The sequence below is a fragment of the Aquarana catesbeiana genome, linkage group LG01, assembly GCF_042186555.1.
Source record: "Aquarana catesbeiana isolate 2022-GZ linkage group LG01, ASM4218655v1, whole genome shotgun sequence".
Taxonomy (NCBI): domain Eukaryota; kingdom Metazoa; phylum Chordata; class Amphibia; order Anura; family Ranidae; genus Aquarana; species Aquarana catesbeiana.
This window is the reverse complement of record NC_133324.1, coordinates 747,806,214-747,950,392: the sequence shown is the minus strand read 5'-3', so window position 1 is coordinate 747,950,392 and position 144,179 is coordinate 747,806,214. Positions and strand designations below refer to the sequence as shown.

At 41.7% G+C, this 144,179-nt stretch overlaps 1 protein-coding gene across 1 annotated transcript; it reads right to left on the bottom strand.

Moving 5' to 3' along the window:
- Positions 1 to 34,732: 34,732 nt before the first annotated feature.
- Positions 34,733 to 138,926, bottom strand: GUCY1A1 (guanylate cyclase 1 soluble subunit alpha 1). Its single transcript, XM_073605615.1, has 9 exons — positions 138,139 to 138,926; positions 137,444 to 137,944; positions 121,086 to 121,153; positions 109,336 to 109,439; positions 107,936 to 108,642; positions 71,317 to 71,802; positions 51,922 to 52,065; positions 50,277 to 50,431; positions 34,733 to 38,867 (listed from the first exon to the last, which is right to left on the bottom strand). The coding sequence occupies exons 2-9, from the start codon at positions 137,687 to 137,689 to the stop codon at positions 38,672 to 38,674; spliced, it is 2,106 nt and encodes a 701-aa protein (XP_073461716.1). The 5' UTR covers positions 137,690 to 137,944; positions 138,139 to 138,926; the 3' UTR covers positions 34,733 to 38,671.
- Between the last annotated feature and the right edge of the window lie 5,253 nt (positions 138,927 to 144,179).

Below are 144,179 nucleotides of genomic sequence, written 5' to 3'. Positions count from 1 at the left end.
CTATTTATTAACCACTTCAGCCCCGGAAGGATTTACCCCCTTCCTGACCAGAGCACTTTTTACAATTTGGCACTGCGTCGCTTTAACTGCTAATTGCGCGGTCATGCAATGCTGTACCCAAACGAAATTTGCGTCCTTTTCTTCCCACAAATAGAGCTTTCTTTTGATGGTATTTGATCACCTCTGCGGCTTTTATTTTTTGTGCTATAAATGGAAAAAGACCGAAAATTTTGAAAAAAAAATGATATTTTCTACTTTTTGTTATAAAAAAAATCCAATAAACTCAATTTTAGTCATACATTTAGGCCGAAATGTATTCAGCCACATGTCTTTGGTAAAAAAAAATGTCAATAAGCGTATATTTATTGGTTTGCGCAAAAGTTATAGCGTCTATAAACTAGGGTACATTTTCTGGAATTTACACAGCTTTTATTTTATGACTGCCTATGTCATTTCTTGAGGTGCTAAAATGGCAGGGCAGTACAAAACCCCCCCAAATGACCCCATTTTGGAAAGTAGACACCCCAAGGAAATTGCTGAGAGGCATGTTGAGCCCATTGGATATTATTTTTTTTTGTCCCAAGTGACTGAATAATGACAAAAAAAAAAAAAAAAATTACAAAAAGTTGTCACTAAATGATATATTACTCACACAGGCCGTGGGCATATGTGGAATTGCACCCCAAAATACATTCCGCTGCTTCTCCTGAGTACGGGGATACCACATGTGTGGGACTTTTTGGGAGCCTAGCCGCATACGGGACCCCGAAAACCAAGCACCGCCTTCAGGATTCCTAAGGGCGTAAATTTTTGATTTCACTCCTCACTACCTATCACAGTTTTGAAGGCCATAAAAGGCCCAGATGGCACAAAACCCTCCCAAATGACCCCATTTTTGGAAAGTAGACAGCTATTTGCTGAGAGGCATGTTGAGTCCATGGAATATTTTATATACTGCACTTGGGTGGGCTGGGCTGAGCTGGGCGGAGGGGCAAAACGCAGGTATCTGGGCTGATCCCGCTAACACTGCGTTTTTGGGAACCCTAAACTGCTGGGGACGCTAGTATAGATGTGATCAGATCAGATATTGATCCGTTCAGATACTATACCACTAAGGGAGATGTACGGTGCGTGCGTGGGTGTTAGCGGTACTTGCGCTAACCTGATGCTGCCTGGGGCTGGTGCTTGCCAGTTCACCAAAACGCTACCAAAAAAACTGTTAGCGATCGCAGGGATCAGGCCTGACTCTGCGAACGCTGCATTTATGTGTTTAGTGTTTTGTAAGTGACAGTGATCGATTGATACTGCACTTGGGTGGGCTGGGCTGGGCCAGGCGGAGGGGCAAAACGCAGGTGCTAGCAGGTATCTGGGCTGATCCCGCTAACACTGCAATTTTGGGAACTCTAAACTGCTGGGGACGCTAGTATAGATCTGATCGGATCAGATATTGATCCGATCAGATACTATACCACTAAGTGAGGTGTACGGTGCGTGCGTGGGTGTTAGCGGTACTTGTGCTAACCTGATGCTGCCTGGGGCTGGTGCTTGCCAGTTCACCAAAACGCTACCAAAAAAACTGTTAGCGATCGCAGGGATCAGGCCTGACTCTGCGAACGCTGCAGTTATGTGTTTAGTGTTTTGTAAGTGACAGTGATCGATTGATATTGCACTTGGGTGGGCTGGGCTGGGCCGGGCGGAGGGGCAAAACGCAGGTGCTAGCAGGTATCTGGGCTGATTCCACTAACACTGCGTTTTTGGGAACCCTAAACTGCTGGGGACGCTAGTATAGATCTGATCGGATCAGATATTGATCCGATCAGATACTATACCACTAAGGGAGGTGTACGGTGCGTGCGTGGGTGTTAGTGGTACTGGCGCTAACCTGACGCTGCCTGGGGCTGGTGCTTGCCAGTTCACCAAAACGCTACCATAAAAACTGTTAGCGATCGCAGGGATCAGGCCTGACTCTGCGAACGCCGCAGTTATGTGTTTAGTGTTTTGTAAATGACAGTGATCGATCGATACTGCACTTGGGTGGGCTGGGCTGGGCTGGGCGGAGGGGCAAAATGCAGGTGCTAGCAGGTATCTGGGCTGATCCCGCTAACACTGCGTTTTTGGGAACCCTAAACTGCTGGGGACACTAGTATAGATCTGATCGGATTAGATATTGATCCGTTCAGACACTATACCACTAAGGGAGGCATATGCTGCGTGCGTGGGTGTTAGCGGTACTGGCGCTAATCTGACGCTGCCTGGGGCGACTCATATCACCGATCAGGGGGCTAAACCTTTATTTGGTAATAAACGGCGGGTGCCCTGACACTATAAAAAATAAACGAACTAACCAGCGTCACCCGTTACAGTTATACGGTGATCAGTGGTGAAAGGGTTAACTAGGGGGCAATCAAGGGGTTAAAACCTTTATTAGGTAGTATATGGGGGTCCCTGTCGCTATAAAACACTGACGGCGAACCTAAATATTTACTTCCCTAACTAGCGTCACCAGTGACACTAATACAGCGATCAGAAAACCGATCACTTAGTGACACTGGCGACGGGGGGTGATCAAGGGGTTAAAACTTTATTAGGGGGGGTTAGGGGGGTACCCTAGACCTAAAGGGGGCTAACCCTAACTGCCCTAACACACTAACTGTCACAACCTGACACCATGCAATAATCAGAAAAAAAAACTCCTTGGTGTCAGTGTGACGGGGGGTGATCGGGGGGGGGATTGGGGGTAAAGGGGGATGTTTTATGTGCCTGGCATGTTCTACTGTGTGTGTGTTTTACACTCACAGTGATGTCTTCTCTCCTCGGCGCCGGAACGGAAAATACCGAGCCGAGGAGAGATGACATCATTTCCTTTGCTGCTGTTTAGCATACAGCAGCATAGGAATGATTCGATTGTCCGGCGGCGATCGCGAGGGGGGGGGCACGAATGGATGGCCTCCCCCTCACCTTCGATCGCCGCTGGACAAAAGCCGACCGCCTCAGGCACCGGGCGGGGTCCGATCGGACCCTCCGCCCACGGGAGGCAGATCACGTACAGGTACGTGATTCTGCCTGCCCGTGCCATTCTGCCGACATATATCGTCGTGAGGCGGTCGGCAAGTGGTTAACATTCAATTTGCAACAGTCATGAGCTGAAAATTGTGTGTGATTGATAAACCAAAAACTAAAACTATGTCCTTTTCATACACAGGAAGACCTAAGCCAGGAAGAGGCTCTGGAATGTGGCAGACAGGAGGAGGCGGGGGGTAAGTGTCAGCCAGGAGGTGGGGGTAAGTGTCAGCCAGGAGGTGGCCAGGCCCAGTAGCCTCACCTAATCCCAGGTGCCTCCCCTCCGCCTTACAACAAAAAGGACCAGGAAGGGGAGTAACATGGAGGAGGCAGCACTGGACCTCATTAAGGAGGCTAATGCGGCCCTGAAAACACCCCTCGATGCTGAAGAGGCCTATGGCTGCTATGTAGCTGCAAAATTGCAGCAAATGGAGGAGGGCCAACGCCTCATCTGTGAGAAGATTATTTTTGACTGATAACATGCACTCGCCCATCCTCCTCCTCCTGCCACAAGTCCACCTCCAGAGCCACAGCCTCCAAGGAAGGCTGCAGGGAAGGCTGCAGGAAAGGCTGCAGGGAAGCGTGGAGGGAAGGCTGCAGGGAAGACATGAAAGTGATGGCCTGGGTTTAGTCTGGTCTGACAGAAGACGCAGGCTGTTGTAGTACCACAGCCTGGGTACATACATGTCATCTGCTGCTGTTCCTGATCTCTGGGATTCCTGGACCAGATTGTGCTCCCTATTATATGGACTTCTCAGGCTACCAATTTTTATTTACAAAGAGTTGATGTGTGCCCTGGGGTACAAAGGCTTCGCAAATTCAAGCAGTTTCTCCAGCGTTGCTTTCCTCTTTATTTTGATATGAGCCAGAATAAATGGAGATTTTTTTATATGAAAATACTTGCCTATGTGTTTTTCTTCAAATAGGACAGTTTGTGAGTAGGCAGGTACATTTCAAAAATACAATGTCAAATTAACAAGGGACACCAACCTCCTTGAGCTTTAAAAATACAAGATAATAATGTTGTTGCGGACACTTGACAGACAAAAAAAAACATTTATGGGGATCACTAGAAAATAATTTAAAAACAATCAAAAAAATAGGAGATCTAGATTAAAAAAAAAGATGACTATAAAAAATAAACTAAACATTTTTATGGAGATCTGGCTTTAAAAACAAAAAAGATTATTCAGGAGATCACAAGAAATAATAAAGAAATCAGTTTGTCAGAACTCTGCGTGAATATCAGCAGCAAAACAAATGAATTATTCTAGCATTATAAAGAACAAAAGAATGCGCTGCATTAAAAGATCCAATAATTTGCTGCATGACGAATGTGCTATCTCCATTACGAATGCTAGCTTTACCAGACCGAGCGCTTCCATCTCGTACTTGATTCTGAGCGTGCATGTTTTTTTTGCGCGCCGGAATTGCATACAGATGAATGGCATTTCCGTCGGAAAAGTAGAGAACCTGCTCTCAGTATTTTGCTGGCTGAGATGCCGCCAGCAAAAGTCTGATGGAGCATACACACGGTCGCAATTTCCGACCAAAAGCTCACATCGGACTTTTGCTGGCGGAATTTCCGATTGTGTGTACGCGGCATAAGTGGTTAAATTGTAACATTTCTATACTGGGTATATTTCAAAACAGAGAAATGCATTTGAAAGCAAGCATGACAAAACATTCAACGTCTGTTTATAAAGGTTGCAAATATAAGAATGGAAACAAATGATGTCCATCTGCCTTGTTAAATTCTAATTGAAGAACTGTATTTGATTATATGTATTGTTCGTTAAAGGAACACATAGATTATGCATGTGCTGTTTAGCTTTTGTCTTTATTCGATTTTCCAGGTCAATATGTTTTGTTTGCTTGTTGTATCTATTTATGTGAGGTCCATGTGACTGCTTCCCACATCACTTCCCAGGCCTGGTGATTGCTAACATGTGTGTAAAGGGTGCAGATGTTTGGTTTGTTGCTTCCTATGTTTTATAAGAGTTGCACATGATGATTTCAAGCAAAACATTTCAGACATTAGACATATCCTCCCCCAACTCTCTTGTTATCAGTAGTTTGTCCTCAGCTGTCAAGCATTAACTGGAGCTTTACAAATATATAGATTATCCAGTGTTGCTTCCGTTGACATTGACAGAATGTTTTTATTCTTTCACTTCCCTTGGTGTATACTGAATACAAATTACTACAGTTATTTCTGCCTGTAGAGATTACAAGGCACATGTTTCACAAAGTTTGGGCACTGGAGCATGTGCGACCAGGTCCCTCTTAAAATACACTACATCTTGGGTCTGCAACACCACCGTCATTGGTGGTATACTGTTGATTGATTATCAGCGTAACACCCTTTAGTGTGCTTGGTATGGTTGCCACCTTATCCCTTTAAACCCGAACACATATGAATTACACAGGTTCTGTGGCTGATTAAGGTGGTAATTAAACTCATTTGGTGCCTTATCTGCATTTAATTAGCCACAGAACCTGAGTAATTCAAAGGTGTTCGGGTTTAAAGGGATGAGGTGGCAACTCTAGTGCTAGGTTGTTAGTGTAGAACTGTTAGTATAGTAAAATTTACTTTAGCTCAGGGCTAAGCCTGTGGTGTGAATCTGGCTCAGGGTTCAGTGACTCGGGGCTGGATGACCCATCCTAGCAGCCTCTCTGGTGCCTACCCCTGTTTTCTGGGACATTGGAGAATGTTCTAGACATATTGGGTGGAGGCTAGGAGGAGCTGCTGGGATATTTATTAGAACCTCAGCCAATCGCCAGTAAAGGGCTGGCAGGGGACAGGCCACCTCATAAATAGGCATGTTTCATGACAGCAGCGGCAGTCAGGTGGAAGATGGAGATGGAGTGCTAAGGAGGCTGTCGATGGCCCTTGAGGGTGCTCCCTAATCTGGGGGCTTGACCTCAGGCCGCAGTTTGGGTGCTGGATGGATCCTGCCAAAACACAAGGAGGAAGTCCTTAATGGAGGCACGGGAGCAAGGAGAGAGGATAGCAGGAGCAGGTCAGCACGTCTGTGGGATATCCTAAGTAGGGATGAGCTTTCTGTTCGGGGCAAACATGAGTTCGACTTGAACATTGGCTGTTCACCCATTCGTTGAAAACCGAACATTATGAGCCATACGCGCCAAATTCGAGTGGAGCGTAACGGCCCATAATGCACTGCAGGAGCACAGTGCATTGCTGTATGATGAATGGCCAAAGCATGCACCATGACCTGCATGCTTTGGCCAATTCCAGCGCCCTCAGCTAAGAGAGCCATAATTGGCCAAAGGCAGTGTGCCTTTTGCCAATCATGGCTCAAGGGGACTAAGTCCACGCCCCAAACTATATAAGGCTGCCTGCACGTTGGCCCCGTGTAGTGTGTTGTTGGCGTGGATGGAGAGAGAGTGTCATTTAGATTGAGCAGGCAGGCAGGTTATTCAGTTAGCTGCAGTGTATTTAATAAATATATATATATATATATATACAGACAGTCTCATATATATATATATATATATATATATATATATATATATATATATATATATCCACTGTATCCAGTTTAGCTATATCTGACTGCAGGCCGTTCCTGGTGTACTTTTTCTAATATACTTCTGGCAGGCAGGTTAATCAGTTAACTGCAGTGTATTTAATATATATATATATAGTTATATATATACAGACAGTCTCATATATATATATATATATATATATATATATATATATATATATATATATATATATAATTATTATACAGGATTTATATAGCGTCGACAGTTTACGCAGCGCTTTATAACATTAGGGCAGACAGTACAAGTACAATACAATTCAATACAGGAGAAATCAGAGGGCCCTGCTCGTTAGAGCTTACTATATATATATATATATATATATATATATATATATCCACTGTATCCAGTTTAGCTATATCTGACTGCAGGCCGTTCCTGGTGTACTTTTTCTAATATACTTAGGCAAGCAGGTTATTCAGTTAGCTGCAGTGTATTTAATATACAGTGGGGACGGAAAGTATTCAGACCCCCTTAAATTTTTCACTCTTTGTTATATTGCAGTCATTTGCTAAAATCATTTAAGTTCATTTTTTTTCCTCATTAATGTACACACAGCACCCCATATTGACAGAAAAACACACAATTGTTGACATTTTTGCAGCTTTATTAAAAAAGAAAAACTGAAATATCACATGGTCCTAAGTATTCAGACCCTTTGCTCGGTATTTAGTAGAAGCACCCTTTTGATCTAATACAGCCATGAGTCTTTTTGGGAAAGATGCCATTCCTCCTTGTATCCACTGTATCCAGTTTAGCTATATCTGACTGCAGGCCGTTCCTGGTGTACTTTTTCTAATATACTTAGGCAAGCAGGTTATTCAGTTAGCTGCAGTGTATTTAATATACAGTGGGGACGGAAAGTATTCAGACCCCCTTAAATTTTTCACTCTTTGTTATATTGCAGTCATTTGCTAAAATCATTTAAGTTCATTTTTTTTCCTCATTAATGTACACACAGCACCCCATATTGACAGAAAAACACACAATTGTTGACATTTTTGCAGCTTTATTAAAAAAGAAAAACTGAAATATCACATGGTCCTAAGTATTCAGACCCTTTGCTCGGTATTTAGTAGAAGCACCCTTTTGATCTAATACAGCCATGAGTCTTTTTGGGAAAGATGCCATTCCTCCTTGCAGATCCTCTCCAGTTCTGTCAGGTTGGATGGTAAATGTTGGTGGACAGCCATTTTTAGGTCTCTCCAGAGATGCTTAATTGGGTTTAAGTCAGGGCTCTGGCTGGGTTATTCAAGAACAGTCACGGAGTTGTTGTGAAGCCATTCCTTCATTATTTTAGCTGTGTGCTTAGGGTCATTGTCTTGTTGGAAGGTAAACCTTCGGCCCAGTCTAAGGTCCTGAGCACTCTGGAGAAGGTTTTCGTCCAGGATATCCCTGTTCTTGGCCGCATTCATGTTTCCCTCTATTGCAACCAGTCACCTTGTCCCTGCAGCTGAAAAACACCCCCACAACATGATGCTGCCACCACCATGCTTTACTGTTGGGACTGTATTGGACAGGTGATGAGCAGTGCCTGGTTTTCTCCACACATACCGCTTAGAATTAAGGCCAAAAAGTTCTATCTTGGTCTCATCAGACCAAAGAATCTTATGTGTCACCATCTTGGAGTCCTTTGGGTGTTTTTTAGCAAACTCCATGCAGGCTTTCATGTGTCTTGCACTGAGGAGAGGCTTCCGTCGGGCCACTCTGCCATAGAGCACCGGTGGAGGGCTGCAGTGATGGTTGACTTTCTACAACTTTCTCCCCTCTCCCGACTGCATCTCTGGAGCTTAGCCACAGTAATCTTTGGGTTCTTCTTTTCCTCTCTTACCAAGGCTCTTCTCCCCCGATAGCTCAGTTTGGCTGGACGGCCAGCTCTAGGAAGGGTTCTGGTTGTCCCAAACGTCTTACATTTAAGGATTATGGAGGCCACTGTGCTCTTAGGAACCTTCAGTGCAGTAGAAATTTTTTTGTAACCTTGGCCAGATCTGTGCCTTGCCACAATTCTGTCTCTGAGCTCTTCAGGCAGTTCCTTTGACCTCATGATTCTCATTTGCTCTGACATGCACTGTGAGCTGTAAGGTTTTATATAGACAGGTGTGTGGCTTTCCTAATCAAGTCCAATCAGTATAATCATACACAGCTGGACTCAAATGAAGGTGTGAAACCATCTCAAGGATGATCAGAAGAAATGGACAGCACCTAAGTTAAATATATGAGTGTCACAGCAAAGGGTCTGAATACTTAGGACCATGTGATATTTCAGTTTTTCTTTTTTAATAAATCTGCAAAAATGTCAACAATTGTGTGTTTTTCTGTCAATATGGGGTGCTGTGTGTACATTAATGAGGAAAAAAATGAACTTACGAACTTAAATGATTTTAGCAAATGGCTGCAATATGACAAAGAGTGAAAAATTTAAGGGGGTCTGAATACTTTCCGTCCCCACTGTATATATACAGACAGTCTCGTATATATATATATATATATATATATATATATATATATATATATATATATATATATATATATATATATCCATATATATCCACTGTATCCAGTTTAGCTATAGCTGACTGCAGGCCGTTCCTGGTGTACTTTTTCTAATATACTTCAGGTGGTGTACACAGTACACCCATAGTGCAGTTGCTACCACTTTTCTGGTGGTGTACACAGTACACCCATAGTTGTTATTACACTTCTGTTGGTGTACACAGTACAGTGCACCCCTAGTGCAGTTGCTACTACTTTTCTGGTGGTGTACACAATACAGTACACCCATAGTTGTTATTACACTTCTGTTGGTGTACACAGTACTGTGCACCCCTAGTGCAGTTGCTACTACTTTTCTGGTGGTGTACACAGTACACAATACATATAGTACACCCATAGTTGTTATTACACTTCTGTTGGTGTACACAGTACAGTGCACCGGTAGTGCAGTTGTTAGTGCTACTACTTTTCTGGTGGCGTACACGGTACACAATACATACAGTGCACCCATAGTTGTTATTAAACTTCTGTTGGTGTAGACAGTACCGTGCACCCCTAGTGCAGTTGCTACTACTTTCCTGGTGGTGTACACAATACATAAAGTGCGCCCATAGTTGTTATTACACTTCTGTTGGTGTACACAGTACCGTGCACCCCTAGTGCAGTTGCTACTACTTTTCTGGTGGTGTACAGAGTACACAATACATGCAGTGCACCCATTGTTGTTATTACACTTCTGTTGGTGTACACAGTACCGTGCACCCCTAGTGCAGTTGCTACTACTTTTCTGGTGGTGTACACAGTACACAATGCATACAGTGCACCCATAGTTGTTATTACACTTCTGTTGGTGTACACAATACTGTGCACCCCTAGTGCAGTTGCTACTACTTTTCTGGTGGTGCACACAGTACACAATACATAGAGTGCACCCATAGTTGTTATTAAACTTCTGTTGGTGTACATAGTACCGTGCACCCCTAGTACAGTTGCTACTACTTTCCTGGTGGTGTACACAGTACACAATACATACAGTGCACCCATAGTTGTTATTACACTTCTGTTGGTGTACACAGTACTGTGCACCCCTAGTGCACTTGCTACTACTTTTCTGGTGGTGTACACAGTACACAATACATACTGTACACCCATAGTTGTTATCACACTTCTGTTGGTGCATGGTGCATGGTACACAGTACCGTGCACCCCTAGTGCAGTTGCTACTACTTTTCTGGGGGTGTACACAGTACACAATACATACAGTGCACCCATAGGTGTTATTAAACTTTTGTTGGTGTACACAGTACCGTGCACCCCTAGTGCAGTTGCTACTACTTTCCTGGTGGTGTACACAATACATACAGTGCACCCATAGTTGTTATTACACTTCTGTTGGTGTACACAGTACCGTGCACCCCTAGTGCACTTGCTATTACTTTTCTGGTGGTGTATCCAGTGTAGTGTGGTTTTGCTAAACAAAATTTACAGCATGTCCAGAAGGCCACCAAGGAGAGGCAGACGCTCACAGGCCACTAAAACAGGGCAAGCAGGCTCTGTGTCTACAGTCGACAGTGCTGGTCGTGGACACAGCGCATCCTCAGCATGTGGCCGTGGGGCACGATTGTCCTTCTTTTCTGCAGCTGGCCGTGTTATTGAGCCACAACATGCAGAAGAGTTGGTGGAATGGATAACAAAGCCCTCCTCATCCTCCTCATCCTCTGTCACCCAGAGTAGTTTGCCTGCCAATGCAGCTGCCAAAGCGGCCTATTCTATCGGCTCCATGTCAACAGTCACTCCTTCCCTAGCCCCACCATCATGCACGGAGGAGTGCCCCAAACTATTCGACCACAGTGTCGGGTACATGCTGCAGGAGAATGCGCAGCGATTTGAAGGCTCCAATGATGGTATCCAGGTTGAGGAAGGGAGTAACTTGAGCCTAGAGAAAGAGGGTGCCCAAGAGGGTCAAGAAACTGGCAGTCATGTTCCCCGAGCTGCAGCATACTGCCAAGTTTGCTCCAGTGAGGAGGAGGGGATGATGAGATCACTGACTCTACTTGGGTGCCCAATAGAAGAGAGGAGGAAGAGGCACATCTCCAATGAGCAACAAAAAGTACAGCTACTATTTCTGAATCACACTTTGTGTTTATTTGGACATTCATTTATTAGTTCACCTGTATTATTTGCACACTCATATTAATATTTATTATTGCACGTGCACTTTTCTATCACTGTTTAAAAATATTTTCGGGTTGTTATTTCCAGTCGCACTGTATTGCCTATATTTACTTATAATAATTTTTGATTTTATGTGTATGCTATTAATATTAGGTGTCCACACATATTGTGTATTTATTATTTATTATTGCTCTTTATGCGCATTGCACTTTCATTAGTGAGGTATTCTTTGTTTTATTGCACAGTACCTTGCCATTGTTATGTATATTTAAAGTCGCACTGGATAGAGTCTTCTTTTGAATTGCTTCATTTTTACATTAGGAGTCCACTCAATTTGTTCATTTATTGTTCAATATTGCTACATATGCACATTGCACATTCATTGGTGAGATATTGCCACTTACTTTATTATTGCACGTTACAATGAGGACTGTTGCTTATATTCACATTTATTGAATATTGATTCTTATATCACCTGTCACTATAATTTTAGATGAGGTAGCACCACATATATAATTATTTAACATCTCCAACGAGGCAGGATGCCCTGCAGGGGGCAGCTTAAGGGCAGCAACCCTATTGCATCACACCGCAGAGCTAAGCAGGTGCAGGGCGCTGCTGACTCCCCACATATTTTGAAAAGTTCTTTGGTGTGGGCCTTTTTTGACATGTGTGCAGTAGATCGCACTGTTGCTGTTTGCAACATATGTCTGAAGCGTATCAAACGTGGCAAAAACAGCAGCCGCTTGGGCACCACATGCTTGACCAGATATATGACGACCTTCCATGCACTCCGTTGACAACAGCACTTAAAAGACCCACATCAAAGAACAAGGCAGACCTGTCCTTGCTCCTCATCAGCAACCCCACTATACCTCCAGGTGTCCCAAGTACTTGCGGCCAATCTGCTAGCGGTACACCAACATCGGATTTTAGCAGGCAAATTTCCCTACCCCAGTTGCTAAACCGTCAAAAGAAATTCGGTCCCAGCCATCCACATGATCAGTGTCTGAATGCTAGCTTGGCCAAATTGATGGCACTGCAACTGCTGCCTTTTCAGCTGGTAGACTCTGCCCCTTTTCATGAATTTTTGGAATGTGCGGTACCTCAGTGGCAGGTTCCCAAACACCATTTCTTTTTACAGAAGGCCATTCCAGCTCTCTACCAGCATGTGGAAGGCAATGTCTTGGCCTCATTGGACAGGGCGGTCAGCAGTAAAGTGTATATTACTGCTGACTCATGGTCCAGCAGGCATGGACAGGTACGTTACCTTTCTTTCACGGCACACTGGGTAACTCTGCTGGCAGCTGGGAAGCATGCAGGACATGGTTCAGTATTGTTGGAGCTTGTTCCGCCACCACGCCTCTAAAATGCTAGTGGTGATTCTGCCACAGCTCTCTCCTCCACGCCCCCCTCTTCTTCTTCCTCTTTGACCTTTTCCTCTGCAGATTTCTCCTCTGAACCAGCGGTGCTCCGTAGGTGTTCAAGGGGCTATGCAAGCACTCAGGCAAAAAGATGCCATGCGGTGCTTGAGTTGGTCTACTTAGGGGACAGGAGCCACACTGGGGCAGAGATTCTGTCAGCTCTGCAGGGGCAGGCTCAGAGGTGGTTGACGCCACTCCAGCTTCAGCCTAGGAATGGTTGTATGCGACAATGCACCAACCTCCTCCCCGCCCTCTGACAGGGACATTTGACCCATGTTCCCCGTTTGGCTCACTTCCTGAATTTGGTGGTGTAGCGGTTCTTGAGCAGGTACCCTGGCTTACAGGATCTCCCGAGGCAGGCCAGGAAAGTCTGTGGTCATTTCCGCCGGTCATATAATGCCAGTGCTCGGCTGGCTGACATTCAAAGAGAATGCAACCTGCCCAAGAACCGCCTCATATGTGACATGCCCACCAGGTGGAACTCAACATTGGCAATGCTGCAGAGGGCCATCAGTGAGTACCTGTGTGAGTATGGCTTCAGGACAGGGTCAGGTGAGCTTGATTTTTTTTGCCATGCCAGTGGCTACTGATCAAGAATGCATGCACTATCCTGTCACCATTTGAGGAGGCCACGAGGATGGTGAGCAGTGACGGTGCATGCATCAGTGATACTGTCCCTCTTGTCTTCCTGTTGGAGCACACGCTTTGTGGAATAATGAACAGGGCACTTGAGGTAGAACAGCGGGAGGAAGAGGAGGACTTCCTTACCTCTCAAGGTCCCCTTTATCCAGATACTAGTATTCCTGCAGGCCCGCCGATCACACAGGAAGAAGAAGAAGAAAATAGTTCCCAGCCATCCACATGCTCAGCGTCTGATTGATTATTATTTATCATTCATAAAAATGAATCAGTCTTGGATCACCAGCTACCAAGCACCTGATGCTGATGTAACCGATTGATTTTTCTATGGATGTGGGATCCCTTGAAGACTGCATATGCTGAGTGGCTATCCTATTATGCTGAGTGACTATCCTATTCCTCCTCAATCTTCATGATGAAAGCTTCTAGGAATATTTTCAGTTCAGGGCACCACTGCCTAAGGCCCAAATTTTCTGCCCCTGTTCAATAGGGGCGTGTAATTACAATTTTTGATCTAATATTTCACAGCATGGCCTGTTCCTCCGCTCAACAAAAGTATCTGTGAGGCTTTACAGTGTTGTGCCACCACCACCACCATCACCACCACCGCCTAAGGCCCAATTTTTATGCCTCTGTTTAACAGGGGTGCGTAATTACAATTTTTGATCTAATATTTCACAGCAGGGCCTGTTCCTGCGCTCAACAAAATTATCTGTGAGGCTTTACAGTGTTGTGCCACCACCACCGCCTAAGACCCAATTTTTATGCCCCTGTTTAACAGGGGCGCATAATTACAATCTTTGATCTGAAATTTCACAGCAGGGCCTGTTCCTGCGCTCAACAAAAGTATATGTGAGGCTTTACAGTATTGTGCCATCACCACCATCACCACCACCACCACCGCCTAAGGCCCAATTTTTTTGCCCTGTTTAACAGGGGCACGTAATTACAATTTTTGATCTAATATTTCACAGCAGGGCCTGTTCCTGTGCTCAACAAAAGTGTCTGTGAGGCTTTACAGTTTTGTGCCACCGCCACCACCACCTAAGGCCCCTTTTTATATGCCCCTGTTTAACAAGGGTGTGTAATTACAATTTTTTGATCTAATATTTCACAGCAGGGCCTGTTCCTGCGCTCAACAAAAGTATCTGTGAGGCTTTACAGTGTTGTGCCACCACCACCACCGCCTAAGGCCCAATTTTTATGCCCCTGTTTAACAGGGGCGCATAATTACAATTTTTGAGCTAATATTTCACAGCAGGGCCTGTTCCAGCACTCAACAAAAGTATCTGTGAGGCTTTACAGTGTTGTGCCACCACCACCACTGCCTTAGGCCCAATTTTTATGCCCCTGTTTAACAGGGGCGCATAATTACAATTTTTTGATCTAAAATTTCACAGCAGGGCCTGTTCCTGCGCTCAACAGATGTATCTGTGAGGCTTTACAGTGTTGAACGAATGAAGCCTTATGCACTGCTAGAAAGTTGGATCTGACTTCTGCACTTAACATATTGTGACCAATGCTATGTTTACACTAGCCTGCACAATAAAAGCAGAATTTTACTGTGCGGGAAACTGTCAGCGTGAACATTGGCTGAGCTCAGGCAGGGAGCTGTACAATGCAAATTTCAGCTACTTCCTTTTTTTTAAAACTTTTTTAAAACTTTATTTGAAGTGTCACATAGGGACACTTCATGGTTGTCTCCACACAGCAGCGCAGTGCTGTGTGGTGACATGGGGGGAAATCCAGAGTGCCGTAAAAAAGGAATTTATTCACACTGCACCCCACCACACATTATACCAGCCTTGTGGTGTGAACTGGGCACAATGGCAACAATTGTTTACTATTTGCCCAGCAGTGGCCTGCGTTTATCCAGTGCGGAAAAACGTAGGTCAAAACAGATGTGAACAAGCCTTTAATTAATTCTTAAACCTTTATTTTAAACACTAGCTGTTTTTTTTTAATGTATTTATTATAATCAATAATTCCTTTATTTTTTTATTAGGCCTTTGTAAACTTTTACAGACGTATATTTAGCTGCAGGATTCCAAAGAATTCTAGATGGCCATTCAACATTTTTGAATGCTTGTTCTCTAAATGTCTTTTTCTTGTTAAAACTTTTTTGTGGCTTTGTACAAGAACAATTCCATTTTTAAAAAAGGTCTACTAATAGTATCTTCATGTAGGCATACAGTATAGTAACCTTTTCTTTCCATGCTACAGACTTTAATAAGAGCCAATACCATGGAGGAGCATGACACAGAATACACAGATCTGTTGTGTAAAAACAGTGTCTGGAGCATGCAAATGATGAATGGTTTATTCCTAGTTTATTACTATAAAACCACCCATGTTTTGGCACTACTTTAATTTTCCATCATTGAGATATCATGAACAAGATGGGCATGGCTAAACAGGGTGGTGGTTTTGGTACATACATGAAGTAATACATGCTCAACATTTGCATTTGTGATCGGGAGTAGCTTTATTATAGTATCCCAGGACTGTTATAGAGAACCTATACAGAGAAACTGAAATAAACATCTGTATATTTGCATATCCTATGTGTTGCACCCTCTACTTAGGTAGGTGCTAGAGTAGGATTTTTGTTTTGTAGTGTAGGTAGATTTAGGCAGGACTGGCTGGCAGACAGGCCTGTTTGTTTTGGTTTGTGTGGGCTGGGAGTGGCTCCGAGTTTAGCGCCTGGTGACTCACAGGCAGCGTCACTGAGACCTCCCTCTTTCTTCTAGAAGATTCTAGAAGGAGAGGAAGAGAGGCGAGGTGGAGCTGCCTCGGGTGTTCTAAGGCAGTGTCAGGCCTAAACATGTGCTAGCTGCTCCTGGGAGATCAAGAATTGTGCAGGAGGAAAAGAGAGAGCAATAGTCTGCAAGCAAGTTGTGCAGGAGGAGTCTGGAAAAGCAATATGTACAAAGAGTGTATATAGTTCATCTCAATTTATTGCTATACAATATGCCAATTGATTGTTCTACAACTTATCAGTTGACTGTTCCATAATTCACTGGGCATCCCATTTATTAATTTTCCCCATCCAAGTTCTATTCCCTAAATAAAAATATAAAACAAGCACATGAACTGTTCATTGTCTCAAAAGTGGCTGGTAAGTGAATTTCGGGCTGGGCAGTGTGACAGGTGGGCCACATCACTTAGCAGCCCTTATGGGGGTACCACTACATATGTATAGAGAATCCTTTATGTACAAAGTTTGGTTTTAAAGTTTTAAAGCATGAGGAGCATTGGGGTTTATTTACTAAAACTGGAGAGTGCAAAATCTGGTGCAGATGTACATGGTAGCCAATCAGCTTCTAAATTCAGCTTGTTCAATTAAGCTTTCACAAAAAAATGGAAGCTGATTGGTTTCTCTGCAGAACTGCACCAGATTTTGCACGCTCCAGGTTTAATAAATCAACCCCACTGTGATAACAAGAAGAAAAAGAATTAATCTCTATGATGGTGGGCAGCAACAAGCTAAAGCATCCTTTTAGAGGACTTGAGCATTTCTTGGTTGTAAAACATATAGAAATAGAGTTTGGGGATACAGTTAGCTGACCTGTCTCTGTGTGTGTTTTTCTACTTTAGAAGACACGCATGCAAATCAACTATTATGACTGTAATAGTCTAACGCTCAGCATTGATCAACTAAATCTAAACATGTCAAAACATATTTCCTATCTGTGAAACTTGATAAATGGATAGACAACAACGACCTTTGGTTGCTGACATGATTTACTGTTATCCCTAAGTATATATATATTTTTTCATGTACAGCTTTAAATGAGGATTGTCTTTTAAACATAACTTCAGTGTAAGCCATCTAAAAAAATACATTTATAGTTGAAGGATGTCCAGAATATGGGAACTGACCAGCTCTAAGTGCTATGAAGAACATTTGCGCCATAATGTGAAGGGCACGAGGCAGAGATATAAGTAGAACCTTCAGGGCCCCAGTGCAAGAAACCTTAAAGGGGCCTCCTGACCAAAAGCCAGGGACCCCCCATGGTGGCAGAATGCCAGGGCTCGGTTGCAAGTGTGACCTTTGCAATCCTGGTAGTTCTGCCACTGGTGTCAGTAGTTTTTCATTTTTGTTACTTTACTTTTTAATTATTTTTTACCAATTTTTTTATTTACAATTTTATTTTTTATTATTCCCCCTTCCCTGTTCTCCATCCTAAAACCATCCCCTGCAGCAGCCTGCAGGAGAGGGGAAGGGGAACCTGGCAGCACTGCAGGGGATATGAGGGGGGGGGGGGGACTTTGGTGTACACAGGAGCCCAATCTCAGAAAAAGGTGGATAGGAGGGACAGCATGTAGGAGAACCAATCCCCTCTATTTTCCTCCTGCGGGATCAGTTCCTTTATATGGTCTCTGCTGCCCCTCCTATCCAGGTGTACAGGGGGCCGTATGGGCCCCCTAGAGCATAGTGCTAGATCGCAATTGTGATCCCTGTGTCCCCTGCATGTACATCCCTTACAAAAGGCATCCGGCCAGAACAGGGGACCGGGTTACATCCAGGTAATTAGTAGTATTCAGCTCAACAAGATGTGCAAAACTAGATTATATTTTTTTGGAAGTTCTTTTTAACATTTGAGCTCCTAAAAATCATTTGAAACTTATATGGTAGATGTATACAATATATAAGATCAGCCATCACATTTTATAATTCAGTACTGTTCTGAAAACTGAAGTGCAGGCTAACAGTAAAACACTCAGTGAACTGTCTTGTCTCCTTCACTTCACGGCCACGGCATTTTAAACTCGGGCTGCAGAGCTTGACAATCGGTACTGAAGGCCGAAGGTAAAGACTCACCAGAATTGCCAGAGGTCCCTCTGCAGCTGATCTTACCCCCATTACTGACTTAGCATATATTGCACCCCTCTGTATCACTGTATGGAAGTGACTTGGTAGAGGAAGGGTTTTGTTTCCGAGTTGCCCCCTAATGACAGGAGATTTGATAACTGGCTGGGTAATATTCAGTCAGCAGCAGGAGATGTAGAGGAAGCACAAATCTTTGCAATGAAGTTTCTCTGGTGCAGTTTCTCTCCATCCAGAAGAACAATGAGCAGCAGGGTAGTGACATCACCAAATTTTACAGGCAGCAGTACCTTAGATGATCTTAAACTGCAGATATACAGTTATTAGATTAAAGGCACAGGTAGAAAGTGCACTGATATATTTTAGAAATACTGCTTAGAAACAATTAACAGTTCTAGATGAAAATGTCACCTTTTGAGTTCAGGGCTACTTTAAGTTACTTGCAAAATGTATGATTTTCCTAAGTCTATACATGACAGTTTACTTAGTCATTGTGTGTTTCTTTTAATGTGTGCTATTTTCATTAAGATTCCAAGGGATAATTTTAGGCAATCGTCCATATTTTATTGCTTCAGTAAGCGTGTTGAGTTCAGGAATAGAAAACTTGACCATTATACCATTTTTGATGTTTCCAGAGACCACAAATAGAAGAGCGTGAGAACATTTTCATTAGTGCACTGCAAAAGATCTGTCTGTCCTGGGAAACGTAGGCTGGATATACCCGGCACCTGGGAAACAGGCCAAAAGTTGCTAATGTTAACCACAGAGGATTTTATTCCCCACTCCCTTTAGTCCAAAGAGGGCGATGATTGTGTTTCTTATGCTGGAATGTGATATAAAGACTCTGATATGATTTACATAGAAAATCTTGTAATCGCTTAGCTCACTATGTGGGACAAAAACTGTGATGTTTGGTAAAATCTGTACATGCCTTATAGTAAGTAAAATAAACAGTTCACCCGCAGTCAAAAATAACATACCAATCCCTTGTGTTTAAAAACACTCATAAATCACATTAACATTCTAGAGAATAATAAGCCTTTTTCTAGTGCCAGTGATAGCTCAGACACACACTATAAAAACAGCACTTAGACAATAGTAAATACATACACGGGGCAAGAACACTGAGACATGTGGCATAAACATGGCTTTGTATAACTATGTCCAATGACAACATATACCATATATGGGAAATAAAAGGTATGTTAAGCCAATGAAACTCTGCCAATGGTATTTAATATTTTATGAATGCATTACAATTATCTGATTAAAGCGGTTATGCAGAAAACTATGATGCTTGCCCAAAATACTCCTGTGGTGAGAATCCATTTTATCACAGATCTTGGATTTTGAAGGTTCATGGACCTGTGTGAGGTTAGTCTACTCACTCTCCATCAATTCTCATATAGACTTGTCTTCTATTGTGTCTTTTATTACTCACAATTAAAGGGTAACTCAATTTTTGTGCAAAAAATAGCAATACAAAAATAATGATAATGATATAGCATATACAATTGCTACATAAGCCATATTGTATTGTTGCCAACATTTCAAAAAAGTTTTTAGGGACTCCTTTTTCTGTGTGTCCAGAAAGCTGCCGTAGGCAGAGCATGCACTTTAATTAGGGGTGGGGCATTTATTTAATATGGGCGTGGTTTTACAAGAAGCCACCAGGCATCTAAGGCCAGCCATACATGGTTCGAATCTTGCCCGGTTCAGCAGGAACCAGCCAAGATTCAAACCATTAATGGGCAGGTTGAATGTATAAAGTTGATCTAGATCGATCAACTTTATACATTCAGCCTGTCCATTAATGGTTCAAATCTCCTGCTGAACCGGGCAACATTCGAACATTGCATGGCTGGCCTAAGATGCCTTGTGGCTAGACATATTATTACCCTTTTTATTGCTAGCAGATCCTTGGTGGCCAGACATGATTAACTATTTAATTACTGTCAGATCCCTGATGAAAGCACATGATTAACCATCTTGTAAAACCACACCCATATTGAATAAATGCCCCACCCCTAATTAAAGTACATGCTCCGCCTATGGCAGCTTTCTGGACGCACAGCAAAAGGTGTCCCTAAAAACTTTTTGAAATGTTGGCAACAATACAATATGACTAATGTAGCAATTGTATATGCTATATTGTTATCATTATATGTGTATTGCTAATTGTTTTCATGAAAATGGAGTTACCCTTTAAGTGTGAGTAATAAAAGACAAAATAGAAGACAAGTCTATATGAAATATATGGAAAGTGAGTAGTCTAACCTCACACAGGTCCATGTATTTTTAAAATCCAAGATCTGTGATAAAAGGGATTCTCACCATAGGAGTAATTTCGGCAAGCATCATAGTTTTCTGCATAACCACTTTAATCAGATAATTGTAATGCATTAATAAAACATTAAATACCATTGGCAGAGCTTCATTGGCTTAACATGCCTTTTATTTCCAATATATGGTATATGTTTTCAACTTGGGTACAACCAGCCTGCCAGATTCGCTTCCGATTAAGCAAGCAGTTGCAATAGCTGCTAGTGATAACCACTGTCTTCTTCCGGCTGGAACGGCTTCCCCCGCCTGCTCCTGCCCCCCCCACCAGGAAAAGACTATGTCACGGCAGGAGGAACTCCCCTGTCAATGCTGTCTGTGCTGACGGGGAATCGTGCAAATTTCTTTCCTTCAACCCGTGGCTGCAGGAAAGAAATTTGCACCATCTATGGCCAGCCTTAGGCTAGTAAGATCCCTAATGGCTAGAGACATGATTAACCCTTTTATTTCTAGCAGGCTGTACATTCCTTTCAGCAGATCCCTGGTGGGTGGACATGATTCTTTAATAGCAAAGCCCTGGTGGAAATGCATGATTAACCCTTTGTTCAGTGCTGGAACTAGGTCATCCAGCTCCCAGGGCAAAGATACCAAACTGCGCCCCCCCCCCCCCCCATTCATGATATGCAAGCTTAGGGGATCTAATGCCCAGCAGTCACTTGCTTGCTTGTCAAAATCACTGCTGCTGTCACTACTCCTGTCAGCCATGTAACAAAAGGAAGGTGTCCCCATCCGTACAGCAAACAACTGCGCCCAAGGCAGCTGACCCTCCCGCCCACCCCTTGTCCCGGCCCTGCCTTTGTTTCCCACAGACACAAATAAACCTAAGTACAATCATTTTTTAAGTGTATGTCCACTTAAAATTGTTAGTTCTTTGTTTTCAGCAGAGAGGGGAAGGATTAGAACCCCTGTCAGTCTATTACCGCTATTCAGAGAGATTTCTCCCTCACTTCGTCTCCTGCCGATATTGTTTTACTAGACAAGAAGGGGGGGGGGGGGGGGACACTCTAACACAGACAGAGATAAAAATAATTCTTCTTAGTAGAGACGGGAAAGGCTAGGAACTCTTTCAGATTTTAATTTCTGTCTCCCCGCTCCAGAATTTCCCCCTTACACACTGTCTGGTGAAACTGTTTTCAGCTGGTCAGAAATAGAGGGATAATCACCTTAAAGCAGAGCTCCACCCAAAAGGTGAAACTCCGCTTGTTTGCTTCCTCCCCCCTACACTGCCACTTTTGACACCTTTTGGAGGGGAGGGGGGAGCGGGTACCTGTTTTTGACAGGTACCCGTCCCCACTGACGGGTGACCCCACCTTGGCGAGGTTCCCCAGAAGTTCGGCCCCCCTCCTCCTTCCCCCACTGACGGGCCACTTACAAAGCGCAGCACGCTTCGTGCATGCGCAGTAGGAAACCGGCTTCACTGCCGGTTTACCATACAAGGAATGGCTGTGGCAGCACCCGAGAGCCAATTGAAAAATCAGCTGGGGTGTCGACATTGCGGGATCGCGGGATCCCTGGACAGGTAAGTGTCCTACTATTAAAAGTCAGCAGCTACAGTATTTGTAGCTGCTGACTTTAAATTTTTTGGTGGGGGGCTGGAGTTCCGCTTTAACAGAGCCCGAGATAGTAAAAACCTAAAAGGAGTTCTAATCCTTTACCAGTCTAAAATTAGAAAAAAATGTTGGCTTGACGCACACTTTAAAAATGTAAACTCTTCCATTTTATATGAATTCCCTGTACACAAAATATAGACAAAGAATTAACACAAATTTACTGAGCCTACCTTAACCGCTTAAGGACCAACCTGAGTACATTCACTGCAGCAGGGCGGCCCTTGAGCGCAAAATCACCTATCTGTACGTGATTCCTTCTTCCGGGTTTGGGGCGTGTGCGGCTGGCCGGTCACCCCCTCCCGCTGTGATTGGACACAGTGGGAGCCAATCAGCGGGTCCAGCGGACGCGATGTCCCCTGGGAACCCGGAGATTGTTCATAGAGAGGCAGAACAGTGGTCTGCCTATGTAAACAAGGCGGATCGCCGTTCTGCTAGGAAGAAAGACAGAGATCTTGTGTTTCTGCCAAGCAGGGACACGGATCTCTGTCTTTCTTCAGTTAAGCCAGGGAACACAGTTAACCCTTTGATTGTCCCTGATGTTAACCTCTTCCCTGCCAGTGTCATTTATGCAGTGACGGTGCATTTTTTTTAGCACTAATCACTGTATTGGTGTCACTGGTCCCCAAAAAGTGTCAGATTTGTCAGCCGCAATGTCGCAGTCACTGATCGCCGCCTACTAGTAAAAAAACAATTAAAAAAATCAAAAGTCCATAAATTTTCCCGTAGTTTGTAGATGCTATAACTTTTGCGCAAACCAATCAATATACACTTACTGGGATTTTTTTTTTACCAAAAACATGTAGCAGAATACGTATTGGCCTAAACTGATGAAGAAATTAGATTTTTTAAATTTTTGTACCAGAAAGTAAAAAATATTGTTTTTTTTCAAAATTATCGGTCTGTTTTTGTTTATAGCGCAAAAAAACAAAACACAGAGGTGATCAAATACCACCAAAAGAAAGCTCTATTTGTGGGAAAAAAAGGACATTAATTTTATTTGGGTACAGTGTCGCACAATCGCGCAATTGTCAGATAAAACAATGCAGTGCCATCTGGAAGCTGAAGTGGTTAAAGAAGAATGTCATTTAAATAGCCAGGGTCTATGACAACAACCAACAACTGTTGAGACAAAAAACACTTTTGTCAGGAACATTTAATAACATAATAGATTGTAAGCTCCTTGAGGGTAGGGACCGATGTGAATGTACAATGTATATGTAAAGCGCTGCGTAAATTGACAGCGCTATATAATTACCATAAGTAATAATAATAATAGCATATTAAGTGCAGGAGTATATAATATACAGAGTACAGTAGTCAGTCCCCCTCTGCTAACCTAGTTTCAAAGCCCCCCTTCTGCTCACCTTTGCCGAACCCCCTCTCTGATTACCTCTGCACCCCCTTGTGCTCACTTTTACACCCAAACCCCTACTATACTCTGCAATCCAAACCCTTCCACTCTGCTAATCTCTGCTCCCCTAAACACCCTCTTTGATCATCTCCACACCTCAACGCCTCCCTCTCTGATCATCCCTACACCCTAAAACCTTCCTCTCTGATCATCTCCGCACCCCAACACCTCCCTCTCTGATCATCCCCACACCCCAACACCCCCTCTCTGATCATTTCCGCAACCCAACAGTCCCCTCTCTGATCATCTCCACACCCCAACACCCCCTCTCTGATCATCTCCACACCCAAACACTTCCCTCTCTGATCATCTCCACACCCCAACACCTCCCTCTCTGATCATACCCACACCCCAACACCCCCTCTCTGATTATTTCCGCACCCCAAAAGCCCCTCTCTGATCATCTCTGCACCCCAACACTCCCCTCTCTGATCATCTCCACACCCCAACACCCCCTCTCTGATCATCTCCACACCCCAACACTTCCCTCTCTGATCATCTCCTCACCCCAACACCTCCCTCTCTGATCATCTCTACTCCCCAAAACCTTCCTCTCTGATCATCTCCGCACCCCAACACCTCCCTCTCTGATCATCCCCACACCCCAACACCCCCTCTCTGATCATTTCCGCACCCTAAAAGCCCCTCCCTGATCATCTCCACACCCCACCCTCTCTGATCATCTAAACACCCCAACACTTCCCTCTCTGATCATCTCCACACCCCAACACCTCCCTCTCTGATCATCCCCACACCCCAACACTCCCTCTCTGATCATTTCCGCACCCCAAAAGCCCCTCTCTGATCATCTCTGCACCCCAACACTCCTCTCTCTGATCATCTCCACACCCCAACACCTCCCTCTCTGATCATCTCTACCCCCCAAAACCTTCCTCTCTGATCATCTCCACACCCCAACACCTCCCTCTCTGATCATCTCTACCCCCCAAAACCTTCCTCTCTGATCATCTCCGCACCCCAACACCTCCCTCTCTGATCATCCCCACACCCCAACACCCCCTCTCTGATCATTTCCGCACCCTAAAAGCCCCTCTCTGATCATCTCTGCACCCCAACACCTCCCTCTCTGATCATCTCCACACCCCAACACCCCCTCTCTGATCATCTCCACACCCCAACACATCCCTATCTGATCATCTCCACACCCCAACACCTCCCTCTCTGATCATCCCCACACCCAAACACCCCCTTTCTGATCATTTCTGCACCCCAAAAGCCCCTCTCTGATCATCTCTGCACCCCAACACTCCCCCCTCTGATCATCTCCACACCCCAACACCCCCTCTCTGATCATCTCCACACTCTAACACTTCCCTCTCTGATCATCTCCACACCCCAACTCCTCCCTCTCTGATCATCTCTACCCCCCAAAACCTTCCTCTCTGATCATCTCCGCACCCCAACACCTCCCTCTCTGATCATCTCTACCCCCCAAAACCTTCCTCTCTGATCATCTCCGCACCCCAACACCTCCCTCTCTGATCATCCCCACACCCCAACACCCCCTCTCTGATCATTTCCGCACCCTAAAAGCCCCTCTCTGATCATCTCTGCACCCCAACACCTCCCTCTCTGATCATCTCCACACCCCAACACCCCCTCTCTGATCATCTCCACACCCCAACACATCCCTCTCTGATCATCTCCACACCCCAACACCTCCCTCTCTGATCATCCCCACACCCAAACACCCCCTTTCTGATCATTTCTGCACCCCAAAAGCCCCTCTCTGATCATCTCTGCACCCCAACACTCCCCCCTCTGATCATCTCCACACCCCAACACCCCCTCTCTGATCATCTCCACACTCTAACACTTCCCTCTCTGATCATCTCCACACCCCAACTCCTCCCTCTCTGATCATCTCTACACCCCAAAACCTTCCTCTCTGATCATCTCCGCACCCCAACACCTCCTTCTCTGATCATCCCCACACCCCAACACCCCCTCTCTGATCATTTCTGCACCCTAAAAGACCCTCTCTGATCATCTCTGCACCCCAACACCCCCTCTCTGATCATCTCCGCACCCTAACACTTCCCTCTCTGATCAACTCCACACCCCAACACCTCCCTCTCTGATCATCCCAACACCCCAACACCCCCTCTCTGATCATCTCCGCACCCCAACACCTCCTTCTCTGATCATCCCCACACCCCAACACCCCCTCTCTGATCATTTCTGCACCCTAAAAGACCCTCTCTGATCATCTCCACACCCCAACACCCCCTCTCTGATCATCTCCACACTCTAACACTTCCCTCTCTGATCATCTCCACACCCCAACTCCTCCCTCTCTGATCATCTCTACACCCCAAAACCTTCCTCTCTGATCATCTCCGCACCCCAACACCTCCTTCTATGATCATCCCCACACCCCAACACCCCCTCTCTGATCATTTCTGCACCCTAAAAGACCCTCTCTGATCATCTCTGCACCCCAACACCCCCTCTTTGATCATCTCAACACCCCAACACTTCCCTCTCTGATCAACTCCACACCCCAATACCTCCCTCTCTGATCATCCCCACACCCCAACACCCCCTCTCTGATCATTTCTGCACCTCAAAAGCCCCTCTCTGATCATCTCTGCACCCCAACACTCCCCCCTCTGATCATCTCCACACCCCAACACCCCCTCTCTGATCATCTCCACACTCTAACACTTCCCTCTCTGATCATCTCCACACCCCAACACCTCCCTCTCTGATCATCTCTACACCCCAAAACCTTCCTCTCTGATCATCTCCGCACCCCAACACTTCTTTCTCTGATCATCCCCACACCCCAACACCCCCTCTCTGATCATTTCTGCACCCCAACACTCCCATGTCTGTTCATCTCCACACCCCAACACCCCCTCTCTGATCATCTCCACACCCCAACACCTCCCTCTCTGATCATACCCACACCCCAACACCCCCTCTCTAATCATCTCCACACCCCAACACTTCCCTCTCTGATCAACTCCACACCTCAACTCCTCCCTCTCTGATCATTCCCATACCCCAACACCTCCTTTCTGATCATCTCCACACCCCAACCCCTCCTTCTTTGATCCTCCCCACACCCCAACACCCCCTCTCTGATCATCCCCAAAACCTCTCTCTAAACATCTCCACACCCCAAACCACTTCCCCATTGCTAATCTCTGCTCCCCTAACCACCCTCTTTGATCATCTCCACACCTCAACACCTCCCTCTCTGATCATCTCTGCACCTCAAAACCTTCCTCTCTGATCTTTTTCGCACCCCTAAACCTTCCTCTCTGATCATCTCTGCACCCCAACACCCTCTTCTCTGACCATATCTGCAACCAAACACCACCCTCTGTGACCATCCCAACTTCCCAACAGCCCCTCTCTGATCATCTCTGCACCCAACACCCCCTCTCTGATCACTTCATAGTTAGCAATTATGATATTGTAATTTTGTCAACTCCTATCCTCATATTGAGAGGCTGAGCAAGCTGCTGCTCAGGCATCTCGGTGGATCTCAACAGTATGGTTGAGATTCTTCCGGAGCCTGGAGTGGCTCTGTGATGCTTTAGCCCGCTGTCACCTACTTCTGGGTCACAGAAGAGCAAATGTGCACTCCTGTGACCCAGAGGAAAAATATGACCAAAAAAAGCTTTAGCCATTCTTCTATTTTAAGACATCCACTAAGCATGTTATTTTAAGAATTTGTGTATTTTTAATGTTGTTCTCGTTTAAGCCAAATTAAACTAGTTAAAGGTAAAAGTTACAGATCCCCATTCTGTCAGGGGAGTAGAGCATGAAAAAAGGGAAACCAATTTTGTTTGGGTACAACGTCACACGACCATGCAATTGTCAGTTAAAGCGACACAGTGCCGTATCGCAAAAAATGACCTGGTCATTAGGGGGAAAAATCTTTCAGTCCTTAAGTGGTTAACAAAAAGCTTGAAAACTGGCCTTAAAAATAACCAGAAAAAAGTATCAAGATTCAGCTCCCATAGACTTTAACCTCCCTGGCGGTTTTCCTGAGTGTGGCTCGGGGTTAAATTTCAGCACCATTAGCGGTAACCCCGAGCCACACTCGGGATTGCATTGCAGGATCCCGGTGCAGGTTACTTACCTTGTCCCAAAGATCCTGCGATGTCCCCCCGCTGTGTCTGCAGGCTCTGTCCTCCGCCCGATGCCTCTCTGTGCCAGGCTCCAGTCCCTGCGAGCGTTGCAGCGCACGGGGGGAAGCCCAGCGGCAAATTCAAAAAAGTAAAAAATCATAATACATACAGTACACTGTAATCATACAGATTACATTACTGTATGAAATTATTTCACATCCCTTTTGTCCCCAGGGACAGTAACAGCCCTATATATAATATAAAAGTGCATGCAGGGCATTAGACAAAGCACTGGGGACAAAAGGGATGTGAAATAATTTCATACAGTACTGTAATCTGTAAGATTACAGTACTGTATGTGTTATGATTTTTCACTTTTTTGAATTTGTCGCCAGGCTCCGGCCCCGTGCGTTGCGACGCTCGCAGGGAACGGAGCCCGGCACAGAGAGGCATCGGGCGGAGTACAGAGCCCGCAGACACAGCGGGGGCACATCGCAGGATCCCGGGGACAAGGTAAGTACACTGCACCAGGATCCTGCAATGCAATCCCGAGTGTGGCTCGGGGTTACCGCTAATGGTGCTAAAATGTAACCCGGATCCACACTCGGGAAAACCGCCAGGAAGGTTAAAAGAGAGCATATATTTTTGAGGTTAGCATTTTGTGTTTTGTTTACCTTAAAGAATTTTTTTTTGAGTGGCTATTAGATTTAAACAAGCCACAAGAGGCATGGTACGTGATACTTATCAACTGTCAGATGCGCAGGAACTAACTCATTTATTATTCAGCTGCTCCTCAATGGCTGTACCCTGGTGTGCTTAGCCAGTCTGTAACTATCTTTGCCCTGTTACACTGTATTCTCGGCTCATTCATATGCAAATCTCCAATAGATTTGCATGTGAATGAACCATGGTGGCTGAATAATATGGTATTGTAGAAAATATCTTGCCCTGACTGCTAGATTTGCCTTGCAAACCACTCATCTCCTGTTTGAAGGAGAGCTGCTGGAGAACTCCAGTCATCACCATTAGGATCACCTTTGTTGCCTTCCGCAGGTACAGCTTAGTTACTAATTCAAAAAAAGAGACACATTAAAGCCACATCTTAGAGAGGGGCAAATTGTATACGTTGAATTAACTTCAGTACAACACTGTTTCTCTTTCTTTCTTCATCACACCACTTGCTTGCTTCCGGTGAACTCTGTTGCTGCTATTTTCGTAGCATATTTAACTTTTGTTTTACTCTAAGCCAGCGGCAGCAAGGGGCGTAGGAGCACTGCCCCCCTCTATGTGCCGGCCCATAATCTCCATGATGGGCACCGGGCGCATAGAGTTCTAGTGGGTATTTTGTGAAGGCCGGAGGCTCTAATTGGCTTCAAAAAGGTTGTGCTCAGAGCCCACCCACTTGTGACAATAGCTAATTAACCTTTAACTATTGTCCTATTGCTTCTCCTCCTGGCCAATCAGGACAGGAAGGGGGTCATGAGATTGGTTGGGAGGAGAAGCGCCCGGATTGGCCGGGAAGAGAAGGCGGTAAAGCCGCCCGCGACCTTTATGGAGTAAGTGTGGGGCTGGCGGGCTTGCGAGCTGGGTTGGTGAGCGGGCTTGTGAGCAGGGCTGGTGAGTGGGTGGGGGGTTTATTTGTCGCTCCCCCCGAAAAAATGGAGCACCAGCCGCCACTGCTCTAAGCTCTACATCATTTAGATCAGGGGTGAAACTCCATTTCATCGAGGGCCACATCAGCATTATGGTTGTCCTCAAAGGGACAGTTTTATCTGTAAGACTAGATGTCTAGAGTACTACACCCCCCCCTTACACCAGATGTCAAGACTCCCCCACCCTCCCTTACATCACTGTTTACCCGCCAGGAAGAAGCTATGGGCCAAGCTGAGAAGCAGACAGTACAGGGTCTGGAGGAGGACCAGAGGAGGGCTGGATTAAGCTTCTGGAGTCTTCTAAATGCTGAGACCAGCGCAGGCAGAGATGAGGGGATGCTGCTGTGGCACAGAGAAGTGCAGGATCTGTAGGAGGAGTTCTGTCCTCCTCTCTGCTGCCGACTGATAAGACAGGGGTGGGACAGAGAAGAGCCTCTCCCTAGCTTCATGGAAAAGCACAGGATCTGGAGGAGATCTGTTCTTCTCTTTGATGCCAACTGCTGAAACAAGGTGGGACAGAGACGAGGGGGGTTCTGCAGCTGCAGGGGAGGTACGAGGGCCACATGAAATGGTTTGGCGGGCCAGGGTCAGCCCACAGGTCTTGTGTTTGACCCATGTGATTTGGATTTGTAGCTCCTAATGGGGCAAGCTAGGTCCTGGTCTGTCACAGAAGCAGAGGAAGCAGTAAGTGCGAGAGCTGAGATGCTGCTCACCCACATTGTGCACCCACAGTATGGACTCTGCGCTCCCACATGACACCCAGGCACTGCAGGGAGTCCTCTGTTGGGGGAAGAAAAGTGTGACCATTTTAGAAAACCTACAGCTTAAGTGTAGTTTTTTTTCCCACTGACCAGCAGTGAGGGGCACAATATTACAGACAACTACATTGTACAGTGCTGTATTTTACATAGTCCTAACCACTGCAATTCTTTTACTATGTTCTATGTTATACTTCTGACCCCTGCTCTGCATTCACTTTGTTGTACATTATAATCCTACCCTTGCACTGTATACACTATATTGTATTTTTTACTTCTGACTCCTGCACAGTATTCACTGTTTTACATTATACTCCTGATCCATACACTGTATATGCTATGCTAAACAGTATACTCCTGATCCCTGCATTGCATATGCTAAGTTGTATGTTATACCCCTGACCTATGCACTGTAAAGGTTGTACATTATATTCCTAATCTTTAAATTATATACACTATGTTGTACATTATACTCTCAAGCCCTGCACTGTATATGCCATGAAATATGTTATAACCCTGACCCCTGCACTGTGTAAGCTAGGTTATACATTATATTAACCACTTCAGCCCCGAAAGGTTTTACCCCCTTAATGACCAGGCCATTTTTTGCATAACGGGACTGCGTTATTTTTAACTGACAATTGCGCGGTCATGCGACATTGTACCCAAATAAAATTGATGCCTTTTTTCCCACTTATAGAGCTTTCTTTTGGTGGTTTTTGATAACCTCTTCGGTTTTTATTTTTTGCACTATAAACAAAGAAAGTGACAATTTTGAAAAAGAAAAATTTTTACTTTCTGCTATGAAACATATCCAATAAAAAAGTATACAAAATCTAATTTATTCATCAATTTAGGCCAGTATGTATTCAGCTACATATTTTTGGTAAAAAAATCCCAATAACATACTGTATATTGATTGGTTTGCTCAAAAGTTATAGCGTCTACAAAGGATGGAATATTTATTTTTATTTTTTTTACTAGTAATGGCAGTGACCAGCAATTTTTAGTGGGACTGCGACATTGCAGAGGACAAATCGGGCACCTAACTGACACTTTTTTGGGGACCAGTGACACTAATACAGTGATCAGTGCTAAAAATATGCATGTTACTATACTAATGACACTGGCAGGGAAGGGGTTAACATCAAGGGCAATCCAAGGGTTAAGTGTGCTCCTAGGGGGTGCTTTCTAACCGTGTGGGGGTTGCTGTGACTGGATGAAGACAGAGATCGTGTTCCAGATTAGCAGGAACACAAGATCTCCATCTTCTTCCCCATCAGAAAGGCGATCTGCCTTGTTTACATAGGCAGATCGCCGTTCTGCCTCTCTGGGGAACGATTGGCTGATTGGCATCCCCTGTGTCCAATCAGCACGCAATGGCACCTCCGGTGTGTTTATAACCTTTCTATGACACAGTATATGATGCATACACAGTATTTTAAAATTAAATAGTAAAATAGGTTAATGATATGCTTCTTTTAGAATCATGGCCATTTTAAATAAATGCCCTGCCCCTAATTAAAGGGGTATAAAAACCAGAAGCAAACATTTGTTATATTGCAGGTTACCAATTCTTAAATATGATGGCTGCATTTGTTTTCTTTTTTTGGCTTTCTTTCTTCTATTTTCATCTGATGATGCAACCAGTAAGTTTAACACTGTCAGAGGTGATTCCAATGATCAGCTTTTATTTATTTATGTAAAACCTTTATCACAAAAGGAAAAAAAAACTGTTACTGTGACTGCTTATAGAGTATTGGCTGGAGTTTGGCTTCAATTTGTTAGTGTATCTAAATCTGCTAGTACATCTAACACTTCCCTCCCCCAGACTGACAATGCTGGTGTCCAAATGTGTCCCCTGTGCTCATTCATCCAGAGTGGGAGCACTCTAATAGAGGAGGTGTGTCACTGGCATGATCACCGGGGGGAAAGCCTAAAAAAAAGAAAACTAATGCAGCTACCCCATGTAATGATTAGTAAGCTTTAATATATTACATTTTTGGTTTTGGGTTTATTATCACTTTAAAGTACATTCTCTACCTACAATTGTTTGCTGGATGCACAGTACAAAAAAACAAGGTGTCCATCGCACAGTCAATTTTTAATAAAAAAATGTATCAAGCCAGGTTGTGATTGAAGGGCCACCCAAGGCTTGATTCATCAGAAAGAAGGCAAAATTTGAGATATCTATGGGGACTTTAATTGCTAAATGACTGTAGTGATGGCAGATGGCAGACACATGGAGAGTGCACTGTTTTTAAATAGTGAGGTAGATCATAGACTTGCATTGTAGGAAGGAAAGCCAAACTGTTTTGTTCAGTTTGCGAAGAGATTCCTGAATCTTGCTCAGTGTTTGTGAACGTTGCAGGAACACCCTATTGAAGTCTGTAGGGTGAATGTTGTTACCTAAAGTGATATTAAAGTCTTATTGTTTGCTTAAAAATAACAAACATGTCATACTTACCTGCTCTGTGCAGTGATTTTGCACAGAGCAGCCCAGATCCTCCTCTTCTCTGGTCCCTCACCGGCGCTCCTGGCCCCTCCCTTTTGCAGAGTGCTCCCCACGGCAGGCAGCTTGCCATGGGGGCACCCAAGCCGAGCTGCTACTCCGTGTGTCCATTTAGACATGGAGCTGTGGCTCGGCCCCGTCCCCCTCTCTCCTCACTGACTTTGATTGACAGCAGTGGGAGTCAATGACGCTCGCTACTGTGTTTCAGCCAATCAGGAAGGAGAGTCCCAGACAGCAGAGGTTCATATGCAACATTGCTGGATCGAGATGAGGCTCAGGTAAGTAGTAGGGAGGCTGCTGCACACAGAATTTTTTTTTGGAATGCATTAAGATAAAAAAAAAATAAACTTCTGCCTTTAGAACCACTTTAATTCTGGCCATTGGTGGGGTTAATAAACAGCTTATTGTCAAACAAAAGGCATGGGAAGGTGGGCACTGCCATGGAGGACATTTAAAAAAGCAAATACAATTAGGTTTTACACTCAATAACCACAGGGAATTATGCGATAGTGTACAATCACTGGACTCCTTAGAGGGAATGATATAATCAAAGAGCACAAGATAGATGGAGTGTTGGGAAGTAATAACTAGCAAAGTTAAAGTGGTGTTCCGGACGAAATTATACTTTTTAAATAAAAATACCCCTATAATACACAAGCTTAATGTATTCTAGTAAAGTTAGTCTGTAAACTAAGGTCTGTTTTGTTAGTTTATAGCAGTAATTTGTTGTTTTATAAACTTGCAGCAGGCCGTGGCCATCTTAAGTGCGGGCATCTGAAACCAGACTGTATTTCTTCCTGGATCTCATCCTTGCAGATCTCGCACATGCTCAGTGCAGCACAAGCAGTATAATAGGTTTCAGGTCAGGTTTCCATAGCAACAGCAGTGTCAGAGGAAGTTGCCTCCCCTTCCCAGAAGGCATTGCAAACAGGAAATGATGCGATGGGCCACGGCCAGGGAGGAGGAAGTGAAAAATGAATACAGCAGATATACGGTAGGTGCTGAGAAAAAAAATAAAAAAATATCCAATTCGTTTACAGTGCACAGTTTAGTGAGGGATGCTGAAGAGTTGTAAAAGTGGGTGGAACTCCACTTTAACAAAAGAAACGAATAGACATCGCTATGACTGTGTTTGTGTTTTTTTTCTGTTTTTCTGTTTTCTGTTTTATATTCTCAGTTGCTTACCATAAAATGGGTAAAAGTGGTCGCTATACTCAAGATATCAGATATAATGATAGACAAATACCACAGGGGTTATCAATGCCAACAAAGTGGAATGTCCAAGGCGACGAATTAGAGTGATAAACACAAGGCCTAAGCAATACCTCCAATCTAGAGAGCTGAAATGTTGATATTGTTATGATAATGGATACACAATACTTATGCCGCGTACACACGAGCGGACTTCTCGTCGGACTGAACTCTGAAGGACTTTTCGACGGAATTCCGACAAAACGGACTTGCCTACACACGACCCCACCAAAGTCTGATCGTTTAGAACGTGATGACGTACGACCGGACTAGAAAAGGAAGTTCAATAGCCAGTAGCCAATAGCTGCCCTTGCGTCATTTTTGGTCCGTCGGACTAGCATACATACGAACGGTTTCTTCGATAGGAATCGAGTCCGTCGGAAAGATTTGAAACATGTTCTATTTCTAAGGTCCGTCAGATTTTTCGACAAAAAAGGTCCGATGAAGCCCACACACGATCGGAATGTCCGAAGGATTCGTTCCGTCGGACCTTTTCTGCCGGAAAGTCCGCTCGTGTGTACACGGCATTAAGAGTATGCATAGAGTACAAGCCACTGAAGAATGTTGATACGTGTACTCACATTGTAATATGCTATATGTTGATTTTCATGACTGTCAACTAAACTTAATAAAAATTATTGAAATAAAAAAATAACTCTTTCTGATAAGAGGCAAAGGCTATGCACTGCATTATAGGTTGTTGCTTATTTATTGGGCAAACCTGCAAATTTTCTTGCAAACCTCACAAATGTCAGGGATTCAATACAAACCCATAGTAGCAGTGAACCCAAAACCACATTCCTAGCAGAGACACACTTACTTCACTCCATGGATTGCCGACGGCTGTTCTCTTTTCATAGGAATGGTAGTATAGAAATGATGCACTTGAAAATAATGGGATAATATAAAAACATTTATTGCTATGACATTTACAGTTTACAGGTAGAGTTGAATAAATCTACAGAGCACATATAAATGCTCACATCCAGTAAGCCTATGCTTGTCTCAGAACAAGTACATTCCAGGGACCAACTAGTGAAGCACATTCCGCCTGAGCTGTGACAATATATAAGCAATATATTATTACACAATAATGTGCTTTAAACATTTCTTGGTGACACAATTGTTCTACATGTAATTTTTTTATGGTAGCGTTACATCATCTATCAAGAGATAACAGAAGGATCACACTATGAAGTATACCACTAGTTGTTTTTTAAAGACTCTCCGATTAAAATACTGCTACAAGATGTAGAAACAACAGTATCACGGCATTCAAAATAAAATACAATTTTTTTTATTGGAAGCTGCTTATTGTATAAGTATTTGGCAACATCAGCAGGAAGACTGTTCAACGGACTTCTGCATAATCTCATACACCTATATAACTATCATATTAATTATAATGCTTAAGTAAGTTTTGACATTTATAAGTTACTGAACTTTTATGAAAGGTTTTCATAAGAAACACATAAAAATATACTCTGTATATGTCATGCACATGTGACATATATATATATATATATATATATATATATATATATATATATATATATATATATATATATATATATATATATATATATATATATATATCTCTGTGTAACAAATGAAGTGAATAATATCACAAGAATCATATTTAATAAATAAAGTTAAATTTTAAATGAAAAAAACAAAAACAAATGGCACAACCTTAGACATAAAAGTAATTTGGACGTCTTTCTGTGAGTAGCACCAATAACAAGCTGGGACCCAATTATAAAATTTGGAATAATTGTAGATATTGATCACAGCAACCAATTGTATTTGATCTTATTATTGCTGTGAAGATTTGTATGCAAATCTAAAACTTGACAGATAACTATGAGACAGTTCTGTTTTGGCTCCAGTTCTTCAAAAAACTCCACTGTATCAGTATCAAATACAGAAATGCTTCTTCACAGTAAGGCTCGATTCACATCTATGCATGTTGCTTTTGAGCGTTTCTGCAGTGTTTTTTGTGGTGCTTGCCGTGTTTTTGAGCAGCGTTTTTACAGCGTTTTTGCGGGGTTTTGCATTTTTTTTTTGTTTTTTTTTTAGAAAAAAAGAATGCCAAAACGTGGCAAAAACGCGGCAAAAGCGCTGTAAAAACGCTGTAAAAACGCTGTACTTGCGTTTTTTGATGCTGGTCCATTGAATTCTTTTACATGCAAAACGCTGCATTTTGCATGAAAAAAAGTCCCTGACCCTTTCCAAAAACGCAGAGGTACAAAAAATGCATTGATGTCAACATGTTCCATAGGAACCCATGTTAAAAAATTCCCATACATTTCTGCAAAATGCATCAAAAGACGCGTTAGCGTGAATGGAGCCTAAATGTACACAATACAACTGGATACTAATATTTATAGGTAAAGTTGATCCAGGGAATATCTGATTGCCTCTTGGGGGATCTGGAAGGATTTTTTTCCCAGGCTGGAACAATTTGGATCATGCTTTGCAGGGGGTTTTTGCCTTCCTCTAGATCAACTGTGGGTATAGGATTGTGTATATAGGATTGCAGAAAAATGTTTTTCCCTTTTATTGGTTGAACTAGATTGACTTTTGTCTTTTTTCAACCAAATTAAATATGTAACTATGTAATTACGTTAAAGTTTATTAACCAAATATAAAACGTGGGTTAGTTAATAGGAAAAAATTGTTACCCATAGCCATCAGCAGATTTTTCATATTTCTAACTCCTGTTAGAAAAATGACGTGGCCTGCTGGTTATGGATATCCATTGATATTATTGAGTATTAAATGCAAAATATAAGGTTTTCCTTATTTACTAACAGTTTGTTAAGAAAACAGCCTCTAGCCTCAATGGCTGATGTGATCTTGTTGGGTTCTTCAAAAACCAGGGCAGACGGTAAGTAGTATCTCTTTTGTCAACACTATCACTGCATTTTTCGATGGCACTATAGGCTTAAAGTTAGGGTAGGCAGGGTCTAAGGGGTACAAACAAATGGCAACCACCTCAACCTATTACTGGCCTCTGCAGCAAGGAGCACATAGAAAGACGACACATGTCAAAAAATAACAAACAAAAATTCCCCACTCATTTACAAGCTAGCCTACAACAGACAGAATTAACCCTGTCTAACAGTTCGTTGCAGGGTCTGAGAGGTACCTGCTCCTAAAACACCTGTTCACTAACCACTTATTCTTCTGTTAGCTATGTAAACTTTGTTCCTCTTCTTTAACTATTTAGTGCTCCCAGCCTAGTAAGTATACTTTTAAAGGTGATGGAGCATTTTGCAAATGCAGTAGAATTAATCAAGGTAGCAGGGATGGGGGAGCCTAGAGGAACAAGAATACGAGTCAAATATGCATGTTATTTTCAATGTCTATTGAAAGCCCTAGGTTTGGGAGATTTTTCTCTGGGTGCTCTTTCTACTAATTTAGAACATTTAAAAGGCTTACAGAGTACAGCTTTGGAGGAAGGAGAGGTGGCATAAAGCTACATTTTCTAAACTAAATTTCAGATTTGCATAGGAGAGTGCCCTGAATTTAGGGGCTTCCATGGGTGCCTGCCTCCCACTATAATTAACAGGTCTACATGTTTATTATACTTTATACCCACTCATCAATTAATTGCACTCTTAGAGCCACTTAGCTTTTTCACTGCCCCACAATTCAAGCTTAAACTCCAATTTAAATCCCCTTAACTTGTTTCCAGACCAGCTCAGAGCATTCTAGTAATATCAGATTTGCTTTTTTATGCAAAAAACAAAACATTACTTACGTGCAGAAGTCAAAGACTGCAGACGTTACTATTCCATCTTATCAAATTAATGGATAGCTTTCCTAGGTGCGATCTTCATACAGGTTTGTTTTACATCATTGGTGGCTCTGTATCTCCAGGTTCAGAAACATAAATTCTGACCCTATAGCTCAGTGGTCTCCAAACTGTAGGCAAAGGGCCAGATGCAGTCCTGTGCTTGCCTTATCAGGCAGCACTATTCTTCTCACTGATAGGAGACACTATTACTCCCACTGACACTAACAATGGGGCATAATTCTTGCCACTGACATCAACAATGGGGCACTATCTCTCCCAATGGCACCAACGGTGGAGCATTATTCCTCCCCCTAATACCCAAAATGCACTGTTTACTCTCACTGGCACCAGGACAATTTCCATTCCCACAGGCCACAGTCTGACCCTCCTAAAGTCTGAAGGACATTAAACTGGCCCTTTGTTTAAAACGTTTGGAGACCCCATGCTTTAGCTGATAGTGCTACTTTGACTGCAGGTGGAAAGGGGAGGAGCAGGGATTTGAGATATCTGTCGCAGTGGTATTTCACAGTATAGCATACTTAGTCATGCTTCACGGTGTATATAGGATTCATTTTCAAATTCAGGTTTGATTTTTAAGCATTGCTATGTCTTTTTAGATTATTATCTCAAGTAAGGTTTTACATTTATGAAAAGACACCGTAATGATACAGTGGGAAGATAGTGAAACCCATTTACCCTAGACCTATTATTAAATCGCATTTTGTTTATTTAATTGCTATGCAAATAGCCATCATAATGAAGTTTTAGGTCAGCAGCTGTGTGGTCGAATTGACAATGCTTGAAAAACACAGTGGATTTGAATATAAATGTTCAAATTGAATAAGGAATCACTTTTTTGGATCTGTAAAACTAGTTCTTGTGTGCAGTTAAAATTATTACTGTGAATTACAAGTCATTCATAAGAGAGATGTTTGACTGAAGAAAAATGTCAAATCAAAGGAAGACAAGATTATCATTTACACCAGAATTCATTTTCTACACAGTATAGTACATTACAAATGATACAGCAAAATAGTTTATTTTGTTTTGTTGAAATGTGAATCGAAATGTGAATCTTCAAGAGTCTTTTTTTGGCGCCATGTCTTGGTCAGCAGATCTCGATCAGAAGCTTCGAGAAAGTAACAGATCCCAGGAATGTCTGATGGAAAGTTTGGTGGAAGATCTTCTCTAGACCGAGGGATAAATCGAAATCCTTTGAAATCTTTAAGCAAACTGCAAGAATATTGTAAACACAAATGTAAATATAAAACAGCAATGCACAGTTATAACAAACATAAGAATAACCTTTTTTTTCATATATTGTGGCTAAGCAACAACCAGTGGTGGAATTACCAGAGACCAAACCTATGGCTCTAGTTATGTAATGCTGAGGGTACAGAACATTCTGTCCCACTGTTAGCTTATTATCTCTTCCAAAGCTTACATAAAGTGGACACAAAGCTAACTGTGATAAAACAAGAAGTTTGTAGACTCTTGCCAGTGATCCGATACTGCAAATCCATGTATGGTAATAGAAATAGAGTTGCGTATCATTGGCACTGCCTACTTTTCATCTATGTTTTGGAATTAGAAGGCATTATAATATTTTTAGGTCGATAGTATGTCTTTAGCTGCACCGCCTCAAAGCAAACATGGTCAGCAATATACAGTATGGAGAAGTTGCCACACACAAACTGATAAACACTTAAGTGAGTTACTGCCTGTATCTTTTGACTCAATACAGATGCATACAGGTTCAGGAACAGGTGTCAACAATGCACACCAAATGCTCCCTTCAGACAATCCTGTGTATTAGGACTGACATGCAATTTTTCCTCTAAATGAAGTATTTATAGATTAGTATAGATTAGAACAGCCTTTCTCAGCCAGGGTTCTGTGCAGAGTGCCCCCAGATGTTTCTAGGGGTTACTTGAGCAATTAGGAAATTTTGTCTCACCACTTGACCATTTACACCAGTGATCTTTTTAACAGTAATTATTCCCACTGGCTAGAAATGTAAGAAAATGTATTTCCAGTAACCTTCACGTTAATGAAAGGTGAGCTATAGATATAGTAATTATTAGCATATCTTCCCTGAGATCAGAAAGTTATGTTATGGGTTCCTCTGTGTTAAAAAGGTTGACAAAGGCTGGATGAGATTTACGTTCCTGCATAAGTACAGTGGATATAAAAAGTCTACACACCCCTAATGAAATGTCAGGTTTCTGTGATGTAAAAAAAGAGACAAAGATAAATAATTTCAGAACTTTTTCCACCTTTAATGTGACCTATAAACTGCACAACTCAATTGAAAAACAAACTGAAATCTTTTAGGGGGGAAGTAAAAAAAATAAATAAAAATTAAATAATGTGGTTGCATAAGTGTGCACACCCTCTTATAACTGGGGATATAGCTGTGTTCAGAATTAAACAATCACATTGAAACGTCTGTTAAATAAGAGTCAGTACACACCTGCCATCCTTTAAAGTGCTTCTGATTAACCCCAAATAAAGTTCAGCTGTTCTAGTAGGTCTTTCCTGACATTTCCTTAGTGGCATCCTACAGCAAAAGCCATGGTCCGCAGAGAGCTTCCAAAGCATCAGAGGGATATTGTTAAAAGGTAACAGTCAGGAGAAGGGTACAAAAGAATTTCCAAGGCACTAGACATACCATGGAACACAGTGAAGACAGTCCTCATTAAGTGGAGAAAATATGTCACAACAGTGACATTACCAAGAACTGGATGTCCTTCCAAAATTGATTGAAAGACAAGAAGAAAACTGGTCAGGGAGGCTGCCAAGAGGCCTACAGCAACATTAAAGGAGCTGCAGGAATATCTGGCAAGTACTGGCTGTGTGGTACATGTGACAACAATCTTCCGTATTCTTCATATGTCTGGACTATGGGGTAGAGAGGCAAGACAGAAGCCTTTCCTTACCAAGAAAAACATCCAAGCCCTGCTAAATTTTGCAAAAACACATCTGATGTCTCCCAAAAGCATGTGAGAAAATGTGTTATGGTCTAATAAAACCAAGGTTGAACTTTTTGGCCATAATTCCAAAAGATATGTTTGGTGCAAAAACAACACTGCACGCCACCAAAAGAACACCATACCCACCGTGAAGCATGGTGGTGGCAGTATCATGCTTTGAGGCTGTTTTTCTTCAGCTGGAAAAGGGGCCTTAGTCAAGGTAGAGGGAATTTTGAACAGTTCCAAATACCAGTCAATATTGGCACAAAACCTTCAGGCTTCTGCTAGAAAGCTGAACATTAACCACTTCAGCCCTGGAAAGATTTGCAACCTTAATGACCAGGCCACTTTTTGGCTTTAACTGACAATTGTGCGGTCGTGCAACGATGTACCCAAACAAAATTGATGTCCTTTTTTTTCCCACAAATAGAGCTTTTTTTTGGTGGTATTTGATAACCTCTGCGGTTTTTATTTTTTGCGCTTTAAACAAAAAAGAAAGACAATTTTGAAAAAAGACCCAATATTTTATACTTTTTGCTATAATAAATATACCCCCAAAAATGTAAAAAAAATAATTTCTTCATCAGTTTCGGCCGATATGTATTCTTTTTTGGTAAAAAAAAAAAATCACAATACGCGTATAGTGATTGGTTTGCGCAAAAGTTATAGCTTCTACAAAATAGGGAATAGATGTATGGTATTTTTTTTTTACTAGTAATGGTAGTGATTATTGATTTTTAGTGGTACTGCGACATTGCGGTGGACAGATTGGACACTTTTGACACATTACCGCAGTATAATGACAGCGGCTAGTCGGCTAGTGGTTAAAAAGGAACTTCATCTTTCAGCATGACAATGACCCAAATCAACAAAGGAATGGCTTCACCAGAAGATTAATGTTGTGGAATGGCCCAGCCAGAGCCCAGACCTGAATCCCATTGAAAATCTGTGGGGTGATCTGAAGAGGGCTGTGAACAGGAGATGCCCTCACAATCTGACAGATTTGGAGTGTTTTTATACAATTTATAGGTTACATTAAAGGTGGAAAAAGTTCTGAAATGATATTTCTTTGTTTCATTTTTAACATCACAGAAAACTGACATTTTAACAGGGGAGTGTAGACTTATATATCCAATGTATATTCTATATCAGTGGTCGCCAACCAGTGGTCTGTGGACCATTGATAGCCCACGAGAAAATTTGGCTGGTGCCCAGGGGTTCTGCCACAAATCAGCATTGTGGTAGATGTATACTGCCCAATGTTGTTTCCAGTGTCGTTTTTTCAATGCACGCTGACAGTCAGTATTGTCAGAATTCATTGACACCTGATGCCTCCTCTGTAGTTCCGGCTCCCGTGAACTCAGAGGGAGGTGCCCGGAGTAGTGCAGAGAGTGGGAGGTGAAGAAGGAGTGGGCTACCAATGGCAGCGCTAATCACAAACTATGGGAGGGAGCACGGAGCTTAAGCACATGGCTGGATAAGGAGGTGAGATCCAATGATGAGTATGTACAAAGCAGCAGTGTGATGCAGAGTGCTGGGGGGGGGCAGAGAACCAGAGAACTGTGTGTATAAAGCATAAATTTATGTTAGTGGTCTGTGGGATTCAAAATTTTGAGTTTAGTGGTCCTTGGGGTCCGAAAGGTTGGCGACCACTGTTTTATATGACCAATGCTGCCTGTCCAGGCTTACTGAGAGCAGCACAGATTGGGAATACATTTGGTGACCTCTTCCAAAAAAACACCTTGCCCTTTAGGAGATGCGTGGTGGTGCCATTAAGTCTTAAAACAGAGCTCCAGCCTTATCTGCTTCCTCCCTCCCTCCAGTGCCACATTTGGCACCTTTCAGGGGGAGGGGGGAACGGGTACCTGTTTTAGACAGGTACCCTTCCCCACTGCCAGGAGACAGCGCAGCAGCGCTGTCCCTCAGAAGTTCGGCCCCCCTCTGGGCCAGATAGAAAGCACAGTGGGCTTCGTGCATGCACAGTAGGGAACCGGCTGTGAAGCTGAAAGGCTTCACTGCCGGTTTCCCATACGACGAATAGTGGCGGCAGCACCCGATCAGAAAATCGCCTGGGGTGTGGACATTGCAGGCTCCCAGGTAAGTGTCCATATATTAAAAGTCAACAGCTACAGTATTTGTAGCTCCTGACTTTTTTTTCCCCAGGCAGAAGACTGCTTTAGCTGCAAAACAGCATCTGCTATTGTATGCATGTTCATGTTCTCCAATAACGACATGATGCCTTTCTGTGCGTTGATTTTGTGATTTTGAAAAAGGATCATGGACTTCTTTTGCGTGTTTCTTGTGCATAGAACAGCATATTGAAATGATTGGGCTGCCCTACAGGTGAGGCATGGGAACACACGCGTGATTCGTCACACCTGCATGGTGTGAATGGAGCCTTACCTAAGCACATATTACTTGTTTAAGTGTTTGTCCCAATCTTAGACACAACTATTCTCCCTTGAAATGTCATTTATAGATAACCCAATGTGAATTCTAATGAAATAATACATATATATATATATATATATATATATATACACACACACACTCACCGGCCACTTTATTAGGTACACCTGTTCAATTGCTTGGTAACACAAATTGCTAATCAGCCAATCACATGGCATCAACTGAATGCATTCAGGCATCTAGAAGAGGTGAAGACGATTTGCTGAAGTTCAAACCGAGCATCAGAATGGGGAAGAAAGAGGATTTAAGTGATTTTGAACGTGGCATGGTTGTTGGTGCCAGATGGGCTGTTCTGAAGATTTCAAAAACTGCCGATCTACTGGGATTTTCAAGCACAACCATCTCTAGGGTTTACAGAGAATGGTCTGGAAAAGAGAAAATATCCAGTGAGCGGCAGTTGTGTGCATGAAAATATCTTGTTGATGTCAGAGGTCAGAAGAGAATGGGCAGACTGGTTTGAGAAAAGCAACAGTAACTCAAATAACCGCTTGTTACAACCAAAGTATGCAGAATACCATCTCTGAATGCACAGCACATCGAACCTTAAGGCTCACCAAAATTGGACAATAGAAGATTGGAAAAACGTTGCCTGAGTCTCGATTTCAGCTGTGACATTCAGATGGTAGAGTCAGAATTTGGCATAAACAACATGAAAGCATGGATCTATCCTTCCTTGTATCAACAGTTCAGGCTGGTAATGGTTGTTTAATGGTGTGGGGGATATTTTCTTGGCACACGTTGGGGCCCTTGGTACCAATTGAGCATCGTTTAAATGCCACAGCCTACCTGAGGATTGTTGCTGACCATGTCCATCCCTTTATGACTACAGTGTACCCATCTTCTGATGGCTACTTCCAGCAGGATAATGCACATGTCACAAAGCTCAAATCATCTCAAACTGGTTTCCTGAACATGACAATGAGGTCACTGTACTCCAATGGCCTCCACAGTCACCAGATCTCAATCCAATAGAGCACCTTTGGGATGTGGTTGAACGGAAGATTTGCATCATGGATGTGCAGCCGACAAATCTGTAGCAACTGCGTGATGCTATCAAGTCAATATGGACCTAAATCTTTGAGGAATGTTTCAACACCTTGTTGAATCTATGCCAGGAAGAATTAAGGAAGTTCTGAAGGCAAAAGAGGGTTCAACCTGGTACTAGCAAGGTGTACCTATTAAAGTGGTCTGTGAGTTTTATATTGATATATACAAGTATTTTCTGCATTGCTGTGCATTTTATTTGTTTTTTTACTTAAGCTGGGTATACATGTAGATTTAGTTTTTTTCTGTTCAACCAGCAGGTATCCTGTATCTTCCACAATCGGTGGTGTCGAAAGGATGTATGGATAGTTTTAAAAGACTCTTGGTTGTGCATCTTATCGAAAACAATATACAGGGATATGGGAAATTATTTTTCTACACACACACCTACACAGGTTGAACTGGATGGACTGTTGTCTTTGTTCAACCTTACCAACTAAGTAACTATTTATCCATGCAAACGATGAGGATGCAGGGATCTCCCCAGCTGCACAATTGTATTCTGACAATGGTGACTGACCCCCATCCCCTGACCCCCATCAGAATTCACAGATCAGCACAGCAGTCATTTGCTGCAGTGGTTGATCGAATGCTGTTTTTCCAGCAGGACAATTCGACAGAAACTGGTCTAACAACTGGCTTCTGTTTAACAGACAGGGCTACACACATATCGAAATTCGTCTGGTTCCTGTTGAATTTCGAGATGTGCATACCCAGCTTAAGATTTCTCATATCTTTTGGATACTTCACTGTCTTTCTTGAAACAACTACTGACATAGGACAGCAGTTGGTCAACTTGCATTTTGGGAAGGAGCAACAAAACCATTGAGGCAGTAGTGTATTTAGGTTTTGTGCTGCCCTAGGCCTGACTAAACTCGTGCACCCTCTAATTTAAATATGACCCACCCCTTCCTGTCAAGTCCACACCTCTTGCTGTTTAAGACCAGCCCTGAAATTTTCGAGTGGGGTTCTAAAGGGCCTGGGGGGGGAGGCAATGGATTCCCTTACTTTGCATAGATTTCCTCTCACTTCCTGTTTATCTATGGGGCAGGAAGTGAAGGGAAATCTCTGCAATGGGACAGGGATGGTAAAAAATAAACTGACAGGGACTATAACCCTCCCTTACTCTATCCAAAATGAAAAATGTTGCTTATAGTTCTACTTTAAGCACAAATTTCTGATAATTTTATGGAGAGGACTAAGAAGATATAACCATGCCAATGGTGCAGCAGAAAACATATAGCACAGGGAGGAAGGTTTGTGGTCCAGGATGATAGGACAGTCAAAATTAGAAGTGGCGCCCCCCCCCCCCCACCCCACAGTTGCGGAATGCCGGCCGCCCGCATACCGGAAGCAGTGCGGCTGCTTTGTTTGCCTCTCAGCCCTGTCCGCCCCATAAGACTGGCGCTACACTAACAGTGTAGTGCAAGCCGGCGGGGACTCTTTCCGTGCTACCCCCCTGCAAAGTGCTGCCCTAGGCCTGGGCTTTGTGAATGTTAGTGAATAAGATGAACCTGCAATGACTTTGACAACCCAATCATGTTGTGCAGGGGAAACGAAAAAAAAGGAGTTTTCGCTAGCACATGATTGGATACTCCTTCAATAAATCGACCCCAGCACTGTGGACTGTAGCACTGCAAAGCAGGATCTACTTATGTAATGAGCAAATTTGGCTTCCCCTATGTGCACATTTAATTACAAATACAAATAGAAACAAGGTTTATAAAACACACGGTTATTTTCATCAATATGATTTTTCACACGTTTATATAAAGAAACCACATTATTATTTTTTTTATGAAGTAAACTGTAGTGTTCTAAAGAAGTTAATTAATGATTTTTCACTGCAAAATAATTATTTTTTCAGAGATATAGTATGCAAGTAACCCAGTTATAGTAAATTTTTAGCTCAGTCATGTTAGTTTTATCAGTTTTAGCTTTCAAAGGGAAGAGGAAGTAACTGCTGTGTAAAATGTATTATCAAAAAAAAAAAAAATATTAAGTACAATACAAAACCCTACAGAAGTGTGATATTTTCATACACAAATGAACTATTTGAATAGCTAAACGGAACCTTTTATTAACACCTGACTGGCGCTCCATCTTCTATGAACAATAAAATGAATATAGGAAGTTAACCAATGAATGCCTGGGACAAACATATAACATTTTGTGAAACCTTGCACATCCTTTAGGATTTTCCTAGGCAGGGACTGAAAATATTTTATTTTGATAAAGAACTGTTCCAATTTTAAACCAATATATCAGCGATCTTGTCAGACTTTTCAGGATTACCACCCCACCCCCCACATGTAATTCCTGCTGCAGCAGAGATATTTTCACTGACCCTGTTATGTTTAAATAAATTAAAATGAAATAAAAGATGAAATAAAATAAATATATGAAAAGTCATTGATTAGAATATAGCTTATTTGGTTCTGCTGAGGGGCAGTGGGGGTCTCCAAGAGAAAAAAGGATCCAATGGATTATTTTTCATCCCACCAGTAGTATTGAAAGATTGAGAAATCAGTACTGGGTAAAATTGATCTTTAATATTTCTTAAAGTGGATGTAAAGTCAGAAGGTTTATTTAACCTTACATGTTTTCTTTGTCCTTCTTGGTTTTTATACTTCTTAGTTTAATTCAGTAATGTATCGTATATAAACAAAATATACTCTCTTATGGGAAGATAGTATTAACAGCGCTAATAATGTTTTTAAATGGTCTAAGGCTAGTAAATATAATAGCACAGAACTCTCAAATGGATGAGAGTAAATGTAAAAATAAGATTAATAATCATAAAACAGAAAGTCCAGTGCAGTAGAATGAGAACCAATAGTCCCAAAACGATAGTTCATGAAATATCAGCGATAGTATATAATATACCCGTGGTAGTATGTAGACACCATCTATATTTACTGCATAAACTCAAAGTTCTTGTATAAATAAGCCTACGGCACCTGGTATTCCCAGGCGGTCTCCCAGGTGGTCTCCCATCCAGGTACTAACCAGGCCTGACCCTGCTTAGCCTCCAAGATCAGACGAGATCGGGCGCTTTCAGGGTGATCTTGTCTGATCTTGGAGGCTAAGCAGGGTTGGGCCTGGTTAGTACCTGGATGGGAGACCGCCTGGGAATACCAGGTGCCGTAGGCTTATTTATACGAGAACTTTGAGTTTATGCAGTAAATATAGATGGTGCCTACATACTACCATGGGTATATAATATACTATCGCTGGTATTTCATGAACTATCGTTTTGGGACTATTGGTTCTCATTCTACTGCACTGGACTTTCTGTTTTATGATTATTAATCTTATGTTTACATTTACTCTCATCCATTTGAGAGTTCTGTGCTATTATATTTACTAGCCTTAGACCATTTAAAAACATTATTAGCGTTGTTAATACTATCTTCCCATAAGAGAGTATATTTTGTATTTATTTGTGTTTTTTTCTTTTATAACAGCAGCTTGCAATTTATTTTATATCTCATTTATTGTTTTAAGTGGATTCCTTCCCACGTTTTCTTTATAATCCTGTGAGCGCTTGGACCAGTGTTGTTCATCAACCCTGGTATTTGTCATATCAATGTACCGTATATATTCAAGTATAAGCCGAGTTTTTCAGCACTGTGCTGTGACATGCAAGTCAGTCTAGTCAGTGGCCAGTGTAACAAAGCCCCGCCTCCACCTCCTCCTCGTCCCTCGTCCGTGACGGAATACTGATTCAGTTCTTCCAAGCAGTCAGAGTCCCGTCTATCACAGGTGAGGACGAGGAGGAGGCGGAGGCGGGGCTTTGGTACACTGCACGGTGGTCGACTAGACTGACTGCAACAAAGCCCCACCTCCGCTTTCTCCTCGTCCATGATAGGCGGGACACTGACTCACTGCTTTGAAGAATTCAATCAGTGTTCCGTCACGAACGAGGGATGAGGAGGCGGAGGAGGGGCTTTGTTACACTGGCCGCCAACTAGACTGACTGCATGTCACAGCGCTGGAGATCAAGGTACATGAGGCGGCAGGGAGATGGACACAGTGAGGAGGCAGGCAAATGGGCACAGTGAGGCGGCAGGGAGATGGACACAGTGAGGAGGCAGGCAAATGGGCACAGTGAGGCGGCAGGGAGATGGACACAGTGAGGAGGCAGGCAAATGGGCACAGTGAGGCGGCAGGCAGATGGGCACAGTGAGGAGGCATGTATATGGGCACAGTGAGGAGGCATGCAGATGAGCACAGTGAGGCATGCAAATGGGCATTGTTGACCCTCTTTTCCACTTACAGTAGCTGCTGCATTTCTCACCCTCGGTTTATATTCGAGTCAATAAGTTTTCCCAGGTTTTTTTTGGTAAAATCAGGTTCTACTTATACTCGAGTATATACGGTATGTCCTTTTTGGCTCTGATAATTACTACATTAAGGCATTTGTACTCTTATAGTTGTATAGTTCCATATTCTTTAACACTTTTTAAGGATTCTTTATATATTCTTTATTGTCTAGTTTAAAGCCCTGATGAAGGGGAGTGCTGAGCCTCCGAAACGCGTTGGCTGTTCCAAAATAAAAATCTTTTAAAAGTCTGTACAAGCTGGTGTGGCACTCCCATCCTTTCAAAACTTCATTGATGAGAATGAGACTCCTTTGGCTCTGCTGAGGGGCAGTGGGGGCCCCAAGAGATAAAAGAATTGAATGGGTTCTTTTTCATCCCACCAGTAGCTTTGAAAGATTGAGAAATCAGTACTGTGTAAAACTGATCTTTAATATTTCTTAAAGTGGTTGTAAAAGCAAAAGGTTTATTTTACCTTACTGCAGTCTATTCTTTAAAGTGAAAAACCTTCTTCATGCAGCTCACCCCCCCAGCCCCCCCAAATACATACCGGAGCCTGATCTCAATCCAGCAATGTGCACAAGAGCCGAAGTTCTCTTGTTCTTCATTGGCTCAGCTACATCACCAGGAGCCATTGGCTCACGCTGCTGTCAATTAGAGCCAGTGAGGAGGAGTGGGGGGGGTGGAGATGAGTTCCGCTCTGTGTGTCATATGGACACACAGAGAGGGGCTCCTGAGCAAGGAGCACTGGCGGGGGGACCTGATAAGAGGAGGTTCGGGGCTGCTCTGTGCAAAACCACAACACAGAGCAAATAAATGTAACATGTTTATTATTTTTAAAAAATAAAAAAAAATTCTTTACAATCACTTTAAGTCCTTCATCACTTTCCGCAAGTTTTTGGAAAACTGAAAAGGGAAAATAAAAACTGAATCTGCAAAAAAAAAAAAAAAACCATTTAGAAAATCTTTGCCTGCTTCTGTTCTGTAAAAAGATAATGTCAATTTATATCCAATACTTTTTCTTCTGGTTTTGGATACAGTGGGAAGAGTTAGTACCCATCTTAAATACTGCTTATGTCCTCTTTGGGAAGCAGAACAAGGATCCAATCAGTTGTGCAAACAGCATGCTAATAGGAGGAGAGCGCAAGATAACAGAGATATAAGCTCATGAGTCTGCTGCTTCTCCTTCACTGTCCAATCATAAGGAGGGTGTGAAAGGAAGACTTGTTAGTGACTGAACTGCAGAAGAATAAGATCAGACCTCCTGCCCTACCACACAGGATGTGCTGTATGGTACAGTTATGTAATTCTAAAAAAAAAATGGATAGACAGAATACAAATAATTTGGCAGCTAAAACAACTCCCATATATTTTTCATCTTTGTATTTAGCTGTTGCCTGGAGTTCAGTTTTAAACTTTTACCCCCACTTTCAAAGCTTAGTATGGCCATACATTATACAAATTTCCTTTGGATTTTTTAAAAACCATATAATATGTGGTCAAACCTAAACACTTTCAATTTGAATACAATCAGGCAAGCCCTTGCACTACATGCAATAGTAGAAGGTAAATCTAAAGGAACTTGAATAAGAAAATCGTATAATGTATGGCCAGCCTTACTGTTACCAGAAAATAGAAAAGTTCTAATTAACTAGGATAACAACAATTAATAATCAGTGACAATTTAATCTTGAGGGTTTTTTCTCTCGACCTAGCAATGAGTTCAGTACCAGGTATGTGTACTGGAATTCAGGGGACCATGTTGGTGCAAGGTAGGCCTGATGTGAGCTGTTCTATATAATAAAAGCTGAAGTATTACTATTATGGTTATTTACCTGTATGTAGTAGGACTGATGTTTATCTTCCTTGGCTCACTGCATGACTCAAATTTATTGGCAAGAGTGACATTGTTTCCAAAAAGGCAATAGCGTGGCATTTTTACTCCTACGACTCCAGCAAACACTGAACCAGAATGTAGCCCAATACGCATCTATTGTAGATAAACAAAAAGCCAATAAGTAATACATTTGTAAAAGCATTTTTAAAAGTCTAACTTGCTTAGTTGGTATTAGGCTTTTAAGGAGGTTTTAAAATTTTGCAGCAGTTTTAACTCAACCTCAGCATAAAAGGTCTTTTGAAATAATTGGAAGCAAAACTGTTTAGCCTAAAGTATAAAAAATGCAGCTGTCAACAGTTTCAATTAATTTCTGTCTTGCATCTTCCTCTGCACAATATGTTTGCATCTTTCAGACCCTTTTTAACACCAAATCTCTGTGTAGCGCCCAGCCCTAAACTAGATAAATTTAGTTTTTGACTCCACTCTACTCAGTGAAGCAGCAATGTATTTTTTAGGTCTATCCCTAAACCTGGGGGTTGATTGCTGCTAATGCATCTGGAAGAAGCTCCCAGAGTAGGAGGAGTCGAGTAAGAAGATTTATCTTTGGGCTATGAATATTTATCTGACCTCAGCCAATCCCTGGGAGGGAGCGCCAAGAAGGTGTGGCTGGGGAGAAGATAAATGTTTGGGAGGGCCTGTTCAGAAGTCTCTTTTCTTGGGGCCTCTGCCCATGGGAGACAGCCTGTGTTACTGAAGATCTGTTGCTGTTAGGTCTCATTATGAGCTTGGCTATTGGTCTGAAAGACATCTGCTGGAGGACACTACCTTAGGAAGCTGGGCAGGCGATGGACCCCTTTCACTGAAGAGTGTCACAGAGCAGTTGGTTGGAGGGCTGTCTACCTGATAATATAATGTACTGCTTTGATATTCTTATTGCAAGAGTACCTGTCATTACATGGCTGACTTTGCCTGTGGCAATGTTTTTGTTATGTGTTCTAAAGTCCTTCATTATGAAAAACTTTATTTACTATGTTATAACTGTTATTGCCTACCCATTGTACCCCCACCTACCCCTGTAAATCAGGATACTCTGCTCTTGGGAGCAAGAGCAAGTTTTTGGCGATGAGGACAAAGCCAGTTTTTAAGGTATGGGGTGCATGTAGAAACCCCTACACTGAGCCTGTGTTTGTCAGCTTGCTTTGGAACTGGTATCTGGGCTTGGCCTCCGAACAGGTAAGGTAGACCTGCTTTATTACCCCCTTTGGGGGTTATCGCTACATGTAAATGCACAGATCCATGCATTATTTATGGCAGCACCTACAAGATGATCTATGTCATATATTGAATATTGTGTAGCAGTTGTTTGCACCAGCTACAATATACCTATAGACAGAGTTGGTTTTAAGCGGTATTAGTGGGACCAGCTGAACTTCGATCAGTGTGTCGGCTTCTCCTTTTAATGCACTTCTCTCTAAGGAAAATGTTGAAATATTTTTCTGTTGATCAGTGGCTGCAGCCACCAGTCAGTGTATTCTAACAACAGAGGGTAAATATAACATTCCTGGATAAGTTATGCATTATTATTATTATTGAGAAATAGATGTTTCTAGTATATTATTTTGTATATGCAAATGTTAACATACCTTGATGGGCTCACCATGAGGAGACGTTACTGTATCTGAGAGTTCCATCATGTTTAATGCCATCAATGCAACCTGAAAAGCATGTGTCTCACTTTCTTTATGTAATCCTCCTGCCACACAGTAAGCATCCCCAATAGTTTCCACCTTGGAACAGAAAATTGTATTCAATAATGTTAATATCTGCTTAAAAGATATATATCAGTATTGGCTTAAAAGTTACTACCCAAAATCTATGTCGTGAAAGTAGGGATCAGAGCTCAGTACCTCTACAAGCCAATTAAAATTGATTATATAATTATATAATTGTTCTATATGATAAACTGCATGTATGCAAGTAAAAATCGCCACGCATGTTATCATATCTAGTCGTTTGGCTACCCTTTAAGTATATGTTCAGTCAAAACTTTTTTTCTTAGTGTTGGATAGAGTGGGAAATAGTTAGAACCCCTGTGAAGTCTGGGGCTCAATTATAGATATTGAAAGTGTTTCTGCATGTAGGGATATACGGAAGAAAGGACTCTGAGAAGTCCAAAGGAACTCTGAGATAGTTCTAAAAAGAAAGGGCTCTGAGTAGTCCAAAGGGGCTCCGAGTAGTCCAAAGGAACTCTGAGATAGTTCCAAAAAGAAGGACTCTGAGATAGTCCAAGGGGTTCTGAGAAACCCACAGTACTGTAAGAAGTTTTATAAAGATATCTGATGGAGTGTGCCAGAAAAACCCAAACCTCTTTGCTTGCCTTTCTTTTGCTTAGGAGATAAAATAAGTAGATAAAATAAGGTAATCTGTTTGTCTGTGTGGAATTTGTCAGGTGTCATAAGGTAAGATGACACCTTTCCACTGCATTGTATTGTCATTGTATTATAATGAAACGTAGAGTGATGTTACAATATTTGGTGATGTATTGATGCTGACTTTTAATGATTTATATATAAATGCTTTGACTCTAAAGTATAAGATATATATATAGTTGGCAGGATGATTCTGGCATTGATGCAGTGAGTAAAAATATTTTATTTGCCTTGCTGTAATCAGACGTTCAGTGTCATCTTAGGGTAAAAAAAAAAAAAAAAAAAAGAAAAGGTTTCAAAAGTGTCCTGATTGTATTACTGGTTTACACAAATTTGTGTTTTAAGAAGGATTGACAGTGCAGGGAGTAATGTCACTTATTGGAAGAGCAGGGGAGACTTATCAAGTCTGTCCCCGGTCTTTGAAGTATTGTGACATTAGGGACGTTTTTACCATTTAAAATATGGGTAGAGCGTTAGTAACACTTTTTTAAGGTAATACATAAATTGGTGAGGATAACTTTTGATTAAAACATGCTATTTGGGGAGGAGGACCTGGGACGAACTTTAGAAGACGCGGACTGGTCTAACATATGGCTCACATCTAAGTCATCTTCACCCAACATCTTAGCACTGGAGACAAATTATAAAGTCCTAACTCGCTGGTACCTTGTACCCGCTAGAGTGGCAAAATATTCACCTAATAACTCAGCTCTTTGTTTTCGAGGATGCCCAGAAATAGGCACATATTTACACATATGGTGGACGTGCCCAGTAATCCAAACCTTCTGGAAGGAAGTCTTCGTGATTGCATCTAAAATATTTAAAAAAATAATACAACCAGATCCATATTTAACTTTACTTAATCTAAAACCGGAATGGTTAACACTCTCTCAATTCAAACTAATGATCCAACTAATAACGGCTGCAAAACAAACAGTGGCCAAGGCATGGAAATCTCCTACATTGGTACTAGCAGAAACAATTCACAGAATGAATAATACAATGTCCCACGCTAAGATGGTAGCCATCGATCAAAATCAAATTCCAAAATTTGAAAAACTTTGGCATCCTTGGATAAAACAACAGTTCCTGTCAAACTTCAATGACTCTGTCCTGTTGCCATGGTAACAGATTAAATGACTTACAGAGACACCTATTCTAAGGCTTCAAAGAGAACTAAAAAGAATAATAAACTGACTAGCGGGACAACCTTGTGGACCATACCTCTGCCTTTCAACCCTTTTTCTTCTTTCTCTTTCCTTTTCTCCACCTTACGATTAAAGCTCATTATCAGAATTTATTTAAACTATATACACTCTATTTGTAAACAATATGTATAGTAGGTATAAATCATTTAAATACCTACAAAAGTAACTAAGGAAATTATATATATCTTTAATTTAGGTTTACGTGAACCCAATGTTTAATATTTGAAATTTCATGATATTTACCTATATAAACCCTACTGTAAAACAATGAGCTTACTTTATAGATCCTTGTAAACTTACTTTATGTATCTTTATAACATTGTATACTCAATAAACTTCTTTTGACAAGGAAAACATGCTATTTGAATAATTCTTTTTGCTACTGACATCTCTTGCAAAGGGGAAGTCAGGTGCAACATTTGGACATTTGGCTTTTTGCCAACAGGGTTCAAGTACTAATATCTCACTGACTGTAATAGATAGTGGGGAATTGTTTGCGGCATTAGTACTACCACAATTGAAGGCACTGTTTGAACCTGTTGGCATACTGCAAAAAGGAAAAAACAGACTTAGTATCTAATTAGAATGTTTAGAAAGAAAAAATAAATAAATATTTGTGTTATGGAGATCGGCTGGACCGAGGCTCCCTATAGTGTCCTAGCCCATACATTGTCCACGATGGGTTTAGCAGAGTCATGGGATGGTAAATTAAGGGTTAAATCTTACATACCACAACGCAGAAGTTGAAAGCTGTAGAGGCTGCGCACGCCGTAGAGGGTCAGAATACAAAACACGTAGTTTTAAAACAAGCAGAAAGCACGGAGGAAAAAAGAGGAAGTAGCTACGCAGTTAGTTATATAAAGTTTTCCTTTCATTACACAAGACGCCGGATTTAACACTTAAGATGAAATGCACAGTCCTTTAAATACAGACTTATTAAAGTCTGTCTTGAAAAAAAAAAAAAAAAAACTTTGATTGAAAAATCCCAAACAAACACCAGTATCAACACATTATCAAAATGATTTCTTAGGAAATCAAAGGGGAAACTTTTATAAAAAGAGGAAAGGGGGCAAGGACAAAGAGGGAGTTACATACAGAGAAAGAGGATTTCTTAAAGAAAGGAATCTTAAGGGAAATTGTCTCGCCTTATAATACTCCCAGTAGAAAAAGGCAAATGGTGACTATAGGTTTGTACAAGACCTAAGGGACATCAATAGACTAGTGGTACCGACTGCCCAAGTAGTGCCTGATGTGCCATCAATACTTACCGCCATACCATGTGATGCAGAGTATTTTACTGTGATTGATTTAAAGAATGTTTTTTTTTTTCATCCCTGTAGACGAGGAGACATGGCCACTGTACTCCAAGTCACCCTTGGGCCCTGGACTGCCCCTCATGGTTCTGTACTGTTGCAGTATGTTGGTGATTTTTTGATTTGTAGTTCTTCAGAGGAGGACTGCCGAGCTGATAGCCTATCTTTATTGAAATGGTTACATGTATGTGGTTACAAAATGTTTAAGGAAAAGTTACAATGTTGTAAAAAAAAACAAAAAAACCCACAGTTGAGTATTTGTGCTCACAAAAGGAGAAAGAAGAGTCAGTCATAAAAGAGCTGCGGCTCTGAATGGGTCTGCCCCGCCCACTTAATAGGAAGGACATGCTCACCTTCCTAGGTATGATTGGTTACTGCCGCCAATGGATACCTGACTGCTCTTTCAATGACAATATATTGAGACAAGCAATGTTTTTGAAGCAATGTCTCTGAAATGTCTGATACTGTAAAATGGTCTGATGAAATGTTAAATGTTTTTGCCATGTTTTGCCATGTTGAAATGTATAATGGTCACCAGCCCGAGCCTCAGGCCTCCTTGAATATGGCAAAATGTTTCACTTGTTTGCCAGGGAAAATTGCAGAACCATGGCGGGAGTACTGGCCCAGGAATATAGTGGGAGACTGCGCACTGTAGTTTTTTTCTCAAAGATGGTCCCGGTGCGCTCAAGCGTCCTGATCTATGGTGGTTGAGATGGTCACTTCTTTCACTCTGGGACACGACGCCACACTTCACATCATTTACAATGTGTCAATCTTGTTGAAAAATGTACATACACAGCACATGTCTGCTCAGAGTTTGAGCGGATATGAGGTGATTTTGCTGTCCAATCCAAAAATTTCACATTAAATATGCTTCTCTCACTGCAGGCCCAGCACCCATTTTAAACGCTCTTTTAGGATTAAAAAGGAGAACAGGATGAGGTTGTGCCATAATATGACTGCATAAACCTCATTCACCAAGACACATCACCCAGGTCCACAGAACTACCGGACACACAGAATGTTTTTGTGGATGGTTCTTGCTCTAGGCTATAGTACACTGCAGAGCATACATAGGCCAACAGACAGAGATAGCCAGGGGAAATGAGCAGGTCTGGCTGACCTTGCTGCTAAATAAGCTGCTATCTCACAGACAGCAGACATCCAAATTGTTATGCTGATACCTGTCCTATCCCCTTTTGAAAAGTCACTTGCAGATCTCCAGGATTATGCAACAAATTATGAGTTAAGGGACTGGAATGGAAAGGGTGTGTAGAGAGATCCAAGGTCTGGATTTCTCTGCAAAGAGGGGAAACCATGTATACCAACAGCAAGTGCATTCACAGTACCACGGAATAGGCCACGCAGGTATACAAGTCACGGCTGATTTCACATACAGGCCCAAACTAGGCAAAAGACAGGAATATCTTTTGATAATTGTGGACATGTTCTCAAATGGTCCAGCTTTTATAGCCAGGGTCTGCCAAGGACTTGGTAAAAACTCTCAAGATAGAATGGAAGTTTCACATTCCCTACCACCCTCCAGTTCAAGAATAGTAGAAAGGATGAACAGAACAATAAAAGACAAGATAAGAAAGGCCACAGGAGGAACCTTTGCCAACTGGAGAAGGGTCCTCCCAGCAGTCCTGGCAGAAATAAGTTTTTTTTTGAAGTTTTGATGAGTAGATTTTTCCCCACCCCATAGGCCAGAGCACCTTTAATGGTAGAAAAGGAAGATTTAGACTTAATACAGGAAGAATATGTAAGAAAACTGGTTGAAATATTGGATACAGTCAAAGAAATGTTGCTCGCACCTCTCTTTTTTTCTTCACAGGAAGCTACTCACCTCTTCAAGGAGGGAGACACCGTGGTGGTCCAACAGCTGAACAGAAATAAGAAGCAAGAGTATCCCTTTGGACCTCCTACTATGGTGATTGCAGTGATCAGAACAGCTATCCTGGTGGAAAACTGCTAGTCCGGGATCCATGCCAGCCGAGTGAAAAAGGTTGCACAAAGCCCCAAGAGCAGGAAGGAGATCCTTAATACAGGAAGCCCTCAAGCAGAAGTCCAAGCAGATGAAGGAGGAGTTCCTGGAAAAGCAGGTCCAGCCAGAGAAGATGACCTTGCTTATTTCACTACAGACTTCTGGCAAAACATTTTGCTTCCTGTTCCTGATCACCCTGATGGTGTTCCCGCCCACTTGGATCTTCACTAACTGTATTTGCCATCCTGAAGATTTGGGTGGCATTAAAAGTATTTGTGGAAACACACATACATAGGAGAACATTACAGTGATACCAGTTAGAAACAAGAGAGACATTGAGGATAATTTTGCTGATAAAATGCTTTTGCTAAAATTCAAATATGCTTATGCTCGGAAATCAGGATTTCAAAAATGTTGGATCTGTAGTAAACTGCACCTTAGCACTGTTAGGATACCCCTAATGGCTATACCTTTGAATATTACTCCCCTTTTAAAAGGAAAGATTCCCATTGACCTTTTGAATGTCAGCAGAAGAACTAATGACACCATTTCCTTTCACATCATCAATAGAAGTCATAATCCTACCTGGTGTTTCAATTTAGGGAATTCTACTAGAAATGCTCATACCTGTAGTCAATTAGTTTTGAACATTTCTAATTGTTATGCCCCTAGTGGGAAGTTTTGTTCTTTATATTAAACACACCAGGATGAAGTCAGAGTACGGGCTGATTTTGAAAAGATTCTTGCCTCTGAAGATGAAAGTAGTAAATCTGTACAGCATTTGTTTCAGGTTTTAGCAGCAGTTACAGCAGTAGATCAAGAGACTGCTGTGAATATGCCCTTCTCGTTTGGTAACCACACTTATGTTTGTTGTGGAAAGACTTGTTATCCCTGGATTCCACAAGAGGTCCAAGGCTGGTGTTACCTGACCTCACTGGTGCCCATAATGGGGGTGGTAGGTGATAGTGATGGGAGTCATTTGCTTGAAGCTAGTATACACCCAGGGTATCCATTAAAACATCGTAACAAGAGAGAGTTATTCCTTGAAAAGGATATGGCCTGGGCATGGTTCCCTTCCTGGGCAGGATGGGGAATAGATTTGATGAAAAGGTTAAATAATTATTTAGGAATTATTGATGAGATGATGGAAAAGAACTCTGATGACATTTCTAATCTTAATGTTGAAACTAGGGCTATTAGAAAACAACTAGAATTGCATGATTTAGCCATTGAAGGCATGAGTTCCGCCCTTACAGGATTATGTGAAATGACTGAGGATTATGAATGTTGTACTTGGGTACATAATACCAGTATAGAGGTACCAGATTATTATGATGTGATAGCTTAGCATAGAAAAGAGGTGGCCAAGCTGCAACAAGAGGCTCGCAACATAGCCCAGACCTTGAGTCCTTTTGTAAATTTTAATTTTGGATTTGGAGGTATAATCTCTTGGATAAGGGATATTCCCATCATTTTAATCATTATTGTGTTCTTTTTCCTTTTCCTTTATCTTGTGTACAAGCTTATTATGTGCCTTATTAATAGAGCCACTCGCATTTCAGATCCCTCATCTCCCAATAAAACTTATCTCAGTATGTATCATCAGAAGCAAGCTGAGAATATCGCCATGATAAGGAAGTGAGATCATACATATATATATACATGTGTGATCAAAGAGGGGATTGTAGGGATATTTTAGCTTGCTGTCCTTTATTTTAGCTATAAGAATATGTATCCATCTTAGAATAATATGTATATGTGACGTCTATCAAAAGTTAGTTTCAAATCCTTGTAAATAACATGATTTCCCCGAAATGACGCATGAAGGTTTTTGCTTGTTGATAGTTTCTGTATGAAGAAATCATGTATTATTTTTAGGTGTTTTTTAAACATCTGATGTATACGTAATGTCTGTAAATTTAGCATATATTAATGAAGGGGTTGGACTTTTGTTGTGATGTCATGTTGGTTATATAAGTGAAAATAGGGAAGTAAAGGATTGGATCATTTTGAATTGCATGCCTTGTGTGTGTCATAATTTCTTGTCGGAATGATCTCCAGATCTGAATGGGTTTTTGAGGTACACTCTAATCAGGATATCATACGAGGGTTCACTTGCTTTTAGAACATACATGTACCCCAACACTGCAGGTAATTTTTTTTTTTTTTACTGAAATACAAATCACGTTATACTTACCTGCTCTGTGCAATGGTTTTGCACAGAGGAGCCCTGATCCTCCTCTTTTCAGGTCCCTCACCAGCACTCCTGGCTCCTCCCATTCATTCAGTGCTCCCATAGGAAGCCATTTCCGAAGGGGCACTCCTGAGCCAAGCTGCCTGCATCCAGAGACACGCTCCCTTTTCACAGAGTTTGACTGGCAGTTGGCTCCTGTTGTTATGAATCTGCCCTGTGAGGAGAGACACAGCAGAGAGACGCTGCTTTCGTGTACAGCACTGGATCGCGATGGGGCTCAGGTAAGTATAAAGGGGGCATTGAGGGAGCTGGATACAGAAGTTATTTTACCTTCGTGCATAGAATGCACAAAGGTAAAAAAAGTCAGCCTTTAGAACCAGTTTAACCTGACCTTCTATTCTGGTGAAGTTTTTCCTAACAGGAAGTAAGGGAAATTCTCCAACGGCAACACATGCAAAATGGGAAGGCTTAAATCCCCATCAGATTTGTGTCTGTGTTCCTGTTGCAAATGTTCCCACATTTTCTGCCTAGTAAAACTTTTGTCAGCAGAACAGGAGCTGGGCATTAATATCTCTAAAGGAGCCCCAGATAGCACTTAAAACCCCTCATTAATTCCTCTCCTTCCCCTCTTCAAAACTTGAAAAAAAAAAAAGTTTCTGCCATACATTTTAACTGTGTGCAGTTTAGTGGATACTACATGCTCTAAGGTGGGGCCCAGCAACTCATAGATCGCAGCCAGTTGACTGGTAGATCGCAGTTTGGTGCTTGCTGACTCGCCACCCCAGAGCATCAGAGTGCAATTCAGAGGGACTACTTGTAAAGTTAGAGCTGTAATGAGGACTAAGGGAATAAGAGCTGCATAAGCCGATGCCTCCTCTGTAGTGCTGGCTCCTGTCCCATGCGGAGTGATACCAACTGCACTCCACTTCTTATCCTGGCTAGTGGTCTCCAGAGTGGTGCCAGCAGCAGGAAAGAAGAGCTCTTCAGGTCAGTGTGAAGCAATACACAGGGCATATTAGTATAGGGCTACTTTCACACTGATGCGCTGCTGTTTACCCACATGGTGGGTACAGTGCACCTGCAACTTTCCTGCGGATTTGCCACTCTTAGCCATAGACATCTAATATATCCTCTAGGCTTGGTACGCTTTCTGAAAGTGCACCAAAACTCCTGCATTCACTTTCTGCATTTCAGAAAGTGCACCACACCTGCAGGTCAGAGAGCAGCTTGCAGCATCTCACATGTGAACCTGGCATCAGAGTTGGCCTGCATGTTTACTTGGTAAAATTTAACAGACATGTAAACAGAAAATCAGGTAGAAGCCCTGCAAATCTGAATAAATTGATGCCTGATGCTAAAAAGCTGTGAAGGCCTGATGCTGATCTTGACTAGACTTGAGAAAAAACAGGATGCATCCCATAGAGAGTCTCCTAAGATGGAATTTCCTGGCCTTGAAGCACCATGCAAAGTATGCGTTCCAGGAGTGACAGTAGACTTTGCGAGAAGTAGACTTCCTAGTCTTCAGGAAGGTAGGGATTACCAAAGCCTTTTGTCCCTAAATATTTGGGCTTCAACAGCTATGCTTTAACAGTCAGTGACTGAGAAGCAGGTAGAAAAGGCAAGTCATAAATTGGGTAAAACTGATCCTACAGAGTCACCAGAGCGTCCACCGCAAAGGTTCAAGAGTCCATGGGCCTGGGGACAAACCTGTCCAATTTGTTGTTGAATCTGGGTGACAGAAGATCCATCTCTGGTATCCCCCACCTGTGGCAAAAAATGTGGAACACCTCCAGGTGTGAGTCCCAACTACTCAGATACAGGCGCTGATGGCTGCCACCTGTCCACCTGCCAATTTTTCACACCTGAAATATGGACAGTGGACAGGGTTGGAATATGCATCTCTGCACAAGTGAGAATCTAGTCCACTTCGATTTGAACGGTGCAACTTCTGATGCCTCCTTGATGGTTTATGTAGATCACTCCTTTGGCACTGTCTGACTGAATTCTGGTGGGATGACTTTACAGATGGGAGGTCCAGTGTTGAAAGGACAACTAAATTTCATTAAGTTCCAGGATGTTTAATGGGAAGTCCAGCTTCCTCTGATAATCAAGTCCCTAAAAAGGCATCTAGGACTTCTATCCAGCCCAAAAGCATTACATAGGCTGTCAAAACTTTCCATCTCTTTGGTTTCCCTGGCTCCAGCACCAGGTTGGAATGCCACCTCAGCCAAAGTTTGGTCTTGTAGGTCATACACATAGGGTGGTCCAAGGACCCAACCTGTTTGTCCCAAAATATTATATTGCAATAGTCTGGACTCAAACTGGGCATACAGCTCTGCTTCAAAGGAGTACTAACAGGCCCAAGACCTTCATGCAGGCACAAATTGAGGGTGAATCCTGGCACTGGAGGACCCAGACCTAAGAGCCGACTGACAGAAGTTTGTGTTGGGGCAGGACAATCCTGGACAGGACCATGTCCAAAGTCAGGCCCAGGTAGTCTACTCAGTGTGTCAGTTCCAGTGATCACTTCTGAAGTTTGAGAATCCAACAGAATCACTGCAGAATCTGCTCTGCTTAATATTGGCTGACAGGGTTAGGGAGGAGTGATTCTCCAACTGGAGATCGTCCAGGTATCCTATAACAAAAATCTCCCAAGAATGGAGAATGCAGAGCTAGGATCATTGCAAGCATCTCAGTAAAGACCTAGGGGCCGATGGACAAGTCAATGGGAAGGGTGACAAATCGGTAGTGCAACCTGCCCACAGTAAAAAAAAAAAGATAGTGTTGTTGAGGTGGAAAGATGGGACAAATAAGCATCCCTGAATATCAATGGATTCCAGAAGATCTCCAGAAAGAAAACTTTTATGCCTGTGGTACCAAATTGACAATTTTCAGATCCAGAATGGACAGACAGCTTCCATTTGTTCGGGAACGGTGAACAGGTCCAAGTAGAACCCTCAAAGCATAACTAATTTAGGAATGGGTGAAGAACACCTGAGACTGGAACTGCTAATCAGTAGCATAAAGATCTGCCTGTCTTTGTGGAGAAGGAAGCAAATTTGGGAGCATAAGGCAAGGAGGAGGGGGAGCCTGCAATTCCAGTTTTAGCCCCTGAAAAAAGTGACTCAGAACCTAAACATCTGAAGTTTCTTTGGACCGGAAGGCTGATAGGTGTCCTCCAACTCTGACAATTGGGTGCCCTCTCATTGAGAAGAGGGCTTGGAGCCAGACTTGGCTGGCTTGGAGATCTATGTGTCCTGATGAAAGTGTGTTCCTGACTTAGACTTGGGGCTGGAGTCCTGAGGGATGAAAAAATAAACTTTTCCTAGTCTCAGTTGTATAAGGTCTATCTGCAGGAACATGTGTCTTTTTCTGGGGGAAGAGAGTACTCTCACCCCCTTACTCTCTTTGATGTACTTGTCCAAAGGGGACATTACGGTACCACCATTTGAGTCAACGGATCCTACGCAGATGGATAGAGAGGAGGCGCATTGAAGAAACCAGCTAAGTGTACTTGCTAGGCCATTCACGCAGTACTGTAAGGTCACGGATAAAACTGGCTCTAACAGCAAGTGGATTGGGAAGATCTTAACAGGTTTGGGCAATATTAGGGAAACCATGCTGGAGACCTTGGAGTGAGCTGACACAGGCTGCTCTATCGCTAAACAAGAGTATACCAAGTCAGTAGGGATGAGCCGAACACCCCCCTATTAGGTTTGCACCAGAACTTGCGAACAGGCAAAAAATTTGTTCGAACACGCAAACACCAACAAAGTCTATGGGACACGAACACGAATAATCAAAAGTGCTAATTTTAAAGGCTTATATGCAAGTTATTGTCATAAAAAGTGCTTGGGGACCTGGGTCCTGCCCCAGGGGACATGGATCAATGCAAAAAAAGTTTTAAAAACAGATGTTTTTTCGGGAGCAGTGATTTTAATAATGCTTAAAGTGAAACAATAAAAGTGTATCTATAGTATGCCTGTAAAGGGGCGCATGTTTCCCGTGTTTAGAACAGTCTGACAGCAAAATGACATTTCAAAGGAAAAAAAGTCATTTAAAACTACTTGCGGCTATTAATGAATTGCCGGTCCGACAATACACATAAAAGTTCATTGATAAAAACGGCATGGGAATTCCACACAGAATTCCCCACAGGTGAACCCCAAACCAAAAAAAATTACGTGGGGGGTCCCCCTAAATTCCATACCAGGCCCTTCAGGTCTGGTATGGATATTAAGGGGAACCCTGGCCAAAATTTTAAAAAGAAATGGCGTGGGGTCCCCCTCAAAATCTATATCAGACCCTTCAGGTCTGGTATGGATTTTAAGGGGAACCCCGCACCAAAATTAAAAAAAAAAAATGGCGCGGGGTTCCCCTTAAAATCCATACCAGACCTGAAGGGTTTGGGGTTCCCCTGTGGGGAATTCCCATGCCGTTTTTAGCAATGAACTTTTATGTGTACTGTCAGACCGGCAAGTCATTAATAGCCGCGAGCAGTTTAAATGACTTTTTTTCCTTTGAAATGTCATTTTGCTGTCAGACTGTTCTAAACACGGGAAACATGCACCCCTTTACAGGCATATTATAGACACCCCCCAGGTAAGAAATTTAAAGGGATATTACACTTTTATTGTTTCACTTTAAGCATTATTAAAATCACTGCTCCAGAAAAAACGTCCCTTTTTTAAAACTTTTTTTTGCATTGATCCATGTCCCCTGGGGCAGGACCCAGGTCCCCAAACACTTTTTATGACAATACCATGAATATAAGCCTTTAAAATTAGCACTTTTGATTTCTCCCATAGACTTTTAAAGGGTGCCGCGAACACCCCAAATTGTTCGCTGTTTGGCGAACTTGTGAACAGCCAATGTTCGAGTCGAACATGAGTTCGACTTGAACTCGAAGCTCATCCCTACAAGTCACTAATAGCAGCAATGGTATCCTTTAGCTTTGATAAGATCTCAGTCAAATGCATCTCATACCAATGCGATTATTAGAATTGGAAAGGCAATCTCCCTTGTCTACCTCCACCTTAGGTAGCACATTAGCTGCCATAGCATAATTAGTGATTCACTCAGGAGGGGAGACTGAAGGCTGTCATTTTTGACCCTTTATCTAAGGCCTCCAAAAAGAAACAAGATCATGTCCATAAAATCAGACATGGTGGCAGTGGAGTTTCCAGAGAGAGGCAGGAAATCAGACTGAAAGATAGTTATCAAAACATAGGGTACTAGGGACCACTATCAGTGTTAAGGATGAAGCCTTCTATACCAGGCACTGTAGGCTACTGAATCTATGAAGAGCTCATTGTGCTGTACTACGGGAGCCAGGAGTCCATTTGCCAGCCAAGAGAGTGCACCAGAGTAACAGAAGGCTGGAAAACACTATGCAATTTTAGAACAAGGCCAGTGCTCCTGCTCCACAGCTGCAACATGGCATTTACCATGTCAAAGCCTGTGCTCCACTACAGCCAAATGGCTTTGGAGCACCAGCAAACTGGATCAGAGAGGGGTGCAAGCCCTTTAACTTACTATGTCAGATGCCTTCTTATTGTGCCAATATGAGCACCCACACAGGATCCAGGACCCTAAGAGCCATTGCAGGCCAGCCACGCATCTTCTCCAGGTGGAGCCTGGGTATGGTCCCCCAAGGCGTAGCCAAGGAGTCACCAATCTGTCAGCTGCAGTGTCTATGGTGCCGTCAGGAAGCTTGATAGAAAAATCTTGAGAAAAAAACCTCTGCATAAAAGCAGTAAGCTTTTCTCAGTAGAAAAGACTAGTTTTGGGTGGATGTAACAGAATAATTGATCTTCTGACCTGTTATATTACTTAGCAAGATCTCTCTCATGTTGTGCCAGTTAATATTTTATTTTATTTTTCTTTATTTCAGGTACTTATATAGCACCGTCAATTTACGCAGCGCTTTACATATACATTGTACATTCACATCAATCCCTACCCTCAAGGAGCTTACAATCTAAGGTCCCTAACTCACATTCATACATACTAGTGACAATTTAGACAGGATCCAATTAACCTACCAGCATGTCTTTGGAGTGTGGGAGGAAACCGGAGTACCCGGAGGAAACCCACGCAGGCACAGGGAGAACATGCAAACTCCAAGCAGGTAGTGTCGTGGTTGGGATTCGAACCAGCGACCCTTCTTACTGCTAGGTGAAAGTGCTACCCACTACACCACTGTGCCGCCCATAGTTAATAAGTGTTTCTTAATAGAATTCCCTCTCTCTATTCCTTGGCTTAATAGAATTCCAGGACAATATAATGAATCTTAAAAATGTCCCTATTCTGACTAACCTATGTAAGAAAAATCTGTATACTAACTTTGTTCTGGTCACATGATCTTCCTTGTGTCAGCCAGGGCTAGCTGCAGGAGAGAGGAGAGAGCACTCGCCTACTGCTGGCAACGCCAGAGAGTGGTGTTACCCATAGGTTTACTATGGCCCATTTGTTGTCAGCGCTCCCTCTTTTCTCCCCTGCAGCCGCCGCTGATGAACACAGGGGAGCCGAATCTTGTGACTGAATTGGAAAATAGGTAAGTAAACGGAACTTTCTTACACAGGTTAATCACCATAGGCTTTAGGAGTGGGGCGGAAGCACTTTTAAGATTAGTTAGGTTTATTCTGGAATTCTATTTTAAAGTGGATGTAAACCCGATTTATGAAATTTGAGCTGGGCACATATATCTGCAGTGTTTTCTTATCTCTCTGCAAAGCACTAAGTTCTATGGTTTTCCCCTGCTCCATTCCTCTGTTATCAGCATGATAAGTTCTAACAAGTTCTCTGACATGTGATAAAACCATAAAAATGTGAAAAAATGTGTCACCGGCGCAAAAATATATCAATCTATAATTTTGTGTAGCTTTACCTTTTGCAGTTATAAATCCCCCAACAATAATGTGGGGTTAAGCAATGTTACAGTAAAAGGTGTAACTGCCCTAACCCTAAATAATATATTTATCTTACCACATATCAAACACAATCTTTATCAGATCTATCATCAAGAATTCAAATAAAGTGCTTATTTAGTGAACTGCAATATTATAAAGAAAATAATCCTTCTTAATCAAGAAAAAATAATAAATAAAAAATCATCATGTGTTTAACAAAAGACAAAAAACAAGTTTTTTGTCTTTTGTTAAACACATAATTTTTTTTTTTTTAATTATTTTTTTCTTGATTAAGAAGGATTATTTTCTTTATAACATTGCAGTTCACTAAATATGCACTTTATTTGAATTCATAATGATGAATCACTGATAAAGATAGTTTTTGATGTGGTAAGATAAATATACTATTTACACAAAATATATATTTATATATATATATATATATATATATATATATATATATATATATATATATATATATATATATATATATATATTATACCTTTTACTGTAACGTGTGATAAAACCAGGCTGAAATTTGTGTCAGGGCGGGTGCTAGAACTAGATTAGCAGACAGCTGGTCTATTCACAGCACAGCTCTGCAAGTCTCTGCCTATGTGGAGGAGGGGTGTGAGCGTTTTCTCCAATCAGCTGTCTCACAGTGTATGGCAAGGCTCCCCTCCCCTTGCTGGAACAGAAAGAGAAAATTCTAACGCTTTCTAAACAGTATATATAGCTGAAGACAGAAGATATACATGTAAAACTTATGTAGGGAGATTTGTTTTATCTCTGTGTATCATCTGAGGCTGTTCACTTACAATAAAACTTGGGACAATCAGCGCAAAGTAAACAGTGAAAGATAAATGCAAGCTGGACACTACAGGATTCACCAAGCCTATGTAACAAACTAAAAAAACAAAATGAGTGCAGCGCAAATAATAAGGTATAAAGAAAGTCTATGGATTCAAAGATAAAATCTCTCGTAATAAAGCCAGTTCTTCTATGTGAAACCTCGATTGTCTCCCCTTAAACACATGTATGTGCTTACCAGATAGGGTGGACCTCTTAAGTTACAGGAGGTCAAACGGGCATGGGTTCCATATGGGCTGGATGAACGCTGCACGGCCCCTCTGGAAGTCCTCTGTGGTTACCGAGAAGCAGCTCTCCAATACGGCAGTAAGGCAGATGAAACCTCCAGTGCAGTGAGGAATGCAGCAATCCCAAAGATGAAGGGAAAGAACTCAGATAGGGTGGACCTCTTAAGTTACAGGAGGTCAAACGGGCATGGGTTCCATATGGGCTGGATGGACGCTGCACAGCCCCTCTGGATGTCCTCTGGGTTACCGAGAAGCAGCTCTCCAATATGGCAGTAAGGCAGATGAAACAGTTGGGTGAGGAGGAGTTGTGTGGAAGACACCTGTCTTGGAGAGCTGTGAGTTTTGCTGGGGCTGCTAAAATAATCAACAAGGACTGTTAAAACCTTGGTATAACTACCCATCCACGAACTGTTTCATCTGCCTTACTGCCATATTGGAGAGCTGCTTCTCGGTAACCACAGAAGACATCCAGAGGGGCCATGCAGCGTCCATCCAGCCCATATGGAACCCATGCCCGTTTGACCTCCTGTAACTTAAGAGGTCCACCCTATCTGAGTTCTTTCCCTTCATCTTTGGGATTGCTGCATTCCTCACTGCACTGGAGGTTTCATCTGCCTTACTGCCGTATTGGAGAGCTGCTTCTCGGTAACCACAGAGGACATCCAGAGGGGCCGTGCAGCGTCCATCCAGCCCATATGGAACCCATGCCCGTTTGACCTCCTGTAACTTAAGAGGTCTACCCTATCTGGTAAGCACATACATGTGTTTAAGGGGAGACGATCGAGGTTTCACATAGAAGAACTGGCTTTATTACGAGAGATTTTTTCTTTGAATCCATAGACTTTCTTTATACCTTATTATTTGCGCTGCACTCATTTTGTTTTTTTAGTTTGAGGCTGTTCACTTCACTGGGTATATGGAGTGTTTACATCCACTTTAATTCCCCTGTTTGGATTTTCATTTCTTTTACATTATCTAGAATATGTCAGGAGATGTCAAAGTTGAGTACTGTCTATGCTGTTTTCATGTGCTCTAATGTTTAAATTTTCAGGACAAGCATTAAGGGGTCTATCACCTTCTCCCATGTCCAAGCAGTATTGGTACACAAAAGTTTAACAAACTGCTGTGGACATAGCATTTTGCTAAATCTCTGTGTATTAGTACTGACTGGGCTTAAAAGAAAAGGCTAGACATCTGAAAGCTTGTCCTTAAACACTGCAATTAAAAAAGTATCACTGAGAGTACTTAATTGTGTTGTTGTCGGTGCCACGCAGTATCATTAAGCATCATGTAGAGAGGAATCCGCGTACTCAAAAAAACAGATCCTGTCATTGGAGCTTCCTAAAAATATAAGGTCAGCAGTGATTTGTCCAACCAACATAATTTTTTCCTAAAAGCCTTGTTATGTCCATAATTACCCAGCCCTGCTCATATTGTAGCAAAGCTATTAGCATTTCAGTGGTCAGTCCCATCCCTCCAGAGGTTCAAGAAAATAGACCACAGTGGAAAAGTGCACTGTCGTTCACTGCAATTTATCCTAATGATGAATCAGGGGAGCAGAAATATGAAATGCAAAACTCACAGTTCATCTAGGTCAAGAAATATAGATGATTAAATTATAGTAAAATTTATCAGGTATGCTACTTGTACTGTTGGTTGAGGGAACACTTTGTGACTAATCTGTCATTATTTTGTACAAAAGAAGTACACTTTTTCCATATAGTTAAAGATCGCCTTCACTTCAGCTGATTACCAGATATGCTGCTCATGTATTGAATGAACACTCTGTGATTAATCAGTCATTATTTTGTTCTGAACCATAAGACTTTTATCATCAATAAAGATTCCTTTCATTTTCTATTCTGATGACAGTAATCAGCAAAACAGAAAACTATAGGAATTTCCCCAGGCTGAGCCAAACAGCAATAGCAACATGAGAAGATCTTACTTTTCCCATAAAAACTAAAATATAAAGTTATATCTAAAATTACATTTTCATCTCTACTGCTAATCCACTAGATTATGCATTCTATGACTGTATTTGGAAAAGACATAACCCCATTAATTTAGCTCATTTAAAACCTTAACTCTGCTAACTAAAGGTGAATAAGAACCTACAGCTTCAGCAGTTACCATTATTGCTCATTATGATGAAAAAAAAAATGAATAAAGGATCACCAGGTCTTAATGTCAAACAATACAATTCCTCTACCCAAAAAAAAAAAAAAAAAATGAAAGCTGTCATATGGGTCTGTCCCTTTCCTCTATTGAACTTTGTGTACAGAATTCAATTTTTGTGGATCAAAGCGCCAGCATGTCTCCAGACTGAGGTTTCCAGATGCCTAATAAATTATCCTCATAAAAATTCACAATACAAATGAAGCATGAGATACTGGGAGAGTCCACTTCCAATGCCTTGATTGGTTAATTCATTTGCGGAGCCATAAGAAATGTTTCACAAGGACTGAAAGATCCAGTCTCTGTTCAGTTAGTCAGCTACTCTGATAGAAGTCTATTATATTCTATGAGTATCTAAGGTAGCAACCCCAATAACAACCAGCCATGAACAGATGAACTCTGCTCAAAATATCCCTAAGCTTTACTGTGGAAGGTAATAAGCCAAGGGATGTAGATCAATGTATAACCTCCTGCTGTGGTCATATAGAAAAAAGTTAACTTCTTCCCACAGAAACTTTTTGGGTAAAATCATAGTGGTATGGAATACATAAAAAAAATGACAGAAATAGCTAGCATTACCCATATGCATCCCTTAAAAAAAACACATTTTGGTCATTGTTGTATTACCCATGTGAAAACATCAGCTGGGCAGGGATTCCCCTCATTAGTCATGCCTGCAACATTAATATTCATATGAGATCAACCCAAAATAGTTCACTTCAGTTTAATAATTATATAAATTGAATCTGTAAGCTCCTGGGTGCAATAATGTAATTCCAACCATTTACTGATTACCCAAAACAGATATTTCAGACAGATCTTCACTCTAGCAGAGCTATGACCACCTGAAAGCTTGGATTTCTAACCAAGCTACTGTCACTGATTCCTGAATGCTCCATATATCCTCATGGAGAAATCATAGGGTGTAGCTAAACATGATAGAAGCAAGTAGCTTTTGCTAAAAGTCAAGGTTCTCAGCCTGTTATGAATATGCTGATGAGACCTTCCCACCAGTGTTCCAGATAGTAGTAAAAATCTATCAGGCGATCTACTCTTGTCCAAATCTAGGCAAAAAAAAAAAATAGCTCTTTAGTGTTTTCCATATGATAACTCCTTGTGAAGCATTTAAGTGTATATAAACTCTAAAACTATTTCTCTGTATGTTTGAAACCATGCCCCACTATATACAGGAAACTTTAACAAATTGTTTTCTTGGGAATATGTTGAAAATATTTCTTACTTGCAGATCCTCAACCTACAGTGTGTGCTCAGTGACTTTCAGCTTTTTGGCTGCCTATCAAGTAGCTTGCATAGAAGGGTAACAATGTTGCTGCAAATTCCAAGGTAGTGACTTAGTGTTGTCAGTCTGCAACAGGAAGTGCTGTTATTGGTAGGATCTCTTTGCAACAGATTCACAAAAAAATGATTTGCTTAAGAAAAAAGTATACAGTAAAGCATAATTATATACATACTGAAAAATAGATTTAGGATTTATATACACATTAAGAAACCAACATGGATTAGAAATCACTTCTACATACAATGTATCTCTCTAAACCAAAGGCCCATGCATCCCTTTATATGGCACCAGAATTATGCACTATATCTTATTATAGTATGGCTTACCCATTTAGTGATTATATCTGCACCCTCTACTGCTGATCTTCCCCTGAAGTAGCACAAAACAATAGTACACCAGAACAGGGAAGTTAAAATAGGCATACCTTGTAGACATCCAGGTCTCCACAGTGGAAGTCAAAAAGTGTATAGAGTTCATTAAGCATGGTAATAACTTGCATGGGTGAACAATGGGAACATATTGCAGTGAAGCCTACAATGTCAGAAAAAAGCATTGTCACATTGCTAAATTTCTTGGCTTGCACAGTCTGCCCTTGCCATAACTGCTGGGCAACTTCACCAGGAAAGATGGAAAATAGAAGGTCAACAGTTTTCTTCTTCTCTTCCTCCAAAGCCTGATGAGCAAGTTCAAGTGTACCTTTCAGCTTCCCCAGCCGCTTCTTCAGCCCATCTTGTGCTCTGGCTTGTTCTCCAATCAGTACAACATCTCTCAAGGCATTATGGATGGGGATGTCTGAAAGGTAAAGACCACGTCCTGTAAAATCCTCTAGCCGATCCACACATGGAGACCCCAGGAATAAAATGGCACTGGATTCAAAAACATAGATCATCTGGCCTTTCAAATTCATTGTCTGTAAATACAAGACAAAGACATTGTGAACAAAGTGGTCACCAGTATTAGATGCCCCAATTTTTATAACCATCCTAAATGAAAGGTTATTTTTCCTGTCAGATATGCACACACTCCTGGTGGATGCAGCCACTAGGAGTGTAAGTAAAACCCCCTGTTGTCAGTTCCGTATGATGTACAGACCTGGCAGCAAAAGATTTAAAGCCTACATTAAGCTAAAAAATAAAAATAAAAAAAATCAACACAAGGGACTTTACTTACCTTCAGTATTATGCATCCCTTGTACTGCCATGCCCTCATTAAGATGAAATCTTCTTCCTCCAATGCCTTTCCCACCCCTGCCATCACAACCTTCTGGTGAGGCGGGGTTTAATACAGCTTAAGTAGCTGTCACAGGCTCTCATCAAGGGAACTCAACTATGCTCACACTTTCTGGCAAGATCCGCCATTCATTGAAGCTATACTACGGCTTTTATGAATGGAACAGGATCTAAGAGTGATGACTGATAGCAACGACCACTCCATTCATAGGTCACTTTTCATTTATAGAAGCTTTAGTATGGCTTCTATGAATGGAAGATCTGGGTGGAAAGGGCTAACTCAATTATAAACAAGGTGACCTGACTTGTGTGTCATTGGAACTGCTCTGGAAAAGTCACCTCATAACTGGTGTGAACGGGTCCTAAGAACATTTTAAGCAACTACAGAAAATACGTGTTGATCTTGCCAGAAATGCAATGTCCTTGTCACTTACTGTGGGCCCAACTGAAAGCAAAAACAATGCTATTCATTCTGTGAACTATTATTATCACCACCACCTATGCAATGAAGATGAACAAAGGCAGAAATATGTATACCCCAGTTTGGGTGGCAACCATGTCTCCCACCATAGATACAGTGCAGGAAAAGTGTGTTATTTGCAACATTACTAAGTGAAAATAAAGGAAAAAATCTTTAAAAATGAAAACAAATGCAGCCATCACATCGAAGAACTGATAAGGTGCAACATATTCAGTTTTGTTTTTTCAGTTTGGCTATATTTTAAAGCACTTGCAGCCCAACTTTTAGGCTCTTACGTCTTCACTTCGAAAGTCCTGCTTTCTTCTTTTCACATAATTACAACACTTTGTACTGTGCATTTTAAGTGCCTCTTGGATTGTGTGTTATATTTATAAATAGTCTAATTTTGAGTTAGGAAAAATAAAATAGGGCAGTAGACCATATATTTATAAAAATCAAATATTGTAAACATTCTATGAAAATTATATTTTATAGACAGTAGGAGTTCCAGTGAAATTGGTAAGACCGGTTGAAATGAGACTTAATGTGACCCATTTCAATCCTCTCGTAATCTCTATTTTTGCTCCCTTTCTTCTTTTATAGAATGAATAGCAGCTGTAAAGATGCTGGAAAACAAATACTTTCAAATATATCATCATCCCTCCACTTTTATTTCTTTCTAGTTGCTGAAGTCAGCAGACAGAAAACAAAATAATAAATAATCCCAGTTAATAGAGAAAGCAGGGGTGAAGGAAGCCAAATTGAAATTAAAGTGGATTTTTACATTGAGTTTTCACAGCTGCTATCTAGGGATTGCTTGGGGGTAACATAATAAAGAGAGCAAAGAGTTTACAAGCCTCTATGCATCGGTACTATTAAATGAGATAGCGGAAGAAATGGCATGTGTCACTTTAAAGAAACAAAAGTGACATCACTAAGACTTCTAAACAGATCTCTTCTGAAAGCCAGCAGCCCTATTTCAAACACAACATTTATGTCCTAATGAACAAATTTTCATTAATTTTACATTTACAATCTCCATACACCATATTGAACCTTGCTTTAATAAAATGCAATACTCATAGAGAAACATGTGGCTCTGTAGAGGTCTTTCCTCTCTATGAGTCAGAGAAATACAGACAACAAACAGACAGCATGACGTTTTGAGCTTTTTAAAGAAAAACTGACAATTCATTTTTCAATTATTTTTGTTCCTTTCACTTTTTATGGGACAAGATTTGTGACATCAACTAAAAGTTAAATACTCCACTGGGTTAACTTTTATATGGGCAAGTGCCGGGATGACACGTACAAACATTTCCAGCCCTGTACAAATAGCTTAACCATATAAAGGAATAAACAGTGCTCCAGCACAGTTAATTATGTGATACGCGGTGTCATCAGGTGCCATACTATATACTATCTTAACATGTCAGAAGAAATGCCACGAGCCGCATAGCAATGATTTCTGCTTAGAGAGAGAACATATCCCTTCTCTAGGGAATTTACGACCTGTCAAACTGGCAATACAAATCTGAGATGTACAAAATATTCATTTTCAGGTATGAGAAATATTTCCATATTCTGACTACTATTTCCAGGGAATGTCATTTTCCTAAGCCTTTTTAATAATGACTATACCACCCAAAAATAAAAATCTACATACATTTTAATAAGCTATGCCAGAAAAGAAAATCACCTTATAACTTACTAAGAAAAACTGTCACGTTTCATTAAGATTTTTGTGTATATCACACCTAATGAGGTGATGAGTTACGCTTTCAATGAAAAGCATAGAAACGAAGCATGAAATTCAGCTGAGCCATATTACTTTTGCATAAAATTAAGGAGTAATTTTGTCACCTAATTTTCACATCTGCAGTTTATTAACTGCATAATCCAAGCATTGGAACCAATGTCTGTGCCACTATTTTTAGTTAGATAGAACCAGTTCTAATCATTTCATTAACTTAATACTGCCAACTTTAAAACTGCAGATGTATTAAGAAAAACCCAGAAGAAAGCTATTCATAATATGGAAAATGAAACATAAATATATTAAACTAAAGCAACATTTTAAAAGTGAATTGTTGATATACAGCATCTCAGCATTCTACAAAATTATTTCCCATAAAACTGAATTTTGAAAATGTTTTAGTATACACTGCATAAGAGCAAGATGTACCAGATAAACTAGCTACTTTATACAGGAACGATCAAAGGGGTGAGCCAATGGATTTCTAGTTAATTTAGAGCGCCTGCTGAGCGCACGCAATATATTCTATTTGATAATGGTATGGAAATATTTAACGTCTCAACTAAATGCTGTGGGGTCATTTGCTTTGCTGAAATGTTTTATAAAAATATTGCAAATATTTTGTTTACATATTAGGCTGCATTCACATGGGAAATGCGGGGAGGATAGTTTGCTGCCTTCACAGGAGGCTAAACGTCGCCTCTGTATTCAGTTGCATTCTGTGCTATGGCCACATAAAAACTGGCCAATTAGCTGTGGCCAGTTTGCTGCCAGAAACTAGGCAGAAATGTTGTCCCTGGACGCACACTTTCTGAATCCAGGGTTGGTAGAAGGCTCTATATATTGGCCATTGATCTGTACAGAGTACAAATCAAGGTGTGCATGCAGTATATAGAAATGCCAGCAAGATTTTAACGAGTCTCATCGGCGGCTGCCCCTGACCACCAGTTTGCGCCCATTTGAATCTAGCCTTAGGCAGATTCCATCATGTGCCCATGGCAATGCCAAAGCACGCATTTATTCCCTACAACCTGATGACTTAAAATGATACTAAACGCAAAATCAAAAATACAATGTATGATGCAGTGTAGCATTAAACGGGTTGTAACCCTGAAAAAAAAACAATGCTGTTTCTTTAAAGCATGAATACCAGCACAGCTCTTGTGCTGTTTAATTTGTCCTTTTCTACAATCTAAAATAGCTGGTTGATCCTGCCCGGTGCTGCTCTCCCCTCTGTAAACTGACCACGTTTATCATGGCTGCTGATCCTTGGTCAGTTTACTTGCCTTCGTCAGCCCGCTGTCTCTCTTCTCTCTCCCTCTCTCCCTGCCTGTCAGCTAGTCTCAGTGCTGATCTGCTCCCCACCCCTCCTACCCTGCTGCTATAATACTAAATACTGCTAAAAACACCTTTATTTTATTCCTAGAATCCCATGTGTTAGATTAAATTATGTGCCCCAGTGTATGTGCTTTATTAAAAATATGCAGCTTCATACCTAATTTATTTCCACTCGGCTCTCATGTGACTGCCTGCCGCTCTTCTCCTCTCCTCACGTCTGACGTCAGCAAGGGATTCTCAGCATCTCCTGCTGTAGTTCTGAGATAATTGGAGGAGAGCGGAAGGCGGTCACATGAGCATCAAATGGCGCTCTGAAATAAGGTATGAACCTGTGTATTTTTATAATTCACATACACTGGAGCATATCACCTAATATAACACAAGGGATTCTAGGAATAAAACAAAGTGGCCTTACAACCGCTTTAACAAATCAGTCTTTGTTTTCTGATCCTCCTGTAACATAGTTTTTCCACCTGTTTATCTTGCTGTTATTTTTCACTTTTCTTTAACAGACCGAACTGTCCAGCAAAACTGTAAGTTGGAGGGTTGAGACAAACCATTTCTGAAAAAAATAATAAATGCACATATGTATATGTACATTATTTATTCATGGGTTCCTGCCGAGCATTGCACCTGCGATCAGTAGATTGCAGGTGCAATGTCCGGCTCCTGCAGACAAGTCCTCCAGCTTTCACGCCTATACTTATATACAGGCTTTCTGTTTGAGAGCTGAAGGAAGTGTCAGTGAACTATGAGGACGCCTACCGAGGTGGAAGACAGAACTTGTAGTTTCTTCATTCACAGCCGCACCGATTTTAAAATGTTACAGTGGCAGCGGGGAAGAGGAAGTCTCGCCTACTGTCACAGGAAAGGGGAGGGGGTGGTTAAGGGGAGAGGAGGGTCTGCATGAACATGTTACACCCTAAATACATGCATAACATGTAACATATTAAAAAGGTAAACCTATCCTTTAACACTGACAGGAGTGCTTGCATAAAATGTAAAGTCCATATAATCTACTAGTGCATCCAACCTACTCTTTCAGGTAGTGCTGCTGTCCAAAGATGTTTCTGTTACTCCACCATAGAGGAGCCACCCTAAGACAGGAAGTGTGCTAATAGCTGGATCACCAGGTGAAAATAAATGAAACAAAGCCTAAAGAAAAGTAAACAAATGCAGCCACCACATTTTAGGTTTGGTAAGCTATGATATATTACATTTTTGTTTTTGAGTTTAATACTGCTTTAACTAGTTGCCGCTGTCAAATGACGGCAAGGCGGTGCGGCTCTTGTTCTGGGACGCCATCATACGACGGTGTCCAAGAACGCCAGCTCTCGTGCTGCCGCACCGTGTTGCTAGGGCACGGCGCAAACAAGATCTCTGTCTGATCTCTGACCACGTCCGCGGCTCTTTAACCATGTGATCGACTGTGTCCAGTCACAGCTGGTCACATGTAAACACGGAGATGCCGGTAATCGGCACTCCTCGCCTCACACTGACAGAGTGTTTGGCGAGGAGAGCCAATCAGCGGCATCTCCACGCAGGGGGACATCTACACATGATCATCAGTGCCCCAATTACAATTTAGCACCAACAATGTCACCAATTAGTTCCCACTATTGCCAGCAATCAGTGCCCACCAGTGGCAGCAATCAGTGCCCACCACTGCCCACAAGTGCCACCAATCAGTACCCATTAGCGATGCCAGTCAGTGCTGGCTATCAGTGCCGCCTATCAGTGCTGCCCATGAATGCCCATCACTGCTGTCAATCAATGCCCATCAGTGTTGCCCATCAGTGCCACCCAGCAATGCCCATCAGTGTTCATCAGTACCGCCTAACCGTGCCACCTATCAGTGCCCACCAGTGCCGCCTATCAGTGCCCACCAGTGCCTCCTATCAGTGCCCACCAGTGTCACCTATCAGTGTTCATCAGTGCCACCTATCAGTGGCCATAAGTGCAACATATTAGTGCCTCCTCATTAGTGCCACCTAATCAGTGCCCATAAGTGCCGCCTCATCAATGCCCATAAGTGCCACCTCATCAATGCCCACCAGTTCAGCCTATCAGTGGCCATCAGTGCCGCCTCATCAGTGCACATCAGTGAAGGAGAAAAATTACTTAGTTACAAAATTTACTGACAGAAACTAAGTAAAAAACATTTTTTGGCCTTTTTTAAATTAAATACCACCAAAAGAAAGCTCTATTTGTGTGAAGAAAATTATAAAAAATTTGTTTGGGTACAGTGTAGCATGACCGCGCAATTGTCATTCAAAGTGCGACGGCACTGAAAGCAGAAAAATGGCCTGGGCAGGAAGGGGGTGTAAAGTTGAAGTTTAAACTGCTTATATTTTGCATTCATGGTTCCTCCCTCATCAGGATGCCAATTGCAATTTTAAATAAACCATTTCCTTTTTTTGTGCTTCTCTATGCAATGGCAGATCACGACTGGAAGGTGGAAGGTGCCTGAAAATAGCAGTAGGTTGATTCTTTGGAGGCGTTATGAAAATGTTATGGATGGATGGATGTCAGTCTACAGAAGTTGGTGTTCCTAGGCAGACTGCATTTGCATGCAGGCCATCTTAGGTAACAACAACATGTGTTGCTGAACCTCTATGAATGAAAATAACTGAAATCCAATTAATTAAATGGCCAGGTCATGGACAGTATGGGCTCCTCCACATGGGGCGGATCAGTGATGATCCGCCCCGTGAATATCCGCTTGCTCAGCGGGGATCGCTCCGATCGGGTGACGACGGACCGTAGAGTCCGTCGTCACCCGATCCGATAACGGATGGAAAAGTAGGTTTTTCCTCCATTACACTTTTTCGGATCGGAGCGGGTTGGATGTCAGCGGACATGTCACCGCTGCCATCCGACGCTCCATAGATGTCTATGGAGGGTCCGTTCAGGTCCGCCTAAAAAACGGAGGAGAACTCTCTCCTCTTCCATCTGTATGGGGGGGGGGGGAGTATTAGTGCTGGGCAGTGTGAGACAGAGTGTAACAGACACTTCCGGCTTAGACAACTGCAGCCAGCAACCCTACTGGTATGGATGGATGAAGAGATCTGGACAGCCGCACACGAATAAATTATATATATATAAATAAACGGAATAAATTATATTCGTCTATTTATTCGTGAAACAGGATCATGGGGTACATAGGGCACCACTGTGGGTGGTACACACAGCAGCTGTTTCACGCGTTTCACACTTACATGAAGTGCTTACTCATAGCAACCCTGCTGGGAAGTCATAGTCCAGTGTGAAGAATGTGTCCGGGTTTCAGACAGTCTGAAACCCACACGCATGATTACAAACCCGAACTGTCCAGGTGAATCCCGGACAGGTGGCAACCCTAACCTGAGATGGGCTCTATCTGAATTGCTGCAGCTTCTAATGCACACTGCGAGCTTCTCACAATGTGCAGTGAAATCAGAGTAAGCAAATTCAGTACAGAGGAGGAACCTGTATAACTGTGCAAATATGAAGTTAGGGCTGGATTTCAGCTTTAATTCACATCCTGATGTGTCCATCAGCAATTCTGACTGAATCAGATCAGACTATAGCACAAATGCAGCTTGATTCAGGTTTTTGCCTGTTGGGTTAACAACAAGCTAATAGGTTGCTCATTTTATCAAAAAAGTGTTATTGTTTTAAAATGTTTAGCAATCAGAAGTTTATTAGCTGCAATAGCTATCCCATTTGTGAGCAGTAAAAAGTCAGTATGGCAATTCCAAAATTTACAAATAGACAAAGCTTGTTTAAACTAGGTTGTCCTATCTATCTACAAGGTGAATATTGTAACTGCGGAACAGAAAAGAACAAGGATCTGCAAAGAAGGGTCCTAAAATTATTTCAATATATAGCTGACTCTTTTTTTTTTTTCTACTTCCTTGCACAAGCTGGTCAGATAAATTGTGATAAATATTAATGCACAATTCCTGTGCTTCCTCTTGCAGTCTCTCTCTAACTCTGCCTCACTTTCCAAGCCTTGAAGGCTCTATTTCTGCAGTTACCAGTCAAGCTGATCCAACTTTTGAGGTCAATATTGATTATTGAACTGACGCTGCCTGCATCATTCATATAATCAGACCGAATCTCTCAGAGAGCAGGATAAATTTCATGTCTAAATACACACTGAACAATTGATTGATGACTTTGTGAGCCTAAGATCTCTAATCCTTTGATTTAGCTAGGGGCTAGAAAAAAAAAGAAGAGGAGCTGCATCCTAGCCTCAAAATAATAGACTAAAAAAACAACGATGGGCTCATGCTTTCCAAATTATGATTTACTCAAAGTAAATCTCCAGCCAGACATTTTTATGTGTTTTTGATAGTATAGACAGGGTTCAAATCTCTGTCAGGTTTCCATTGCTATATGCGTCCAAACTGAAAATATTCTTTCACCTCTAGCATGTTCACCAGAACATGAAGAAAAATCACCTCCAGAGACAAAACCAGCAATAAACACTTTCTGGAGACTTAGGTGTAGCCCTTACTTATTCTGCATATCTAACACCTGTACTGTTGGGATGCCATTCTGCTTGGTACATGCTATTGGAGCTGTTAATATGGGTAAGAAGGTGGTATGGCGATGTGCTTGGCAGGGATCAGATATGCTTGCAAAGCATCTTATTTAAGCAACCACATGTATGCTTCCAAAGGTTAACCAGTTCAGATCTAGTTCAGAACACAAAGCTTGCTTTACTTATCAAGTAATTTTTAAGGTCAAACATGAAACTTTACAATTAAAACATACTTTATTGGAGTTGCATACTTGCTTCACCTTAATTATTTTACTTGAATGGACATTTTGCCAGATAAATCCATATAATTGCTGCTCTAAACCAGTCTGAATCTTATCTAAAATAAAAGCCCATATTTTCCAGTAGATTGCCTTTACAGGCTTCAATGCAACCTTACGCACACATTGGGGCATGACAGGGAAGTTGTAAAGCAAAAGATCTTAACATGGAATTCCAGGTTATTCCTAGCTACTGTATGCTTAAAGGGTAAGTTTACCTTTTGGGGAAAAAAAAAATGCACATTGCAGGAAAAAAAGTGCATTTATTATTTTTTCCCTAAGGAGTCTGGAAAGCATTGCACCCGTGATCAGTAGATCAGGGGTGCAAAGCCAGACTCCTGTAGATAAGCACTGCAGCTTTCAGCCCATACCTGCATACGGGTCGACTGTTTACAAGCTGGGGCTTGTGAATTAACTATAAGGCTGCTCATCAGCGACCTCACAGTCCATTCAGAACTACAAGCCATCGGGGGCATTGAGAATGGTAGCTGAGGTTCGTGCATACACAGGAAACCGTGAAGGAATAACGCAGCCATGTGGGGAGGTGGGGAAGAGGGAGAGAGGATGCAGCTTCTGGGACATGTTACATGTTCCACTCTAAATATGGGTGAAACACGTAACATTTTCCAAAAGGTGAACTTATCTTTTAAACCTGCTCCCTCCCCTGCTTCTAAATCCTATATTAGCCACCCTTTGAAGGGAAAATGCTTATACTTAACTATTCTGAGGGCATTCTGGTCCGGTCATGTGATTGGCTCCCAGCTGCAACTTCAGGGGAGAGGAGGGACAACCGACAATGGATACCCCATAGCAAGTCTATAGGTAATGTCACCGCACAGGCATTGCAGCCGTTGTTGGCGATCTCTCCTCTACCCTGAAGCTACCGCTGGGGGGATCACGTGACTGGACTGGAGCGCTCTGAGAATAGATAAGTATATGCATCTTCCTTTCACAGGCAAGTTAGTATAGGATTTAGAAGGGGGGTGGAAGCAGGTTTAAGCATAGTTAGGAATATCCTGGAATTCTACTTTAGGACAGAAGGTTGCAGTCCCATCCATAATCATCTTCCCTTTTAAATAACATATTCAAATATAAATGTATTGTAAAAAGAAAGTTCCTGCTATTAGCAGACATGTGGGACTTTAGCATAATTTTGGTCCCAACGTGATCACGTTCACCGCCCTTGAACACGTACCCTTACATGTGAGAGGCAGTGGCATAGACTGCACATTACTACAATTCTGTGGATTCATAATCTGGATGCCACAAGATATCCTGGCTTGAACGAGTATATTAGTTTTAAATCCTTTTTGTAATGTAGAGTTTTTCCTTATTTATGTAAAGTGTATGCGTTCAATCCTGGTTATTGTGTCGGTAATAGCAGTGGTCATGAATGCTTTATTCCATCCTGCCTCCCTCTCTCTCCCACACTATGTATCCCCTTAGCCATTTTACTATCCTGGATTGGGTGATTTGTGTCACCGCATAGGTATACACTGTAAAACAGACTAATATATGTACATACTTTCCTGTCTCTCTTGATAGACATTTATGAATTGTGTGTTGTCTGTATAATTATTATTACTTTTGGTAAAACATATGTATAATTATGCTTCTGACTTGTCCATGTATAAGTGTCTTCTGACTTGTCCTTTACCCTTTTCTCTTCTCCCCCTTGCCTTGATGGTTCCCCTCTTTTGGGCAGACATCGGGTTGTTCACAATGGCCTTGGGTGGACATTATAAGTGGCTACACTCCCGGGCGTCTGCTCTTGTTCTGGGACAGACGCCCGTTTTTGGTTGCTGCCATTCACACTAGAGTTTTGCTAGCCTGGCCTGGGGTTTTTTCTCCCCCGTCCCGCTCTGCCCTATCCGATCTGCTTGGGGGGCTATCATGCGGGGGATTAGTTCCACCTGCTTCCACTTATGTGTTTACTGCATCATGTGATGCAGTTGCGTCACGTGACAGTCGTTCACTGCCGCTTGGCACTCTGGGGTCTGTAGGCAAACGGAGGGCCCTCCGGTGCATGCGCAGTAGCCCTGTTTCATCCGCACTTGGTCGGTGATGTCAGATGCTGACCGAGTGGGGGTATATAGACCCAGCAATTCCAGCATTTCATCAGCTGGATTTCAGGGGCAGCCATTACGCCAGTCACACCGATGCCAGGTAAACTTGGATGTTGTGCTCATCCGTGGGTATGCTGCATGATGGAATTTTCATATATTGCTGTGCTGAGCCAATGTTTTCCCTCTTTATTCCTTTCTTCCTTTTTTTTCCATAAGCTGGGCTACTATTGAAAACACCTATATATTGACGCCACCTATCATATTGTGATGGGATGTTCTTTTTGGCTGGCTGTTATCTACTGCAGGCTTATACTTGGATATATGCTATTCCTGCAGAGTTCACAGGCTTTTCGGTAAGCCTCCAATTTTAACATTTGGTGGTGGCCTGCACGAGAGGTGGATCAAGTATTCCCGAACCCTGCAATACATCTTTTTCTGGATTTCTTTGGAATTAACACATTGTTATTTGGGACACTTTTTTGGAACTTTTTATTTCACTATTCATGTTATATTTATTTTTATTTTGGGCATGGACCCACATTTATAAGGAATATCACTCTTGAAAACTTCACTATGTATCATATTTAGATATAAGCCTTTAGATGAATAATCGACGTGTGTTTATACTGTTTTTGACATTATAGCTTAGTAATATTAGAGATTGTGCACTATTTTTTTAGTCACTAGTCACATTTTTTATGTCCAGCGCTACACTGATTGCTATGTACTTGATCTTTGCCTTATATTGAGGTTATTGTGTTTAGCAGCAGGATTTTCTTCAAATTTGGTCACTCACGATTCACTTATTTTATGTTTTCGCATTTATGCACGTAGCGCGGTTCTTTATTTATTTTTAGTTTATATATTTAATATATATTTGTATGTTTTTTTCCTGGTACTATTGTATTTTTCATTGCATTATTTCTTTTTTCTCGACTTTGTAATAATTAATTATGTGTTTATTATTATCAGAGCCACTGTTGAACAGTGATGATCATATAATCCCCTGAAGAAGCCATTGTTTGGCGAAACATGTAGGGACTTGACATGCATCAGTGATCATTTCAAGCATATGGATACTTTGGCCAGTATTACTATCTGTATATTACTCTGCTTATATTTTATGCACCCTATGTTTGTTGTCTTCTGTACATCTATGCAATAAAAATAATATTTTTTTAAGTAAAATACTGTAATTTTCTATATATATTAGGCACCGCTATAATCCCTATCCAATTCCCATTCCTTGTATTTTACCAATATAAGGGATGAGGTGCCGGATTGTATGAGGTCACTCACCCCACACCCCTCACAGCAATGTTAAAAACTAGTTCTAGTGGGGCCCAGGGAAATGGGAGGTGAGGACGTGAGAACGTAGCGTCCGTCACGGAGGGATCCCAGTGTGTCAGTGAGACGCCGCCTCGAGGAACGCCGTGTGAAGCCGCCGGTGTTCCCAGCATGAGAGGTGAGCCACAGCTCATCAGCGGAGGAAATGACAGCCAGATGAAAAACACACCTCCAGAGAAACATCCTAGGACACCGGAGAGCGGCAGTAACAGTAAGACAAAGCGTGAACCGTGAGTGATCTGTGAAGCAGCGGTAAGCCCCTGCCTCCCGCCTCCCTCCCCCCCCCACTCGCCTCCCCTTCCTTCTGAGCGGCCGGCCGGATGATTTATTATATGCAGTAACCCTCAGCTATGAACACCGGAGGAGTCTAAGGGAACCACCTGGGACACAGGAACTTCAAAGGGTGGAGAGGGTAAGATATGGATGGATGAGAGCGGTATGGATCAACAGTATATGAAGTGAAAACACTGAAGGGCAGAAGCCAAGTGTACTGTGGAAACTGTGATGTTTAATTCTGAGTGGAGATAATTCAGCTGGGTAACACTGAGAAAATTGGTAAAAAACAGACAATGTGATTGAGGACAAGGGATTGTGTTAAAACTCCAGGTAAACATAAAAGGAATATATGTGATTGCCAGTATCTTCAGTGTTGCCAGCACAGAGTATTGAGGTGTGGATCCTGAAGGAATATATATATGTTTAAAGGATAAACGGTTAAAATCTGTATCAGAATCCGAGTTGGGGGAGGGGTGGAAGAAAGAGGAAGAACCTTGATCAGAAAGAGCCAACAACCATCAGAAGTATAACACCTGAAAATATAACCAGCTTGTAAATATTTAATTACTGCAAAGCACAACAGGACTGACGAGCGTGGAGTCCCTGGATAGGGGTAGATCCCGGAACAGCCCCCGTGTCTCTCATTCCCCCTGTCCCCCCACCAGTTTTTGAACAGTCCCTCCCTCCCATTTAGAGACACTGCTCCCCCCTAATTAAGGGAGAACAAAGAATTAAGGCTGGGTAAACGGATAAGAGGGATAAAAAAGGATAAGATGAGTAAAAGTACAACTAAAACGACAAGAGGGGGCACCCCCAAATCCCCAAAAGATAAACCAGGGGTCAGCACGCTGAAGCAATACATGACACAAGAAGCCAGTCCAAGAAACATGGTATCGGAGAGGCAGGGGCAAGCTAAGGTGGAAAAAAAAAGGGGCGGATAAGAAGGCAGGTGAGACCCCAGAACACTCCAGGGAAGACTTTACAACAGAAGGGGACCTGGAATGTAGTCGGGTAGAGGGGAGACCATCTGAGTCCTTCCCCCCACAAAAGGAGAGATGAGTGAGATGTTACAGAGGCTAGAAAATTCGATTAAAACAGATATCAGCACGCTGAGAGGGGACCTGGGAAGCCTCCTGGACAGGGTAGAAAAAACAGAAAAAACAGTAGAAGATCAAAAGCAAGAATTGGAAACCCTCAAACAGCAAATTAAAACAGCACAACAAACCCAGAAGGAAATCCTTTACAAACTGGAAGACCAGGAGAACATAAGTAGAAGACAGAACATAAGGTTACGATCAGTCCCAGAAAAAGAGGGAGAAGATCTGAGGAAAATTAGTTCAATAGTGCTGGGCCCCCTTATAGATAAAAAGGAAGAGGAACCCCTAAAAATAGAAAGAATACATCGAGTTGGACACCGGCGAAACCCAGAAGAGAGACCATGGGACATTATTATTAGGTTCAGATTCTACGAAGACAAACTGGAGATCTGGAAAAAACTAAGAGGAAAATCACTCTTGACATATGAAGGAACTGAACTCCAGGTGTATGCTGATCTGTCCCAAGACACCCTGACAAGAAGAAGACTTCTTAAACCCCTTCTAGAAAAGATGAGACAGCAAAACATTAGATACAGTTGGGGGTTCCCAGCCTGTTTGATAGGATATAAGGAGGGGAGATCAGTGAGAATGCGCTTCCCCGAAGAACTAGAAGGGTTCTGTAGAAAACTTGACTTGCAGATACCGGATATGCTGGACAAGGGAGGACTAAGGGAAAGGGGGAAAAAAAAGAAAAAAAGAAAAAGCGCTTTTAAAAATTCTTTTTGGGGAGATACCTATTGTGAGCGTATTATGGGGGCGGGGCTCTTTGTCGGGGGGGGAGGGGGGAGGGAGGGTAAATGGAGGAACATTAAAATATAGGTTATTCAGATCATGTGAATAGAGGTTGGCGGGCCCACACCTCCTCAACCTTCAATCTGAGGAAGGGGTGAAGGGGCACACTGGGTACCACACCTTAGGACAAATAGGTTCGCAGAGGGCTTTGATTTTCAAGGCACCTAACGAACTAGGGGCCCATATGGGGCCAAGTGGGGGGAGGAGGGGGAGGGGGAGGGTGGATTGGGAGGGGTGGGGAAGGAGGGGGAGGGGGAAAGGGAAGGAGGGGGGGTACACTGTGCAAATGCTATGACAGAAACAGGAACAACTCGAGATAGGCTAGAGGAACAAAAGCTGGTAGGAATAGAGGGAAAATGACAACACTTAAATTCTTATCCTATAATGTAAAGGGGTTAAATTCACCTTTGAAAAGACACAAAATCTTAAAGGAACTACAGGCCTATGGGGCAGAGGTGGTGTCCCTACAGGAGACCCATGTAACATATGACTCAAATATTAGACTATGGTCGAGAGAATTCCCGAATTGGTATTATGGAGACGCAATATCAAAAAGAGCAAGGGGAGTGGCGATAGGGCTGGCAAAAGGGGTGCATTTTAAACTAGGAGGCATGATGCAGGACCCAGAGGGGAGATTCCTGTTCCTCAAAGGAACACTGGGGGAAATAGAAAGCACCCTAGCGAATATATACGCCCCAAATAAAAACCCAACAAAATTCCTGAAGGACACATTGGAGAAATTAAAGGACTTCAGGAGTGGGGGATTAGTAGTAATGGGAGACCTTAATATGTGTCTAGACCCAGAGATCGATAGTACGTCCGGGGCACAGGGGACGAATAACGGTCAGCTGAGGAAGATAAAACAGGAAATACATAAAAATCAACTGGTTGATATATGGAGGATTATGAACGGTAAAACACGAGACTACACGTTTTACTCCCCTGTGCACTGGACGTATTCTAGGATCGACTATATTTTAGTGGATCATAGACTTTTGGATAGGATAGTAGGCTCAAAAATAGAAATTATTACAATATCAGATCACGCCCCTATTGAGATGGAGATGCAGATTTCCAGGGCCCAAGGAAAACAGTCATTATGGAGAATAAATGAAGATCTATTGCAAAATGAAGATACCTTTAATAAGGTAGAGAGAGAGCTAAAACATTACTTTGCAACAAATGAAACAGGGGATATCTCAGGGTCGGTGATATGGGAAACACATAAAGCCTATATAAGGGGAATAATAATACAAGAGGGAGCAAGGAGAAAGAAAGAAAGGAAAAATAAAATGGGAAACCTTACAACAGAAATTTTTAATTTAGAACATGAACATAAAAAATACAGAGGACACCACCAAACAACATATCTAGCGCTGGTAAATAAACGAGATGAACTAAAAAAGCTGATGGAACAAGAAACAAAGGAAAAATTCTATAAAATAGCTAAAGAAAGATACCAGTGGGAAAATAAGCCGGGAAAACATCTAGCTAGAATGCTTAGGAAAAAAAATGCCCTAAACTTTATAGGAAAGATACAAAATAAACAAGGAAAGATGGTTTATGAAACTAAAGAGATTGGTGAAGTATTTAAAAACTACTATAGCGAATTGTATACGGGGTAGATGAATGGGGGTCAGACAAGTGAAGAAATTAAAAATAGGAAGACAAAGGAATTTTTAAAGCAAGCCAAATTAACCAAGATCACGGAAAATTCCAGAGAGGCCCTAGAGAAACCAATTACAGAAGAGGAGATAGTTAGAGCATTAGCGGACAGTGCACAGGGGAAAAGCCCAGGTCCAGGTGGGTTCACCATATACTATTACAAGAAATTTAAAGATATACTAGTACCGAAGATGTGTAAGTACATAAATGGGTTGGGAAGAGATTTTGAATTAAGTAGCGAGGCGCTTTTTGCCACAATTACTGTGATTCCAAAAGAGGCTAAAGATGGGACTTTATGCGCTAGCTACAGACCGATATCATTACTAAACGTAGACACAAAAATATATCCGCAAAGGTATTAGCTACGAGGATGAAAGAATTAATGAATGAGGTCGTCCATCCGGACCAAGTGGGCTTTATAACAGGAAGGGAGGGAAGAGACAATAGGGTGAGAACCCTACTGTTGCTCCAGAAGAGAAGGGAGGAGGGACCCTCAGGCCTGCTCTTGTCAAGTGATGCCGAAAAGGCATTTGACAGGGTAGACTGGGGGTTCCTGTTTCAAACTCTAGAAACAATAGGAGTGGGTCCAAGGATGATAGGATGGATTAAAACATTATACAGAAAACCCAAGGCAGCCATTAAGATCAACAGAACCCTGTCATCACCCTTTGAGATGAAGAGGAGGACAAGACAGGGATGTCCCCTGTCTCCCCTTCTCTTCGTACTGGCCCTAGAACCTCTCCTTGCAACAATTAGAAATAACCCCGATATTGAGGGATTCAAGGTGGGAGAAGAAGAGCACAAGTTGGCCGCATTTGCGGACGACGTGCTCTTCTACATAAGTAATCCCGGAAGTACATTGTCAAGATTGATTAAAATATTAAAACAATATGGCGAAATAACAAATTTTAAGATTAATATGGGGAAATCGGAAATTTTGAATATAAATGTGAGTAAAGTAGAGGAGAAAAAACTGAAGAGAGATTTCCAATTCCGCTGGAAAAAAGAGATCAAGTATCTGGGAATAAGGCTTGCGAACTCCCCGGAGAAGATATACAAGAAAAACTATATCCCTCTCTTGGATGAAATAAAGAGGGAGGGAAAAAAGCTTCAGATAAAACCACTTTCTTGGATGAGGCGTATTAATGCCATATAAATGATCCTTCTCCCAAAGATCACGTACAAATTCCAAATGTTACCAATTAAATTACCACAGGCATACATTAGAAAGTTAAAATCAATAATATCTAACATCATATGGAAAAATAAAAAATCAAGAATATCCTTAAAGACCTTAAAACAAGATAAAGATAAAGGGGGTCTTGCGGTCCCGGATATCCTAAAATACCACAAAGCAATAATCCTATCAAGAGCGATAGAATGGGCTAGGGATAACCAAGAAAAAAGATGGGTAAACATAGAAAAATTTTATAGTAAAACACGTTTAGGATCTATTATTTGGAACCCTCCGAATCACAGAATGGTAGATGAGAATACACACTGTTTGACAAAGGTAGTCTTAAAGACATGGGATGTAGTATATAAGCAACTGGATAAGGTTTATAATTCTCCCCTGATAGAATTAAAGGAGAACGAATATTTTGCACCAGGGAAAATAAATATAGGCGGGAATTGGATAAAAAAAGATAAAGTACAACTTAGAGAGATATTAAAAAAAGGGAAAATAGTCACACTTCTAGAGTTGAAACAAAACACAGACACATGGGTGATAAATGAATGGAGGTACATGCAATTAGACCGCTTCGTGAAGAATCTACCCCAACCGATAAGATCAGGAGAAAAACTGACGGCTTTAGAAAAACTATGTACTTCGGAAAAAACAAAAAATACTATATCTAAGTTATATAAATTATTATTGAAAGAAGAAGAAGCAGAGGTACCTACATTCATCAAAAAATGGGAAAAGGAACTGGGAACACAAAAAAATATAAGCACTATTAGAAAAATGTTAGACCTAGCCCACAGCTCAGCGGCAGATATAAAAACGGCGGAGATGAATTATAAATGTTTGGCGAGGTGGTACGCAACGCCAGATAAGACTAGTAAATTCCAACAAGGGAAACTGGCAGATTTCTGGCGGGGCTGTGGAGGGGTGGGTACAATGGCCCACTTATGGTGGAACTGTCCGACTATCAAAAAATTCTGGAAAAAAATCTTGGTATTGATTGAAGAAATTACTAAAATAGAGGTAAAAGAAGATCCGTGGATGGTTCTCTTCCACGGCATAGAAGGGAATGTGAAACAATATAGAGCTTCCCTAGTTCCGCACTTATTAAATGCAGCAAAAAGATTAATCCCTAAAAACTGGTGGGGAAAAGAAAACCCCGAGATGTGGGACTGGATAAATGCCGTGGAAGAGACCTACACCATGGAGCAGATTCATTATAACAAAGAGGAAAAGACAAAGTAGACAAATGGAAATGTTGGAAGGAGTTTAAAAAATCATGGAGTTATGCAGAAAAAATTGGGATCTAAACTAGCTATCAAGAAGATCATAGGTATTGCACAAGGGTCGGGGAGGGGGAAGGGAGGGAGGGGGGTTTATATATATATATACAGATACTTATGGTAAAACTGAGAGATTTATAAATAAAGATAAAATTTTAGAGAGTGAAAGAGGGAGGGGAACTAAGGGTTAGGCTTGGTTAGGCTGTATGATTTTTTCATTATTCCCTTGTAAACCCCTGTTGTTTTTTTTTAAACGAAATATATGCCACAGTGATGAAGAGATGAGAAGAGACATATATGAGCGGTGAAGCTGAATTAGGTCTCTCTAGGAATTTTCTGAGGTGGCAAAAAGAAAAAAAACAAAAAAAACAAAAAAAAACCCAGTTCTAGCCATTTTTTGGGATAATAGGCATGGGATTGTCAAACAATCTCTTTCAACAGAAGGCCCTTTGTACAGAGGGTCCAGACAATATGAGAGGGCCCACAGAGAGTCCATCAGGAGTCTGAGTATGTCTGAGTATCATCTCCTCCTAGACCAGTTTGGTACAATAAAAATCATCAGAACATTCTCTATCTCAATCCTGCAGAGAAGCCAAATAAGCTGTAGTGGAGGAAAGGCGTAGTTCAGGTTGTGAAAACAAATTAAACCGCTCTATACACTGCACAGCCCTAACAAAAGTTATTATTCAACATAAAAACCAAAAACATACTGTATATATCTCACAAAAAGAAGAGCGCTGTAGCTAGTATCTTCACAATATATAATAAAATGTCAAATGTTCCAATAGTTGTGCGTAATAAATCAATGTGAAATAAAAGTGAAAATCTTCAAATATTCAATTTACAGTTGTGCTCATAAGTTTACATACCCTGGCAGAATTTATGATTTTCAGAGAATATGAATGATAACACAAAAACTTTTCTTTCACTCATGGTTAGTGTTTGGCTGAAGCCATTTATTATCAATCAACTGTGTTTACTCTTTTCTAAATCATAATGGCAACAGAAACTACCCAAATGATCCTAATTATAAGTTTACATTCCCCAGTAATTCCTGCAAAAAGGAAATCTCCTGGATAATGTCTCAGGAAAAGTTATCAAGCATATTACTGGACAAAGTCCATAAATTTGAGGCTACCTGGGAACCCTGGGCCCATCATGTAGGCATCTCCCTCGTCACTAGCATCCCACCAGACCGAAATAAACTCAATGCTTGGTGATAGGCAAACTCTCTTCTCTCTTCCTTCATCTTTCTCTTCCTATTCTCTCACCTCCTCTTTCCTCCCATCTCTTCATTTCATGCTACCCTAACACTCAGAGTTTTACCGGTTATTGAGAAATCCAGAATTACAGTAATTCTATGCTTAAGTAATTGGCTATTATCCTTATGATATATCGGTATTCGATGGTGGGATGGGGGTCGGAGACAGGGGTTAGAGATTCCCCTTCCCAGCACAGGTTGTTTCCATTAGGTGTGTGAGGGATCATCCCTCCATCCGACCTGATCTTACCACGGCAGTCCATGGTTTGACATAAACCAGAGGACCAGAGTAGCTCACAAGTAGTTGTTGTTGGTACATGAGGCTCCACTAACTGTTTCTACATAATGTTTGTTTTCTGCCAACTCTTTGAGTCAACCTTGGAATGGGACTCCGATTCCGCATTTGCTTAATGTGAGATGTGTAATTACTATATTTCATTGTTTCTCTTGTGTTTCTCTTGTCTTTTTCTTGTATATGACTTTTATTCTTCGAAATAAAACTTTTTGAAATAAAAAAAAAAACAAAAAAAATTCTGCCAGGGTATGTAAATTTATGAGCACAACTGTATGCATTCCACTTCGTGATCCATTACCCACATGAACCACACTCACCAATAGTTGTGACCTCCAAATTATAGGTAGGTCACATCAAGCCTGAAGTCATCCAAAGCAAAGTAAAGCCACCAGATCTTGTACCCGTAAGTTCTTTTAACGTCGGAGTCACTGAGGAACCAGAAATGGAACAAATATTGTAAGTGGAACGCTGACCAAATGGATTGAGAAAAAGGAAGGGAGCATGTGTAGCTGGAAGCAAAAGAGTGGAGAAGTAATTCAGTTCAGGTTGAACTAATTCCATGGAGTCACCAAAGTGTGCACTGTGAAGACTTGAGGGTCTTGGATGTTTTTGTTGAAAGTGGGTGATAGAATATCCAACCTTGGGGTGGAAAGCCCATTTCTCTGGATACAGATGTGATGGCTGAGAAAATAAACCTGCCAATTTCCCATGAATGAGTTGGAGATGGCAGTCAGGGCAATACCACCCAAGTGAGAATCAAGTCTGCTTCTTTTTCAGCAGCGCCAAATTCTGGTGCTTCCTTAATGGTTAATGTAGGCCATTGCTGTGGTACTGACCAATTTGATTCTAGTCACAGCTGAGAGGACCAACATTTAAGGGACAACTGCATTGCCTGGAGTCCAAGAATATTTATGGGAAGCCGAGTTGACAACTAAGTCCCCTGCATGAATGGGGCATCCAGGGGTCCTCCCAAGCTTGATAGGTTGTCATCCATCATGGGAATTTTTCATGCCTCTTGGGGAAAGGGTCTCCCTGACTTCAGTGAAGAGTTGGAAATCCATCACATCTACAGTCTTGCCTTGTAGGTAAGATGCATAGGTCAGTACACACCAACCATGTTTGCCCCACACTACCACAGTGTTAAGTTGGAGTTGGTCTAGAGTGAAACTGGGCATATGGCACTACCTGAAAGGAGGCTACCATTAGGCCCAAGACCCTCATGCAAGCAGGAATCAAGGGGTGACCATGGAGCAGGAGAGATTGAAAGCAGATGAAGATGATTGAAGTTTGTCCTGGGACAAGAAGATCCTGGACAGGCCCAGGTACTCTAATCGATGGTCAGCTCTAGGGATGACTTCTGAATGTTGAGAAACCAACCGAAGCTCTGCAGAGGATGCACTGTCCACTGGGCATTGGCTGACAGAGTTAGAGAGAGCTGGTCCTTTAACAGGAGATCACCCAGGTATGCCACAACATGTATCTCTTGAGAATGGAGAAGCACTGGGACCTAGGCAAGAATACTGATGAAGACCTGGGGTGTTATGGATAGGCCAAGGAGAAGGACAACAAATTGTTAATAGTGAGCACCCACAGCAAAATGCAGAAAGCATTGGTAAGGAGGCGCTTCCTGTAGGGTAATAAATGGGAGGGGTGGTTACCCAGATGGTTTCCTTCAGTAGATCCCAATGGAGGTAACTGGTACCTACCAGGGAGAGAAAACCTTAGTTACCGTGAGGGTATGTGTGTCTGCACCTACACACACATATCCCCATGCACCCGTGTGTATCAGCAGATATAAATGAATAAATAGATGAGCAATGTCTTCAAAGGGTCTGGCCTGAGGCCCCTAATAATGTGGTAAATTTACACCTTATGCCACCACTAAGTGAAAATATCAATACCATATATACATACTACTGGTCTAAAATAAACCATCAAAATAAACCTTTGCTCATCGTGCAGAGAAAACACATGTAAGTATGAGTAAAAGACATTACATAATATCAAAATAGTGCCAATAAACGTAATGAAATCAATTAAGTCCAAAGAAACAATTTAAATCCTTAAAGTGAAAAGACTTATGTGAAAAAACTTTTTAGTGAAACAGTTTTTTGTTCAGATCCAACATTTCAACAATTCCGTGACTTGAGTGCTCTCGAAAAATTCCTGTGACTTTTGTGCACCCCCTTTCGGGTCCCCACTCACCAGATCCAACAGCCCCAAAAGGGGCGACCAGCATAAGATGTCTCAATCACGATCTCCTTTCCACGATAGTTATACGGGCTCCCCAAGGTGGTTTCCGTGCCTCTGATTTTCCCAATGGATTCCTCCAATCTCAGATGGAACAGGCTGCAAGGGGAGTTGCGGTCCAAATATTCTCTCCCCCACCTTCCTACCGAGCATCCAAATAGTTTCCCACTATTGGTTTCAATGTTCGCAGTGGCTCCTTTTCTTGTCCTAACCCACGTTTCCAGACATTTCCATTAGGTCAGCTGGTCATCTGAGATTGGAGGAATCCATTGGGAAAATCAGAGGCACGGAAACCACCTTGGGGAGCCCGTATAACTATCGTGGAAAGGAGATCGTGATTGAGACATCTTATGCTGGTCGCCCCTTTTGGGGCTGTTGGATCTGGTGAGTGGGGACCCGAAAGGGGGTGCACAAAAGTCACAGGAATTTTTCGAGAGCACTCAAGTCACGGAATTGTTGAAATGTTGGATCTGAACAAAAAACTGTTTCACTAAAAAGTTTTTTCACATAAGTCTTTTCACTTTAAGGATTTAAATTGTTTCTTTGGACTTAATTGATTTCATTACGTTTATTGGCACTATTTTGATATTATGTAATGTCTTTTACTCATACTTACATGTGTTTTCTCTGCACGATGAGCAAAGGTTTATTTTGATGGTTTATTTTAGACCAGTAGTATGTATATATGGTATTGATATTTTCACTTAGTGGTGGCATAAGGTGTAAATTTACCACATTATTAGGGGCCTCAGGCCAGACCCTTTGAAGACATTGCTCATCTATTTATTCATTTATATCTGCTGATACACACGGGTGCATGGGGATATGTGTGTGTAGGTGCAGACACACATACCCTCACGGTAACTAAGGTTTTCTCTCCCTGGTAGGTACCAGTTACCTCCATTGGGATCTACTGAAGGAAACCATCTGGGTAACCACCCCTCCCATTTATTACCCTACAGGAAGCGCCACAACCCCTGGTAATATAATTCTAGGTAGTAGAGAATCCCTAGGGAAGCTCTTTTAAGGGAGGCAGCACACCTAAACTACTGTCCTAAGCGCAGCTCTTTGCATACAACTCTATTGGTAAGGAGGAAAGATGGGAATGCACAAGTAAACGTCCCTAATGTTCACAGAGATGAGCAGGTCCTCAGGAAGGAAGGAGGCAATGACCGACCTTGCTAATTCAAATTCCAATAGGGGGGATAGGAGGCGGAGCCTAGCGGAGCAGACATGCATGGTTAGAGCTCCACACCGCTGAGGAGAGAAGAGAAGGACAAAGCGGAGCCTGCAGGCTCAAAAGGTATCCATTTGAACCTTTTTGCCCCAGGGAACAAACTGTGAAAGTTTGGGCAGGAAATATGGTACTGGGAGGAAGCCGTGGCAGAAATAAAAATCACCTCACAAAGAGCTCACAGGCACTCACTGCAACTAAAGCAGCTCCAGTCACCTCACAATATACAGCATCAGGGCGCTCTCACAGACAGAAAATGTCACAGCAAGACTCTCCATTTGAGTCAGATACAGAACAAATCCTCTCACAAACTTCTCCATAAGCCTCCTCAGCATCCCCAGTAATATTATTACAATTTGAAAAGATGCTTCATAAGGCTTTAAAACAAACCTCAGACCAAATAACAAACAGCCTAACCAAAGAAATAAGAGAGCTGGGAAACCGCACCGCAGCCTTAGAAATAAAAATTGATGAAATTGAAATTACAACCCAAGAAAATATAACAGAATTGGAACAATTAAAAGAGAATTTAATACTTCAAACTAGGCTCGAAGATTACGAAAATAGAGCCAGACGTTCAAACTTGCGCATAAGGGGAATACCTGAAACTGTGACAGACCTGCAATCTACTATTACTGCTCTATTACAAGAACTAAAGCCAGATATCCCTATTGAACGTTTAGAACTGGACAGAGTACACAGAGCCCTCACAGCCAAAAAGAAAGACGGACCCCCACGTGATATAATCACAAAATTTAATTATTACAGAACGAAAGAACAAATACTAATTGCTGCAAGAGAAAAAAAGGAACTTAATTTTCAATTTTTGCTGACCTATCCCAACTTACTATTACTAAAAGACGATCCATGAAACCCCAACGAATGGAACTGCAACGCCACAACATTATGTATCAATGGGGCTTCCCCTTTTCAGTCAGATTTAACTACCAAGGTACAATTTACAGAAGCAGATCAGCAGATGAACTACAACAAACCTCTTTAAAATTAAATCTGACAGAACCCACAAGCAGCAACACCCCCACACGCAGAAGAATGGCATCATCTTCACCTTCAGGCAGCACCCAGAAAATTTCAGAACAAAATGGGAATCATCATTCTCACAAAAGAGGCCGTTACACCACATCATCCATGGACCAAGAAGATTCAATGGACTGACATCCTAATTCCTGATATCTCTTCATTTATTATACTAAGAGATGGTTCTCTATAAAAAACCTGTATTTATAACTGAATGTAACTGCATTCTGATAGTCACACACTGTATGGGATCAAGTTACATTCCAGTTATATTTCTTATTACTTCTGATTCATATAGCCTTAGAATATATAAGTGAAATAAGGAAATTCTTGTTCAATTTTTATATTTTCAGGTAATAACAATAGATTTATTACTTTTTAGGACAAATATGTTCAATAATCCAGAAGTAATGGAAGCTTTTTCTTTCTTTTCTTAAAACAAATATATTAGTACCTAACTAGTTCCTAGAACTATGTTTTTGTTTATTCTAATCTGAAGCAATACAACCTCAATTTTATGAGTTAACATATCTAAACAGTTACATATGAATAAAATATGTAATTGTTTACTCTAAAAGGGTTAAAATCCCAAAATAATTCAAACTATCTTCATCAATACCAAAGTTATTAACAGTACCTTTCTAACTGAATTATTTAGCCTAGGGCAAGACTAACCATATACAACCACCCTGGAATAAATAATTTCAACAAAAACTATATTCTGCACTCCAATTAATGAATCATCATTTTGATGTCTTTTGACATAGCACTTCTCTCCTGTAAGCGGAAGATCCGTGTACCCCCATTAGCCCTCCTCATTCTCCCAACCATATTATGTGGGAGTGTGACGAAGGCACTTATTCCCCTGAGAGAGATATTTATTCTCTTTCACGGGAAAATTTGGATTACTTGCAAAAAATAATTTATACAATGTATCATCTAATCTCATATGTTTTTTGTTTACTCTTTACTCCAGAATTCACTGGTTTCTTTTCTATCTTTTCATCTCTTCAGTCCACACAGGTTGATCTGCGCAGTCAGCTCTGCATAACAAAAAGTAAGTCAAAACTATTTGATCTGTTGCCATGGCACCACTGAATATACTTTCCCTGAATGTTCAGGGAATAAATGTCCCTCAAAAAAGGACCAAAGCCTTCCGTACTTTCCATAACAAGAAGGCTCACATAGTATGCCTCCAAGAAAGACACTTCACCAAAGATTCTACTCCAAAATATATTTCTCCTTTTTATCAACAAATTTACACGGCTTCTGCCTGTACCAAACAAAGGGGTACTCTAATTGCATTTCACCGATCCACACCATTCACCTTATCATCAGAAATTAAAGACCCAGAAGGTAGATACCTGATACTCATGGGTTATATAATGGATACAGCAATCACGGTGATTTCCTACTACGCTCCTAACAAACAACCTACACCATTCCTCTCACATATATTACAAGTGATTAATACACACAAAATAGGAACAGTGATAATGTGCGGGGATTCGAACCAGGTCCTCCTCCCATTTCTAGATAAATCACCTTTTACACCATCCAAAATAACCTCTAGATTACCTTTTTCTCAACTTCTTTCCAAATACAATCTGGTAGATTCGTGGAGAGAAAGTAACCCAATGAAAAAGAAATTCACTTATTTCTCGCACCCTCATCAAACCTTCACCAGAATAGATCATATTTTTCTAACAATAGGAATGATACCAGAAATTATTGCATCAGATATAATTCCGATTCCGTGGTCTGACCATAATGCAGTATACACTACTATAGCCTCAGCCATACCAAAAGCGCATGACCCAACGTGGTACTTACCGGACATAATGCTCAAACACCCACTACATCAGATGGCCATTGAACAAGCTTTAAAGGAATACATATCAATTAATAATACAACAGACATTTCCCCAATAACACTGTGGGAAGCTCATAAGCCTGTCTTGCGTGGTACAATACAAAGACAAATGGCACTATTTAAACGGGAACGCAAAAATCTAGCAAAAAAACTAGAACTCAATTTTAATGCAGCCTACATATCATTCCAAGATAATCCATCTCAGAGTACAAAATCTCATCTGGAAAAATCTAGATTGGAATACGATCTATTTCTCACTGAGTCACTTGATAAATCCCTCAAACGCTCCAAACACAATTTCTACATGAATACAAACAAACCAGGTACATATTTGGCTCGGGCATTAAATTCAACTAACAAATCTTTCAAACCAATACGTTTGAAATTATCAAAAAATGTTTATACTTGTAATCCGGTTAAAATAGTCCATAAATTTCACTCACATCTCGCAACTTTATACAAGACAAACAATGAATTTAATCCTACAGAGGCTGAATCCTTCTTCTCAAAAATAACCTTACCTGAGTTGTCTCAGAATCAAAAAAGCAGTTTGGATGAGCCTATAACTATAGATGAAGTTGCTAACGCCATAAAAGACCTAAAACTTAACAAAAGACCAGGCCCAGACGGCTACTCGGCTTTATACTATAAAACATTCTCAGAAATACTCTCTCCCATTCTCACTGAAACTTTTAACAAACTTCTAGAAGGACATTCTTTTCGGCAAGAAACACTAATGGCAATTGTTTGTATGATCCCAAAACCCCTTTCTGATGATACTTCCTGTGTGAATTATCGGCCTATCTCTCTGTTAAACCTTGATATTAAATTATTAGCAAAAATAATAGCAAAACGCCTCAATAGCATTATAGGAAAATTAATACATAGAGATCAAGTAGGCTTCATGCCAAATAGACAGGCAGGCGATAATATACGCAGGGCAGTGTTATTGGCACATATTGCTAAAAAACGGAAAATCCCTTTATGTTTTCTATCTCTCGATATTAAGAGGGCATTTGACACAGTATCCTGGCAATATATGCAATATTCATTACAAAAATGGGGTTTTGGACCCCACTTTTTAACATGGATCAAAGCATTATATAATAAACCCAAAGCCTATATAAAATACGCTGGATACAAATCTGATGCCTTTAATATCGAAAGAGGTACCCGACAGGGTTGCCCATTATCTCCCTTATTATTTGCCCTTATACTCGAACCCATGGCCCAATACATCAGAACAAACCAAACTATAACTGGCATTGAAGTAGGAGGTATTACACACAAATTATGTATATTTGCAGACGATATATTACTTTTTCTATCATCACCACAGGTCTCTGGTCCTAACTTAATACCAGCTCTTGATGGATTTGCAGCCCTATCCGGCCTTATGATTAATCCTAAGAAATGCCTAGTGCTTAATATTTCGCTCACAAACATGGAATTGATCCCGGCTAGGGCTGCACTCCCATTCACATGGGCAGAAAAATCAATCCCATATCTTGGAATTCATTTAACAGCATCTCATTCTGACTTATTCTCAACCAATTATCCTCCTGTATTAAGACAGATCACAAATCTAATAAAACAATGGTCGCAACTTCCTTTATCCTGGATAGGGAAGATTAATGCAATCAAAATGACTATTCTACCCAAATTGCTTTATCTATTCAGAGTCCTCCCTATTCCAATTCCTTCCTATTTTTTGAGAATAGTACAAAAAAGAGCAACTTCATTTATATGGGGCTCTTCTAAACCACGTATACCTATACACACACTACATCTTCCCAAAAATAAAGGAGGCCTGGGATACCCTAATTTTACTAACTACTACAGAGCAGCACATTTGGCCAGTCTGTCCAAATACCATGCAAAACAGGAAATCCCATTATGGGTATTTATAGAGGCTTCAGAAAATGACCCTCTATTAATATCAAACTTGTTATGGCTTGATCCTAAAGACCGCTTTAAAATTCATAATCCCATAACTAAACACTTCTTATCTCTCTGGGATAAACTAAAAACCAAATATCAGTTACAATCTCCACACAATCCTCTCCTTTCTTTTATCAGAAATCCGGCCTTTTATCCGGCATGGATCTACCCAAATTCTTTTAAAGCTTGGACAACATCAGGCATTCAGACACTAAATGACTTCATAGCATCTAAATCATTCCTTTCATTCCCATCGCTTAGAGAAAAATATGATCTACCAAACTCTGAGATATTTAGATATCTCCAAATCAAAAATTTCTATACATCATTCCTAAAGGGGGATACACCATTATCCCAATTATCCATTTTTGAATCAATCTGTACAAAAGATCCATTTGCTAAAGGTACAATTTCATCACTTTATAATCAATTATATGGAGTAGTAAATCTTAATAGACCCTCTTACGTTCAGAGGTGGGAGGAGGACCTGGGACGAACTTTAGAAGACACGGACTGGTCTAACATATGGCTCACATCTAAGTCATCCTCACCCAACATCTTAGCACTGGAGACAAATTATAAAGTCCTAACTCGCTGGTACCTTGTACCCGCTAGAGTGGCAAAATATTCACCTAATACCTCAGCTCTTTGTTTTCGAGGATGCCCAGAAATAGGCACACATTTACACATATGGTGGACATGCCCAGTAATCCAAACCTTCTGGAAGGAAGTCTTCGTGATTGCATCTAAAATATTTAAAAAAATAATACAACCAGATCCATATATAACTTTACTTAATCTAAAACCGGAATGGTTAACACTCTCTCAATTCAAACTTATGATCCAACTAATAACGGCTGCAAAACAAACAGTGGCCAAAGCACGGAAATCTCCTACGTTGGTACTAGCAGAAACAATTCACAGAATGAATAATACAATGTCCCATGCTAAGATGGTAGCCATCGATCAAAATCAAAATCCAAAATTTGAAAAACTTTGGCATCCTTGGATAAAACAACAGTTCCTGTCAAATTTCAATGACTCTGTCCTGTTGCCATGGTAACAGATTAAATGACTTACAGAGACACCCATTCTAAGGCTTCAAAGAGAACTAAAAAGAATAATAAACTGACGAGCGGGACAACCTTGTGGACCATACCTCTGCCTTTCTACCCTTTTTCTTCTTTCTCTTTCCTTTTCTCCACCTTACGATTAAAGCTCATTATCAGAATTTATTTGACCTATATACACTCTACCTGTAAACAATATATATAGTAGGTATAAATCATTTAAATACCTACAAAAGTAACTAAGGAAATGATTTATATCTTTAATTTAGGTTTACGTGAACCCAATGTTTAATATTTGAAATTTCATTATATTTACCTATATAATCCCTACTGTAAAACAATGAGCTTACTTTATAGATCCTTGTAAACTTACTTTATGTATCTTTATAATATTGTATACTCAATAAACTTCTTTTGACAAATTCCAATAGGGACTTGCAAGTACAAGTTGAGAGTTTTTTGCCTTAGGAACAATGAATATATTCAAATATAAGCCCTGAAATTGTTCCTCATTTGGTACTGGGATAATGACCTCCTAAGTGAGGAACTGATGATTAGCGGCAAGAAGATCTACCTGTCTTTCCAGAGAAGGATGCAAATTTGAAATCATGAAGTGGAGGAGGCACAGTCTGAAACTATTTTTAGCCCTTGGAAATTACATTCTAGATTCAGCCTCTAAGATTTCTTGGAACCAAAAAGCTGAAAAGACTGACAGGTGTCCCAGAAGTGGGGCACCCCTGATTGGGAAGCGGTCTTGGAGTCATATTTGGCTGGCTTGGGCATTCATGTTTTTCAACAAAGTGTGTCCCAGACTTAGACTTGGAGCTGGAGGCCTGAGAAGGATGAAAGGAAAGGATCTCAGGAGTCGAAAGGTATACCTGCAGCCAACTTTCATTTTTTTCCTTGGGGAGGATGGTACTCTTTCTCTCTGTGATTTCTTTGATATACTTGTCCATAAAAGTACCAAACTTCTCCATTGAAAGGCATGCACTTCTTGCACAGAAGTTCCACACACCAGAATTTGAGCCAAAGGATCCTTCACATATGGATGTGAAACAGAGAATAAAGGGGCTCTTTTGTCACCCCTGCAATCTACAGACTATAAAGAGGCCTGAGATCCTGCCCATAACATCAGTCATTGTGGCAGAAAATTCTTCTCTAAGTAGGTAGGAGGAAGTGTGAGCAGCCAATGGAGTTCCCAGAGGAAAGATGGGAATTAGGCTGGGAGCAGTTATCATAACAGAAGGTACAGGGGCCTTTTGTAGAGAGATTATCTCCCCCCATCTCCTGGAGATATTAGCTGAGTCTGAGCCAATGAGACCACCTAGCCCATTGATCATGCGCCTATAATGTGCAATGTGTAGAGAGAAATGTCCCCCAAAGGGTTACTCATGCCCTTTCCTGTTTCTGAGGGGAAAGGGTGAAGCCTTTGTAGCCAGGTTCTGTGGGCTGGTAAAACCCAAGGATCATCCATGGATCTGCCTTCTGTATTCTGCGGGGGCGGGGAAACACGGTGCTGACCAAGAGAGTGTGCCAGGTGGAAGCAAAATGGAGCCATAGAAATTGAGATAACAGGCTGCAAGACAAATTTCTTCAAGATAGGGCCAAAAAAGACCTGCACTCCCTCTCCATGGCTGTAACACTGCATTTAAAATGTTGCAGCCTGCACTCTACCATAGCCACTCTGCACTTGAGCATCAGCACATTGGGTTACAGAAGGGTGAAAGCCCTGAGGAACTTACTGTGGCAGATGTCTTACATTCTCTGCAGGATAATATGGGTAACCCCCAAAGGGTTCTCAAGGGACAGGGCTCCCCCACAGCTAGACTATGGCTCTGGACCTATATAGCAACCCGTGGCTAACTCATCACAATGCACCATGTGCCAAGATGAGCATCCACACAGGATCCAGTGCTGAAGTGACTTTTCAAGCCAACCCTTAATCTTGGACCAATAGGGGTATGGGTGCAGTCCCCCAAAGCTCAGCTGAAGAGTCAAGATGATACAGAGAGCTTTGGAGCAACTAGAAACTTGACAGAAGTATCTTAAGAGAAAAACCTTGACAAAAAAGAAGTAAGCTTCTCTCAGTAGGGAGAAGATATCTATTACCTAAGGTCACTAGCATAAAGGCTTGTACAAACTATAAACATTAAACTATAAACTACATATATAAACATATATAAACTACAAACTATAAACTATATACATTTTCATCCAACGAATGTTCGTACGATTTTCATATAGTGTGTACACAACTTTTAATAGCTGATTCTGAGTTTTCGTACAAAAATTCTCAAAGGGGGGAAACTCCAAAATTTTTGAACAGAACAGAACGAACGATTTTCGTTTAATGTGTACCTTTTCGTACAATAAAAATCTGAAAAGAAAGACTGCGCGTGATCAGAAACAATAAACAACAAAAAAAAAGCCTTTGTCGTATGAGAATTTTCGTTCGATGGTTCTAATTTACTGTGAAACATCGAGAAAAATCGGACGAATGTTCGCCCAATTTTCTTATAGTGTGTACCCCACTTAAAACTGAGGCAAGCTGGGAGGGGTTATTTAGACATATGAAAAAAATTCTGGTATCCCTACCAGGATCTGAAAGCGGCTACTTCTGCAACAAAAAGTCTAAATCTGGGTATGGGTCTATAAAATTACAAACTTTATTGGTCCCACTCCGGGCACGTACTACATAGATTTAAAATGCAACTGTAAATAATAATGCAGCTTCACACTACAAACTTCTCAAGGTTCTCTCAAAAGGGAGAGGTTCCCCAAAGAAGGGTGATCTTGTAGAAACATTCAGAAAAGAGAAAAGAAAAAAACACATATACAAAACCGTACACAAACACAATCAAAAACCAAAACACAGAACGTCTGGACATCAGCCTACCATTCACAGTGAAATTGATATGCAATTGACTCGCATCAATGCAACAAAGGCATATGAAAAAGGAGAAACATGGGAAAGGTCCTAAATTCTGGTATTACAAAGGGCGTATCTTACAATTTCACTGTGAATGGCCCCCTGGAGGATCTCAAAAGAGCATGGTATCAAAAAAATGGCCTGTTGGTTAATGTAGGGAAAATAAAGTGAACAATACTAGCTAATTAGTGGTTGAGACACTACGGCTGGGATTAGCGGATATAGAACCTTGAATTGTAAATCATCTTAATCTAGGATGATAGCTGTTATGTTTTTGCCATAGATGTGATATGATCCCAGCTGGTATATAATTAATCAATAGTGGAGTATCCTTCAACGTAACAATCCGTGTATTTTTAATAATAGGAATACCCAAGCTGGTTGGCAAATGTCCTGCAAAACATAAAAATAGCAGTATTTCAAGTCCATGAAGATGTAAGCGGTATCCAAGGAAAAAAACCATAACACAGCGGATGTGTGGCAATTGGCGGACTGCAACTGCAAGATTCTGTTCGTGCAAATTCTGTCCACAATGATAGTGGATGTTTCTGGCAGTCTTTCAATTAAACACTCAGACAAATTGTTTGTTACATAGTCTTTTCCAGCAAGCACTATCTTAATGATTCAAGGAAAAAGAGGAGGGAAGGAAAGGCTTCTGTACATTACCACACTTTACCTTGTCGTGATTATGTCCCACTTGGTCCTAGCACGAATCGAAGTCCTACCATGTCAGTACCTTCATAACGGCTCACATGCGATGGGACAGTCCTGTCCTTTCAAAGCAGGGCCGCTGGGTATGCAGGACTTGCAGCGTTAGTGGAACGTAAAGTACAGATCAGGTGGTAGTGAAGCCGGCATCTCCTATCCTGCGATTCAGTTTGTACGGGGCATATCTTAAGCTGGTGTCACGTGACTGCTGTGACATCAACGCGTTTCACTAGATGATTAGCGTATCTTCGTCTGGACTAGGTGGGGCTAGGGGCTGTCGCTTCCTTTTATTGGTAGAACCGTTTCGACAGCACCGCCCAACATTTTCTAAAAGAAATATACACAGTTCGTATTCCTGCTTCCTGAATCCACGTAGAGTCTAAATCTGATTGTCATTTCTAATGTTAAAGGTTGTCATTCACTACAAATTCAAAGCGTCTTCATATTGTCCAATACAGTAGTCTCAACCAGATAATTCCGTGTGTAAGTCACATAAAGAAATTAACTGACGACAGTGATTTACACCTCTCTACCCATGCATTGATCCCCACAATCTTTGGTATTGACTTGATACAAGTATAGTACCATGTATAAAGACGTTGACAAAGCTTAGGGAGAGGGGGAGAGATCAAAGAAGACGAGAAGACAAGCCACAGATAGCAACATATCCTAACATTAGGAGGAGCAAGGAATCTCAGCAGGTCCTACAACTAGGAGCAAAAGAATCTCAGCAGGTCCTACAACTAGAAATGCCAATAGTGGATTTAATAAGTTAATGGCTTATTAATACACAGGCAGTATTGGCTCAGGAGACAAAGATTCAACTTAAGATTATTTACAAACAGACACAAATAAACAGCAAAAGAAATCATGGGAATTAAATGTGAAAAATAATAGTGATAATTACCGAGGAATTCAGGTTTCAAGAAGGATAGATAGATCCAGATAGATAGATAGATCCACCTCTTCTCCTTCTTCAGGAGGATTCGGTTGAAGTCCCCCCTTCTTGGTGATAGTTTGAGCACATAGATGCCTTTCACCTTCAGGCTGTCTGGTTTCCCTTGGTGGCTTAGGGCAAAATGCTTCGCCAGTGGTTTTTCTTGGGGACTTTATGGGTCTCTCTCTTTTTCTCCCTTAATCTCTCATAAATGCTCACCTATCCGAGTCCTAAGAGATCTTTTGGTTTTGCCAACATAGATCCTTGGACAAGGACAGGTGAGCATGTAGATTACTCTACTTGTTGAGCAGTTAATGAGATCACAAATCTCAAAGGATTGCTGTCCGTAGGCATCATAGAAAATAGCAGTTCTGTCCACAAATGGACAGATTCGGCATCTGTTACATGGGTACATTCCTTTGCTCCTGGGATATTCAGATAGCCAATTGGAACTTGGCTCTTTTGTGAATTCTGAATGACTCAGAATATCACCCAGGTTTCTGGCTCTCTTGGCCACTAAATTGGGCGAAGGCCACACAGTGTCCACCAGGCCAGGGCCATTCAGCAGGATGCCCCAATGTTTTTCCAAAATGCTGCGGACAGACTCCCACTGGGCACCGTAAGAGGTAATCATTCTTACTGGACCAGGGTCAAATTGTTTTTTCATCTTTGACTTGGGTTTCAAGGTAAGAAGGCTTTCTCTATTTCTGCATGCTGCTTTAACCCTGGCCTTTCGGATTTGTCCATGGGAGTACCCCCGTTCGCAAAATCTTTTAGAAAGATCAGTATTTTCCTTTTAAAAGGTAATTTTTTCTGGTACAATTCCTTTTTATTCTCAAGAATTGGCCAACCGGAATCCCATTCTTGAGCCGGGGGGATGATGGCTATCAGCCCTTAAGAGGGTGTTGGCCGATGTCTTTTTACGGAAGGTACATGTGCATAATCTCCCTTCCTCAATCAAAATCAATAAATCGAGGAAGGGGATTTGTTTATCATCAACAACGTAGGTTAGATGAATGTTGCGGTTATTATTGTTTAAAAAATTAATAAATGTGTGCACTTCCTCCCTGGTGCCCTTCCAGACAACAAGTACGTCGTCTATATACCTCAGCCACGTATTTCCGTGGTCTGAGTACATTGGCAATGTAAATACATCCTCTTCTTCCCATAGTCCAAGGTGGAGGCACACGCATGCTGGTGCCCACGCGGCCCCCATCAAAGCGCCTCTAATTTGTTGGTAATAGTGTGAGGAAAATTGGAAGAAATTGTTCTTCAGAGCGAATTCCAATAGATCTATTAAGAATTTGTTCTGTGGGCCAAATTCAAGATAGCTTAATTCAAGGAAACTTCTCACTGCTTGAATACCACACTAATGTGGGATTGAGGTGTATAGGGATTCAATATCCACACCTACCAGAAGGAGGCCACCATTGATCTCCAAATCTACAATCTTAGATAGTACATGGCGAGTGTCTTGTACATAAGATTTGAGACTAGCAACCATCTCCTTGAGGAGGGAGTCCAAGTACACACCGATTCTCTCCAAAGGTCCCTTAACAGCCGAGACAATTGGCCTACCAGGCGGTTTTTCAGGCATTTGTGCACCTTTGGAATAATATAAAAGGTGGGCACATTGAACTCCCTCACAAACAGATGTTCAAACTCTCGTTGACAAAGAACACCCGCCTCCTTTGCTTCAGTGAGAATACTATTATTATACTATACTATATATTATGTACTATTATACTATTACGATTATTTAGAGCATGCTCCTGCAGCTCTTTTTGCCAATCAACTGAAGGTAGCTGTATATAACCCATGATTAAGACCAAAAGACCAGTACACACTATTAGAAAAGGAGACAAAAATATTTGTATTTGGAACGATCATTCATTTTCTGTTTACTCGTACAATGCTTTCACAAGCTGATATGGACTATTCAGATGAAAATTGTTCTGGGCTTAAGATTCCGTGTTCTGTCCTGTACTATTAAGACATTTAATTTATTTCAAATGTGCATATTTAGGTTTACCTGCAAAGCATTCTGTTGGTTGTACTTGAGGACAGGTTGGAAGCAAAGGGTAATAACAATTCTAATGAATGTAAAGTGGGCACTTGAAATTTGCAACAAAAGTTCTACACCAAAGCAAACCATCTACTAAAGTAGTCAGATAAATACATCTTAGATTTCTGTAACTGATCTCACCTCTGATGACTTCTCAATGGTTGTGTCCCATCTTTTAACTCTTATAGTAAACTGCATATTCAACATAGTCATGATCGCACTAAAAGTACTGCTTATCTTTGGAGAAACTATTTCAAAATTTTCTTCAAAGTTGGTTTTCCCAGGAATGTCCTTCCAGTTGAGAAGTTTCTTTACTCCATCACCAATCTGTAGCATATTCATGTCTGTGTCAAACATAAAATGGAAAGGGAAAGTCTTGCAGAAGATAGCTGCTGAGATAACCACATACGACTGTGGTCTACATGGAGACAAGGATGGTTTGGTATTTTTGACCTCCACAGAGTATAAAAGATAGGGTTCCTTAATAAAGTCATTACTATCGTTATCGCGATGTGGTATCAGCTTTACTTCAATATCTGTTTCATACAGTGTATTGGCTGCTGCTTTAATAATTCCTGGTAAAATCAATGCTGTTATATTAATTGGGAAGAAATAGTAGACATTTAAGTGATCCGGATCTTTTTCTAGGCACAAGATTGACCCTTCTTGAAGTCCACCCCCGTCTTCCTGAGTTCTGCTTTGTCCACTTTGCTTTAAATGTGTGTTAAAACTGTTTAAAAAGTCTTTCAATGACCCTCCAACAACTTCCAAAACATGTTGATCTTCTTCATAACATATTTTGAAAAGTTCTTCTCCAATAGATTTTTTAACATCTTCCATGGGAACTCCTGAAATGACAACATTTCACAACATGAGACAGGAAAGGGAGGACTAGAAATGTTTACAGAGGAAATCACATAGCATGGTAATTTAGGCGCAAAGGCCCTACACAAAATGTCCTATTCAGGAGGATTATTATATACCCTAGCTTTACTTTAATTTTAAAGGATTTTAGCAACACCACTGTTGTTTTTACTCATTGATACTACCACAGCAGCCCTTGTAACCACAGTGGTGTTCCTATACAGCAATACCACTAATCATCTACAGTAGTTATTGATAACATTGTTAAGCATAATACAGGTGCTACTTGCGTTATATCTTTCCATACTTGGAGTGTGCATTGGAGACTGCAACCTGCAGAATTTGTATGTAAACTGCATTAGACAAAAGGCCTTTTTGTACAACCACAGGCATACATTGGACCTATATTAAGTTCCCTTATAATACCATATTTGAAACTTATAACTGAATCAATATTTTTGTTAATTACATTTTTCCTACTATACTATATTTGTCATATATTATTCATTTGTTTTCAGAACTCTTTTGTCAACATAGATGGTTTGCTGAACCATTAAACATTTTCGGGAGTCCCTAAATTTATGGGGGTGGATGAAAAAATCATGAGATAATGAACATACGTTTGCTATGTGTTGAACACTTTCATAGGTTGACATGATTTTCCCAATTTCTCTTACCTGCTGCATTTGACTGGTTTATCAAAATTTTCTCAAAATCCTCTTTCCCAAGAACTTTTCCACACATTGGCATGCCAGGCAGCTTAAATGTACTGCAACCAGATCTACAGGGAAACATATTGTAAAATCATTTCATTCAACAACCAGAAAGCACTTTGGTATGGATCTATTAAATTAATGTGTCCTCTTTAAGAACCTTCTCTGTGTTGCATAGCTGAGCTTTACTTGGCATCGGTTTCATGAGAAAAATGTGAAATCTTATCTATTTGGGGTCTCAGACCTATGACACAGCTAAAGTCTCAGCCTATAAAAGTTTTATCACAGAACTGACTGGGAATTCGGTAACTCTGACAGGTACTAAAATGCCTGATGGGCATTAGTGTATTTTTGTTCTAATTTGTGCTCCTGACTCTGTCTTATGGACCGTACACATGATCCGAAAATTGGTCGAAAAATACCGCTTTCGACGCAAGCGTAGAAAAATTGGATCGTTAGTGGAGAGATTATGACAATTCATCCAATATTATTCGATCGGACAAGCATGAAAATGTTCCTCGTACGATACCAGATTGTTTGATTTTCGTTTAGTCAGTACAGCTGTTGTCCGAAAATACAATACAAATTCATTACAACACATGACATTACCTACGTTTTCTTTTTTTTTGTCATACGAGAATTTTCGGGACTTTAGTAACCTATTCAATTTCTACTTGCGACTTTTAAGCGAAAAAAGTTGGAACGATATGTTGTCCGATTTTCGGATTGTGTGTATGGGCCATTAGTCACATTTTGTACATGACATTCAATACTTAACTATGCTTATGGTGATGTCTACTAATAATCTTCTTTTTTTAATTTTTCGGAATATGAAATACAGAAACATATGACAATGCTCACAAATTTAGGATGACATGTTTCATGCACCATTGCTGTTTTAATTCCCAGTCTGGGACTATTTGATAGTGATTTGATTGACCGTGTATAGCAGAACATAATTCAAGCAGGCAGTGGAAAATTCTGCCTCCAGGACATAAGGCATCCAAAAACATTATTTCTGTTCAGTGGGTTCCACTTACAATACAAATGGCACATGCCTCTCATAGAAGCAGTGCCCAATACTCCTACCATCATAACTTTTTGCACTTTAATACATTACTTTAAATTAATTTATCTATACGTCATGGCAGTAGTATCTGTTATGGAGTGCCATTAATTTCCAGGAACACTACTGATGTTCTCGGATACAGCTGTTACATGTTCTCAGCTTTTTTTATTGTGTCCATATTGTTTTTCTTTAAAACTGAACATTTATCTTTACTGTATATTATTCAGATCGGCAATGCATGCATTTGTGTTTATAAAGGAAAAGAGAAAGTTTTAATTTGTGTTTAGGGGCTGTTCTCAGGAATGGATACTCATAATGCATTAACATCTAGATCAAAAGTTAGCTTTGAGACACTACTGCCAGCGGTAGACGCTACCTATGTTGGGTTCACAGAGCACATTTATCTTAGTGCATGCAGTGCTTGAGATGCTTTTAGCAAAGTCAATATGTCTTACGGGCTGTAGCCAAGACAGAAAGCCTCAACGGCGGATCGTGACAGATTTTTTTTTTCTTTTTCGGTCCATCGGCGGAGGGACATTTTTATTTTTTAATTTTTTAATAAAGGACTTGTCCCAAGCTGTGTCTTGTTTTTTTTTTTTTACATTTTGACACTTTTTTTGTGAAATGGTAGGGGTATATTTGTACCCGGTTACCATTTCACACAGGGGGGGGGCCGGGATCTGGGGGTCCCCTTGTTAAAGGGGGCTTCCAGATTCCGATATGCCCCCCGCCAGCAGACCCCCACAACCACCGGGCAAGGGTTGAGGGGATGAGACCCTTGTCCCCATCAACATGGGGACAAGGTGCTTTGGGGGGCTACCCCAAAGCACCCTCCCCATGTTGAGGGCATGTGTCCTGGTACGGTTCAGGAGGGGGGGGGCTCTCTCATCCCCCCCTCTTTTCCTGCGGCCTGCCAGGTAGCGTGCTTGGATAACGGTCTGGTGTGGATTTTTGGGGGACCCTTAGGCCATTTTTTTAAAATTTGGCACAGGGTTCCCCTTAATTTCCATATCAGACCCGAAGGGCCTGATATGTATTTTAGGGGAACCCCCATGCAATTTTTTTTTTATTTTGGTTCGGGGGTTCCCCTTAATATTCATACCAGACCCAAAGGGCCTGGTAATGGACTGGGGGGGGGGGGAATCCCATGCTCTTTATTGCAATGAGTTTTATCTATATTGCCGAGACCCGACAATTCATTACAGCCGCAATCAGTTTTTAATGACAATTTTTCCTTTAGAAATGTCATTTTGCTGTGGTACTTTTCTAAACACAGGAAAACTGCGCCACTTTACAGGCATACTATAGACACCCCCCAGGCACGATATTTAAAGGAATATTTCATTTTTATTGTTTCACTTTAAGCATTAAAAAAATCACTGCTCCCGAAAAAACAACCGTTTTTAAAAAAAATGTTTGCATTGATACATGTCCCCTGAGGCAGGACCCAGGTCCCCAAACACTTTTTATGACAATAACTTGCATATAAGCCTTTAAAATGAGTACTTTTAATTTTTCATGTTAGTGTCCCATAGACTTTAACGGTGTTCCGGTGCCTTTCCAATTTGCCCCGAACACTGCATATTGTTCGATGTTCAAAGAACATCAGAACAAAGTTCTGCCAGAACTTATGCTCGGGCCGAACCGTTCGCCCATCCCTATTCAGGAGAAGATGACTATCCAACATTAGTACAACAATCTCCCCTGCTGTGCTATTGTGTTCTGACTGGGGGGACAGCCCCCGCCAGTGCAACCAATGGCTGAGAGAGCTGATTGGGAGCCACGGGTGTACTAAGCTTTAGTGTGCACAATAAATGGTAAAAGATGGCCACACTTAACAGGCTGTGCTATAGTATTTGCTGGAACTAATGAGATACTTAACTAATCAAAGTATGTGAATCTCCCTGAATTTCTACTACTACATTTTAATGTATGTATTCTGTTAGTAAAAGCTGAGCTCCCTGAAACTTACAAGTGTATCTAAAACAAAAACTTTTTTTAGGTTTTGTAAATAGGGGAACACCCATCAGGTTTTTTTTTTATTGTTCTCTGTGTACCCATTAGGGAGATACACCCTCTCTATTTGTCTTAGTGATTATTGTAACTGGGACTGAAAGTGAGGAGTAATCAGAAAATGTTAGTTGTCACCAGTACAGAATTATATGAGAAATCCTCCAAGGGGACATATTTTCTGGTAGCAACTGTCTAAATTTTGTCTCACATTGGGAAATATCTCCTCCGTTGTGTTTATAGGGCAGGTAGTTAAGGGGACATCTCCCCAGTGGGGCACAGATGGTAAAAAAAATGATTGGGGTTTTAAAGTGGTTGTAAAGGTTAAAGGTTTTTGACCTTAATGCTTTTTTTCATTAAGTTAAAAAACCTTTTAATAATAGGCCCCCCCAGCACTCCTAAATACTAACCTGAGCCCGATCTCGATCCAGCGCTATGCACATCTGAAGCAACTCTTCTTTCCTCTCCCCTATTTCACAAGCTTGGCAGAGAGCAGTGGAGACCATTGCTCCTGCTGTTATCAGTCAAAACCTGTGTTTAGGGGGACCGAGCCAGGCTGTGTGTCTGAATAAAGGCAAAGGCTTGGGAGCGAGTATGCACAAGTGCCCCTATAGGAAGTGGCTTCCTATGGGGACACTCTGTGGCGGGAAGAGCCAGGAGGGGAGACACAATGAGGCTGCAAATGGGCACAGTGAGGCTACAAATGGGCACAATGAGGCTAAAAATGGGCACAGTGAGGCTGCAAATGGGTACAATGAGGCTGCAAATGGGCACAGTGAGGCTGCAGATGGGCATTGTTTACCTGGTAGCTGCTGTATTTTCCCACCCTAGGCTTATACTAGAGTCAATACATTTTCCCAGTTTTTTGTGGTAAAATTAGGTGCCTCGGCTTATATTCGCATCGGCGTATGCTCGAGTATATACGGTAAATGTTTTTTTCTTATGAAATATACATACCACATTAATAATCATGCTTGCTAAAGTAGTGTGTGCTGTTAATTGTCTCTAGCACAGGCCCTTTTTCTTTGTCACATGGGACATTCATATTGGCAAAGGTGGAGTCCAGTAATTTTTTTATTGTACATTGTATTGTATTGTTCTTGGACATGCGTGAAATTAATTACTAAAGGCAACTAGGCTGTTTACTTTGCAAGAGAAGTTGCATAGTGCAGGGAAATTTCACTTACCTTATTGCGTGCAAGGAAAATATTTAAAAAATGCTTTATTTTTCCTTGCAGTGATTGATGAAAGTCAGCAGAGCTTTAGCTCATTGTCTACACTCTAGGGAAAATTCTCTGTCAATGTGCAACTTCCTTAGTAAAATGTACTGCCTATTTGCCTTTAGTAAAGCGACTCCACTGAGTATGCAGCTTGACATGTGCCTGGGAATCTTAGCCTTGCAAGACTAGGAGGCTGTCGGTGGCTGTACATTCCCAGAATGCTGGCTTATTTAGAACAGATGAACACTGCTGCTGAGGAAGTAGCAAGATAAGATTGTATCTTTTGTCAGCTGAATTCTTGTTTCTTCTTCTCAGCAGCAGCAGCGTGTTCTGTCATCACTCTTGCTCCCCCTTTCTGACCTCTCCCAAAACAATCCATGTCTTTTTCCTGCCTATTGCTTCTTTCTGCAGCCCCCTGGCAGCAGTATTTTTGTGTATTTACTCTAGTGAGACATTTTTCAGTGATCTGCTGTAAAAAAAAAAAAGAAAAAAAAAAAGAATGCTCAACAAAGGCCAATCCATTTCTAGTAACGTTGAAATAAAGACTTTTCCCAATTTTGCCATATAGGAAGAAAAAATAATCCTTCCTGGTCCCCAGGGGCAAATAAATCAATTTCCTGGACCAAAACGTTGCCCTGTTATCCTTCAGTAATTATATATTTATTATATATATAACTTTGGGTATCAGAAAATTCCAGAAAATCTTCTGGTCTTTTTTTTTTTCTTAACCATCTTTTTTCTGTATTTAACATACAGTACACAGTAATATTTCACTCTGAGGAAGAGTTTCCATCCCCATGTTCATTTAGTTTCTCCCTTCTTTGTTACAAACACATTATAGCCAAATTTTCTAAAACTTCAATGCAAAGGTTTTCCATCCCCCTTTATTATTTTAGTTGCCTGCTAATTTTTTCCCCAAATACAACATATCCAATTTTTCAAATATTTTTTTTTCATCCTTCTTTATTAGTTTAGTTGCCTGTTACTTCTTCAAAAGACAACATATCACATATTTCTAATACTTTACTGTAAAGAAGATTTTCCACCCTTCTTTATTACCAATTTAGTTCCCTCCATTTTTCTCAAAACAACATACCCAATATTTCTAATATTTCAATGTAAAGAAGGTTCTTCCACCCTTTTTATTATTATAGTCGCCTGCTAGTTTTTTTCCCAAACACAACATATCCAATTTGTAAAATATTTTGTTGTTAAGAAAGTTTTTCATCCTTCTTCATTAAGAGCCCTTTCACACTGGGGCGGGGGCGTTGTCGGCGGTAAAGTGCCGCTATTGTAAGCGGCGCTTTACCGTCGGTATGCGGCCGCTAGCTGGGCGGTGTTACCCCCCTGCTAGCGGCCGAGAAAGAGTTAAAACCACCGCAAAGCGCCTCTGCAGAGGCGCTTTGCCGGCAGTATAGGCGCGCCATCCCATTGATTTCAATAGGCAGGAGTGGTAAAGGAGCGGTATACACTCCGCTCCTTCACCGCTCCGAAGATGCTGCTGGCAGGACTTTTTTTACCGTTCTGCCAGCGCATCGTTTCAGTGTGAAAGCCCTCGGGGCTTTCACACTGGAATTAAAGCAACGGCTGTTTCGGGACGGTTTGCAGGCACTATTATTAGTGCAATAGCGCCTGCAAACCGCCCCAGTGTGAAAGGACCCTAATTTAGTTACATATTACTTTTTCCAAACACAATATATAAAAGTTTTCTAATATTTTCCATCCCCTATGTTCATTAAGTTTCCACCTTCTTTGTTACAAACGCATCATAGACAAATTTTCTAAAACTTCAATGCAAAGGTTTTCCATCCCCCCTTTATTATTTTAGTTGCCCACTAGTTTTTTCCCAAATACAACATATCCAATTTTTTAAATATTTTTATTTTTTCCATCCTTCTTTATTAGTTTAGTAGCCTTTTACTTTTTCCAAACACAACATATCAAATGTTTCCAATATTTTACTGTAAAGAAGATTTTCCATCCTTCTTTATTAATTTAGTTCCCTCCATTTTACTCAAAACAACACACCCAATATTTCTAATATTTCAATGTGAAGAAGGTTTTTCCACCCCCTTTATTATTATAGTCGCCTGCTAGTTTTTCCCCAAATACAACATATCCAATTCCTCATATATTTTATTGTTAAGAAGGTTTTCCATCCCTGTTTATTAATTTAGTTGCCTTTTACATTTTCCAAACACAAAATATAACATTTTTTAAATATTTTACAATAAAAAAGATTTTCCATCCTTCTTTATTAATTTAGTTCCCTCCATTTTTCTCAAAACAACATACCAAATATTTCTAATATTTCAATGTAAAGAAGGTTTTGCATCCCCTTTATTAATATAGTTGCCTGCAAGTTTTTTTCCCAAATACAACATATCCGATTTTTTAAATATTTTGTTGTTAAGAAAGTTTTTTATCCTTCTTCATTAATTTAGTTACCTGTTACTTTTTCCAAACACAACATATAAAAGTTTTCTAATATTTTCCATCCCCTATGTTCATTAAGTTTCCCCCTTCTTTGTTACAAACGCATCATAGACAAATTTTCTAAAACTTCAATGCAAAGGTTTTCCATCTACCCTTTATTATTTTAGTTGCCCACTATTTTTTTTCCCACATACAACATATCCAATTTTTTAAATATTTTTATTTTTTCCATCCTTCTTTATTAGTTTAGTAGCCTGTTACTTTTTCCAAACACAACATATCAAATGTTTCCAATATTTTACTGTAAAGAAGATTTTCCATCCTTCTTTATTAATTTAGTTCCCTCCATTTTACTCAAAACAACATACTCAAATTTCTAATATTTCAATGTGAAGAAGGTTTTTCCACCCCTTTATTATTATAGTCGCCTGCTAGTTTTTCCCCAAATACAACATATCCAATTCCTCATATATTTTATTGTTAAGAAGGTTTTCCATCCCAATTTATTAATTTAGTTACCTTTTACATTTTCCAAACATAACATTTTTAAAATATTTTACGGTAAAAAAGATTTTCCATCCTTCTTTATTAATTTAGTTCCCTCCATTTTTCTCAAAACAACATACCAAATATTTCTAATATTTCAATGTAAAGAAGGTTTTTCCACCCCCTTTATTATTATAGTCGCCTGCTAGTTTTTTTCCCAAACACAACATATCCAATTTGTAAAATATTTTGTTAAGAAAGTTTTTCATCCTTCTTCATTAAGAGCCCTTTCACACTGGGGCGGGGGCGTTGTCGGCGGTAAAGTGCCGCTATTGTATTTATTAATATAGTTGCCTGCAAGTTTTTTTCCCAAATACAGCATATCCGATTTTTTTAATATTTTGTTGTTAAGAAAGTTTTTTATCCTTCTTCATTAATTTAGTTACCTGTTACTTTTTCCAAACACAACATATAAAACTTTTCTAATATTTTACAGTAAAGAACATGTTCCATCCTTCCTTATTAATTTAGTTCCCTCCATTTTTCTCAACACAACATACCCAATATTTCTAATATTTCAAAGTAAAGAAGATTTTTCACCCCTCTTTATTAATTTAGTTGCCCGCTACTTTTTTCCCCAATACAACATATCCAATTTTTGCAATATTTTGCTGTAAAGAAGAATTTCCATCCGTCTTTATTAGTTAACTGTCTGCTACTTTCTTTGCAAAAGTAAAAACATAATACTGTATATCTAGTAGTTGCGCTAACTGGAAAACAAAATGAGACCTGCTGCAGTCCGGTCCATGGATTCTTAAGTCCAGCCACAAAAGTGAATTATATCAGAAATTTGGGGTCAATGCAGCTCTTTGAGTACCAGCGGGAACCAGTCACTATGAAAACAAAATCAACAAGACATTTTCCCCCAAACACAATATATCCTAATTTTAATATTTTATCGTTAAGAGGATTTTACCTTAATTTCTAAAGAATTTAGTTGCCCGCTACTTATTACCAAACACAATATACCTAATTTTTCCAATATTTTTACTGTAAAGACTAGCCATCCGCTTTATTAATTTAGTTTTTTATATTTTCTAATATTTCACTGCAAAGAAAACTTTACATCCCCTTTTATTATTATATTATTATTTATATATATATATATATATATATATATATATATATATATACTGTATATACTCACCGACCACTTTATTATCCCCACATCATTAAACCACTGGCCTGAACTGTTGATACAAGGCAGGATGGAGCCATTCTTTCATGTTGTTTACGCCAAATTCTGACCCTACCATCTGAATGTCACAGCTGAACTTGAGACTCAACAGACCAGGCAACAATTTTCAAATCTTCTATTGTCCAATATTGGTGAGTTTGTGCGAATTGTAGCCTCAGTTTCTTGTTCTTCTCTGACAGGAGTGGCACCTGGTTTGGTGCTGTAGCCCATCTGCTTTAAGGTTCGATGGCTTGTGCATTCAGAGATGGTATTCTGCATACCTTGGTTGTAACAAGTGTTTTTTTTTAGTTACTCTTGCCTTTCTATCATCTCGAACCAGTCTGCCCATTCTCCTCTGACCTCTGACATCAACAAGGTATCTTTGTCCACACAACTGCCTCTCACTGGATATTTCCTATTTTTCAGATCATTCTCTGTAAACCCTAGAGATGGTTATGCGTGAAAATCCCAGTAGATCAGCAGTTTTTGAAAGACTCAGACCAGCCTGTCTGGCACCAAAAACATGCCCCGTTCAAAGTCACTTTCTTCCTTATTTTGATGCTCGGTTTGAATTTCAGCAAGTCGTCTTCACCACATCTAGATGCCTAAATGCACTGAGCTGCTGCCATGTGATTGGCTGATTATGTTACCAAGCAATTGAAAAAAAGTATCTAATAAAGTGACTGGTGAGTGTATATACAGTGCCTTGAAAAATTAGTCATAACCCTTGACATTTTCCACATTTTGTCATGTTACAACCAAAATCGTAAATGTATTTTATTGGGATGTGATAGACCAATACAAAGTGGCAGATAATTGTGAAGTGGAAGGGAAATTCTAAATGGTTTTCCAAAATTTTTACAAATAAATATGTGAAAAGTGTGGCGTGCACTTGTATTCATCCCTCTGAGTTAATACTTTGTAGAACCACCTTTCGCTGGACTTACAGCTGCAAGTCTTTTGGGTATGTCTCTACCAGCTTTGCACATCTAGAGAGTGACATTTTTGCCCATTCTTCTTTGCAAAATAGTTCAAGTTCTGTCAGATTAGATGAAGAGCACCTGAACAGCAATTTTCAAGTCTTACCACAGGTTCTTAACTGGATTTAGGTCTGGACTTTGCCTGGGCCATTCTAACACATGAATATGATTTGATCTAAACCATTCCATTGTTGCTCTGGCTGTATGTTTAGTGTCATTGTCCTGCTGTAAGGTGAGCGTCTGCCCCAGTCTCAAGTCTTTTGCAGACTCTAACAGAATGACCTGTATTTGGCTCCATCCATCTTCCCATCAACTCTGACAGGCTTCCCTATCCCTGCTGAAGAAAAGCATCCCCACAACATGATGCTGCCACCACCATGTATCATGGTTGGGATGGTGTGTTCAGGGTGATGTGCAGTGTTAGTTTTCTGCCACACATTTTGCTTTTAGGCCAAAATGTTAAATTTTGGTCTCATTTGACCAGAGCACCTTCTTCCACATGTTTGCTGTGTCCCCCACATGGCTTCTCGCAAACTGTAAACGGGACTTCTTATGGCTTTCTTTCAACAATGGCTTTCCTCTTGCCACACTTCCATAAAGGCCAGATTTGTGGCGTGCACAACTAATAGTTGTCCTGTGGACAGATTCTCCCACCAGAGCTGTGGATCTCTGCAACTCCTCCAGAGTTACCATGGGCCTCTTGGCTGCTTCTCTGATTAATGCTCTCCTTTCCCGGCCTGTCAGTTTAGATGGACGGCCATGTCTTGGTAGGTTTGCAGTTGTGCCATACTCTTTCCATTTTTGGGTGATAGATTGAACAGTGCTCCATGTGATGTTCAAAGCTTGGGATATTTTTTTATCACCTAACCCTGCTTTAAACTTCTCCACAACTTTATCCCTGACCTGTCTGGTGTGTTCTTTGGCCTTCATGATGCTGTTTGTGCACTAAGCTCCTCTAACAAACCTCTGAGGACTTCACAGCATAGCTGTATTTATACTGAGATTAAATACACACAGGTATACTCTATTTACTAATTAGGTGACTTCTGAAGGCAATTGGTTCCACTAGATTTTATTTAGGGGTATCAGAGTAAAGGGGGCTGAATACAAATGCACGCCACACTTTTCAGATATCTATTTGTAAAAAAAAATTGAAAACCATTTATCATTTTCCTTCTACTTCACAATTATGTGCCACTCTGTGTTGGTCCATCACATAAAATCCCAATAAAATACATTTACGTTTTTGTTGTAACATTACAAAATGTGGAAAATTTCAAGGGGTATGAATACTTTTTTAAGGCACTGTATATATATATATATCTATATATCTATAGATATATATAGATATATAGATATATCTATAGATATATAGATATATCTATCTCTCTCTCTCTCTCTCTCTCTCTCTGTATATATATAGATATAGATATATATATTATATACAGTATGTATTATAATGTTGGTACTAGCTTTAAACATTGTTTCACAGTTCTTTACTTCCATAAAACCATTAGAATAAGCCATTTTCTTCTTCAATTTTCACTCAATAGATGCAATACTATCATGATAAGAGAAGCCTCTGTGAATCTGCAGGTGGATTGCTTTTGTTGCGTTATCTAATGGAAACCAGAGCCAGCAGTCCTTTTCATTTTCTCACATGCCACATTGAATAGAAAGGGAAGCTTCAACAGAATCTCTGTCTGAACAGCTGAAGAGGAGACACTATTCATGGCAAGTGCTTAGCAGAAGAAACCATAGATATAAGAACTGGCTATGTTTTGTAATAAGGCAGTGCAAAGATTACATGCAGAGTGTAGTAACCAGAGGCAACCAATCAAATGTCACTTCACTGATGTCATATCATTGAAAGATAAATTCTAATAGGTTGCTGTGACCTACTGCACTTTGCACCCTCCTTTTTTTCCTTATTAATCAACCTAATAGATTCATGGCTTAGTGTTTTATTAAGGCTGAATATTACATTTTTTTCTGGCATAATGAAAATGATTGAAGCAGCTGCAATATATTGCTTGTGTACAACATGATGGTTCATTTTTTTAATATGATTAGTTTTAGCTTACATGGTTTTGAAAGACAGGTCAATGGTGGGAGCATTAAATGGACTTATGCGGTCTATTATTAGACTGTCTGTATTGAACAAAACACCAGGCAGATTAGTGGATGCTTAGAGTCCTTACCAGTTCCTCCTAGATAATAATGTGACTTTTCATATACAAATAAATGTGCTATTGTAAACATGCAACTGGGCTTACCTGTTGGTGCTACATTTTGTTTTATGTCTTGTGATTGTTCTTTGAAGAGCAAGGTTCAGTCTGTCAAACTGCAAAACAGTGCAGCGAAAATCAGTAAGAAATGCTCAATACTGACTACGAGAAGTAATTACACACATGTGATGGTTTATGACTTGTGGCAGCAATAAAGCACATGGGAAAACATTTCATTATATCATTATTGTGGTAGTGATGCTTTGCCCTGTACAAGCCATGATTATGTCAGTTGACGCAGATACCCATTTTATATTTTTATTTGGAAAAAATAATGTTGTATAACCAGAGAAGTGTAAAGAAATAGTAAAACAATACAAGGAAGTTAACTATGAAAGATAATAGGAACAAATATTATTTGGGCAAGAACATTTAAACATGTAAGCAGGTTCCTCCAAAATGTTCTGTGCATTACGTTTTCTTCTATTGTGTCCTATGTTTTGGGTCTGGTCATGTGTAAGAACCATTTGCTACAATGTAGGTTTATTGCACTGTGTCCTGGGTTGACCTGTTGAGCTGATGTATCCGGAGAAGGAAGGGTTAACACTGCTAGTCAGGTTTCCCTACCATTTTCATGGAAGTTACTGCCCCCTGCAGGCCACACCATATAAATAGGGGCTCATTTGTGCCCAAAGAGGAGAGGAAAAGGGGAAACAGTCAAGACATAGTGGTTACTCTTGTGCACTGGGGGTTGGTGCATGGGATTGTTCAGTTTGCGACCTGTGGCATATCCTCTTTGCTTTTGGACATTGCTTGTTTTGATATTAATAAAGGGGTGCATGCAAGGTCATGAAAAGAACAAGGCTTATTCAAGGGGACGAGAGGAAGATACAGTACATGAGTCTATCAAACAGAGAAGCTGTCCCAAGGAGGCTAGATTGCCATTGCTAATGACATTTGTATTTGTGTCACATGCTAAAGAACCCAACCAGCCAGGAAACAGGTGACATGGCCGGGGTGACGGATACTCTGGTAGTGAAGAGGTGTTATGCTTTGCCCCATCACTGGCAACTGGTTCCCCACATATTGGGACCAGTCTCTTGGCACAGAGCACCTAGGGACCTAGCCTGGAGTTACGGAGAGACAGAGATGTAGAAGGAGCCCCGGAAGGAGAACAAGCATAGAGCTATGGAGAAGTGTGTTTCCTGTGTCCAATAGTAACATACTGACATTGTCACTGGGAGTGAGCTGATGGGACTGCTGGGTTGGTAGAAACCAGTATAAGCTCTGTGGTTCTAACTCAGGAATGCTGCACACCCGGGTGTTCTCTAACCAAAGTTGTTTCCTTAGGGCAGAAGTGTCAACACTGTATGACCACCGAATAAAAGGTGTTAACTGTGCAAGTTGTTCTGCTCGCTTCTAAGTTTGGAATGCCGCCTTAATGCTAAATTCACATGACCGCAACTTCCACCTGCTGTACAGGCATTAGTGAGCGCTATTTCACAGTGTTCCCACTGGGCACATCAAGCCCCGCCGACACATGTCATGTATTTTTAAGGATGCTGATAAATTATATTATTTATTTTTCTTTATTTAGGGGATACCACAATTTTCATTTCTGTGTTTCTTTTCTATTGTCATTCTTTTTATTTCAAGATTATTACTAAAAATAATGTTGTGTAAAACCTAGTTTGTCAAAAAATAATCTGCCCTAGGTGTCAAATACTCTAGGAATGACACATTCTTTTACTTAAAACTTCCTAGAATTTAAAGATCATGCTAATGTACTTTGAGCCGTAGGTATAATCATTTTTGGTAGGGATTCACTGAGACATGAACATTATTTCAAGGGTTCCTCTGGGGTAAAACAAAGATGTGTTGAAAAGGCTGCTCTAAGGGAATCAATACACCAGGTATATTCTGACTGACAAAGAACAATTATCACAAACAAAAGATTTCCCAGTACACTTACCAGCCAGCCTGCACAGCAACCAAACTGACCCTAACCGCAGTCCTAAGTTATAAAGTTAGGACTGCAGTTTACAGAGGAGTCTTGACGTGGGCACTACAGCTTTTATATTTGCAAATGTCTGCAAGCAAAACCCTCTGTTTTTAACATAAAGGCGAGTCATAGATTGGGGTGGTTACCACTTTTTTTTGTACAGTTCTAAGAACAATTATGCCTAGTTTTTCCCTGACTTATCAGCGTAGAGCGCAATTCTCACCAGTGTTGCGCTGGGATTTTGGACTGAGGTGGGGTGCGACTGTTTAGGCCCCATGTCTATTGTCCACATGGTCTCCTAAATGGACACAAACATATCTTCACAGCAATATTACTCATTCTACAATTTTGTCATAAGTGGCCAAATAAAAAGCTAAAACCCATCTTTTACTTTATGCATCAAAATCCACTGCATGATTCAAATGTTAGGGAGTAACTAGGTGTCCCAGGAGCCACATATCAAGTCAAGACCTGTGTAATAGAGAATGGTAGTCTCAGCCTGGAGCCCCGCCAGGGCACGTCCCAACGCGTTTCACTCTGCCCACTGGAGCTTACTCATGGGGATGAATTTTCCAGGTGGAAAGGGCCCTCTTCCCCCTGGGGACTCCATCCCTATGAGTAATCTCCGGGGGGCAGAGTGAAACACATTGAGGTGTAGTCTGAAGGGGCCCAGGCTGAGACCACCATTCACTATTACACAGCAGGTCTTGACTTGATGTGTGGCTCCTGGGACACCTAGTCACTCTCTACCAATGCCTGGAGCATGGGCGAGCTCCCTTCCCCGCCAGCACTCACAGCGGTGGGCACAGGACTTCATTCCTATACAGCCTGAGCGGCTCACACACATATCCTTGGTTCGCAATGATTAAAATATTACTGTGCAAAATGGCCTCAATTTCTGACAAGTATTATACAGATACACTGTCAGAGAACCAATTTCAAACAGACACAGTATGAAAAAAATCTCGGCAAGCTTTCCCAGAAGAGTGGAATCACATACAGTAAAAGAGCCATCTCAAAATTAATACCCATGGTTTTGGAATGGGATGTCCAATAGCTTGTATAGGTTTGATGGTCTGGTGTCCACACATTTTGTCCATAAGGTGTAAATGCCCAGTACTTACACAAAGTGGACTGGAACTATACATCCAGTACTCAAAAAATAACTGGACTATATTAGGTGGACTGCTATTATGTTTCCTTATAATAGCCAGGTTGAAAATACTGTATATGTTCAGATTACAGCACAGAATGGTTGGTTGATTTTGGGTGTCTTGGGTGATGATACCCATGTTCGCCAGCACCGATAATGGTACTAGACATTAATGAAAGACATTGTAGGACACAGAGAAGACCCATGTTACATATTCTTTGCTGGTCTTTTTTGTTTTTCTCACCAACATTAGATGGCACAGAGATGTTTAATTTTTAACCACATTTAAATCAAATAATTGTGCTGCTACATCTCACTTATAATTGAAATCTACCATTAAAACAAATTACAAGACAATGTTTCCATCTAAAGCGGACCTTTAGTCATTTTTTCACCTATCCATCTATTAAATCCTCTGCCCTTGTTGTTTTAACTTTGGATAGCAAAACATTTTTTTCCTGCCAGTAAATACCTTATACAGCCCACTTCCTGTTTCTTGTCTGGTAAAAAGCTTAGGCCTATGACATCATGCACAGCTCTCTCACTCTTGTGAGAATTTGCCAGGAAGGGGGGGGGGGGGGGGTCATAAGAGGGTTAATGAGAGCTGCAGAGCTGGAGGCATGTGTCTGTGAAAATCCAGGAAGTGAACAGGCAGCAGCTTCAGCTGCCCACAGTTAAAATGGTTGCAGCCAGACTCAGTGGAGGAGAATCTCTGCAGCATATTTGTCAGGTACAGAGTCACAGTATATATAAAATAATATGCAAAGTGGTTGGAGGGAAGCTTCAGAATGGCAAATATGTTTTTATTACAAATTATGTGAGCAGACCGAAGTTCCATTTTAAGCATAGCCAGAGGATTTCTTGTTTAAGCATACATGGCAATGTGCATGGTATTCAGACCTGTTACATTTTCTCGCTTGGACTGCATTCTTCATATTGTAACATTTTTGAAATCCGTATTTTCTCAGTTGTTTGCTGCGTCTTGTGTATAAATGGCATTTGTCAGTATGTGACTGGGTAATTGTATTCTTCTGTCTGGAAATAACCATGAGCTGGGTGAGCACCAGCTACAGTCTACTAAAAAAAAAAGGCACCAATGCACAGGAAAAAGTGAAAAGCTGAAGATAATAAAAGGCATGTTGTAATTGAGGAGGGTGCTTTTGTCCCAGTTTGGAGTGTAAGTTTACCTTCAGTAATGTTTTACAAAAAAAACCTATGCAATCCACGTCCCACAACTGGTACATACCAGGGGTTCGCATTTTAAAATGCTGTTCCTGCTTTTCTTTACATATGCAGCCATGGGGGACCTCTCCCATTTGCAGGATGGGCTGGATTCTACATGTGTGTGCACCCTAACAGCCGAAGCAGTGTTTTTAAATGAGGACCACGGGTATGCACTATTTATGGGACCTAGAATTGCATTGTTGGGGGTTGTTAAAAGTTACTAAAGGTGAACTTACAATTTTCGTGGAACACTCATAAAACAGAGAAAATAGCCTAACACTATAGGCTAAGAACGTTTGACCAGCAGGGGAAATAATATGAAGGAGACTTCAGCGCCGTGTACAGTCTACAGAGATTCCTGTGTGAGCAGCCGAACAAATGGAGTGAACCTCCAGCTCAAGTGTGAAATTAAACATTTAGCAACTGTATTATTACCACTGCTAAATGTGTTAGATTCAATCTCAGGGCTCCTGGTTGTTAGGGAGCCAGCACCCACAGGTGTCCTAACCCATGACTCATCCTCTCCCTGGGACATTCAGCTGTCAGCCAGGGATTCATGACTGCCAGGTAAAAGAAAAGACATAGAAACAAGAAAACAAACAAAACAATGTGTGTAGTGCCCCAAAATCCATACCCTTATGTGCGCTTGCAGTCTTATTCCTGAACTATACCAGGCCACCTTGACCAAATGCTGATGAGAAAAAGGGCCTCTGCCTCACAACCCTGGCCCGGTGGTTGTGGGGGTTTGTAGGCAGGAAGCTTATCAGAATCTGGAACCCCCTTTACAAATAAGAGGATTCCCAGATACCACCACCCTTATGTGAATGACTAAGGGGTACATAATACTCCTACTTATTCACATAAAATTTTTGACAAGTCCTTTCATAGAACATAAAAATACCCACAAAATGTACCACAATGTAAATCGGGACGAGGAATTCATTTTCTCAAAGGACCACATGAGAAACTGGGACTGTTGTGGAGGGCTGCACCAATAGGCTGAACTTAATTCTGCACAACTATATATGCCAGATCTATAGGTGCCTATTACTAGACATGAAACCTTAAAACAAATATAAAATACAAATCCATATATGTAACCAACCTTATGTAATAATGTACGCTAGCACCTCCTTGGGCCAAACATGCATAGCGTTAGCAGAGCAGCCTGTCTATCGGAACCCCATGAGGGTATTTATATATTTCTTCCACTGTTAAACACTCCCCCAGCGTGTGACATCACTTCGGCAGCAAGGCAGAAGTGAAAGCCAACTAGTGGGGGTGTAGGCTCCACTCCTTACCTGTAGGGTGGAAAGCAGAACCTGGCAACACCTCCCTATGGTGTTGCCAGGTTCCACAACTCCCTCTCCCTCACCTGCATTATATCTTTGTTGCCCACCTCCTATGGTCTGCCCCAATGATTTAAGGGGCACAGCCGAAGCCTCTTAGAAAGGCAGATATTCAAACGCTGTCATCTTGGTGACTGGCGGACCAATGAGAGTGGAAGCATAGCCGCCATCTTGTTGACTTAGGGAAAAACCCCATGCCGTTTTGCCCTTTTTGCTTTTGTTTTTTTCATGAGGTCCCCATTAAAATATATACCAGACTTAAATGCATGGTATAAATTTTGGTGGGGTCCCCACACTGGTTTTATTTTTTTACACTATCCCTGCTGTTTATTTGCATTCACCTGTCAGTTGGGAGTCCCCTACAGCAATCTACATATAGTATACACAGTGCTGATTTTTCCCTCATATTATTTCCCCTGCTGGTCGAATGTTCTTAGCCTATATTGTATTATAAGCAATTTTCTCTATTGGTGAATGTTCTTTAACTCGTTTTGTGGAACATTCTTGTGGCTATGTTTCTCTTAGGATTGAGTGTTGGGGAATGTTACACTCACCTAGTAACAGGCAACAATTAGAAACTGACATTACTCACATAACACAAACGTTACAAGTATTCTTTGGTATATTTGTGCGAATGATGAGACATACACAAATACATTTTTTTATAACATTACCCCATAGTGTTCATTTGATTCCCAATTTTTTGTACACACACATACAGTATATAGTACATATATACTACATGCATTAACTTATTGTGTATAAATAAAATATATTTTTGTGGAGCATTATTGCACTACACAGCTCTTGGCAAATTTGAAGAATATTGTACAGAGTTTTTACAAGCAGATTATAGGTTGTTTGGCCTTCTTTAAGCATATCTAAACCTAAAAACAAAAATATGCAATATATTAGCTACCCAGTCCTTTAGTTTTCTTTTTATTTAAGCCTGTTTCCTTTATTTTCACGTGGTAATCCTACAAAATAACACAATTCATGTCCCTGGGTGGCTACGCTTACCCACATATTTTGGGAGGGAGCCATGGATGTCACCCAGGCTGGACCTCAAACATGTTTGCCTTTTTTATCTTAGATGATAATTTTATGGAACTAGTAGTTTACACAATAAAGATAGATAGTTGTACTTTCTTTTCAGATCAGAGGAACTGACAAGGACACTGCATTTCTGGCTAGATCAACAGGTATTTTCTGTATTTGAAGAAAATGTTCTTAGCTTAAAAAACAGAAAACAAATGCAGACACCACATCTAAAGACTGGTAAGCTATAATATATTAAAGGAGACGTAAAGCCAAAGCTATTTTGACTATATTTCTCTTATGAATTACATGAGTGCAGTTTGTTCTGCACTCCTGTGATCCTTTTTGAGCTGACAGCGAGCTGATGTCACAGAGCCGGTCAAGGCTCTGAAAAGATCCTGCCCATATGGTTGAGATCCGCCCCGCAAAGGATTTGCAGTCAAGTATTAAAAAGTGAAAGTTTCATGGATGATTGTTAATCTGTCCCATTACTTTTGGTCCCTTAAAAAGTGGGAGGCACATATACAAACTGTTGTAATTCCTACACCGTTCACCTGATTTGGATGTAAATACCCTCAAATTAAAGCTGAAAGTCTGCAGTTACAGCACATCTTATTTGTTTCATTTCAAATCCATTGTGGTGGTGTATAGAGCCGAAAATATTAGAATTGTGTAGATGTCCCAATATTTATGGACCTGACTGTATTTTTGTATGTCTGTGCCCACCCCCGCCATTATAGCATGCCGGCTGACAGCATAACTTCCATAGAACAGAATAAAATACCTCTGTTTTATGGATCAGGCTATAAAAGAGACAAGTGAAAAAGGAGGAATAGTTATGTTTAATTAATTCAAGTCCCTGAATGTGTGAACAACAATTAGAGTCTTATGAAGACTTTAGAGGTAAGCTTTCTTGTACAAAGATGGTTGTGGTTTTTCTAAAAGTATAATGTTATTTTACATAGATGACATAGATTAGATATACATATGAGTACAACTATATACCATTGTAATATTTTTTGTATATACTGTAAATTCCAGTAAGTGTTAACATTTCAGGATACAGGTATATATAGCTTCAGTGACACAGTCACTGCAGCCGTTGGCATTTTATTTTGAATGTCACTAAGATGCGACTTCATTCTACGAACATGACTGCTTGTCATCCTGGGAGTTGAAACCAAAGGTTCCCAGAGAGCGTAAAACTGCTGAGCTGCATGTCACCAGGGCACAATGACAAGTAGTGGAAATCTTAAGCTTTTCTTCTTGTGCTGTCAAATAGATTGAATATATGGTATGTACAAGTCTGTTCTCACACAGCAGATTTATATTGGTCTTGCAATGGTTTCAAGATGTTCTATAATGTGTGCGTAGTCTGTGTTGACATGTAAGAAATTAAAACATAAAATGAGCTATACAGCAATTGTCAGGGCCGGACTTGGAATAAAAACAGCAATGATATACTCAGGGGTCTAAACATGGAATAAGCATAGGTGATAGCAATAATTGCTGGTCATGAGTATGCAGCCTACAAACACTCCTTTACAGCCCAGCCCTTCTGCCATCTTCCAGAGTGGTCAGACTGCTGGTACTGTACCAGACTAGCAACTGCTTATTTGTACCCCAGAACCACATATTTATGCAGTCAGATAAAGATAAGCTGCAAAAAAAGCTCAGTAGCTCAGCTTCCACACAGCAAGGCTTCCCTCAATGGGCACCTGACAGTAGCGCAATCTATAGAAATACAGAAAGAAGCACCAGACCATAATTGAATGAAGGAGTCCTACATAATTGTTGGTAAATAAAACCTTTTAAATACAGCTGATGTGTTTTGGGGGCAACACCATTGTCCCTGCTCATTTGCAGGCAGCCCAAATGACAGTGCTATACAGTGGCTCCTCTTCTATTGTAAACTGTGGATCCCAACTTGTCCTCTCATTTCTTGTAATATGAGACCCCATAACATGCTCAGTATGGCATTTGACCAAAACAGATCTGAAGAAGCCCTTGTGACCTGATCCTGCTAGGTAGCCTACAAAGACTAGGCCACATTTAAAAACCTAGTTTCACATACAACTATGCACAACTCCCTATCAAACCTGGGATACTCTACTTTTTCTAGGGTCCTCAATTGAATTTGAATTAAGACCCTGATAACGAGTTCTCAGTTTCAACTCATGTATTGACCAGCCTTTCTTAACAGGAGTTTTCTGGAACCTTAAGTTTCCTTAAGTTTCCTTTAGTAGTGGTTTATTAAGTGGTTTTAAAGTAAGGGGACACCTCTCATACTGAATATCAACGTAAGGAGACATATCTCTTACCAACCACCAATGTAAAGAGACAACTCTCCAACTGACCACCAAAGTAAGGAGACACCTCTCCAACTGACCACCAACGTAAGGAGACACCTCTCCAACTGACCACCAAAGTAAGAAGACACCTCTCCTACTGTTTACCAAAGTAGGGAGACACCTCTCCTACTGACCACCAAAGTAGGGAGACACCTCTCCTACGGACCACCAAAGTAAAGAGACACCTCTCTAACTGACCGCTAAAGTAAGGAACACCTCTCCTACTGACCACCAAAGTAAAGAGACACCTCCCCAACTGACCACCATAGTAGGGAGACACCTCTCCTACTGACCACCAACGTAAGGGGACACCTCTCTAACTGACCACCCAAGTAGGGAAACACTTCTCCTACCGACCACAAAAGTAAGGGGGCACCTCTCCTACTGACCACCCAAGTAAGGAGACACCTCTCCTACTGACCACCCAAGTATGGGGACACCTCTCCTACTGACTACTAAAGTAAGTGGACAACTATCCTACTGAACATCAACGTAAGGAGACATATCTCTTACCAACCACCAATGTAAAGAGACAACTCTCCAACTGACCACCAAAGTAAGGAGACACCTATCCAACTGACTACCAAAGTAAGGAGACACCTCTCCTACTGACTACCAAAGTAGGGAGACACCTCTCCTACTGACCACCAAAGTAGGGAGACACCTCTCCTACTGACCACCAAAGTAAAGAGACACCTCTCTAACTGACCACCAAAGGAAGTATACACCTCTCCTACTGACCACCCAAGTAGGGAAACACTTCTCCTACCAACCACCAAAGTAAGGGGGCACCTCTCCTACTGACCACCCAAGTAAGGAGACACCTCTCCTACTGACCACCCAAGTATGGGGACACCTCTCCTACTGACTACTAAAGTAAGGGAACAACTATCCTACTGACCACCCAAGTATGGGGACACCTCTCCTACTGACTACTAAAGTAAGGGGACAACTCTTCTACTGACCATCAAAGTAAGGGGACACATCTCCTACTGACCATCAAAGTAAGGAGACATGTCTCCTACTGACCACCAAAGTAAGGAGACACTTCTACTGACCACCAAAGTAAGAAGACAAATCTTCTACTGACCACCAAAGTAAGGAGACACCTCTCCTACTGACCACCAAAGTAAGGAGAAACCTCTCCTACTGACCACCAAAGTAAGGAGACACCTCTCTTACTGATCACCAATGTAAAGGGAAATTGCCCTCTAATTTCCAATGTAAAGGGGCCCTTTTATACTAACCACCAATGTATGAGGGCACTTTTACACTCCCTTCTTTCCTGTATTAGGGACACTTTTGCACTGACTACCAATGTTAAGGGGTGTTTCCCACTGATCACCAATGTAAAACGACACTTCATTGACCACTAATATAAGAGGGCATTTTTCCACTGACCATCAAAACGCACACTACAATCTTCGTAGACTGCATTTTATTTTCTTGTCTGCCATTATTGTTTCTTTTTCTTCTTTCCTCCTCTCTCTATACTGTATATGTATATATTGTATAAAACAAGACAGGCCCATTCACACTAGTGTGATTTCCCCTGCATCTGCTGTTGCAATGCAATGCACAACATTGGGAATCATATTCTCTATGGTGCCCAATCCTATCAATGCAACATGGTGCAGTGCAACTTTAGAAACGATACGGGTGCATCTTTTGGTGCAGCATACTGCGTTTTTGCACACATAGACTTCAATTAAGCATGTGCATGTACATGCCTTTTTGGTAGGTATTTGTGCATTGGATCGGGCAGCGGGGTGTGGCTTATGTTCACATGCCCTGCTGCACGAGTAGAGACCGAGCTCGGCAGTACACTTATCGACTGAGTCGCCGACAAGGACGTTTTTTAAAAGTGTTTTACCCACCGTACACAATCTCTGCACTTGCTTGCCTCCCTGAAAGCCAAAGCCCACCATGAATGTGTGAAAAGGAAGTGGCTGGTGATTTTTGGCTATATAGCCACTAATAATATTCATACTGACAGCACAAAATCCAGATTCTCTTTATGAGCTCTGGTGGAGGATGTAAGGGGGCACTTTGGAGGTACTATTATAGTATCTCTAGAGTGCCCCCTCACATCCTCTAGAGTGCCCCCTTACATCCTCCTCCAGAGCACCCCCTTCATCCTCCTCCAGAGTGCCCCTTAGTACTATTGTAGGGTCAGTGGCGGACCTACCTGGGTCACAACAGTCGCCCTTGTGATTGGGCACTGTGGGGGGTCCCAAGATGGCAGGAAAGGGGCCCGCTGCGGAACTTGGGAAAGGGCCCCATGATGGGAGTAAACGGAAGTCACTGGGACTGATGGAAAGAGCCCCAGGACCAGTGGCAAGGGCCCTGGGACCAATGGAAAGGGCCCCCGGGACAGGGTCAGGAGGGCCCTTCATGGTTTCTTGAACCGGGGCTCTGGTTACACCTCTGTTAGTGCTATTTAAATCCTGTATAATAATTATAATTAACTCAGATATTAGAAACATTTCCCACTTGTATCTTTGGGTGATAATTTCATGCAAAACCCCACAGCGCCGTGAGGTGTAAAAAACAACACCTTTTTTATATGCAGGTGTAAATATTGAATATATATTCCTTTACTAAGGCTTTTTTTCTAAAATGGTCTGTTGTGGCGGACTGGAACGACAGCCTTGCATGACCTCTTTAATTATAATTATTCTGCATGTAAAACCATGTAAAGGCCATTACTGCAACATATCATTATTTCTAGTTACCTGAGTGTCCCGTTCATTATGGCTCTATACCAGTGATGTTTAACCGTCATGATGCCGGAGGCCTCAAGTGCAGACCCGAAAATCACTGAAGGGCCACCTATAATATGTAGTGAATGCATTGCTACAGATAGCCGTCGAGATATGTAAAAGAAGACGATCAAAGACTATCGGTATGCACAAAGTGATGGTCAAAGACTGCAAACATGCTATAGGGGTTACTGGAGACTGGGAAGTCATAGACTGGAGACAGAACCCGTATGAGACTGCCAGAGATCCCTGCTATTAAAATGCCTTTACAAATCAATGCTTCCAAGTTGGTGCTCCCTAGAGCCCCCTCAAAAATGACTTGTGATATTTTTGATATTTCTTCCAACAAGATCTATTATATATAATCACAGGGAAAAAAAAACTTAAAAAGTGAAACGACTAGAAAGCATAAAAAAAATAAGACAAAGGGGAAAAAATGAAACAAGCTATTTTTTTACTACTAGGAGCCAGTTTATTGCAATGTTTCTCAACCTTTTTTCAGTTGCGGCACCATTTTAAAAAAATGGAAAATCTCGAGACACCCCAATCTAAAGTATAAAAAAGGGTAAATGTTACCTATTAATGGGAAACCTGAACCTGGAACAATGCACACACCCTCATGAAATTAACTTCACATCAGAAGCCCCCATTTACATCTAAAGCACCTCCATCACATCAGTCTCCACTCCCTTCACATCAAAGAACCCCCATCACATCAAAGGTTCCCCATCTTATGATAGGTTCCCCATCACATCAGTGTCCCCCCTTCATGCCAGTGTCACTCATTCACCTCAGAGCCCCCCCCCATCATATCAGAATCCTCCCTTTATGTCAGAGGCCCCCCATCACATAAGAGTCACTCCTATACATTAAAAGCATTCCTATACACGAGAGCCCCACATCATATCAGAATCATCAGAGGCCCCTATACATAAGCCGATGTAGCCCACATGTACATCAGATCCTCCCCATCATATCGGAGCCTCTCCATCACATCAGAACCTCCACTTTACGTCAGAGCCCCCCCCCCCCCCAATCATACAACCAGCCTTTCCCATCACAGGGCCTTCAGTCACACAGGTCCTCTCATCACAGAGAATAACAAACACTCAGCCCCCCCCCCACCAGAGCCCCCAAATATCACAGTCTCCTCCATATCAGGGCCCTACCTTTTGGCTCCAGCAGTGCAGCAGAGGACAGGAAGTGGAGGAGGCATACTTCCGTCTTCTCCTCAATGCTGGTGGTGGTCCTGCATCCTGCCTGCCCTGGATCAGAGTCACTTATTGCCATGGTACAAGTGAGCTGGTCACCATTGCCATAGAAATGAATGGTGCCATATGTCCTGACCCCCAGAGCTTCATTGGTTGTTATGGTGTTGGCTGGCCTACCCACACCATGTCAACTCACGACACTGATCCAGAGAAAACTGGGTCCTGGGCTTGCAGCACCCTGGGGCAACCTAGGGTGCTGAGGAACCCCGGTTGAAAACACTGGTGTAAAGAATATATTTTCTTCACTGAACTGAGCAAGCACCTAGGCAAGCTAAAACAGACTGTTGTCGGCAGGGGCCCTGAGGTCTGCACAATAAGGGTCACAGGTTCCATACTAATGGCGAAAGAATTTAATTTTAAACTGACTGCAAAACAACCCATATGAATGAACATAGATCCAACCTAAAACCAGCGCACTACTCAATCAGCATCTGCTACTTACTGGCTAGAACAAGGTCACATTTCACATGACAAACGACATCAGGAAAACGGTGTCAGGCAGGCAACACTAAGAACATCTGGTGTAAATATTACAGCACACTGTGTAATCATAGGAAGGCAGCAGAAAGTGCGTTTATTTTAGGAGAGATCACTTAGACATAATGAACAGTGCACCTGAACAGACCTGGACTTGTAGAAAGCAGTGGAGATGTAAATGCGCACAGTGCTGCCCGCTCAGACATTTATCACACAATAAAAATGTTAATTAGGAAAAGGCAGATCTGCACAATGACGTCAAAAAAATCACCCATGCCAATAGGGGCACATCACTTAGTGCGTCTGCTCTGGGCACCGGTGTATATTGATTTTTGTGTGCTAGCGGAAAAACTCATCTTTCTTCATTTGGAATGGACAGAACGTACAGACGCATTAAAGCAGCTGACATGCATCCCCTCCATGGAGGTGCCTATCTGTATAATCATACACTGTGGACCAATGATGGATAATACACCTACATTATGCACAGACACCATCCAGGCAGGGAGCTTGGCTACATTATCTATTTATACAGCTGAGAAAGACGTTGGTGCTGGCTGCCGGAGTGTTTATTTCTCCATTTCAGCCAACTGCCTGGAGTGTTAAAGTAGATGGAAATCCCAACTGAATGACAGCAACTATCACAATCCATTATTATGTTTGACATACATTATTCCTTCTCATCCCTTGTTACATCCCAGTGCTGCTGATCCCCTGCAAATTCTTTGCAATCACTTCCCATCTACGGTCATTTCATTTCTTAGGGTGGCTTTCCTGATGGTGACAACAGTAGACCATATTTGTGGTGGACACATGTCTGACAGGGTGACAACGCAGTGGCATGATTGGAAAATTCATGCCTGAACACGGAACACCATGGCACGCATTATTTTAACAAAAGCTGTAGGTTTAAAAAGATTGAAATGATTTCAAAGTGGAACTAAAGTTCTGCTGTTATTCCCTGCAAGCAGGCAGGCTGTTTATTGCTAGAAAGACACGGAGAAGATGCAGCTACTTGCCTGCTCTCAGGCATGCAAACTGAACTATGCATGCGCAGCCCAGCTTCCAGCGTTGGCCCAATCCCTGTGTGCCTGAATGAGTAGCCCCTGCGCATGCGCAGGAGTGATATCATCCTGTGCTGGCCAATGAAGATGGACAAAAACCGGCACACAGAAAAGGATGCCGATGCTAGTAAGAAAAGCCGACTATAGCTCCTTCTGCTTTAAAACTGCCCATACAATATGCAATCAGATTGTGCAATCTCAGCAAATCCTCCATAGATTTACCAAAACAATGTAATAAAGGGACAACCCTGAACCATCCATTCAACTTGTATCCAATCCTTGCAGTAGTTGGCAGTAGCTCTAAAGATGATTGTACAATTGGATTGTATAGTGTATGGCCAATTTTAAATGGCATTAAAATGTAAAGGCTTATATGAGATTTTAGTGATTGGCATTATGTCTACTTTAATAAGATGGCTGGATCAGTGTCTCAGCAATACATAATGTTCATATTAATTCTAGGTTAAAGTGGAAGCAAACCCTTTTTTTGATCTTGTACCTACATTTAAGACTATAATAAGACTTACCTGTAGGTACAGTGAATATCTCCTAAACTTGCACCGTTTAGGAGATATTCACACTGCAGGCAGCCGGTGACGTCACTGGTACATGAGCCCTGAAGGGATGGCATCCCCTAGCTGTCCCTTCAGAACTCTGTGCTGTAGTGCGTGACTCCTGTGCGCATGCGCAGGAGTGACGCCATCATGGCACAGCCAATCGGACAGCCGGAGGACGTGAGCCCGGAAGGAAGACTGGGTGAAAATGGAAGCGCCTTCAGCGATGACAGCGTGCCGCTGGAGGGCTTTGTTCTAAGGTAAGTATTTCATAGTGTGCTAGTATGCAATGCATACTAGCACATTATGTCATTGTCTTACAGGGTTAAACAATTTTAAAAATACAGTTTACTACCAGTTTAATACCTATGGCTTCAGTGCGTCCCACGTTTGCGTGGGCAGGGCAGTCTACTTACTTGAATAAACTGCTGTACCTGCGGGAAACAAAGGAAAAAGGTCCCTGCATCTTTTTCAAAACACAGTCGCAGGGAGATCGCATGGTGCTTTTGCACCATACGATTTCCATGACCCCAAAACATGCTGCATTTTCAGAAGCGTGCGGGGGTGCTATTAAGAATGAATTGCAGCCCTGCGCACCTTAAAAAGAGCAACTGATTTTGGCTGCGGTTGGTTGCGGGTGCAGGAACAAGTGCGATTTACATGCTGTCCCACAACCAACCAATACTGCAGAACATAAATGTGCCCATTGCTGATCCAAAGCTGGCCATACCTGGAGCACATTTCATCTGATTATTGATGAACCAGCCGACACTCCACCGACCCAACATTCTTCAATTAAAAACTGAAGGGTTTAGGTGGAAAACTGTCGGCCGGACAGCGCCAGCGTCCAATCAGATGCGGATGGAGCTGACTTTCGTTCTGAAGTAGCCTAGGTGTGGGATCCATCTATCTGCGCTGTTTAGTGTGCTTGGAGAATCTGTTCGATTTTTGTCGTTCACCCTAACTGTGTATGGCCAGCATTACAATTACTTTTTTCCCCACCTTTGACCTAGACTGTGTACATATTGATAATTCCACATACCTAAAGAGAAATAAAAAGAAGCATTGTAAATATGTCAGCTTTAACCCCTTAGCTGCCGCAGCCCTAGGAGAAGAGTTGCTGGTGTGTTATATGACATAGATGAAATTAGTGTGGATTACCTCGGGGAAGATTAATTTATGGATGCTCTCAGCCAAGGTGTGAAGGTAGACCCTGGTGCGGCTGCTCTTCCTCTGCGGAGGCTCCTCGGCGGCTCTTCTGTGCCGCACTACGCCGGACTCCTCGCTGCAGATCGGGGCTCCAGCTGCGGCAGTGGCCGGCACTTCATCGTCCTCCGGCGGCTGGCTCAGCATAGAGAAGGGACATTCTCCCGACAATTTCAACTCCTTCAGCTTGGTGCAGAACATGTTGGAGCGCCGCTGTCAGCTCATGTGCCGCTCTCCGATCTCCTCCGATGTCTAACAGGTCCCGGACTTCATAGAGAGCGCTGGAAGTGTTCAGAGGAATGCTGTGTACAGAGGGCGGAGAGGGGGGAAGGGAAGGAAGGAAGGGGGGGCACACTGCATGAGGACAGGACCACCCTCCCCACTTCTCACAGGGAACTTCCACTGCTCTCACTTTCCCTGTCACCTTCCCTGACTGTCACCTTCCCTGATTGTCACCTTCCCTGATTGTCATCTGTCACCTTCCCTGACTGTCACCTTCCCTGATTGTCACCTTCCCTGATTGTCATCTGTCACCTTCCCTGACTGTCACCTTCCCTGATTGTCATCTGTCACCTTCCCTGACTGTCACCTTCCCTGACTGTCATCTGTCACCTTCCCTGACTGTCACTTGTCACATCCCTGACTGTCACCTTCCCTGACTGTCATCTGTCACCTCCCCTGACTGTCATCTGTCACCTCCCCTGACTGTCATCTGTCACCTTCCCTGATTGTCACCTGTCACCTTCCCTGACTGTCACCTGTCACCTTCCCTGACTGTCACTTGTCACATCCCTGACTGTCACCTTCCCTGACTGTCATCTGTCACCTCCCCTGACTGTCATCTGTCACCTCCCCTGACTGTCACCTGTCACCTTCCCTGACTGTCATTTATACATCCCTGACTGTCACATGTCACATCCCTAACTGTCATTTGTATATACATGACTGTCACCTTCCCTGACTATCATCTGTCACCTTCCCTGATTGTCATCTGTCACCTTCCCTGACTGTCACCTGTCACCTTCCCTGACTGTCCTTTGTACGTCTCTGACTGTCACATGTCACATCCCTCACTGTCGTTTGTACATCCCTGACTGTCACATGTCACATCCCTCACTGTCATTTGTACATCCCTGACTGTCACATGTCACATCCCTCACTGTCATTTGTACATCCCTGACTGTCACATGTCACATCCCTCACTGTCATTTGTACATCCCTGACTGTCACATGTCACATCCCTCACTGTCGTTTGTACATGCCTGACTGTCACATGTCACATCCCTCACTGTCATTTGTACATCCCTGACTGTCACATGTCACATCCCTCACTGTCGTTTGTACATCCCTGACTGTCACATCCCTGACTGTCGTTTGTACATCCCTGACTGTTGTTTGTACATCCCTGATTGTCGTTTGTCACATCCCTGACTGTCGTTTGTCACATCCCTGACTGTCACAGGATGGAGGGAGTTATTGGGACTGATTGTATCTGTACATGGGAAGTTCATCTTTGCAGTCTATTTATTTTCTGACCAGTGTGGTTTACTATGTCAGCAGTTCTCATCTTTTTTTTTTAACAGTCATTACACCCTTTATATACTTTATAAAGTCTGAACAATCCCCTAGCACCCCAGTCTACAAAACCAAAATGTTACTTATTAATTGGAAATTGAAGTCTGGACAATGCGCATACCTACCTTTAGGGATGGTCCCAATGTAAGTGTTTATTCGCAGAAGAACCAAACATATGAGGCATTCCCAGCAAATTTGAGCGCTGAGGAGCGCCCCATAATGCACTGCGAGATTGCAGTGCATTGACGGCTGCTGATTGGCCAAAGCTTTGGCCAATCACAGCACGATCTGCTGTGAGAGCCATGATTGGCCAAAGGTAGGGTGTCTGGCCAATCATGGCTCAGGCGGCTAAATCCACGCCCCACACTATATAAGGCTACTTACACGATGGCCATATGTAGTGTGATAACATGGGGATTGAGAGAACTTGAGCTAGATTAGGCAGGTCAGTAAATATATATATATATATATATATACATATATATATATATATATATATATATACATATATATATATATATATATATATATATATATATATATATATATATATACAGTGCAGTCAGTGTAGAATATATATACAGTGCAGTCAGTGTAGAATATATATACAGTGCAGGCAGTCTAGTATGTAAATATATATATATATATATATATATATATATATATATATATATATATATATATATATATATACAGTGCAGGCAGTGTAATATATAAATATACACAGGGCTCATAATTTCAAGTCCTGAGCTACTAGCCAGGCCTCATGGGTTACTCGCCACCAGTTTCCCCACCCAACCCCTACCCTGCCCTGCCCTGCCCCTAATTCCTCCCCTAATCACGCCCTCATAAATTATCTCATGAAATTACACTAAAATGTTTTATGCAGAATTAGGTGTCCATTAATGCAGCCTGCCCGTGTCCATCAATGCAGCCTACCCGTGTCCATCAATGCAGCCTACCCGTGTCCATCAATGCAGCCTGCCCATGTCCATCAATTCAGCCTGCCTGTGTCCATTAATGCAGCCTGCCCACGTCCATCAATGCAGCCTACCCATGTCCATCAATGCAGCCTGCCCATGTCCATCAATTCAGCCTGCCCGTGTCTATTAATGCAGCCTGCCCACGTCCATCAATGCAGCCTACCCATGTCCATCAATGCAGCCTGCCCATGTCCATCAATTCAGCCTGCCCGTGTCCATTAATGCAGCCTGCCCATGTCCATCAATGCAGCCTACCCATGTCCATCAATGCAGCCTGCCTATGTCCATCAATGCACCCTGCCCGTGTCCATCAATGCAGCCTGCCCATGTCCATCAATGCAGCCTGCCGTGTCCATCAATGCAGCCTGCCCACGTCCATCAATGCAGCCTGCCCACGTCCATCAATGCAGCCTGCCCATGTCCATCAATGCAGCCTGCCCACGTCCATCAATGTAGCCTGCCCATGTCCATCTTTCCAGCCTTCCCGTGTCCTCCAATGCAGCTGCACTGATGGAGGGGGGTCTGCACTGAGGGGGTCTGCACTGATGGAGGGGGGGTCTGCACTGAGGGGGTCTGCATTGATGGAGGGGGGTCTGCACTGAGGGGGTCTGCACTGATGGAGGGGGGTCTGCACTGAGGGGGTCTGCACTGATGGAGGGGGGTCTGCACTGAGGGGGTCTGCACTGAGGGGGTCTGCACTGATGGAGGGGTTCTGCACTGAGGGGGTCTGCACTGAGGGGGTCTGCACTAATGGAGGGGGGTCTGCACTGAGGGGGTCTATACTGACTCTGCTGGGGGCACCTGATGCGAGGACAGACTCTGCTGGGGGCACCTGATGCAAGGAGGGACTCTGCAGGGGCACCTGATACGAGGACAGACTCTGCTGGGGACCCCTGATGCAAGGATGGACTCTGCTAGGGGCACCTGATGCAAGGACAGACTCTGCTGGTGGCACTTGATGCAAGGATGGACTCTGCTGGTGGCAGGCGACGTGGCAGGTGACACGCTCAGGGATCCCACTGATTCGGCATTATGGTGAGTTGAATGATTTCATTTTATATTACAATGTATAATATATATATATATAATAGAAATAATGCTCTTCAATCATCCTGACACCATAACAATCATGGTGCCGGGATGATTGAAGCGTTAATACCAGGTGTTTGGAGTATCTTTATCTGCTGATTGTTAAACTTTCTAGAATACACATATTTCTATTGTTGTGTAGGATCTGGGGCTGCTGTCCCGTCATTCCTCTCTCCCCCTTTCCCTCTCCCCCTTTCCCTCTCCATCCCTCATTCATCTCAGACTCTAACCACACCCTCTTTGAGCCACACCCATTTAAGCCACACCCATTATTTCACGTAAACCATGCCCATCTTTCACCGCTGCGCGCAATTTTTTTTAATTGCTAAGCCACGCTGTGAGGTACCTGGTAGTGAGCCTGACTGGTAGAAGGAGACCTCTCTTAAGCGCTGGTTCAGGAGCCGCTGGAAGTGGGAACAGTGGTCTCCTGAGCACAGTGGGTAGGAGGGCCTGATGCAGGTTCCAGCAGAAGCAGACACCGGAATTGGGAGGATGTCCCGCAGGGATGGCTGAGCTGTGGATGCAGGTAACTGGTGCAGGCTGGTAGGTAGGCTGGCAGCCGGATGCGAAGACAGTAGCTGGAAGCAAACAGGCAGGCTGGAAGCAGCGTTATAGGGCACAGGCAAGCAAGGTCAGACAGTCCGTATTTGGCAGGAGATCAGGCAGGGTATAAGCAGGAGGGATGATCCAAGGGTAGTCAGACAGGCAGGAATTCGGCAACAGGTAGCAGAGTAAACAAGGTCAGACAAGCCGGGTCGGATGGGAGACTGGAGAGTGGTCAAACGTAGCCGGGTCAATAGCAATAACAAGCAGGCAGATACTGGAACTTTCAGGTGCAGAGCTGCAGACGAACAGCAGCTAACATGAGCACCTGTCACCTTTTTAAAGGCCCCTTGGCGCCAAACGGCGCTAGCGCGAACGGGCGCGCGCACGGGCGCGCGCGCACCCGCGAACGCGCGAACGCGCGTACAGGCATCCGCGGGAGCGCGCCGGCACCCCCTGGTGGGGATTTTGGCTGAATTCGCTGGGAAACACTCCTTGTGGACCTACGTGCACGCAGATTCACCCGACGACTGCTGACATGCCCCTGACATTGCCCCCCCCCAACGGGCAGCCTCCGGATGCCCAGATACACCTTTTTTTCAGGATGGGTAGAAAAGTATGCATGAATTAAACGTTTGGCATGAATATTACAGTCAGGTTCCCATGAGTTGTTTTCCGGACCATACCCTTTCCACTTAATTAAAAACTGTACTTGCCCAGACCTCTTTCTGCAGTCAAGGATGGATTCCACTTCGTACTCTTCATTGCCGTCCACCAGAACTGGTTCAGGGACCCTGGTGCCCCTATCAGGAAAAGGATCATCTACAGCAGGCTTTAAGAGTGATACGTGAAATACAGGGTGTATCTTAAGTGAATCAGGTAAGCATAATTCATACGATACTTCGTTAATTTTCCTTTTCACAGGGAAAGGTCCAATAAATTTTGGGGCAAGCTTCTTGGAAGGACATGACAATCTGATATTATTAGTAGACAGCCATACCTTGTCGCCAAGCTGAAGGTTTAAATCTCCCCTTCTTTTCTCATCAAAGAACCGCTTATTATCCGCTTGCGCTTTGGATATCGCCTCCTGCAAGATCCGGTTATTATGACTGAAGAACTGTACAGTGTCCTGGACTGCTGGAACTGAAGATTCTGAAAGAAAATCTGGTAAAAAAGATGCATGAAACCCATAATTAGCAAAGAAAGGAGATTGACCTGTGGCAGAGTGACTGGCATTATTGTACGCGAACTCTGCAAGTGGCAGCAAGGATACCCAATCATCTTGTACAAAAGATGTAAAACATCTAATGTATTGCTCCAGAGTTTGATTTGTCCGTTCAGTTTGCCCATTAGTTTGGGGATGATATGCTGAGGACAGGGCTAGTTCAATCTTCAAATTTTCACAAAGGGCTCTCCAGAAGCGTGAGGTAAACTGCACCCCCCTATCAGACACTATATTTGCGGGAATCCCATGTAACCTAACGATTTCCTTAATGAACACACGAGCCGTCTCTACAGCAGAGGGTGTTCCTTTTAGGGGCACAAAGTGGGCCATTTTGGATAGCCGGTCGACGACCACAAAGATCGCCGAACACCCCTCAGAATATGGCAGTTCGACTATAAAGTCCATAGCTATCATCCTCCAGGGCCTATCTGGTTTAGGCAATGGTCTTAGTAGTCCCCACGCTCTGTTCCTGGGGGTCTTGTTCTGGACGCAGACAGAGCAGGAGTTGACATATTTCTTGCAAAATTCCTTTAAGTTAGGCCACCAAAACGTGCGCTGCACCAGCTCAAGGGTCTTACGGACCCCGAAATGTCCTGCAAGTGGATGGTCATGCAAAAGTGTCAGCACCTTGACTCTGACGTTTTCTGGTACGAAGATTTGACTTCCCCTCCATAATAGTCCATCTCGAGGTGTTAAGGAAGACTCCTGAAGACTTGAAGGTTCTGGGGATGCTTCTCTGATCATGGATAGCAAATCTGTCTGAAGGAGAAGAAAACTGTTTGCCGGCAAAATAGTGTCAGGGACAGAAGAGTCCTTAGGATTATCAAACATGCGTGACAGTGCGTCTGGTTTTATATTCTTGGAACCCGGCCGGTAGGTGATGTGGAAGCAAAACCGTGTAAAGAATAGAGCCCAACGGGCTTGTCTGGGTTTCAGTCTTTTAGCAGATCTTAGATACTCCAGATTTTTGTGGTCTGTATAAATCAGTACTGGATGGACTGCACCTTCAAGCAAGTATCTCCATTCCTCCAAGGCAGTCTTGATGGCAAGTAACTCCCGATCCCCCACATCGTAGTTCCGCTCAGCCGGCGAAAGTTTTCTAGAGAAGAACCCAACAGGATGCATCAGGTCTTTGTTGCCCTGACGTTGGGAAATAATAGCACCCACAGCTACTTCGGAGGCATCAACCTCTAGAATAAAGGGCAAAGATGGGTCTGGATGGCTGAGAATCGGAGCTGACGTGAAACGCCTTTTTAATTCCTCAAAGGCCTCCTGG

What these genes read in the sequence shown, in the direction of transcription:
- GUCY1A1 (XM_073605615.1), bottom strand. Translation starts at nt 137,689, where the DNA reads ATGTTCTGCACCAAGCTGAAGGAGTTGAAATTGTCGGGAGAATGTCCC. An exon ending in ATAAATTAATCTTCCCCGAG is followed by an intron (nt 121,154 to 137,443) that starts GTAATCCACACT and finishes ACTGTTTTGCAG; the next exon opens with TTTGACAGACTGAACCTTGC. An exon ending in GAGACCTGGATGTCTACAAG is followed by an intron (nt 52,066 to 71,316) that starts GTATGCCTATTT and finishes TTCTGTTCCAAG; the next exon opens with GTGGAAACTATTGGGGATGC.